This window comes from Mixophyes fleayi, chromosome 2, assembly GCF_038048845.1.
Source record: "Mixophyes fleayi isolate aMixFle1 chromosome 2, aMixFle1.hap1, whole genome shotgun sequence".
NCBI classification, from domain to species: Eukaryota; Metazoa; Chordata; class Amphibia; order Anura; family Limnodynastidae; genus Mixophyes; species Mixophyes fleayi.
Window position 1 is genome coordinate 269,810,828 of NC_134403.1, and position 144,179 is coordinate 269,955,006.

The 144,179-nt window shown below is 41.5% G+C and overlaps 1 protein-coding gene across 3 annotated transcripts; it reads left to right on the forward strand.

Moving 5' to 3' along the window:
* Positions 1 to 14,282: 14,282 nt before the first annotated feature.
* LOC142138998 (C4b-binding protein alpha chain-like) lies at positions 14,283 to 118,448 on the forward strand. Of its 3 annotated transcripts, XM_075196210.1 has the most exons (18): positions 14,283 to 14,548; positions 36,479 to 36,568; positions 44,395 to 44,580; positions 56,410 to 56,601; positions 56,741 to 56,837; positions 65,771 to 65,850; positions 69,906 to 70,085; positions 75,664 to 75,843; positions 77,955 to 78,143; positions 78,291 to 78,387; positions 92,982 to 93,061; positions 95,273 to 95,461; positions 98,506 to 98,697; positions 102,869 to 102,892; positions 109,500 to 109,581; positions 112,137 to 112,196; positions 114,123 to 114,135; positions 115,294 to 118,448. In XM_075196210.1, exons 2-18 carry the CDS (start codon positions 36,490 to 36,492, stop codon positions 115,315 to 115,317), a joined length of 1,944 nt encoding a protein of 647 aa, XP_075052311.1. In that variant the 5' UTR covers positions 14,283 to 14,548; positions 36,479 to 36,489; the 3' UTR covers positions 115,318 to 118,448. The 3 variants fall into 3 exon arrangements, with proteins under 3 accessions (XP_075052311.1, XP_075052312.1, XP_075052313.1); XM_075196211.1 differs by lacking the exon at positions 114,123 to 114,135; XM_075196212.1 differs by lacking the exons at positions 112,137 to 112,196; positions 114,123 to 114,135.
* The last annotated feature ends 25,731 nt before the right edge of the window (positions 118,449 to 144,179 follow it).

The following is a 144,179-nucleotide window of genomic DNA, read 5'->3' on the forward strand; positions in this document are numbered from 1 at the left end:
GAGAAATAGATTGCACTCATATTGGCTTGAGACCACCTCACCACAGGGCAGAGGTTTTCGTTAATCATCATCATTACCACTCCCTGAATGTGCAGGTTGTGTGTGATAACCTGCGTATAATGAGTGTTGTTGAAGGCTATCCTGGGTCATGTCATGACGCCTTTATCCTGAGACAGTCTACCCTTTATGTCAAATATGAAAGTGGTGAAATGTCGGAGGGATGGCTTTTGGGTATGTACTTGCCATGTTTTATATATCCCTTATCATTGGTCAATTTGCCTTGCATGTGCTAACTGCTGTACAACATGCTCAAATAAAATGGTAGTTTACATTTTGGTTTTATTACAGGAGATTCAGGATATGGGTGTCGCTCCTGGCTGATGACTCCTCTGCCTCATCCTCAGACTCCTGCACAGCACAAATACAATGAGGCACACATAGCCACTATAGGTGTGATAGAGCGTACCTTTGGACTCTTGAAAACCAGGTTCAGGTGCCTAGATAAATCTGGTGGGGTGCTTATGTATGCACCTGAAAAGGTGTCTGATATTGTCCTGGCTTGCTGTCTGCTACATAATCTAGCTTTACATCAACTTGCCCCACTGATTATTGCAGTAGACAGTGAACAAGTAGGGGTCCGTGTCCCATCTGGTGATGTGCAGAGCACAGAGGGGGAGGCAGATTAGAGACCGTCTCATTACAAACTACTTTACATGTAAGTGCATACTAGAAAAAACACTTATTGCTATTAAATGTGTTTGATGTGAGTGCAATGGTTTGGAACCTTTAAACAGAGGATAGTGTGTACTGCTCATGTGGTAAATGTGAACGTCCCTGGGAAGTTACAGTCAGATGTCAATGTGTAAGTGGAATTAGTGCATTGTTTTTGTAAAGCAGTATACACTCTTGTTTAATTTGCAGAAAAGAAAGACTGATAGCATTGAAACATAACTGCATTTATTACAGTAGAACGCATAAACAGAAAATTTACAATGCATACACATGCATAAAAAAACATATACAGAAAACAAAAGAATTAGGCTACTGACGCCTTTTCGCAGGCACATCAGTACCTCTGGAGCCACTCTCTCCTCTCCCTCGGCCACCCCTGGTGCGAGCACCTCTCTTTGGAGGAGTACTCAAAACAGATCTACTAGGCGTGCTAGCGGTACTGGTGGTGGCTGATGAGATAGGTGCAGTGAAATGGGCCATAATTTCTTGATGGATTTGGCCTGCCATCCGGTTAACGTTTGCATTTACCTCCCTAACTGTGGAATGTAATGCCTCCACAGCACCAGTCATTTGGACCATTGTAACATTCGATTGCTCTACACCAGTAGCAATTCTACTTAAGGCAGCAGGGATTTGGCTATTGCTGCGGTGTGCCCACCTCAAATGGCCCACAATATGAGACATGTGCCTGGTCTGTGTGTCCATAAACTGTGATTGCAGTTGTTGGAATTGGGCAATTGACTGTGCCATTTCTCTCCCTGGATCCAAAGTAGAAGGTGCAGTTTGCTGCTGTGCGGTTGGTTCTGCAGGCCCATGTGATTGCTTGTGTAGGCCAGACACAGGGGCATCAACAGTTTGGAGGGTGATGACTGTTTCATCCTCTGGGTCAGGTGACATGGCCAAGGACTCCCGCTGAGGTGCCTGATATGAAGATGGACCTGTGTTTGGAAAATCACGGTAAGTATATAGGATATAATATGTTTGTATATTGCATTCTGAACACTGGATAGAAAAGAATAATCTTTTTCAACTACAGATTGTTTAACAATGTTTGCATTCCTGATTACTTGTCCTATGCAACCTGCTTAAGGATGCACTTTTTATCTTTTGAATACACATTCTCATTTGGACTATGTATGGCTGAGGGGGATAGAAAAGAAAAATATTTTGAACATACAAATATGATAATGCAGGCAGTCAAATGCTGCAAGACCGTGCTTTTGGGTAAGCTAATACTATTTTAGTTCTCCCTCTGTGTAGTACATGATGTTTTCAATGCAAACCATATAAAAATCAAGATATATAACATGGACACCAACAATTGCACATAAAAACATCTAACGCCATTTTTTCTCCCCCAAACAGAGTACATGCACCTGCTTGCTCTTCAGGGGCAGAATCCCTCACAGAAGGTGGAGGTGTAGACCTTGGACTGGGAGTTAAGTCTCTTACAGGCGATACTGGATGTATTAGAAAAAGCATACAATGTATTTGCAGCAACAATCATTTGAAAAATATACAGTATATTTGAAAAATGTGTTTTTAAAAAAAAAAATACATGTGTACTTGCAATACTGTTAGAGTAAAAAATGCAAATAACTCACCAACTGCTTGGTCAAACAAGGGTGCATCGGTATCCTGCACATTAACCCCCTCTACAATCTCCAGGGGCAGTATCTGCCGAAGCTCCTCTTCATAGCTGGTGTATTCGACACGAAGTGGGGGTCCACCACCCGTTCTTCTTGCTGCCCTCCTTTCCTCTGCCATTTTTTCTTTAAGCCTCCTCTTAATGTCAGAGAATCTTTTGCAGTAGTGAGACAGTGACTGCTTTAGTGGCCCCACCGCGTTCATGGCCTCACAGATTTGCCCCCACAATTGGTGGCGCCGCCTTAGCGGAGTACGGGCTGCCAGGTTACCTAATATTACTCCATAGCTGTTAGGGTTCTGTACAAAACCAATTCCTTAATTACAGCCATGGAGCCAGACACGTGATGTAAACATTTTAAACTGCTTATTGCAGAAAAGTATAATCCAGGGTAGGCAAAATAAACAGTATACAGTTCAGGCTGAATGGAACAATGGATTTCCAGATCTTGGCAAACAATCAGGTAAATAATAATGAAATGCAGCAAAACTTAACTGAAACCAGGAACAGAGACACATGCAGGTAATCCAGGAACAGACACATGCGCAGGCTAGGAAGTTCAATGACCAGCAAAGGGTTTCAGGAAAAGACAGGCATATAAAGGCCACAGACTGTTAGGAACCCCTCCAGCCGGCACGACACAACCCGGAATCTACTCTGCCAATCAGGTGTTCACTGGAGCCCTTGATGGTGGGGACAGACTGGGCTGCAGACTGACAGAGGGTCGTGAAGTGTGTACCGGCTGGGGAGAACCCAGGCAAGTGGAATGAGGTCCACGCAGAGGTCAAGGGCCGGCAGCAGACAACAGTATTGGTAAACAAGCTGAGGTCAGGGGTCACAGGCGGATAGCAGAAACGGTAAACAGGCCAGAGATCAGGGTCACAGGATACACAAGCGAAGTCCAATTCAAAGCCAAGGGTCATACACGGGAAATCAGTAGCGGTATCAGAAGACAGGAACAGTAACAAGCAAGTCAGCAGAATGGAGCACAGAAGCTATAACCGGCAATGAGGCAGCAGGCCTCATTGCCTTAAATACTGACAGCAGCCAATCAAAGCCCAGCTCTGAGAATGCACGGCCCCTTGACTAAATACCTTAATGAATTAATTAGCCCACAGGCCGGTAATGCGCACGTGCCCGACACAGCCTCACCGCCGGGACGCGGCGCCAGACAGAAGGCGTCCGACCGTTGCCCTGGCCGGAAGTGACGTCCCGGTCGTCATAGCGATGGCCGGGACGCAAGTGAGTGAGTCGCGGCGGCTGGGCACCGCCGCGGCTCGTAACACAGACAGGTGTGGATAATTAACTAGCAGTGCTAGTTAACCCCTGATAGAGGAACGGCCGGACAGCAGCTACTCTGGAGAATCACAGATACTGCAGGGTAATGTGCACACAGGGTAACAAGGCAAATCATAACACAGGGTAAAATGCACACAAAGAAACAAGGCAGATAATAACAAAAATGCACACAAAGAAACAAGGCAGATCATAACAATAGCAGGGAACTATATTGTGCACCAGCACACAATTTTCGTCTTGAGAGAAACGGACATTCTTCCCTGACTTGGTCTTCCTGCCCTGTCCTGACTCCTCTAAACCTTCCTCACCTTCCTCTGCCCCCTCCAGCTCCATCTCTCTCTCCTCAGCCTCTGCTCCCCTCCTATATCTAGCCATATTTACACTTAATACACAAAAACAAGAAACACAGAAGGACTGACAAACACAAAGGACAGACTAGACTAACTACAGAAACACTCACAACACACTCATACACAAGTAACAGAGACAAAGGACTAGACAAATACAATAAATACAAGACAGAAATTAAATCAGAAAATAAATGCACAAAACTGAAAAAGAACACAGGACTACTCGCACTTCAATCAGAAATCGCTGCACCAGACCACTCTAAACCAACTCTAATCAACTGTCACCAAACCACAATCCTCCAAACTCCTCTCTCTATACTCCTCCAAACCTTATCAAAGAAAAAGTGGCAGGCCAGTGCTTTATATAGGGCTTGTGATGTCAAATCTCCTGACTTTGAAAGTAGCCAATAGTAAAAGGCCATGAGACAGGTGTATTTTTCAAAAATAATGCCATCACACGAAAGCACTGTCATTTAAAGCAAAAGCGCCATGTTCCATTCAAAGCCGCCTGCGGCTTTGACCATTACATCCTGCCGTGACATCGCCGGCGGCTTCAACTTGAAGCTGAAACTCGCTCATTCGTAAATCCGGCTGTTTCCCATGCAAACCCGCCGGAAAAACGCGGCGATGCATGGCGGCTTAAACACGTTGAGCATCCCGCCTGTTAGTAAATCTAGCCCTAGATCTGTTCGCAACAAACTTGCATCAATTCATGATCTATTAATTTCTAAATTCCTCAACCTCCTTGCCATTACAGAAACCTGGCTCACCTCCTCTGACACAACATCCCCTGTAGTTCTCTCCTATGTGGGACTCTTCCTCAAACACACACCCAAACTCAGAAACAGTTGCACCTTCCAAGTCATACCCTCTGAAACCTCCCTCTCCTTCTCTTCCTTTGAAAACCACGCTATCCGCATATTTTATCCACTCCATTTTTGTGTTACTGTCATTTATTGCCCCCCTCTCCAGGTCCAATTTCCAAAATCCTTGACAACTTTGCAGCCTAGCTTTCTAATTCCTATCCCTTGACCTGCCTATTCTCCTGTTAGGTGACTTCAACATTCCCATTGATAATCCCACTGTCTCTTCTACCACTAATTCTCACTTATTTTCTCCTTTAGCCTCTCTCAGTGGACCTCATCTGTAACCCAATGTCATGGACACAACCTTTATCTTGTTTTCTCCTGCTATTGCTCCAATTCTAGTTTTACTAACTTAGTCTTCCCATTCTCCAACACAGCCTCCCTTTTTCAGCCTCACCTTGTCTCAAGCACTCACCCCTGAACTCAAATCCACACGTACACAGTGAAACCTAAGTAAGCTTAACCAAATCCAACACTCGGCTAAAAGTCTAAGGGGTATATTTACTATACTGCGGGTTTGAAAAAGTGGAGATGTTGCCAATCAGATTCTAGCTATTATATGTCAAAGTCAGATAACTGGATATGGTCATTTCAAATTATTATCTAACAATACGATTGTCTGTGTCTGGAGGTATGCGAGTAGCACGCTACGGCGTGGAGGAGCGTACTTAACCGCAACACGTGCAAACTTATACACGCATTTACATGAACACATACACTTGCAGTTAGCTCACATTAAAAGTAGTTGCAACACATAGTTATTTGTACTGAAATATAGCAGAGTTTATGGTGAAATATTATAATGTTATATACACGTTATTGAGATCTAAGGTTCAGGTCACAGGAAACATATCATGTCTGGTATCATTCTAATCTGTAGACGTCCAGTTCAATCACCGAAAGGATCGCACCTTGCGTATGCTAGTTATGGATGATAGGGAATAAATGATTAGAATGGTATTGTCTGTGTAATGCTAATAGACCAGTTTGAACCAGTTCTTGGTGGGAAGATTAAGTATGCATCTTCTGGAGAGCTGACCCCCACCCTTGAAAGGCATTGTTTGAACTGGCCAATGACCTGCATACACTGGACCTTCCTGAACCTATGGAAACATACCAAATCATCTGTTTTGTTTTCACTGAATCACTGACTGTATATAAGCAAGAGCTTTGGGACCAGTATTCAGTCACATTGACCCACAGAATTCAGGACTGAATAACTATATGCTGGATCCAGGGCGCCTGCTAAGTAACGGCTCTACTTATTTTTTGCTATTAAATCGAATTGCTTTGGAACCATATCACTGGAAGTGGACAATCGTTATTGGATAGCGACGTACATAACAGATATTGTATAATGTACTAAATAAAATATAACTAGAATCTGAATGTTTGCAATAGGCAAAATCTCCACTTTTTCAAACCCGCAGTTTAGCAAATCTAGCCCTAATGGTCTTTTCTCCATATTTATCCTCCTGGACCTCTATGCTGCTGCTGACACTATTGATCATCCTCTTCTCCTACACACCCTTCACTCCTTTAGCCTTCGTGATACAGTTCTTTCCTGGCTTACTTCCTACCTTTCAATCCGTTCATTTAGTGTTTCTACCTTTGGCACAACGACTCCTCCTATATGTTAGGGTCCAAAAAATGCTCTGTTCTTGGCCCTTTACTTTTCTTATTGTACGCATCTTCTCTTGGAGAACTAATTCACTCATTTGGCCACTAGTACCACCACTATGCTAACGGCACTGATCCTGACCTCTCCCCTATTGTACTATCTTGTGTAACCAACTGTCTCCACATGAATGTCCCACAGCTATCTAAAGCTCAACATGTCCAAATCAGAACTCATTATCTACTCTCCACCCAGAGGGACCACCTCCCCTCCAATCTCCCTCAGCATCAAAAACACCAGAGTTTCCTCAGTTTCCCTAGCCTGCTGCCTTGTTGTCATACTCCACCTTCTGCTTTATTCCTCACATCAAGACTCTCTTTCAGTCCTGTCCACACTACCTTAGAAATATTGACAAAACATACTCCTTTATTGCCCAACATGCGACAAAAACTCTTATCCATTTTCTCATCATTTCCCGTCTTGACTGCTTCAACCTACTGCTATCTGGCATTCCCCATAGTCATGTATCCTCCTTCAATCCATCCTAAATGCTGCTGCAAAACTGATCTTCTTCTCTCAATGCTCCACATCTGCTACACCACTTTGCAAAATCCCTACACTGGCACCCTGTGTCCTCCAGAATCTAATTAAAATGATTCACCCTTGCCTTCAAAGCCCCCAGCATCACCCCTTCATACAAATTTCATGTACAAATACTGTCCTCTTTCCCTCTTAAATCTACCTCTGACCTGCACATTGTCTCATCTCTGTTAACCACCTCTCACTCATGCCTACAAAACTCTCCCATGCTGCTTCCCACTTATGGAACTCTCTACCACCCCGAATCAGGCTTTCCCACAGCCTACAAATCTTTAGATGCTCTCAGAAAACTCATCTCTTTTTTTAGAGCTTACTTTATGCCCAATGATACTACTCACACTAATGCACCCTCAAATCTGTTCCAATCTCCACTCTGATCCTCACTTGCTACTCTTGTTTCAGCTATGCCAAATTTCACTTAGAATGTAAGCTCTCTAATTAGCAGGGTCGTTCATACCCTTTGTTTTCATGACTGCATTTATTTTGTCTACCTTGTATGTTCCTGTTTTATGTATGTAGTTTTTCCTACTGTGCGGTGCTGCGGAGTACTGTGGCCTACAATTCTACGATAAAAATAATAACTAAATGTTTTAAAAATTATATTCTACATGTAGGTACAGAGTGTTGAATTTTGTTGATGATTTTGAATTGCATGTAGGTTTATCATCCTTGTGCCCGCAAAAATATACAGACGCAAGTTAAATACATCCACTCAGAGAGTGCTCAGGCATATCTCAACTTTAAGCATGGACACAACCGACTGGTAAATATTAGCATGACAAGCGTAGACCTTGCACTTACTTTACGTAAGCATAAAAATTTGCATAAAAGAAACACATTTACATGTAAAGCTAGCCCTAAGTATATGCACAGCACAGGATGGAGTAAATACCTTGCATCTCAATCCCCCCCCTGTACTACATTGTAAAATGGATAGCTAGTGTTAGATACATGCAGCTCCAAATGATAGAGCAAGTTGTGCTCATGAGCAGGGCGGCAAATTTTGTGTAACACGCAAAGTTTTCATTTGCACATTCATTAACATACATCTCTAAATAAGGCTCTATGTCTGCATTCAGCAAGAAAAGCCCCAATCCATCATGCTCCTCACATCCTTTTGTATTCACTGATAGTCATACCTAAGCCATGTGGACACAAACCCTCAAAATTTGGTACATGACGGTACAAAACAGTATTTGCTTTGTGGGACTGCAATTTTGCCTTTTTGTTATTGGATGTTAATGTCTGTTATAAATTGCTCTTAAAATATGAAATATGGCATCAGCTGGCTGTAATGAGGAAGGGAATGTTAAATTCTATTAAACTTTACTCTTCAACATGGCTATAATTGAATGTCAACGCTGAACAATGCATTTTACCCTAATGCTTAGTGGGCCTTTAAATTTGACATAATTGATAAAGGGTTCAAATAAAGCAGCTTGATGAACCTTTTGTTATATTTTCCTAATCATGCAATCTTCTTCTTCTATTTCTGACTGTAGCTCCGATGTGGAGCAAAGGGCATCCTAAAAGCACTTCAATCAGGTTTGGTTTCCGGCAATCTTCTTTTCTACTTTCCACATCTTTCCTGTTGCCATGACTTCCATCTCATTGGTCTTCATCCAGGTCTTCTTTGGATGACGACTTTCCAAGCTCCGAAGGCTGCCTTCTACACGACTCAGCTTTCCTCTCATATGTCTTATCCACCACACTTCCTTTGTTTCGCCTTGTTATAGCTTAGTTTTTATCAATCATTATGAAGTCAAAGACATAAGCCACAAGATCCAAGTATTCGTTTCTTTATTTAATGCTAGCATGGGTGCAGCACTCTAACAAGAATCTGAACAAGAAACAATGTATTTGAACAATCTTATATTCCTTCACTGGGCAGAGTTTTAGTAACATGGTGTGTTTCAGCACTACCCCCCTATACAGAATTTGTCTTTGGATGGGCCCACTACACATCTAGTGTAATCTAGTCTTCTGGTACCTTGGTACAGACAAACACGAAGAATGTGCCTTATCTCCTACTATGTAAGGCCTCAATCAAACAGACTATTCTTCCCTGCAGAATATTAACTTGTATTAACTATTTAATAGTATAAGTATAAGTATAAACACATATATATTTACAACTTAAATTCATCCAAATTTCATTACATTTATAACAACCTGGATGTCAGTCAGTTGCTGCCCTGTCATATTTAGCAAGTCATCATTTAATATTACTTCAGGCCACCGGATGTTAATAATCCGACAGATGCACCAATTTACGAATACCGTATATACTCGAGTATAAGTCGACTCGAATATAAGTCGAGGCACCTAATTTTACCACAAAAAACTGGGAAAACTTATTGACTCGCGTATAAGCCTAGGGTGGGAAATGCAGCAGCTACTGGTAATTTTTTTAGATTTATTCATTATTATGTTTTTTATTTACATCTGTATATGCATTTTTATTTTACACATTTTTATATCATGTGTGTTTTTTATTGATTATCTACTAAATGATTCATGTTTTTTTAAGCTGACTGGTTCTTTGGACATATGCACCTATCTTTATTAAAAATGAATCAGTGGTATATTGCTATTTGTACAGATATACTGTTTGGCTTAAGTCTCATCTGCGCAGCTCAGTGTTATTGATTTTATTTTTTTTATTAATTTTAGTTTTAAACAATCAGGATAATCACAGTCTTAACAAATTATTTCATAACTCAAACATTTCTATATGGATTCTATGCACATGGAAACACAAAACAAAAGACAAGATCATTTGGAAATCACCTGCAACTCCAACTAGCTAAAGAAAAAAACAGGGCAAAACAGCGCTAATTTAACCACAAAAACCTAAATAAAAATGACAGGTTAAATCTATGAATTCATTTTTAGCAAAAGCATAAATAACGGTACATGACAAGGCACATTCATAAATAAAATCATTGGGTACTATCTAACATAAATAAATCAAATATAATTTAAGCAATACCCTAGGGCGGCGGTTCCCAAACTGTGCGCCGCGGCTCCCAGGGGTGCCGCGGTGCTGTCACTGGGGTGCCGCGAGCCAGACATAAAAAAAACCCAAAGAACACATAAACTTACCAATCCGCCGGGCGCCGGGACCCAGCAACCTCCTCTCTCCCGCAGCAGCTTGTTACTGACGTCGATATTCAGTGACAGCTGCATGAGAGAGGAGGCTGCTGGGTCCCGGCGCCCGGCGGATCGGTAAGTTTATGTGTTCTTTGTTTTTTTTTATGTCTGGCACGGGGCAGAGGAGTGAGAGGGAGTGTGACAGCGGGGCAGACAGAGGGGCACAGGAGAGTGACAGCGGGGCACAGGAGAGTGACAGAGGGGCACAGGAGAGTGACAGCGGGGCAGAGGAGAGTGACAGCGGGGCAGACAGAGGGGCACAGGAGAGTGACAGCGGGGCACAGGAGAGTGACAGAGGGGCACAGGAGAGTGACAGAAGGGCAGAGGAGAGTAACTGCGGGGCAGAGGAGAGTGACAGCGGGGCAGACAGAGGGGCACAGGAGAGTGACAGCGGGGCAGAGGAGAGTGACAGAGGGGCAGAGGAGAGTGACAGAGGGGCAGAGGAGAGTGACAGCGGGGCACAGGAGAGTGACAGAGGGGCAGAGGAGAGTGACAGCGGGGCAGACAGCGGGGCAGAGGAGAGTGCCAGCGGGGCACAGGAGAGTGACAGAGGGGCACAGGAGAGTGACAGCGGGGCAGAGGAGAGTGACAGCGGGGCAGACAGAGGGGCACAGGAGAGTGACAGCGGGGCAGATAGCGGGGCAGAGGAGAGTGACAGTGGGGCACAGGAGAGTGACAGCGGGGCAGAGGAGATTGACAGCGGGGCACAGGAGAGTGACAAAGGGGCACAGGAGAGTGACAGCGAGGCAGAGGAGAGTGACAGGGGAGCAGACAGAGGGGGCACAGGAGAGTGACAGCAGGGCAGACAGCGGGGCAGAGGAGAGTGACAGAGGGGCAGAGGAGAGTGACAGCGGGGCAGAGGAGAGTGACAGAGGGGCAGAGGAGAGTGACAGCGGGGCAGAGGAGAATGACAGAGGGGCAGAGGAGAGTGACAGCGGGGCAGTGGAGGGGGACACAGCGTGAGAGGGGCAGTGGAGGGGGACACAGCGTGAGAGGGGCAGTGGAGAGGGACACAGCATGAGAGGGGCAGTGGAGGGGGACACAGCGTGAGAGGGGCAGTGGAGGGAGACACAGCATGAGAGGGACAGAGGGCAGAGGGGGGACAGCGTGACAGAGGGCAGAGGAGGGAACAGCGTGACAGAGGGCAGAGGAGGGGGACAGCGTGAGAGGGCAGAGGAGGGGACAGCAAGAGAGGGCAGAGGAGGGGGGACATCGTGAGAGGGAGCATAGGAGGGGGGACATCGTGAGGGAGGGCAGAGGAGGGGGACATCGTGAGAGAGGGCAGAGGAGGGGGGACAGGGTGTCGGGGCAGTGTGAGAGAGGGCAGTGTGTCTGGATACAGAGGGGGCAGTGTGTCTGGATGCAGAGGGGGCAGTGTGTCTGGATGCAGAGGGGGCATTTTTGCATACAACTAAATAAGTATTTCTGTCCTGACCTAAATACTTATTATAATTTTTTGACCCAACTACTTCTAAAACAGGACTGCTCAATAATTATTTTGGAGGGGTGCCTTGAAAAAATTTGGAGACTCTAAGGGTGCCGCGAACTGAAAAAGTTTGGGAACCACTGCCCTAGGGTGCTCTTTTCTAATGTAAATTGATGCATCTGCAGATCATTGGGTTTGTAAAATAAATCATAGTTTTCACAAGTGCCATTCCTGGATTGGAAATTCTAGCAACACGGGAAACCCCAGGATAAAAAAAGGTAGACACAATGATCCTTTCTTAATGGAAGTGTCAGTTCCGTGTTTAGAGGAGTTGGTCTCTGTAATAGTATTCCACGTTAGTGCCGATTCAGATGTTAATAGGTTAGTAGCAGACAGACACAGAATATATCAGATTTACGAGAGAGAGAGGCGCCTTTTACTTACCCCCGCAGTGGAACGTGTGTTCCACTGACAGGAAGTTCGGCATTTGGAACGCAAGTTTGTGTTCCAAATGCCATACTTCCTGTCAGTGGAACGCACACTGCGGAAGTTAAAAGCTGAGGGACCGGAGACCAGGTAAGTTCATCCGTGTGAAAGCCGAGGGGGGCTTTTTCAGCATACAAAAATGTGCTGAAAAACTCGGCTTATACACGAGTATATACGATACTTGTAGTTTGATGGTGGTCTGCTTTGTGACCTTCCAAGTTTCACATGTGAAACCTTCTTCCTATGACGTAGTACTCAGACGTGGTGAAGCTGACAATAGTCACCTTGGAGAACTATGGTGGAGTTTGGCTTAGCAAGCTTACAACTTTGTAATTTCCCACAAAAAGGGTTGCCAACATGGAAATGCTGACGGACTCTCACATGAAGGGGAGATGGAATTGTCACCATGCTCCCCACATGGCCCGGACATCACCACTTGCCTGACATCAGTACAACCAGACTCTGGTCTCTGAAAGCTATCAGAGATCACCAGAGCCGCGGCTTGGGAGTAAGCTCTATGGCTGTGAAAATTCTTAACATTTGAGGATGCCATGACCCAAATGCGATACGTGCCATCAATCCAAGCCCAACTTGCTTGACTAACCAATGGAGGTGAACCAACAGAAACTGTTCCAACTCCAGGCAGCTGAGTGGATTGTGACAAAGAAATGAGTGATATAGCAGAGAGAGTCACTTGTGTGGGAAAACAGCCACAAGTGGAAGTACCTGTAGCTGGTCCAAGCAGGACAACTGTGAAAAGGAGTTATCTGGGGCCTCAATCACTGTGGTAAGCCCCCACCTTCTTTATTCTGCTGCTGTATTGCAGGATCACGTTGTCAATGATTCAAATGTAGTTAAAGGAGCCTGGTGGTGACAGTGATTACACTACTACAAACTGGGGCACCATGTTATTGTGTTTTCGACACTTATAATCAGTCAGTGACAAGTTGCTAACAACTAGCGACACCAGATAAAGGGTGGTGCATGACAGGCTGGCATAGAAAGCCTTTCATATCATAATTATTACATAACACACATTTAACCATAGCTTGGAGTGAATCATGGCTTTTTTATTTTTATCTATTGGTAGTTGAGACAATGGAGAGCTAGATTGATGAGCAGGAATGGGGAGAGGAGGCTATGGCATTGCACAGAAAAAAGTGCCTGTGTGAAAAACTATAACTCCAGGATTGCATCTATCAATAGTCTTACTTTTCTTGTGAGCAACTGTGCCATGAGGGGTTATCCACACATGGTTCTAAAATGTTGGCAAGTGACACTGATCAATAGTAGCATCATCAATCATATTAATTTCCATGCAGTCATGCTGATCAAACTTGTGAATGTATTTTTGTGAAAGTAATGTAAATCATTATAACCCATACTTACTCATTTTTTACAACTCCAGGAGATTCCGGAAGGGGTGGTGAAGTGTGAGGATGGAAGGGGGTGGGGTGTTGAATTGTGTAATTTTGGCAGGTACAAAATCATGCGATTCACCTGAAATTGCATCATGGAGGCTCCCATCCTACCCACTTTACTAGGATGCGGAAAAACAACCTGCTCCCCCGGGACACCTTCCCGGAATTCAGGAGTCTCCCGGACATTCCGAGAGAGTGGGCAAGTATGTTGTAACCATATCAGTGATGGAACTGGGTTGGTAAATGGTGGTATGCCATATTGTCACTTTTCCTACTGCCTTCATTGTAAAACCTATCAAATTCCATTCACTTACATTTCCATAATACCACTTCTAACTTTCCAAAGACAAAGCACTGGTATATTACAGTGTAGTTCGCAGTGTAGTAAATCCTCTGGTATTATCACATATGTGCTATTATTTTGTGTACTGTGTTGTATCCTCACACTAAAATACTCTGTATTTTATACCTGTCAATGTAATGCTCTCTACGTTGAATGTTAGTCACCAATATGCTCTCTGCATTAGTTACTGTAATATTTTACAGTGATTGTTAGTGGAGTGTTTAGCTTCTTCAACATCAATCAAACGATAGCTTTCAGGTTCTACAAAATGACATAATCTGGTTTATTGCTTTGGGCAAAAGCACATTTTTGTGTAGGAGTTTTCATAAGCGACAGTGAGTGTGAGTGAACCTTTCACTGCTTTACACAGGACAGAGGAAACGTTACCATATAGTAGCATCAGAGGCGCCCACGTCTGGAGGTTTGCGCTGTTTACATGGTCTATTTCCAGGCAGTACTCAGGGGGCGGGACGGACCGGTCAATCATGTGTGATGCAGAGAAACGAGGCGGCTCAGCGCTCTCTGGCAGCACATAGTTGTTCCTGAGTAGAGAAGACCGTTAATTGTGAAACACGCCGGTCGGAGTGGAGCTGACTGCGCTACTTCCAGGTACGACAGAACGATTGTTACCAGCAGTGTCTGTCATTGTGACTAGTGACTCTTTAAAGAGGCGATAGACAATAGTGACCCACAGTGCGAGTTTTCATGAGTGTCACACTCTCAGGGCACACCCGTGTGTTATCTATGATGTGCAGAACGACGTCTTCGTAAGCTTCTTGGTGCTGAAGAACGGAAGCACTAATGTTTTGTTCATAGAATGTAGACAATATTTACGTTTTAGCGTTATTAACGGTTGTATGATGGCAATCTGCAATCACATAATGTATTTCTTTTCTTAAGATGTCATTTCGCATATATTGTGTATCAATATAAATCTATAGAGACATGCATTGCAACTTACTGTGCTTTTATATAAAGTTAAATAAACTATACTCCCTTTTAAGGCATATTTTCCTGTTTAGTTTAAAAGACCTGTGAAAGGTTATGTGGGCCAGGGGGGTGTGGGGGTAAAGATACTGAGAGCACTATTTAGCCACCTCCTGGGTGATCTGTGGAGTGTGTGGATGTGGAGTTGTATTTCCATATGTATCTATCCTTTACAAATGTCATGTTAGCAACAGGATGTGGGTTTTTCTGGATATATTTTAACTTTAATTTCCTGTAATGTGTAATGAGAACAAAATTGTGAGTAGAAAAAAGGAACATAAAAACAGAGAGAGAGAAAAAAAAGAGTGAAAGACAGGAAAACTGTGGCCAGATTAACCACTAATATGTTGGCTTTTATCCCATATCTTAGTTGACAGGGGTAGAAGATCAGAGCAGGGGTCTTGGTCTGGTGAATCTGAATTTCTGGGAACACCAATGAAGTGGTGGTAGGATGAGATTCAGAGCACTGAGATTTGGGAGTCAATTAAACCTGAACAAAATTTAGTGGTCACTAAGGCCTAATGTCTTCACCTTATTGGTCAGGAACGGTGACTTAGTGGTTAGCACTTCTGCCTCTCAGCACTGGGGTCATGAGTTTGATTCCTGTTAATATCTGTGTGACGTTTTTATGTTTGCGTTGGTTTCCTCCAGATGCTCTGATTTTCTCCCACAGTCCAAAAACATACTGGTAGGTTAATTGGTTGCTATTAAATTGACCCTAGTCTGTGTTTCTGTCTGTTTATGTGTGTTAGGGAATTTTAGACTGTAAGCTCCAATGGGGCAGGGACTGACGTGAGTGACAAATATCCTCTGTACAGTGCTGCGGAATTAGTGGCGCTATATAAATAAATAAATGATGATTATGAATTCATAACCACTGGCAACACTAATAAAAGCACATGTCAATACCTCTAGTTGGTATGAAGCCTAATGCAGATGCCTCCAAACTTTATGGGTAATGAATGTTATTTGTGAAAACCTTACATATTAGCACTTGCTAGACGGGAATGTGACATTTTCAAGAAGCCACCATAACAGAAGAGGCTCTTTTTTCATTATTGGTTCAATAAATTGGTGTAGCTGGGTGCTAACTTGGTCTCCATAATGGTTCCTTGTACTTGAAGTAAATCAAGTCAGTTTGTTCTTGTGCGAATTGTTCTTTATTTTCCAAAATATATTTTATACTTTTAATCCCTTGTTTGTGTTGAATGATTTTACGTCAAAATCAAATGGAATCAAAGTGGATACCTTGAAAACTTTGACCCCTCTGGGACTAAATGCAGAGCAGGGGGTTAATATCTTAAGGAAATAATTAGCAATCCTCTTCCTATCACCCTCAACAACAAATGTGCTGAGAACATTTCTCTCCTCAATCCTTGACAGGAAATATTAAAAACGCAACGGATAGTTATTATTATTATTTATTTATAAGGCACCACAAGGTTTCCGCAGCGCCGAACAGAGTACAAACAATGGACAGTACAGGGAATAACAGTACAGAACAATAAACGAGTATTACCAAGACTTACCGAGACTCCAGGCAAAGCAAATATAATGGAGTTGGAGCAGAAGAGAAGGTAGAGAGACAGGAGGTAGAAGGGCCCTGCTCATAAGAGCTTACATCCTAAAGGGAGGGGAAACAGATGGCCGGTACAAAGGGAGTCAGAGGAGGGGAGCAAGCGCACACCTCTACAGAGGAGGAGCCAGAAGATGAGAGCAAGCATGGAGAGAGGGTTAGGTGGAAGGCTGGTAGGCTTTAAGGAAGAGATGAGTTTTGAGTGCCCGTTTGAAGGAGCACAAGTTAGGGGACAAACGGATGGAGCGTGGGATAGTTCTGTATAATTATGCCGTTAAGGGCCCCATACAGATGGATTGTAACTATATTACACAATAAAGGGTAGTGCAAGCTTCATTTTATTAAGACAAAATGAGACTTTAAAGGATCACTTTAGATAAATATTTCCGCACACTATTAGTGGACTAGAGTTACACATAATTAGAGATGGGCGGGCTCGGTTCCCCGAGATCCGAATATCGCCTATCCAAGTACCGAGCCGAGTCTCCCGTCCAATCGAAATCGAGGCAAAACGTCATTGTGACGTATTCGTATTTCGGAGTTCGGTTCTCGCGAGATTTGAAAAGCATAAATACCAGCCTCCACAGCAATCCATCGCCATTTGACAGAGGGAGAGAGCAGGGTTAGGTCACAGGCTATATTAGCGCAGGGACAGAGCAAGTAGTGTGCACATAAGAGGGTCTATACTTATCTCTTCAATTATAATATTAATACCATTTGCATTTATTAGAGCAGTAATAGAGGAGGTGTTTTGTTTCTTTTTTGGGCACTCCAAGTGCTTTTGGGGTGTCTCATATTCTCCAGTGTTTTACATTAAATTGTTCTGGCTGTCAAAATTTTTTTATCTTGGTCAGCAATATCTATCTAATACAATATTTTGCACTACAAGTGATTTGGGGTGTCCAATATTTCCCAGTGTTTTACACTATTTTTTCTGGCTGTCAAAAGAAGTCATATTTGTCAGCAGTATCTATATAAGACAATATTTTGCACTACAAGTGCTTTGGGCTCAATAAAATGGATTCAAAGCAGTCCACATATGAGCAGAATCAGCAACCAGGTTCTGTCACCAGTCCTGATGGTAGTGTTCCCAGTACGTCACCTGGGAAAGGCGATGTAAAAGAAAATAGTCTTTTTAAATTGGGGAAAAAAAACACACATCCAACAAAAATGTACCGTGTTGAAGAGAAAAAGAAGTGTAACTGAGGAAAAGTTAACTGCCGGTAAAAATTTTTTCCAACATGCCATTCTACACACGCAGTGGCAAAGAAAGAATGAGGCCTTCGCCTTTCTCTATTACCGCCAGATCTAAAAATATTACTGAGCCTTCTTCTTGTAAGGCCACTCGTGAGCAAGCAAGACCAAGTAATTTGCAGTCTAAAAGTGGTGCACAACTACTGTTACGCGGAAAAGCCGAACTGCAATAAAACAATAAGGCATTAGAGGATAATGTATGCTCTGAATCAGAAATGACAACAATTCCTGTGGAGAGTCCATCCACCAGTGGTATGTCTAATCGTGACCATTCTAAAAATGTACCCATAAAGAAGGGCCCTTTCAGCAGTTCTGCTGATGTGTACCTGAACAGCCCGAGTGTAGCCATTGATACACAAATTGAGGATACCACTTTGGAATTAGAAGAGGATGAGGGGGAGATTTGTGTAGGCGACGAGGGCGCTAATTATGATGTTGATGATTATGATGACAGAAACCAAACTACCTTTGTCCATTTATTTAGATATTTAACTATATGTGTAGGGTGTAATATACACCCAAAGACGATGGGTGCATTGCCAATAGGCTAAGATGGAGAGGAAGACAATCAGGTTCGTGTGCAGAATTAAGGACGACCTACCAGGGATTAAACGGTTTTCTTCCTAATTTATTAGCTTTAGAATTACCTTATCCAAGAAACAGGTGGAGCACTAAATTTGGTTACTTTATGCCCAAAAACATTGATTTTTCAACAAAATAGAAAAACAAAACCAAAACACGCAATGGCGGTTTGGCAAAACCAAAACATGACGGTAATCCAGATCCAAAATACGGGGGTCAGTGAGCATCTCTACACATAATGGACCTGATGGAAGTCTGAACGCAACTTGCACGTAAGTTGTGATTGAAAGAAAGAGCATGGAACTTGTGTGTAGTTCCAGCATTATTCAAATCCAAGCGCATCTCAAGATAATGTTCCATTTGAATCCGTGTGTAAGTACGCTCTGCCTACATTGTTCTTGCGGTACGTAGAAACACAGAACAGACTGCAGTATACGCACAAGCTTATGTACAATAAAAGGTCATGAAATAAAAGAACGTTATCAGCATAATTATTCATATACATTTGAAATATATTATTTACATATAGATGCTTTAAATGAGTACTGTACATACAATGCATTTTTATAAATCATCTTACTTGCATACAGATGTTCTGTACTAGCAAGTGGCACGCATACATGGCCTCCTTAAACCAAAGACTATGCCGTGACAGTCGTCACTATCATCTGGCACTTACACTAGCCCTGTAGTGGGTGCCAATGATAGAGCTGAAAACAAATGCACTTACTAGAAACCCAGGAGTTGAATCTTCTGCATCTGTGTTGTAATATCTTTACTGTACATGGATTAAGTTAGTCTGCCTATCCCCCCCCCCCTGCATTTTAAATCCTAGCAGTCATAAGTGTCATTTTTGTTTCTGACATGAATGGCATGCAATTGCGTTCGTTGGCGTAAGATCTTTTTCTGAGCATGCGCAGAGCTATTTCATGCATGATATGCTATGACGTACGTCTGAACAGGAATCGGGCCCATTGCTCTCAATTGTAGATATGTACTATTCCCAATTTGTAGTGATAAATGGAATGAACATATAATGGAATTCAATTTTTTTTTCTCTTACATTAATCTATGTGATGAGCGGAACAAGATACAAATATGAGGTCAAATTTAAAGACGGTATTAAATTATGTATTTTAATAATGAATGTGATATAATTAAGTTTATTAGTGTTACAATCTGTTCTAGCTTTGTTGTCACCTGAAGGCCAGAGGCCTAGTGTAACGTTTTTTATAAAGAAAGTGCAATACCAGAGACATAAGAACAATGACTCGCAGACCTTTTTCGAGTGGCAGTTGCTTTGGGAATAAAGAAAGACAGCAAGGGTTAATCAGATGAAGTCTTGATAACCATTTTGGCATGCCACTACTGTATATTCACTACTGCAAAACAGACTTCGCCACCCAGTTCACTCCCCGAAGCTGGACGCTGCTGTCAGTGCCCTCTGCACGTGCAAGCATAAAGAACAGGGATGCGTTCACAACTGTATCTGTTGGTTCTGGGCATGCGCAGAATGATTTTGCGTACAATACTTTCAAAATCGGCAGATACATGCCTTGTTGTATCAGGCCCTGAGTATATAAAGTGGTTTACATTTTGTACATGTTATGAATGAGAATCAACATAATATACTTTGAAACTGTTATTATCTATTGCAATTTGAAAGATAAACTGATTACAAGAAGTTGATTGAATTGGTCTTAACATTGTTTAACAGATCACTTTTTGTATGATTGGTATTTGGTTAAAGTAAGTGAAAGGGCTGTGTGCTCGATATATATTTTAATTTAAGAACTATACATAGACTATATAGGCTTCTGATGTGATATAAAGATGATCCCATTTGGCTCAAAGGGCAGCTATAATAACCATTTTGTCTGCTTTCTCTTCCTATCTCCATTTGTATCAACATTTTCTCTCCATTGCACCTAGACCCTTTCCTATGAATTTCTACAAGTTTGATTGAAGGGCTCAGACACTCTTTCTGGGACTTATTCTGCACCTAACTCAGACAGTCAGTGGTTCATCCTACTGTGTTCAGGCATGGTTCTACCTCTGGATGTATGAATAGTGTTTAGTGAAGGCTCTTTACTGTAGTGTGGCTTTCTATTCATATCCTACCCTGTAAATTCTGGCTTCAAGTAGTTTTGTTTCTATAACTTAGATTTTCTGAAAATGCTGTATTGCTTGTTAAGTTGTTACTGCTCTTATAACCACACTTCCGATCTTTTTGCTCTTGGGATGCATATCCCTTTGGTTGTTTTGGTAGCTATTTTATATTAATTAGGATAACTTCCAAGCTTGTGCGTCAAATTCCTCAGCCAAAATTTTATATTTTGCATTTTCTTTACTGTCTGTGTCATTTTGGTATTATCAGTGCATTTATTTCTCTGTTGATCAATAACTATATTTATCGATCAATCTCTAATGGTACTGTGGAAGAATTTCAACACACTCCTCCTTAACAGAACTGCTTCAGCATAGTGATATTTGTGGGTTTTTAAGGGTTAACTTCTCCAGTTCTACTACCACATCTATATGGATTTTAAGTATGAACATCACTAAGTACATTTCACTCCCAATGGTGTCACCATTCTACGGTTACCAACAATTTGTCCAGCCTATTGTTGGTATACTCAGTCAGCATATTTACTTTTTGGCTCTCACTAAGACCATAATAATAATAGAGGCAAGACTTTACATTTGGGTGGCATGATGCATTATTTGCTTTGTCAGGGTATTCGACACCAGGAAGAATCAAGACTATCCATTAACATGTTTGGCACATCGCTGAGACAAAAGATATTTATAATAATTCATGCATCAGTGGAAACAATGCATAATCCAGTGACTACCATTGGTGCAGCAGCTGCGGTGCATCAGGGCCCATGGAGATAATGGGGGTAACTAGCGAGCTGTGGGCCCCAATTCCCTTCTCCCTGCTTCCCTTTATCGGAGCCCACACCTTGCTAATTCCGCCTCTGGCATAATCTGAAATGTAACTCTGCAATTTAACAAGAACTATTTGTATATGTTTAATCACAATTCGGTTTGTCCCTGTTCTCTCCAAGACAGACACAGACACAAATGAGATATAAACAGACAGGACAGTAGACCCTGTGCTGTGCAGTCAAGCAGCAAAAAGGCTTTAGTCAGTGTAATACCGACCCTTCATCTGCTTCTATTGTTGCATAATGTTTTGTTATTCTATTGTTAACAAATGTATTGGGTCATATAGAAGGGCATGTTACAAGTTAATTTTGAATTTGATATCACAGTCATAAGGAATGATATTTTGTGGGTGTTATGGCGATTTTTATTTTCCTCAAATATTCTATTGTTTTTTTTTATTTCTTTTAATGGTACAAATGTGTGATGTTGGTCACAGGGAGAGTCATGACAGAACAAATTATATTCTTACATAAGGGACAGGTTCAAGGTGAATTGAGAATTGTATTTTTCAAATTTGTGGGTTCAGAGGAAAACTGATTGTGGTAAAATGAGTTGGTAATAATTGCTATAAAATGTTTGTATTTTATGTAGTTACAAGGGAAGGTAGAGAATGTATATGATTTTGTGCTAGTGATATTGCAAAAACACTTCTGGTTCTCACAGGAGAAAATGTTATTTAGGTACTGTGTGCAAAAATTAGCTACCAATGAGATAATTTTAATTAAACTGTACACACTGGTCAGTGTAGATTAGTTAAAAGGGGAATACAATGAGTGTCTGATAAGAAATTATACTGCTGTTTGTATTACAGTATGGGTTCGGATGTTCCATTATGGCCATCATTTTGGGAATTATGATGATTGTGGGCCTGATTCATTAAGGATCTTAACTTGAGAAACTTATTATTTCAGTCTCCTGGACAAAACCATGTTACAATGCAAGGGGTGCAAATTAGCATTTGGTTTTGCACATAAGTTAAATACTGACTGTTTTTTCATGTAGCACACAAATATCAACTTTAAATTTCAGTGTACAAATAAGCTATCAAGTATTTGTGTGCTACATGAAAAAACAGTCAGTATTTAAATTATGTGCAAAACAGAATGCTAATTTGCACCCCTTGCATTGTAACATAGTTTTGTCCAGGAGACTTAAATAAGAAGTTTCTGAAGTTAAGATCCTTAATGAATCAGGCGTGATAATAATTAGCCTATAAAGGCTAAGTAGCAGTCTAATTTGACAAATTGTTGGGTAGGTATATATGTTTACATTCATACTATGGTTACCTATGACAGTTATGGTATATGAAATAGATAAATAAATAAAAAAGCTACTTTTGTTTTTTTTTTGGGGGGGGGGGGGTTTCACCTTTTATTTTTAAAACCAGAGCAAAAAGCATTGTATACAGAGTGAAGAAACGGCACCAAACAATCCAGCGACATTATAAAATGTCAAAGATATTGCATGGCTTGTAAACAAAGTAGAGTAACATTTTTACAACAGACATATCAGAAGATACTGTTTAAAAGTTAAGATTTATATATGCAAGGGTTAAATAATTGTAGTATTGGGAATAATATTACTATCTCTTTTGTTAATCTTCAGTGTAGCAAATATTTACTTAACAAGGAAGGGTAAGTAGATATAGGAGATAGTGAGTATTATTTTCATGTAAGATGGTATGATAACAATGCGTATTGTAGTCTTAAGAATTTCTTAAGTAAGAAACTTCCTTTTCCTCAGAATCTTCAAAAATTAATGCTTTATATTTTTTAACCTATGATGAATGAATTCCAATGATTAGGAATTACAAGAAGTGAAGTATAGTAGGAAAATCAGAACTATTTGGGATATTATTTTATTTTATGGGGTTTATCTAACTACATGGAGTAAATGATTTGTCCAAAGTATTTTGTTTTTAAAAAAGTTGGTAGTTTGTTCATTTTGATGTAAACATAGGTAGTAATAAAAAGTAAATAAGTGGAGTGTTCATGGTTCTTCTTCTTTTCAGAGATGGTAATGCTTAAAATAAGGTTTATAGTAACATTATCAAGAAGTGAATGTTTAAGTAGGTTTGAGAAACTATTGAAAAATTTAGTATTGATGATAATAGTTTTACTTACTGTAAATGAGGGGACAAATGTAGATGATCATTAATGCAGCAGTATGTTAAGAAATGTTATGTCTTAGTTTTATTACCAAATGTATTGTGGTTTAAATTGTGTGACTGTACCAGTTATGTGTAATAGGATCAAACGTGCTGTTTTTATTTAGATATTGTTTACTTCCCTAAACTATCTGCTTAAGCAATGTATCTTTGTAGTGTGAGATTAGTGGTGGTTAAAGCTGGATCACATGACTCTGCTACAATCTGTTATCAACTCATTATAGGCCGTTCAAGCCTTGTTAGCCAGTGTTAGAAGAAATCTACACTGGCTTTACAACCGAAGTGCGGTTTATGTATATGCAGATATATATATATATCATAGTAAGAGTTACACAAGAGTTGAACAAGAGGGGAACAGGAGAGGAATATTGAACTGGAAACACAGCTACAGTAGGATTACATCCAGCATTCTTGTGTGTTCCTGTTATCCTCATACTCATGCTCCTGGTTTGTGTACGTTCTGGGCACCCCCTGCTGAACTATTAGTAAACTATGCACCTTACAGCTGCATTTTACTATGACTTGGTTGTTTTATATTTTCTGCTGTTTCATCATCTGGTGTCCACACCTTTTAAACCACACTTGCTGCTTCCATTGTTCAAGCTTATTAGCCCTCCTCTAGACTCCTTTACGTCTGCTACCACCTCTGTTCCCCCACCCGGTGCCACCCTATTTGTGTCTTCATCTTTTCTTTAAAATGTAAGCTCTGATGAACAGGGCCCCCTCTCCTTGTGTTTTCCTTCTACTATTGCATCACCCTCAGTACCTCTAAGCCTATTTCCCTAACCCTATATTATTGAGCCCAGGCCAACTTTACTTTGGACGTTGCCACACTCACTTTCCCGTAAATTGCTTGATTTACAGTACCAAGTTATCTGTGAGTAATCTGTTAACTAGTAGATATCTGGTCTTTGTATAATTATGTTTAGTTTAATAATATATTATCAGATACCCTGTAATGTATATTGAACGTTTATGGGGAGAATAGGAGTGTTTGAAATTATATGAAGAAACATGCTGATTTTGCTGAATTTGGTTATTATTGGGCAGCACGGTGGCTAAGCACTTTTGCCTCACAGCGCTGGGGTCATGAGTTCAATTCCCGACCATGGCTTTATCTGTGTTGAGTTTGCATGTTCTCTCCGTGTTTGCGTGGGTTTCCTCCAGGTGCTCCGGTTTCCTCCCACACCCCAAAAACATACTAGTAGGTTAATTGGCTGCTATCAAAAATTTAACCTAGTCTCTCTCTGTCTGTGTGTGTGTATGTTAGGGAATTTAGACTGTAAGCTCCAATGGGGCAGGACTGATGTGAATGAGTTCTATGTACAGCGTTACGGAATCAGTGGCGCTATATAAATAAATGGTGGTGATGATGATGATGATATTGAGAACTAACGTGCCATGCATTTTTCATGTTACACCTTTAAGGTAGCTGTTTTGGCAATCTGCACAAGGTTCAATTATATTGAAACTATAAAAATACAGAATTAGTTGCTAGTTTCAAAAAAGTAAGAGAGATGGCAGACAAGATTTAGATTTTCACTGTAACTCTGTATTATACTACAAGAGGCTGATGCAGAGTGGGATTTTGAAAGTTTGCATAGTGTATCTTGCGTGAAATCGATCTGCGCATGCCTTGAAATTGGGCTTACACATATGCACTTATACAGACTTGCGCATTTCTGGCACTTACTCCTGTTAGGAGGCTGAATCCAAGTCAACTAAGAATTCACTCTCCAGAAATGTAAGGGTATATATATATCGCTACCCTGAAGCCAGTCTCTGAGATACACAAAGCAATGAGGCGTGATTATAAGTTTTAACATCCGGGAAATTAATCCCTCCATTTGATTTACTTTGTTACAGTTTAATCAGGCCAATACAAGACTTCTTACCCGCCCATATAATAAACTATTAATTTGTGTAATATCTTTTTGAGAAAGCAGAATAGGGAGATTCTGAAGAAAGTAAAGTAATTTCGGGAACATAACCATCTTATTAAGGTGCGCTCTACCAGTAAATGAAAGCATCAGATTCTTCCACCCCTCTAAATCCTTTTCAATTTCCTTTATGCAAGTAGAAAAGTTGAGAGGATATAAGTTAGAAATAAGTTTTGGTATCTGTATTCCTAAATATATCAAATGATTGGACATCCAATGAAAACTGAAGTTATGACCCCACTCTGGGTTCCTATTCTTTCAACAGAAATCTGTTTGCGATTGGTATCTATTAGCATTGGCTCGGGCTCCTCAATTTGTTGTGTTTCTGGAGTTCCAGAGTAATTCTGTATTGTTGGTTCTGGATAATTGATACAAGTCCACATGGAGCCCCATCTATCTTGTTTCCTCTTCATTTGACGAGCATCAATACAAATACAATGTTTAACAAAAGCTTCAAATTCGGTGGGTGCATCAGCTCTGGATAATTCATCTTTAATAAACTCAGATAATCCCTTTCAAATAACAGACAGCTTGGTTCCCGAATTCCAATGTGTCCAAGATCCATCTTCGAAAATCAGAGGTGTATTCAGCTACTGAACGTCTTCCCTGACGCATCTCTAATAAAACCGACTCAGCAGTAGCACTTCGATTATGATCATCATTGCACACATGAAATTAGAAAGATTTTGTAATATTGGACTTTTTGCTTCTATCAAAGGAGAAGCCCATGCTAAGGCATCATCTTTCAACAATAAAAGAATACAGCGTACTTTTTGTACATCAGTCAGAAAATAAGTAGGATGTTAATCAAAATGCATATTACATTGATTAAAAAAACCTGTATCTTTTACGATCACCTGAAAATCGAGTCAGTGATAATGGGAGTGAGGGTTGATGTACTGTAGCTGAAGGTGCTACACCATTAACTTCTTGAAGCCAAGTCTGTAGTTCTGTAATAACTCCATTTTGGAGCATTATTTGATCTTTAAGTTCTTGAACATTTATTTACAACTTGGTTACCTGTTGTTTTTGCAGTTGAAAATTATTTGTAAACTGGGTCTCAATTCCTTGTAATTTTGCATGAAATTCCTGTAGCTGTCTTGAGACAGAATGCCTGAAAGTAGCTGAAAGTACAGAGCAGTTGGTTCTGTACTGGCAGGGTCCATCATTTTGGTCTTGAGTATTCTGTCACACTTCTGGTATCACAAACGGAACCCAGTAGCCAGGTAGTTCTGTAGTAAACAGGATTTATTTTGATTTATATATAAATCTCAAGTATCCAACAAATAAAATCCAAAGTCTCAAAGCAGATAAAAGTCCGGTACAAATATGAAGCAAATGCAATCCAAATCACAAGAGGGAGCATGGTTCTGTGGAAGCATCTAGATACAAACACAATACTCAAGCAAAGGCTTCAAAAGAGGAAGTGCCTTTTCTAGGCCCAAACAGGAAATGAGATCCAAGATGGAATCTTCATGAGACAATTCCGGCCATCTTGAATGAGGGCAAGTTCATAACACATTCTTCTGTTTGCCCTAGTGCTGAAATTGAGTATGGTGCCAATTGTGGACAACATAAAGGCTCTCCCTCTGTGTAAGTATTGGCATCAAGTTTTAGCCCTCTCTTCCATATCTCTGTATATTTCTTAGGATTTACATTTAGACTTCGGTGTTAGGTAGACTTCCTCAGCTTCTGGAAATCACAGAATATTGACACTTGACTACATTTACAGTAATAAATTTCAGACACTGTCAGGTTTTGTTTTCTGATTCCCTTCTGGTGATGCCCACAATACAGTGATATGTGTGTGGAGTGAATTGTTGGTTGGTCCTTTTCATTATAATAGCCTTGCACTTTTTCTGGCAAACTTTGGTATTCTCACTCCTTTTTTTGTAATGATACTGTCTTCTTTTTTAATGTTGCATCAGTAGAACAAATTTGCCAGGCAGCCACAGGTCCATCTTAGCATACCCCTACCAAATTATTTATTTTCTGTCCCAGTAATCAGCTGTTCTTTGCTGACCTTTATTTTTTTCTGCACCAACTTATGCTTCTTCCAGAAAAAGTGATTTCACATACTGTTAGCTACAAGAAACGGAAGTATTCCTCAACAGTTTCAGGAGTACTCGGGGTCGATGCAAGGATTCTCAGTGCCCTAGGCAAACCTGCTGATTTTTATTGGGGAAGGGTTCAAAATGTTTAACAGAAAAAAAAACAACAAAAAACTTGTGACAATAGCCCCACCCCTCTCCCCACACTTTACACCAGTACCACTCCCACCACTCTCCCCACACATTACACCAGTACCACTCCCACCACTCTCCCCACACATTACACCAGTACCACTCCCACCACTCTCCCCACACATTACACCAGTACCACTCCCACCACTCTCCCCACACATTACACCAGTACCACTCCCACCACTCTCCCCACACATTACACCAGTACCACTCCCACCACTCTCCCCACACATTACACCAGTACCACTCCCACCACTCTCCCCACACATTACACCAGTACCACTCCCACCACTCTCCCCACACATTACACCAGTACCACTCCCACCACTCTCCCCACACATTACACCAGTACCACTCCCACCCCTCTCCCCACACTTTACACCAGTACCACTCCCACCACTCTCCCCACACATTACACCAGTACCACTCCCACCACTCTCCCCACACATTACACCAGTACCACTCCCACCACTCTCCCCACACATTACACCAGTACCACTCCCACCACTCTCCCCACACATTACACCAGTACCACTCCCACCACTCTCCCCACACATTACACCAGTACCACTCCCACCACTCTCCCCACACATTACACCAGTACCACTCCCACCACTCTCCCCACACATTACACCAGTACCACTCCCACCACTCTCCCCACACATTACACCAGTACCACTCCCACCACTCTCCCCACACATTACACCAGTACCACTCCCACCACTCTCCCCACACATTACACCAGTACCACTCCCACCACTCTGCCCACACACTAGGGGCTGGCTGGCAAATTTTAGCTCACAGTACTGGCCCATGAGCAGCATCCCATCTTAATCCTCATAAATAGCCCCTCATCATAATTAACCCCTCATAATAATCATTAACCCCCTCATCCTCAGTCATTAATCTCTAAGGGCCTGATTCATTAAGGATCTTAAATGAAGAGGATTCTTATTTCAGTCTCCTGGACAAAACCATGTTACATTGCAAGGGGTGCAAATGAGTGTTCTGTTTTGCACATAAGTTAAATACTGATTGTTTTTTCATGTAGCAAACAATAGTGAACAGATTCACCTTACACAGAACCTCTACCATAGTAATTCATAAAACATCCGGCTTCCTTGGGTATAAAAACATCCGGCTTCCTTGGGTATAATGTTTTCATCTTTCTCCAGAATAAATGCGAGTCACCATTTGTTGTCATAGATAACAAGTTATATACCCTCTAATGTCAGCAAGTGGGCACTGATGCTACATCATCCTGAGGAACTGAACAATGACCCTATTGCTCTTTTCGAAGTGTCCCAAGGTGTTTTGCAACTTTTAGCCTTTCAGAAAATTTTTTACATATCCATTCTTAAACAGTTCTCAACCCCTTCTTATTAGAAGTATGATTAGCCTTTTTAAATGGGTTGAAACAACAAGGTACTTGTTGCATTCCTCCAAACATTTTTCTTCTTTACCTCTCTAAACCAATTTAAACACCAACCACTGCAAACACTGCTCTAAACCAATTTAAATGCAACAGCAGGCTCAGACTGTGCTTCCGGGAAGTAGGGGAAATAATTCACATGAAACTGCTGAGGGGCGAGAGGAGCATGTGCTAAGCTCTGATTGGAGGAGACTGTCACATTCTCTTCTGACCCGTGGAGATCATCAGCAGCCTCATGGGCTGTGCCTTCTCTTTTCTGCCTGGCCAGATGACTGTGGCTTCTTCTTGGGAGTACAGTGATGCTTTGAGTCTGCTGGGTCTCTCCCTCCAAGTTACTGTTCCTCCCTGCTCTCAATACACATTATCTCAGTGTGACACTCTACTGTAATTATAAACTCCACTTTTTCCAATGTGACACAAATGGTCCGGGGTCAAGTTAGGTTTTGGATGGCTTAAATTAGTGACCAAGGGGATTTCTTCACTAATTAAAGCCCACTCAAACTTAACCTGTCTCTGTAAAAGTCGGGCCTATTCAACAAAATTGAAGCGTCTTTTCACATAGAGTATCTTTCCATTTAAGTTTGCACTCCTGTGCAAAAGTGAGAGCAGGCGCTATCTGTAAAATCTCGTCCCCAAATACACCTGAAGAGGAATGTGCATTCCTCTAATGAAGTGATCTGAAAAAAAGAATGTTTTGTTCATTTTTTCAGACATGTAGTGCCTCAATAAATACAATTTATTTAATTATTTTTTTTAATAGAACTTTTTTATTAGCGTTTCAAAGGCAAAAATACAACATATATGTCACGAGCCATGACTCGCTCTCCTCTTGGGCCCAGTGTCCCGGCCGTCGTCATGATGACTGAGACGTCACTTCCGGTTTGTTCCGGCCGTTGCCATGGCAACGGCCGGGGCGCTTTGTAGTTCAAACGCCGCGTCCCGGTACCCAGGGCAGCCGGGCGCGTGCGCAAGTGGCCACTTAATCATCAGCCTCCTGTGGCTGATGATCCCTGCTGTGCCCCAAGGATTTCATTGGTTTGTCTGTATATTAGGCAGGGAGGACCATGCCTCCCTGCCGGTTATAGTCCCTGCTCGCTAGCATACTTCTCCTGCTGTTGTTATACTTGCTGTCTTCCGTGTTACTGTTGCTGACCCCTGGCCTGGATTTTGACATTGCTGATTCGCCTGTGACCCTGACCCCTTGCTTGGATATTGACGCTGCTTATTTGCCTGTGACCCTGACCCCTTGCTTGGATATTGATGCTTCTGGTTTGCCTGTGACCCTGACCCCTGGCTTGAATACTGACTTCGCTGATTTGCTCGTGACCCTGAAACCTTTGCCTGGATACTTGATTCCTCCTCTGTGTAATTACCTTCGCTACAATCTCAGGTTATCAGCTCCTACTACTAGAGAACAAGACCTGGGGGCATCCGATTACCTGTGAGCGTGTCTAGCTCTACGGGAAAGGGGGCTGCTATAGACGAAGACCTCTGAAGTGGTTCTAGGAGTTGATACCTCGGGCGTGAGCCATAACATTATATAAAACAATAGTTATATAGGTATGACAGCGATATACATCAAAACATGAAAATAAAATTATACAGCAATATGTAATACCTCTAGGCCAAGTTGTGGGGGATCCAGACTAAGGAGAGGAAGGGGATCAGAAGGGGGAGTGGAGCAGAGCAGAGGCTTAATTAATAGTCATCAAGAAGATTATCTGAGGTAAGAGGTAGAGGAGAAGGATTTTGCTCTGTAGTAAGGATTAGGTGATGGACATGGAAGGGCTTGCGTCATAATGGTTTGTCCAGGGAGTCCATACAGTACGAAAGTAAGATGGAGTGTCATGTAATGTGGCCGTTATGCTCTCCATGTGATAAATTGCCCATATTCTTTGGATAGTCTCTGATAGTGAGGGTGCAGCAGGTTGCATCCAACAAGTTGCTATGAGACAATTTGCAGCGTTAAGGATATGGCGTATCAGTTTCTGTGTAGGGCGAGAAATGTTAGGAATAGGTCTAGGCAGAAGCGTATATAGCGCTGTATCAGGAATGTTAACGTCAGTTATGAATGTTATAACCGTGTGAATAGCTCACGAGTAAGAGCGAATTCGTAAGGAGGGGGGAGAAGGAGGTGTGGATACGAAGGGGGGCGAGGACCTGGGCCCTGGTGCTACGCAAGCACAGGGTCGATGTGGAAAAGGAGGTGTGCTGTGAGAGTAGGGGGTAAATAAAAATAAATACAATTTTCATGAATCAATTAAAACCTGAAAGCTCTTGTAGCAGATGATCCCATCATGATCCCAAAATAAAACTTTGGGGATTTATTAACAACAGTATGAACAATTTTTGAGATGTTTTTCCAAAATTATAAAATATGTCTACATTTTTATTGAAGCATAATGCTGTGTTATATACCATATTGCCCATAAAAATAGGTTTAAAATGAGACTTTTCCCAACTCTCTAGCTCAGTCAGGTGAGCTACAAATGCAATTTAATAAACGTTAACAGCAAGTTTTTCATTAAAAAATTGCAGGTTTAAAGACATATAACTTCAAAACCACTGTACATATCAGCCTCAGATTTTGGGGGTTTCTTTACATCCATGGCAGCATTTGTAATACCAAATTTAGTTAAAATTAGAGAATGTAAGTTAAAAAAAAATAAATCTAAAATTGTGTTGATTTGACGTGGAATGACCATCTTACATTTGCAATATCCAATCTCATGTGAAAAACAACATTTAACAGATTCTACTGGTTTATGGATTATTTGTCACATGAGCTTAGATTGGCCAAATATTATTATCTGTCATGCTATTGGAGCAACTGAAATATTAAATATGAGTATATGGCACGCTAAAGAAACTACAGTTTCTTGTCACTTTGAGAAAAGCTAAGATGTACTGTACAGTTGTAGAAAACAGTGCAATACTGTGTTACCAATTAAATTTTAATGCGAGTCTCTAATCTGTATCACATGATAATCACAGTATGTTTAGTACATAATGGAATTTATTCAAGCTGCAATCCCAAGGAGACATTTGTGTATTTGTTTTAAATATAAACCAATATGGCTACCTGTAAAAAGATACATAGGGGTAAATGTGTGAAACCTAAAAAGGAAAAGTGGAGGTGTTGCTTATAGTGACCAATCACATTCCATCTATCTATTCTGTCTGAATGTACTAGATAAATGAAACCTAGAGTCTAATTGGTTGCTATGACCAACACCTCCACTTTTCATTATTAGAAGGCTTGATACATTTACCCCATGGAGTTCTATTTTCCAAAGTATTTTTTAAGCTGCTGTTAATGATTTAGTTTGCTAAGTATCATATTGTTTTGTGAGTGCAGTGTACTGTATAGCAGGTGTTTTCTCCACATCTGGAGACTACAATATTACCTATAGCCAGGCACTGCTGTTGTAATGGGATATCTTTAATATACTTATAAATAGGAATAGTGTTAACATCTCATCAGGTGTCACTGATACCTTGTAAAACTAAACTGTCAAAAAAAATATTGGCAAAGTGCATTTGTGGTATAGAAGCATGCTGCGTATCTGTTGCTAAGGAGCCGCAGTTTTACTAAGGAGGCTATCAACTGCCCTGTCTCTTAAAAAGAGCAACTTTCAATGTCATTATTAAAACATCTTTTCCTGTTGACTGACAGGAATTCTGACTGGACTCATTGGCTCATCTCTGCAGAGCTACTAATTTCCTCCACATCACCTCAACTTGAAATATGCATGTCAGCTGACAGGAAAGAGGCTGTCTCACGAGACTGTGCGGCACCATCTTGCTTTTTTCCAGGGCATTGCTCTAAGGATAAGTAAGTTCTCTGACTCTGGCTGAAATCTTACAAGGTGGAACATTGCAGAATTTGATACATAAGGGCTCTTGTAGCATTTTATGTTTTGTGCCCTAAGCAAGAAAAGACACACACAAGAAAAAGTGCATATATGTGCACATGTTCAGTTAAGCAGAACTGTTCAGCAAAGCAGAAACTGATGATCTCCTGGGATTTTCATGCACAGCAGTATCAAGAGTTTACAAAGAATGGTGCGCAAAACAAGAAACATCCTGTGAGTGTCAGTTCTGTGGGCAAAATACCTTGTTAATGAGAGAGGTCAGAGGAGAATGGCCAGGTTTTTGCTGTAACATGCAGATAGTATGACCAGAATTTGGAGTAATCAACATGAATCCATGGATCGCATCTTTCCTTGTGTCAACAGTAAATATTCACTCCATAGTGCAAGAATTTACTTCTGGATCATTCTTTTTTCATTTCTATTCTTTTTTGCCTCAAGTAGGGCCTGGTGCTTGGTACTTTGCAGGTACACGTCATTGTGTTTGGAGTTTTTCTGAATGTTGTCAGAAAACCACTTGAAAAGGTTTTTTTTCTTCTAATGCAACAAAATGACTCAGGCTAGGGGTAAATGTATCAAGCTGAGAGTTTTCCGGCAGGTTTGAAAAACCAATCAGATTCTAGCTATCATTTATTTAGTACATTCTACAAAATAATAGCTAGAATCTGATTGGTTGCTCTAGGCAACATCTCCACTTTTCAAACCCGCCGGAAAACTCTCAGCTTGATATATTTACCCCCTAAAGTTAAGCCATTACTTCCACCCCCGGACCTTGATCTAGTACTTAATTGCCTGCACAAGCTTCATTTGAACTTTTGGGAGACTTTTCACTGAAGCTATTGATTTATAAGCCAGTTTTTTTTATTGACTATTACAACAGCAAGGAGGAGATAAGTATTGATCATTGTTTAATTCCCCAATCTCACTCATAACTTTCTGTACAAGCCTGTCTGAAGGCAAGGCGAAAGTTTGCATACTTTGTATGTTAAAAATTGTTAATTCATACTTACTTTAGTGATTATTCAGGAAATCCTGGAGGGGAGATAAATTGTCAGGTGCATGGGGGGCGGGCTAGATGCCATAAATGCGATTAAATTTAAAGCGGCGCTGCATTGTAAAGGGAAACTTCCCTTTACAATGCAGCGCCGCTTTAAATTTAATCGCCGAAGACGCTGAACACGCCGGAGTTGAAGAATCCGGACATTAATACATTTACCCCCTAGTCATTGATGCGTGGGAAGGGGCTTAAATAATAATAATTTGTGGTGAATCGAAGGTAGCAGTATTCAGGAAAAAGGCCTGCTCTCCAGTACCCAAAATCCTGGACATTCCGGGAGAATAGGCAAGTATGTGTTAATGTTAATCATTAATGTTCACCTATTTGTAGGTTGTTAGGCCTTCTGAAACTCTAGGGGGTAGATTTACTAAAGTGTCTAAAAAGGAAAAGTGGATGTTTTGCCCATAGCAACCAATGAGATTCTAGCTAGCATTTATCTAGTACATTCTGCAAACTGATGGCTAGAAGCTGTTGGTTGCTATGGGCAACACCTCCACTTTTGCTTTTTAGAACCTTTAGTAAATATACCTGTTGTGCCCATTTATTAACATTGCATTTAGAGTAAACCACGTTGTGTAACTTGTACAAGATGGATAAAAGCTAATTGGTTCCAGTAGTTACGTGCAGATTTTGCACCAAAATGCAATATCAGTGTGTCATTTTGGCTCATTATTAGTGGCCTTTGCTGGAAATATGAACTCCTGCTGCTTCTGATAAAAGGAAAGTACAACGTTTTCCTGCTTCCATGATAAAATCTCTGATGTTATCTATTCTAAAAGCCAGCAGTGTAAGAAACTAACCGCAAATTTACTTAAGGTGAAATGAATGTAATTCAGTGTTCAAGTAAATAAATAATGGTTAACTTTGAGAATAGTTGCAGAATAATATAATCATAAAGTTGTTTTTATTAGGTTTTGTGGCAACATGTGGAAGGGTCAATGCAGTGGCTAATATTGAGTCATGTAGGAGAAATGATGTTTGTTTCAAAGCAAATGGGAACATATGCAAATCCTTGTGTTACACCTAAATTGTTTGTTTATAAACCTATTTGTAAGTGTGATGTTCCTGTGCTTCTGCAGAGCAGCCTGTCCGTGATGCTTCACTACACCTTCAAAGTAGAGATAATAGGTTTGCAAGGGATAACAAGAAAATACGTTAAAACCAAACTAATGAACTGTTCACTGGAAATGCAACTACATGTGACCTTGTTTTCTCATACAAAACTGATGATTAAATTACGCTCATTGCACCTTTAGTAGATTTTCAATATTGTCTTTCTGACTATATTTCTATATTTATTTTTTCCAGTAAATGAACACTTTTCTGGCAGCAGCACCATCTTGTGGACAGCATAAAAATACAACAGAAAAAGACACCCTGGGTTAGAATGACTAAAAATAGTGTTTGGCAGTGGTTTTAGATCTCCAAACTGCTGCATTTATTATAGGGCAGTTTGAGAGTGTATGGTAAACCACCAGCAATGTGTGACCATTCAGAACACCACTGCAAAATAATAGCTAGAACCTATTGGTTACTATGGGCAACACCTCCACTTTTCCTTTTTTAGAAGATTTAGTAAATCTACCCATTGTGCCCATTTATTAACATTTCATTTTGAGTAAACCACATTATCTTACTTGTACACCTTTTGGTGAATGTCAGTTTCAGGACAAGCAGCCTGGTGTCACATTCCTGCAGCCAGCCCCTGTATTCACAGGGGATGCCTGTGGGAACAGAAAGAGCTCTGACCTGAGGGTTCAATGAATTCTATGTTTTCCCTTGTTCACAGTGCATTGAATGCATCCTCTCATGCATCCTGTCTAAATTATTTCTCAATGTATCTCTTATAAAGATTTATTTAGATATTAATGTGTCATTTATATGTGCCTTATTGTGATTCACCATGTGTAGTATTCAATTTATTTTATTTTATAACAACTGCTTGTCATATATGTGAGTGTTAATTTTCGCTCTCACAGTTTTACGCTTTTATATGTATATCAGCTAGAATTCCAAGTTGTCCAATTGTGGAATTTACAACTGCAATTTTAACTAATTAGTATTTTGTGGAAAGAAATGCATAATTATAACATAGAACTTGTATGTAGTCAAGACGTGTAGTAAACCAGAACTGTATCGAAGGACCCATTTACAGAACTTATATTGCTGGAATCTTACCATGTGTAATCAACCTGTAACGTGGCTATTCTGCTAAAAGGAAAAACATAATGGTCCAAGTAACAAAAATATTTTTTTCTTTATTTCCAATTCATTAAAAGGTGCATAATTGTCATGACTGTCTGTTATAGTAAATAATTTAATATTAGATATGAACTATTTCTGATTTAGTTACAAAGATTGCAATATAACAATTGATTGTAATATATATTCAATTGTAAATAGGCAAAACAGTGTCTGGGAAGATCTTTAGAAACTACTGTTTATGTAACTCTCTATCTTGTTTTTTCCCTTTGTAGTCTACAACATAATGTTCCCAGCGTCATACACCATTGAAAGACCCTGTGTGATTTTCCTATACTTTGTATTACTCATCAGTGGTGCTTGGGGTAAGTCATTTGTTTTGCATGATTTGCTGCTGTTGTGAAATCCTTGTTTTCATTTTGTATTTAATTGCACTGTTTTAAAACTGTAATGTTGCTACTGTGCTACCTTTATTTCAAATGTTATGTTTACAATTCCGTTACAATCATACTTGGCTTATTATTGGATCACAGAGGTATAATTGTGAGGGGCCTGATGACACCATTGTGCTCATCACGGCCCAACGTCCCATTGCACAACAACTCCATTCACACCATCGCGCACCGAAGCCATAATGAAGTAATTCATTGAATAGTGGCATCATGGCTTTGCTCACTGCAAGAAGATCAGGGGGTAAATGTATCAAGCTGAGAGTTTTCCGGCAGGTTTGAAAAACCAATCAGATTCTAGCTATCATTTATTTAGTACATTCTACAAAATGACAGCTAGAATCTGATTGGTTGCTATAGGCAACATCTCCACTTTTCAAACCCGCCGGAAAACTCTCAGCTTGATACATTTACCCCTAGATGGGATCTGGGAATTTGGCCTACTCTACCCGAGTCCAATTCAAAACTCAGGAGTCCCCAGACATTCTGGGAGTGTAGGCAAGTATGATTTTTATGATTTTTGTGGCTTGGATTTTTGAGTGTGTGTTTGCCGATGAACGGAAAGTTTAGAGCACAGTGATGCTTGTAATATGCACTGGGAATGAGTTGGTCATAGAAAGAGGATACAAATTCATAATAAGATTTACTGGAGAAAACTCCTAGAACCTAGCTAAATCGACTTCACCATCCTCTTAATCCTGGTAATTGCCACTCTGAGCCCGTTCTGCAACTTGATGACTAAGTTCTTCACTCGCGTGACACTGGCACCGTGGTTATTCCATAGAAGAAGTCTCCGTGCAGAGAAAACTCGTTTTGGAACCATGTCTCACTCTGGCACCCATTCTAGCAAAGTAGGAAGCGGTCTGTGTTCTATATGCGATCCACCCAGCATGTGAACACACCCCATAGGAACACAGAAAAAAATATGAATTCATATAACCAGGTATTTTAACAATAAAGAACATAAAGGTAGGTAGTCAAAATTACTGCAATAGTTTAGCTATGAATGACATGGACATATTATATAAATGGACTGATGACAGAGACAGTGTGCTTGCTGTTCCCTTATGGGATACTAGAAATATGGTCGCTAATAGTTTATTTTCACTGACGGGTGAGGTTCGGCATTTTCACAATTCCTATTGCAAAAATGCCAACACCAATAACAGTGACATTAAAATGCCGACACATAAAATAGCGACATGCTGTAAATACCAAACGTTAAAAACAGCGACATGCAATTAATTACGTCGCCCAAATTACCTATATGTATGAAATGCTGACACAATAAAATGCCGACAGTGTGATTGCTGACACTGCAAATAGTGACAGTCACAACGCCGGCTGTATATTGTAAAAAAAAAAGAGGGAAATAAAAGAGTATGGGGTCCCCCCTTATAAACACTATTAATTCTACCGCTGCCAGCCTACAGTCATGGCCAAAAGTTTTGAGAATGACACAAGTATTATTTTTTTATTGCTGCCTCAGTTTTTATGATGGCAATTTGCATATACTGCAGAATGTCATGAAGAGTGATCAGATGAATTGCAATTAATTTCAAAGTCCCTCTTTGCCATGACAATGAACTTTATCCCAAAAACAACATTTCACTGCATTTCAGCCCTGCCACACAAGGACCAGCTAATATCAGGTGAGTGATTCTCTCGTTAACACAGGTGAGAGTGGTTCAATAGTTGTGAAGAAGGCTTCAGGGCACCCAAGAACATCAAGGGCCAGGACCATCTCTAAAGTTGATTCAGCTATGGGATCGGGGCACCACCAGTGCAGAGCTTGCTCAGGAATAGCAGCAGGCAGGTGTGAGTGCATCTGCATGCACAGTGAGGCGAAGACTTTTGGAGAATGGCTTGGTGTCAAGAAGGCCAGAAAAGACGCCTCTTCTCTCCAGGATAAACATACTGATATTCTGCAAAAGGTACAGGGATTGCACTGCTGAGGACTGGGATAAAGTAATTTTCTCTGATGAATCTCCTTTCAGATTGTTTGGGGCATCTGGAAAAACACTTGTCCGGAAAAGGAAAGGTGAGCGCTACCATCAGTCCTGTGTCACGCCAACAGTAAAGCATCCTGAGGCCATTTATGTGTGGGGTTGCTTCTCAGCCACAGGAGTGGGCTCACTCACAATTTTGCCTAAGAACACAGCCATGAATAAAGAATAGTACCAAAACATCCTCCAAGAGCAAGTTCTCTCAACCATCTAAGAACAGTTTGGTGAACAATGCCTTTTTCAGCATGATGGAACACCTAGCCGTAAGTCAAAAGTGATAATTACGTGGTTTGGGGATCAAAACATCAAAATTTTGGGTCCATGGCCAGGAAACTCTCCAGATCTTAATTCCATTGAGAACTTGTGGTCAATCCTCCAGAAGCGGGTGGATAAACAAAAACCCACAAATTCTGACAAATTCCAAGCATTGATTAGGCAAAAATGTGCGGCCATAAGTCAGTATGTAGACCAGAAATTGATTGACAGCATGCTAGGGCGAATTGCAGAGGTCTTCACAAAGTAGGGTCAACACTGCATATATTGACTATTTGCATAAACTTAATGTAATTGTCAGCAAAAGCATTTGACACATGAAATACTTGTAATTTAACTTCAGTATACCATAGTAACATCAGACAAAAAGGTTTAAAAACACTGAAGCAGCAAACTTTGTGAAAACCAATACTCGTGTCATTCTCAAAACGTTTGGCCTCGACTGTACTGCTGGTTGTGGTGAAACTGGGGAAAAAATGTGTGAACCCTCCACACATTATTTGGGGGGTGGCTCACGCATTTAGGAAGAACTTTTAGCACTGGGCTGGTTCTTCCGAGAGGGGGAAACCGCACAAATATTTTTGTGCACCCCACTCCCTAGATACTATTAATTCAATAGTCATTCTAGGCACATGCTCATGGTAACACTCTCCAGGGGTATTAGAAATAGTTTATTTTATTTTTTTCTGTTAATTTTTTTTGCTTCTTGATTTTTACCAGCCACCTATATTTTCCTTCAATTATGGTAAGTCGTGAGGCAGCCCCACATCATAATTTTACCACCACCATGTTTTAATGTTAGTATTATGTTCTTACTGTTGAATGCCATTGGCTCTACCCCAGACATAATGGGACCCATCCCATCGAAAACGTTCTACTTTTAACTCGTGTCTATAGAACATTTACCAAAAAGGATTGTGGATCATTTTTGTGCTTTTTGGCAAATGACTAGATGAGCATTTATGTTCCTTTTGGTTACTAGTAGGTTTCATCTTGCTAGTCAAACATGAGCAATTTCTGCCCAGTCTCTTTCTGTGGAGTTGTAAACACTGATCTTGGCTGAGGCAAGAGAAGCCTTTAGTGTGTTTAGGATCCCTTTTAGAGTTCATGGACGATTTTGCGTTGCAACTTTGTAGAAATTTTGCAGTAGAGGCTTCTGGAACTAGCAAACATTCTACCTCGTTTTCTGTTGTAGTACAAGTAACAGGCTAGAAGGACCCATTTTGCCTAAGGGTGCCACTGGATCCAGGAAGTAGTCATGGAGTTTGACAATTTTAGGGGTATAGGGAAGGTTTGTTGATCTGTTTTGAAATTTGTACTTTCCGTCCACAGTAGGGGCAGGTATTGGAGTGCCTTGCCAGTTTCCCTCACTGCTTCATCTACCGCATTCCTTATACTTTCCTCTTCATACGTTCCCTCCTGAAAGGTTTTGTAATTGTAAGGCCATTAATCTTAGAGATAGAAAAGCGGTGCTCCAGAAACCAGAGTCCAAATAATGATTACTAATTCTGCTAGTGTTTTTGCCTGCATTTAAACTGCAATTGGGAAACCTTGGGTCTTGGCATTCATGTGAATTTTACTTTGACATGTGCCACTCACCCATTATTGCAGACCAAGTGCATCCCTTCATGGCAATGGTATTCCCTGATGGCAGTGACTTCTTTAAGAAGGATATTGCACCCTGCCGCACTCTCATATAATTCCTGAACAATTTTTGCAAACCGTTCATGGTCTTGTCTTGGCCTCCAAATTCCCAAAATCTCAAATCGATTGAGCATTTGTGTGATGTGCTGGAAAAATAACTCTGAGCCATGGAGGCGGCCCTCACAACTTACAGGACTTAAAGGATTTCCTGCTGATGTCTTGATGCCACAGGAAACTTTAGAAGGACTTGTGGAATCAGTGCCTCGACTGGTCAGAGCTGTTTTGGCAGCAAGAGGGGGACTTACACAATATTAGGCGTGTGGTTTTAATGTTGTGGCTGATCTGTGTGTGTGTATATATTTAGTGTATGTATTTATATATGTGTGTGCGTGTGTATATTTATATATACATTAGTGTGCAAAGTATTTGGCCAAGGAAATAATTGTTAATAAAAGACAAAATGTAGTGTAATAATGAAAATATTTATTCATAATAATGTTTCACATGATATTGTAACTAAACATTATCAAAATTATTTATAATTTTATAGTATATACATATATATAAACATAAATTTCAGCTTAAATGTGTCCTCATTTTGCTCTTTTTTGCGGCTTCACATAATTTGGGCATTCGAGACACCAATTTTTCTAAAGTTTCATAAGTCATACCTTTCCATGCCTCATTCAGACATTCCCATAAGTTTTTATTATTTGTTGGCGCCATCATACGAACTTTTCTGTCTAATTCATCCCTGAGTTTCTCAATGGGATTGAGATCAGGTGATTGAGGAGGACATGTCAAAATTTGTAGAAGTTTTCTACTTTTCTTTACTTTTCAAATAATTGATACATAGTTAAGATGTGTGCATATGGTCGTTATCTTGTTGCATGATGAACCCATTTCGAGTTCCACTTGGTACAGTGTGATGTACTAAAATACTGTTGTTTTGGTTCTTATCCATATTTGATGTTATTTAACCTAAGGGGCATATTTACTAAACTGCGGGTTTGAAAAAGTGGAGATGTTGCCTATAGCAGCCTATCAGATTCTAGCTGTCATTTTGTAGGATATACTAAATAAATAATATCTAGAATCTGATTGGTTGCTATAGGCAACATCTCCACTTTGTCAAACCTGCGGTTTAGTAAATATACCCCTAAATCTCTAACCTTTCCTCCACCAAAACCACCCCAAATCTTGACATGACCACCACCATGTTTTTCTGTATGACATACAATTATTCAACACACATTCTCTGACCATTATTGACGTCTTCTGGTTTAAAAAGTTCAAATTTGGACTCGCCTGTCCAAAGTACTTTTTTTCACTGATCCAGTGTCCAATACCAGTGTTCTTTGGCCCAACGAAGGCGTTTTACTTTATTTACAGACCTTTAGGCCTACATTACGCAGTCGTCTTTAAACTATATGAACTGATACTGGAGTTTGCCTAATTTTGTTGATTGCAGGTGCTGGGAATCTTCGGTTTCTCTTTCTTCAGAAAGAGTTTTTGAATGTTGCCACACAATTAAAGTTAATATTTGTGTATTTTTATTATTATTGATTTTAACACTGTATAAAAGGAAATTAAAATTAAAATAAAGTAAGATATAAAATATTTAATTAATAAAAATGTATTTTATATTAAAAATATTATTGAATAAAATTAATCAACATACATACCAGATTTATTAATGACCAGCTCAAAATTACATACTTTAGTAGATCACTAAACTCTCGGGACTGTCATGAAAATGATATATGCTTGTATAATATGGTACATTAAGTATAGAACATTTGATGTAAGGTCCTAAAGTCTTGATTCTAATCATGATAATGACTTTAGGGAGCAATTAATGTTGATATTCATTAAGATAAAGCAGTATAAGTAAACAAACAAGCTTTGGCCAAAGGTGTGTGTGTGTGTGTGTGTAAATATATAGAAAAAGAGAGAGATAGAGATAGATATCTTTCATATGTTCGAAACAGACCAGTACCAGTGATTTAAGGGTGTAATACTGAACTGAAGTTTAATACAAAAATTACATATACATACTGAGTGTTACAGGGACTCAGCCCAACGTCCATGCTGACTTTCATTAGGGGCCTGACCCTGATGACAGTCGACACTTCTGACTGAAATGGATGTTAGGCGAAGTCCCTGTAACGCTCAGTATGTATATAAACGTGTAAGTGGTGATATGAAAAATGTAATAGGAATGTAAGTGAATGGAATTTGTAAGCTTTACAACGAATGCAGTGGGAGAAGTGGTGGTATGAAATTCCACCATATACACCCCCACTTCGAACCTTGTACACCTGGATAATATACCTAACCAGCCAATCATGTTACAGCAGCTGACATGATTCTAGTAAATGTAGTGGATTTTCTTTTGCCAACCTGAATTAGCACCGACCGGAACATAAGAGCCTAACGAATTTAGTTCCTCACTGTGGAGACAATTAGATCTAGCCATTATGTCTTAGTTCAGGGCTTTATTAAACATTTCTTATAGCCAGTCTATAGGTCAGTGCTAGTGGTAGTAGAGCCTGATAATGAAGGATCATGTACACTGCTTTTATCAGTATTCTGCAGTGAAAATACAAATGCCATCATGTAAATGTGACCTTCGATGTCTGTAACCATGTGATATTTTTTTTTTGCCTACATTTCTACTATATTTGAAGAAAAATCACCCCTTACCCATATTGTTTTGAGGAAAAAAAGCACTGCAATATGCTAAAAGTAATGTAACAACCTTAAATGTGTATTTGCTTTTCACTCAAAATCATACTGCTGTTATTGTTATTCTGATATAAAGCACCAAATATTGCACAGTGCTGTACATTATGCTATGAAACAAGATAAAGATTGCCCTGCCCAAATGAGCTTACAAGAGGTGTGTGGAACAATTGATTAATTAAATTAACAGAATAACAATTGTAGCTGGTGGTTAGGAAAGTGTGCATGTCTTCTGTAAGCTGGAACTATTATCAGCTACTAGGGCCTGGCATTTCTTTATATTTACTTGTAGGGACATATTCAATCGTCGGCGGAAACGCCGAAAATCTTGCGGCGTGCGCTCTATTACCGTTATTACGGTAATAGTGCGCGTAAAAAACGTTATTACGGTATTTTTCTCGCTGGATTTCAGCTCGCAGCTCCCTGAGCCGCGAGCTGAAATCCAGCTAACTACTACTGTAATAATAACGCCGCAGAAACCCACGACAATTGAATATACCCCATAGTGTGATACGATTGGAATGAGGAAAGACAGTGAAAGGTGGAGACATGAAAAATTTGTAGAAATCATAGGCACTCAGTTGTTGACAAACATGATTCTGCTATCATTTATCTTGATTGAAACTCCATCCACTTCTTATCCTGTAAAGAGCTCTCTTTTGTGCTGCATGGGCACTCCTTTGGTCATCCAGTAGCTTGGTGCTTAGTATTTTTATTTTGTATCATTCTTGCTGCTGGACACAGATCCAGGACAGGTGTTCCTCATGTTAACAGAAGTTGTGGCAGCAGTTGAACTGAGATGGTATTCCAGTAGTTCTTTGAATCAGCCCAGTCCTTGTTGTTACGACCATCCTCAGCACTACCTTGTAGTTTCCCATTGACTTTTTATATTTTTGAGAGGATAATTATATTGGAGGTAGGGCACAGAGCTGATATGAATAATGATCTCCACATAATTTTAAACATCGTGTTTGTATCTATGTAACAATGCTTGAAGATATTTCCTGCACATGTACATATGATCTCTCTTACATATTTGTATGATTCCCTTACTGTACATTTTGTAACCTGCAGGTGATTGTGGGCTTCCTCCAGTTTTAGAACACACTAAGGAAGTTAAGGAAACATCTGGTATCCCAGGACAAGCTGTTGTTTATTCGTGTGATCGTAATACTGGATATTATGACCTCCCTGACAAAAGCAAGACCATTACATGCCAAGATGACAACACTTGGTCTAAAATCTCTGTGTTCTGTGCAAGTAAGTGTAAACTTTAATGAAAAAATGCAAAGGGTCTACTTTGCAAAGATAGGTCCCCTCCAATTTTTGTCTATGTACAATAGTGGTGGGGAACAGGCCTGTTGAGCCTGCACCTGGCCCCCAGCTCTGTGCCCTTCTCTGCTTTTCTGGTTTCTTTAGAAGCAGAGAATAAGATAATTACCAGAGCAGCTGACTTCTGTGTCACATGACCTCCACAACACACTGCACTGAGGTCACACAACATATCCAATTAAAGTAGGAGAAGGGAGTGCAGTGTATTCTGTACATTGTGCTCTCTCGTTTCTCTGCAGTCTCTGGCTGTGAAGGTAAGTATTTTTAGACTGTACATTAGCCAGTAAGATGGGACATGTGGGGAGGTGTAAGTGGCATGTGGAGAGGACTGAGTAACATGGGAGGGCATGTGGGGAGGTCTGAGGGGCATGTGGGAGTGATATGGTATGGCCTGAGTGGCATAAAGGATGGCCTAAGTGTTCTGTGGGGGCTTGTAAAGAAGTCTGAGTGGCATGTGGGTGAGTTTTGAGGTACATGTGTGGTCTGTGGGCTTGTTGGGGCCTAACGGCATGTTGAGAGCATTTTATTGCCAGTGTGGGTGGATCAGAGTGGCATGTGGAGGAATTTTGGGATCAGTAATGTGAGGAAGTCGATGTTGTTTTGGGGCTGTGTTTTCATTCTTGAAAGGGTAATGTAAGGCCATCTTATAAGCTGGAGTGCATCACATGTGGTCCTTGAAGTATGTTCTGTTCCCTATCACTGATATATATTCTGGTGAAGTATATTATAGCATTTTACATTCCTTTCATCTTCGGTGGGCCAGCAGTACTTTCATTTAAACATCTTGGCTTTGAACATTTATTTATTCTGATCCATTCAAACCTGATGATGTTGGGCTTGTGATGCACAGTGAGAGCCTGCCATGAACAGAGGACTGGTTACAGCTGTCCCAATGTAGATTTGAGGAGAAGTAAGCACAAAAAACACTCTACTTGAACTAAAATTTGCACAAATATGGAGGGGAAGAAATGTTTTATTCTTTTTTTTTTCTATTTTTTCTATTGTACAATAAATCCTGAAAATGGAAATCTGTTGCCAAAGAAATATGTTTTAGAATCTGCAAATGTATATACATCCCCAATGGTTTACTTTTAATGAAACTTGAATAGGTTATTAGGGTCATTAAATATTAAACAAATTGAGACTGCAAACAAATCAAAACAATATTTCTTAAACCAATATAATGTATCTCAATCAGAATATGTGTACTCTGACCGGGTATGGGGGCCTGCTACCATCTCCTGAGATAGTGTGTGAAATCTCTCTGCTGCTTTAAACAAGTCCACAAGCTTCTTTCAACCAATTTTATTCAGTAAGAAAACTCCAAAATAAACATCTTGTTGGCTGGCTCTAACTAACCAAACAAACAATCGCTCTATCTAGTTGCCCTCCTTTTGAACTACACATATTTGTTTCTCTGGCTCTGCCAGAGGTAAAACAGTACTGCTTGATCTGACTGAATTCTGATACTCTGCAAGAACTTCCCCAAACTGAAGACACGCCTTGACCACTACCACCATTTCCCAGATATTTTATGGCAGCCTGGCTATGTGGTCTTCTCACAAATGCTCCATCTGTTCTTGCTGATATCTGTCGCAATGATAATCCTATTATCACTGTATCCTTTTTTGTCTACCCTTGCTTCTTTTCTAAAGGAATGAATTGATGCAATCTTCATCAACTCACTTGAGACAGTAGTATTGCAGGTGCCTCATATGATATATTGCCCAGGGAACAACTTCCAAGTCTGAAGCCATGAGTGCTTGCAATTTAGGCATGACTAGTTCGTTGCCCAGTGATTTGAAAGTCTTCAATTATCTTGAGTCTTCTTTCTAGGGACAGGAATTCTCTCTCTTGAAGTATGTTTAGCCAAACCACTAGATATTTCAATTTCTGGGATGGTTGTAAGTTACAACTGTGTTCATTATTCAACCATACTTTCCACAACTTGTATGACCCGTGCTCTCACTTACAGTGCTGCATTTCTGGATCTTGTCTTTATCAAAATGATACAACTGTATGAAAATATGCAATAAACCAATAATAACTGTCTTCTTAGGCACTGATAAAGGGCTATAAAAAAATCATAAGTGATAGACAACTCTAGGGAAATGTTAAGTCCCCAATAAACACAATATATTAGAGAAAAGAACAGCGCTGAGAGTAGTCACTAGTTCTATCATAAATTGGCATGTGCTGTGTCTACACTGCACTTTTGGGTACGCTATTCCTCTGATGATATTACCACAGGGTAATAAAACGTATCAGTTTTCTATTACAAAATTATTTACATAGGTGCCTTCAGTGACGTCCATGTTCTTTATTGATGCTATGGTCTTATGGGTACATAAATGTATGCATCCTTGAGTTTGAATGTTATAAGAAAGTCCTACATCACATTCAGGACAGAACGTAGGAAGCTGCAGATTGACAAACAATGCAGATTTTGAAGGTATAGGTTTTAACTTGTTAACGTTAATTTCTCGAAAAACCTGATTACTTTGCCTCCTACCACTGTGCCACCAGACGAAGGAACCACTTGGATACCATTGGGAAGAAAATCTGGCACACCCCAGGGTTCCTTGTCTCTCTGCAGCTGGAAGCTTTACCTTGAGGTCCTTCCATGGAACGGGAGAAGGGGAGAAATTGTCTGCAATTGTGCTGCTGCATGGGGCACTCACAGGGGAGTCGGGCCCATAGCAACTGCACTCATGGCAGTTCCGCCTATGACTAATAATATAGTAAAAGCTTATTTTCAATATAAAAATTATTAATGCACATAATTTCGATAATATCATGAATGCAGGCAGTTTAATAATGCCACAGGATGCTTCTAAGGAGCACAATGAGCATGCACCTGTAAGTACATGTGCTACTCACACACTCATTGAAACACATGAATATTTTTAGTTGCTTAATAAATGGCTAACTTATTGTTGGTATGTAAAAAGTTGAAAATACATATAGCATATGTAAACATATATTTAGTTATGTTACCCATAAAATGTGCAAATATGTGTAGGTGATAAATTTAAGGGAACACAAAAATTGTGACTCCAAACATCCAATTATTAGTCATCACTAATTGAATTATAGTGCCCCATTCAGCAAACATGGCTATAAAGGAAAAATATGTATAAAAAAGGAATATATGATAAATATTAATCAGCACCACTAGGGGAAAAAAATCATTATTTGTGTATGTGTGATGTAAAATTATTTCAATATTCAGTTTTGATCACAACATGGGAGTCTAGCAGCCATGATTGTATTTATATGCTACAGCTTTTAATGAAACTAAGTTTTGCAAGCAATGTTTATGACTTTCATACTTCATGGAATGTACACTTTGCAAGGTCATACTGTACTGGCTTACCAGTATTGGTTCCAAATACTCAAGGAAATGTTTGCAGTGGTATTTTATCATATTGCATATGACTCCTTTCAACAATATTCCTGTAATTATTTATTGTGGGATCTGTCAAATAAATTGTCGTTCTTATATCAAAACCTAAAAATATATTATCATTATATGTTTGGAATCTTTCCTACAATGTCTTTTTCCAACAGCAATTAATCAGGAGTTTTATCACGCGCTGGACCCTCCGGCTGACTTACCGGGGTCTGGTGCGCAGGCCTGGCCTCTTTCGTCAGGCCCCCCCTCACAGCTCAGATGCTCCATGTACCAATTTACAGACCCGATTTTTATAATCTTCTCTGTTTAGCCATTGGCTGATTACTTGTCACTCCTCCTCATTCTCCGGACTATTTATGGCCCTGTTCTGGCAATATGGTGCCAGATCTTCATGTCCTGTTAGCCTGCTGAGCTCCTGGAGTTTTTGGCTCCATTGTATTCCTTGTGTATCCTGATAACCCGTGTCCATTCCTTTTCAACATATCCATGTATCCAGCGCTATATACTTCTCCGCTTGGTATCCTGTATCCGTTCCTGTTCTGTTCTCTCCTTTTCGGCTATCAACATCTTCTGCTTTGATTCTCGCCTGTAATCCACCTGGAGAATCACGACCTGTGTGTGGGAGGGGGGGGGGGGGGGTTTATGCAGCGAAGCCCAAACCTCCTAGTAGTTGTTCCTGATGAAAACCGTCGCCTTGTTAGACTCTCCGCCTTTGTGGTAGCAGATTGCAAAGAATCCAGCCATTCCTGTGAATTCCATGAAATCCTAATTCTGGCACAGTATTACAAAAAGTCATCGTACATTCATTAATTCATCAGCATGGGGTGTGTAGTGTTGGTTTGGACTGATTCTCTTATTTATTGGATATTAATTATTTTTATAGTTCAGAAAATTCTAAGCAGCATACATTACAATAAATCCTCTTCTTCTTATTCATTGTTGGATTAGAGATAGATTGCCTCCATATAGGAATACTTCTTCTTTTTTTCTTTGTTTTTGTTGTGATATACATCAATCATTGCACAGTATGGTTAGGGGTCAGGGGCTAGATTCCCACCAGGGTCCTATCTGTCTATTTGTGTGTTCTCCCCGTGGGTCTCTTCTGGGTACTCACGATAGTGTGTGTTGGGGGGGGGGGGATTTAGACTGTAACGGGAAGGGAATGATGAATGATTACATAATCTCTGTACAGCAGTGTGTAATATGATTAGCACCATCTAAATAAATGATAATGAATAAAATAAATGAAATCGAAGATGTACAAACAAGGAATGATTTGAGCAGTCAAGACTATTTTTGCATGGGCAGATGATATCCTGGATAATCTAGCAGCAGCCCACATATCCAGAATAGAGCAGCTTTCTCTATTGCCTTACTCTGGACCCCTTGGTAATTGGCATTGTAAAAAATTACGTCTTTATTAGCTTGATCAGCCTATATTAAGTAAATAGCTCATCAAAAGGGCGTTTATTACATTATTATATTTGAGTGTCCTGGTCTGGTATGGGGCTTGGGTTCTCCTGAATCAACCCCCAGTGTTCAGATTCCAGAAACACAGCCCAGAGAAGGAATTCAAGTTCAGGTGGAGGCACTATCAAGACTTAAAGGTGAGATACACTTACACAGTTTATAATCACTGTCACCCAATATTTTACATTCAAAGATCCAAAAGGATGTTACACAGAAATAGACTTCATGGCAGCAGTAGAGACTCTTGCAACAAAATGGGAGTTCAATCTCCAGTATTTCCTACCTCCATTTGGTATAGCACAACCATGGTACCTGCATGCATGTCTGAAACGTCTACATAAGGGACAAGTATGACATCCACATTCAAATCCTTGAAGCTGACCGCATGGCTACTGTACAAAGACTGCTGAGACAACAAGATTTGTTGACATGGATGGTAGTCACTTTATAAGAAGGCAAGAAACAGTCCACCTCTAAGGTGTGCTGTGCAGTATGGTCTGTTTCAGCAACCTTTTTTTTTTTTGAAGAAGTCATGTGCAAATGAGTCCTCTATAAGACTAGTTAATGGCCAGTGAACACACTAAAAGTTAATTTTTCTGCTTTTTACCACACCAGACATTAGCAGGTGAATTTGCCACAAGATTCATGCAGCTGACAAAAAGGATAAGTCTAGTATTTTGTCATCCACTTGCACCATGGGATTTTAAATGAGTCTTTTTCAGTATTAGATTTCAGTATGGAAGCTCCATTTGAACCTGTCACGCTGTAGGCCTATGAGGCTGAAGAAGATATGACACTAACCGGTATTGGTGCCACTGGTCAAACAGGCGCGGAGTCTAACGTACCCCTGGTGTTCACCAGGGACCCCCGCAAGGAGGTTTGGACTTCGCAGCAGAGAGCACGCAGGTCGCGGTCCTGTTAGCCAGTTACCAGTGTAGTGTAGAGAGGTCAGACGGTTCCGGGTCACAGCAATCAGGAATATCAGGTACAAAAGGGTAATCCAAAGAATAGTCGCCAAGCCGAAGTCACAGTACAGAATGGGTCACACAGAAGAGTAGAATGGTCGCCAAGCCGGGGTCACAACAGGTAATCAGGAATCAGAATACTCAGGAGTATGGAGGAAATAGGGAAGCCAGGAATACTGGTGGTGAACCTGTTACTCTGGCACCCTAATGGCGCCAGAGGCAGGTTTAAATAGAGTCTAGACTGAACTGATTGGTGGAGAGCGGAGGAGGCAGCGGGAACAGAAGCAGCGTCCCGTTGCCTAGCAACGGAACTGAGACCAGGGCGCATGCGCCCGCTATCCGGAAGTCCAGCGGCAGCCGACGGGGAGATCAGACGTCCGTTCCCTGTCTGACAGGGGAATCAGCGGGGACGGCGTCTGACAGAACCTTTGAAAAATATTCCTGAAGGGTGTTTTTTTTTTTTTTTTAAGTGGTGATTACATCTGCACTTAAGAGTATTGAGCTGCAAGCACTCTGGAATGAAAAACTTTTTCTTAATATATTTCAAAATAAGATGCTTCTGAAGAAAAATAGCATTTTGCCCTCGTGGTATCTGGTTTTCATGTAAATCAGGAAATGTTTGCAACAATTGAGGGTGCCCAGTAAAAATTGTAGTAAAACAATCCAACCAAGTATAGCAATATCAGGCAATAGTAGTACTTATCTGTGACAGGATCGACATCCTGTGCATTCTCCTGGCTGCAGTTATTCCTCTCCTGAATAACTCGGCTCTCCTGACTGGTGCACGAAGAGCCGCCCGAGGTTATCCTTCCACTTGCCACCAGAAATCTGACAGGATGGACCACCTTTGCCACCCTGTCTGTTGCTGCTGGTAATTGCCTGGGCTGACTTTGCCACTGTTCCCTTTTGTTATCCCAAATGCGCCCTCTAACCGCAGTAGTAGGGGCTTACAAATGCTGCCTCCACTGGACTCCTTACCGGCATCCAGAACCGGGTTCCTTCTGGGTAACTGTCACTGCTAGTGTACCACGTTGCTGGTGTACCTGGCCGGGTACCCCTGATCTCTTACTATGGATCAGGGTTGCTGTGGATGGATCCTCCCTGGTCTATCACACTGGCCAGAGCTACTGGGTAGTGGGCAGAGTGGTGGTATCGGAAAGCTGGGTCCAAACCTCAGAACAGCCGGGAACTAATTAAAGTTCGGTCTAATCTGTAGGTCACAGGAATTTCAGCATAGAGAAGTCTCCAAGCAGGTCTTTGAAGAAAGTGATGTTTATTTGCTCTTACACTGGTGTAAGGTGACAGTGATCATATCACATGGAACAAGAAGAACGAATTCCAATACAAAACGGTGCCTTTTTTTATACACATTTGGAGACTAGTCTTAGCAGGAGGTAAACCGTCCTCCTGTCCCTTTAACCAATCTGGGTTGATTCTTGCAGCCTGCACGTGAATCAACCCAGAGAGTTTAAGACCCTGTAGCATTGCTGCTAGTAGCAGGGGGGCAGTATACTCCCCCGCCCCCCTGTCCACGAGCTGCCAGGTACAGTGGGGCTCAGCCCCCTCTCCTCCCCTTGTGCCTGTCTGTCTGGGGCGAGAGATTTATCAACTGAATTCCAGGGACTGGGCTCCGGGGTCTGGCACTGCTCCCTGGCCGAAAATAGTACCAGGTGAGAGCTGCCAGATCCAGAGGCAACAGTCCCTGCCCTGTCGCTAGTTGAAGCTCTTTGAGCTCCAGCTAGGGTCTTAGCTTTCTGGGACCCCCAGGAGATGCTGTACCTCCCGGAGTTGCTTGATCTCAGGAGGACCCAGTGGAAGTCCCTCCAGCAGTCAATGAAGCTGGCTGCCGGGGGGGGGTGAAAGATCCAGGGCTGCTCCTGCAGCCCCCTCTGGACCGAGGGACAGGATAAGTACTCTACATTTATTTTATTTCATACATATACATTTACATCTTACATTTAAAATACACAGTTACACTCCCGGAGCCTAGCATCGGGGATTAACCCTTGCTGCACGCCAGCTAACTACCGGCGCTGCAGCCCCTATACAAAATCATTTATTTATATACATTTTTACAAGTAAATACAGTTAACCCCTTCGTTGCTGCAGCACTGGGTGCTCATTAATAACTTAAATAACAATGGGAATCTGGCGCAAAGCTAATGATAAATTCTATTGTTCACATAGAGCATATACATTAAAAAGTGCATATATGATGCTGAGTTTATTTAAAAACAAACATAATTATGTAAAATGATTCATTAATCACAATAAAACTCATATATAGTGCAATTGCAATATCGTAAAGTAACATATAAAAGCAGATCTGCTATAAGACAAAAAATGTTTTAGTGCATCTCCACCAAAGGCATAACCACATAGGTGCACAATATTCCCAGCATTAATCTGTGCTGTGCATGCGCAATATAAAAAGATCATCCAAAGTTTTAATAATGAAGTTAAAAAAAAGGGTGGACCAGGTGAAAATAATCACTGTAATGTTGAAAAACAGTTACAAAATATCCTTGTACATTCAAAGTTCCAGAGTATTATATAAATAATCAAATATATACTGGATCCAAAATAGATAGAGTAGAAACGGGACTGATATGAGGCGAGCTTATCCTCTAATTATAGGGAAAAGTATCTTAAATGTTCCAACCTTTCATTCTGTGTCCCTCCGTAGCACTCAATTAGTCCAAACATGTAGAGTGTTTGTTTAGGATGAGTTGGAGCCGCGGCCGCAGCTTCAACGAGACAGCGCATGCAACAAGAACTGTGTTCGGGAGCTGTAAAAACATACAGATGGTAACGATGAAGATGTTATGCGGTATATCAATATAACCAACGCGTTTCACCCAGTTTAGCCGGCTTCCTCAGGGAAATTGGTTATCAAGTGTATTGAGCACTAACTTGTACTCCTTTCCGGTTGGGGGTGTGGTTTTTATCCAGCCATGATTGGTGGAAACACGGGAGTAGCCAAATGTTCAATAACGTAGCAAACTGATACAATGTTGTCTCTCAATTAGCTTATACTCACATGTTGTTAACTTTGTGTTGTAGTTGTACCTCCAAAGTGTTCAAAAGTAGGTACCATGAGATTCCTGGATACATTGTCAAAATCTATAATGTTATAGCCTCGGCAAGAAATATGCACAAAGTACTTATTAAGATAAACATAAACTATTGATAAATCTAAAATAATTAACTATAAATCATAATGAAATCACTGTTAAAAGCCATAGCTGAATTTAAAACAGACAAAACTTTAAAAATCTTTGGCGGATTTGGTGCTCCACAGCACCATACAGTATGGAAGACAAGGACATATGTAAAACAAGAACAAATAAGGCAGACAACAAGGCAGACAAAATGAATGGAGACATGACAACAAAGGGTATGGAGGACCCTGCTTATTAGAGAGCTTACATTCTAAAGGGAAGTGGGCACAGCTGAAACAAGAGGAGCAAATGTGGCTCAGAGTGGAGATTGGGATAGTTGTGAGGGTGCATTAGTGTGAATAGTGTTATCGAGGATAAGGTCACCTCTAAAAAAGAGATGGGTTTTCAAAGAGCAATTAATGATTTAAAGGCTGTGGGAAAGTGGTGAGCAGCACGGGAGAAGTCTTGTAAGAGGGAGTGAGAGGTGGCTACGAGAGACGAGACAAGGCACAGGTCAGAGGTAGATCTAAGAGAGCGGGAGGGAGATTTTTTGATATGAGATTTGAGATGTATGCAGGAGTAGTGTTGTTGAGGGCTTTGTAGGTAAGGGTGAGTAATTTGAATTTGATTCTGGAGGACACAAAGAGCCAGTGTAGGGATTTGCAAAGTGGTGCAGCAGATGTGGAACGGTGAGAGAGGAAAATCAGTCTTGCAACAACATTTGGGATGGATTGAAGTGTGGATATATGGGTGTCGGGAATGCCAGATAGCAGGAGGTTGCAATAGTCAAGACGGGAGATGATGAGAGAATGAATAAGAGTTTTGATAGCATGTTGAGTATGAAAAGAGCGTATTCTGGCAGAATTTTTAAGGTCGACAGGACTGGGAGACAGTCTTGATGTGAGCAATAAAGCAGAGGGTGAAGTCAAGTGTGACACTATGACTAAGGCTTGGGAGACTGAGAAAATTGTGGTGTTATTGACAGCGAGGGAGATTTGAGGGCAGGTGGTGACTCTGGCAGGAGGGAAGATAATAAGTTCTGTATTGGACATGTAGAGATTTAGGTAGCGTTGGGACATCCATGTGGAGATAGCAGAAAGACAGTTGGATTCTGCACATGTTTAAAATAACATGTTTAGAAATAACATGGTAGCCCATCAAGGTGTACTATTTTGAATACAAGACAACCTATCCTATCAAATGAGTACCTCCTGAGTTTGACGCCGGGATGGGAGGACCTGGACACTAGAGCCTGCCTTTCCCAGAATATAACTACTAAGAGGGCACATCATTTGAAATGGGGCATCTCTCTTTCAATCGAGGGTGCACCCAAGTGTTTTGGTGCCAGGATGAGGGATATCTGGGACTTTTAGTGCACTTTCCCATCCCCTGTCTCTCTTAGTATAGCTGTAATGTAGGGTGCTATTGTCTGATGATCACATGTATATCTTCGTATCTCTACCTTGAACTCTATAACCTCACATGTTCCTATCTCTTCATGTCTATCTTTCTCTGAATTCTTGACTCATTGGGAACTCACTGAACTTGCAGCTTTCAGCCGCACTCTCGCTCCACCAAATTCTGACTCAGATCTGTGTGTCACACATTTCTATGCCACAAAGGGCATTACAAACTACAGCCATTCAAGAGCCAGGTCTAGTTGTAATTCCAAATATGTCTGAGGGTAAGTTGTAGGACTATTTCCAAAAGATTTGAACCTGTGGGCACGTTCCTCTTGTATGAATGATATCATCTCTATCCCCACAAAGCTTAAATCAAGGGAGAGTTTTGGGAATATATTATGTTTTTTGCTGGGGTTTGACACCAAAAGAGTAGCAGTTTATAAGCAGTTTGCTTGACTGTAATATATACACTTTTATATTGAACCCCAATAAGATGTAATGGAGGTAGATGGTAGGTCTTGTTCCCAGTCTTTTATATAGTTGATAGCTGGGGATTCAAAATTGAGAAAGGCACATACATAAAAATAATCAAACCAATGCTAGGAGATCTATGTCTACAAAGTGCATATATAGGATTATAAAAAATATATCATTAAATACATTTTATAGATTAAAGATGTATTTATTGAATGTATTTGTTTTCATACCATATATATGCACCTTGTGGCTCGCTTAACTAATGATTGTTATATGTGCACCCATGACTAATTAATAGCTGTGCACACTATATATTTGAGACCTCCCTAGTTCTTCTTTATGCATACTATTGTGACCTGTTGAAAAGATATTCTCAAATCGTGTGCGATACTGGTTGATCTGAATATGCCAATGTTGGTGGGTTGGGGTTAGCTGGGGAATGGCCTACAACTCACATCTGATTTATATGGTTTTCACCCTGTAAGTGCATTTTTTATTTGACCTTTAGTAAATGAAAATCGCTTTATATATTGTGTGCTTCTCTATGTTAGTCTAGCACTCTTTTACACGTACATATTATCTGAGGTCTGTTTGTGTGTCTGTGGATGTGAAGGCTTTTATAAGCATCAGTGGAGGTGCAGCTGACACTTCCTGGAATAAAGATAACGTTACCTTGGATCCACTTAATCAGCACTATCGACTTATTGTTAAACTTTTTTTATTATATAAAATCAAGAACACTTAGTCCGGCCTCGCTTAAAGGGTCTAAAGAGAAGATTTATGCTTTTTACTGTTTCATAGAAAACATAGGATCATAGATTGTAAATAATATAATCTGCTCAGTTTTGTTTTATTTGTTTTAATAGGAGCCTGTAATGTTCCTGAAAGAATCCCCTTTGCAGAACCTAAACCAAATGATCTTGACTTGATCATATTTCTTCCTGATACAAAAGTGTCGTATAACTGTCGCCCTGGTTTCTCACGTGTACCTGGCACTATTAGTTCAATAATCTGCTTACAAAACTATACATGGTCTCAGCCGGACACATTCTGCCAGCGTAAGTACATGATTTTGCTTTTCATTCTCTCCGGTTGTTTATATAGATAAATAGTACTGGTGATTTAAAAGTATAGCCTTTCTTAATATAGGTAGCTTAGCTGTGGTTTCTATCACTTTTTCTCTTTCATTGGTGGCAGGTAGATCTTGTGGGAGTCCTGGAGAAGTACTGAACGGAGAAGCAGAAGCCACAGACTATTTATTTGGCTCTCGGGTGACCTATAAATGTAATGATGGGTGAGTTTTAAATATAGATTGGGTTAAATGTACAGTGGTATAATTTTGGATGACTGCAAATTCTTAAACATGATCTAAAAAGTAAATAGAATAGTGCTATTTTTCCAGTAAAAACAGAAGAAGAAAAGTATATGTTATGGGGGGCACGGTCAATGGGTCCACACTAATCAATAAACATTTATAATACTTTATTTTTACATATTTGCAATGGTCCAAACTAGATATCTTTTTAGCAATTTATCTATACACTGTGATTTAAATCTGACCAAATTACTATTCCTCTGACGATAAATGCACAGAAAGTGGTAATTAGACAAAAGATGTAATCTAATTGTTAGGAACCCCTCCAGCCAGCACAACACAACCCGGAGTCTACTCTGCCAGTCAGGTGTTCACTGGAGCCCCTGATGGTGGGGACAGACGGGGCTGCAGACTGACAGAGGGTCGTGAAGTGTGTACCGGCTGGGGAGAACCCAGGCAAGAAGAGTCAGGTCCACGCAGAGGTCAAAGGCCGGCAGCAAGTAGCAGTATCGATGAACAAGCTGAGGTCAGAGGTCACAGGCAAAGTAGCGGAACGGGTAAACAAGCCAAGGATCAGGGTAACAGGAAACATGAGCGAAGTCCAATACAAAGCCAAGGGTCATACACGGGAAGTCAAATATAGATATCAGGATACAGGAACTGGAACAAGCAGGTCAGCAGACTGGAACACAGGAGCTATAACCGGCAATGAGGCAGCAAACCTCATTGCCTTAAATACCCAGCTGAACCAATCACAGGTTGAACACACTCCTGCAGGTTAATAAAGCAGTCACTAACAGAGCCAATCAGGGCTTGCCCCTGGCCTGCACAGTTGCAGGCTAATGCCTGTAATTGCCTCCTATAATCTGCCCATATTAATTAGCCCACAGGCTGTAGAACGCTGCGCCCGGCCTCCTCCTATTGCCGGGACGCAGCTCTGAAGCGTCTACTGGTTGCCCCCGCAACGGCCGGGTTATGGCCGGAAATGACGTCCCGGTCGTCATGGCGACGGCCGGGACGCGGGTGAGTGAGTCGCGGCGGCTGGGCACCGCCGCGGCTTGTAACAGTACCCCCCCTTGAGGAGGGGTCGAGGGACCCCGACATCCCGGTTTTCTAGGGAATTTTTTGAAGAACTCCTTCAGTTTCTTTGGGGCATGGAGTTGTCTCAGCGGAACCCAAGATCGCTCTTCCAATCCGCGATTCCTCCATTGTACAAGGAAATGCACCTGTCCTTGAACTTTTTTAGAATCAAGGACCTTTTGAATCACGAATTTTTGTGGTCCACTGGAACTTCTCCCAGGCACACTTGAAGACTGGGCTTGACCAGGAAATAGTACCGGTTTCAACAGAGAACAATGAAATGTGTTGGGAATTCTCAACGAGGCCGGAATTCTTAACCTAAATGCGACGGGGTTCACCTGTTTGATGATAGGAAACGGCCCGATGAACTTAGGGCCCAACTTCTTGCAAGGCTGTCTGAGCCTGATATTTTTTGTAGACAGCCACACCTTCTGGCCAACCTTAAGGGAGCAGGTGGTACGATGTCGATCCGAATTTTTTTTTGCCACAAGTGAGGCTTGTCTCAATGATGAGTGAACTTTCTTCCAGATAACTCTGAGATCTCTTGCAGTGGAGCGGATCTCCTGGATACCAACGGACTGGAGTGAATACAGGGAGTTAGATCTGGGGTGAAAACCATAATTGCAGAAGAACGGAGAGATTTTAGTAGCTGAGTGACAGGAATTATTACAGGCAAATTCCGCCCAGGGTAACAAGGAAGACCAATTATCGTGGAACTCCGATGTGTAGCATCGCAGAAACTTTTCTAGGGACTGGTTAACCCTTTCAGTTTGCCCATTTGACTGAGGGTGGTAGGCGGATGATAAACTGACCTTGATTCCGAGAAGGGTACAGAAGGATCTCCAGAATTGTGCTATAAACTGAGAACCCCGATCAGAGACGATGTCAGTAGGGAGGCCATGGAGCCTGAAAATATGTTGAATGAATAAGAGAGCCAAATCCCGAGCAGAAGGCAGTTTGGTTAACGGAATGAAGTGTGACATTTTGCTGAACCGGTCTACCACGACCCAAATCGTGTTGTGTCCTGCAGAAGGTGGTAAATCCACTACAAAGTCCATAGACAGATGAGTCCATGGTTTCGCAGGAGGGGCCAAAGGAACTAATTGGCCTACTGGACGGATCCTAGGAACTTTGTTTCTAGCACAAATCTCACATGAGAGGACATGCCTCTTGACGTCGGCAGACATGGATGGCCACCAGACCGTGCGGGAAAGGATTTCTAGCGTCTTGTAAATTCCAGGGTGCCCAGCAGCCCTACTGCAATGTGCTTCCGCAAGAACCGCCTTTCTTAAGTGGACTGGAACAAAAAGTCGTTGCTCCGGAGTAGCATCCGGGGCTAATTTCTGGAATCTCTGCAGTGTGACACTCAGATCTTGGGTTAACCCAGCATGGATTATGGAAGGAGGAATAATAGACTCTGGGTTAGTAACTGGAACATGGTGTGCCATGAAACTCCTGGACAGGGCATCTGCCCGGACATTCTTGGAACCTGGTCTGTAGGTGATTAGGAAATTGAACCGGGTAAAAAATAATGCCCAGCGGGCCTGTCTAGGGTTTAAACGCTTGGCTGACTGTATATATTGCAAGTTCTTGTGGTCGGTAATGACAGAGATCTGATGCGAAGCACCCTCCAACCAATGCCGCCACTCCTCGAAGGCCCACTTGATTGTCAATAGTTCTCTATTACCGACGTCGTAGTTGGCTTCTGCTGAAGAGAACTGACGGGAGCAATAGGCACATGGGTGTAGACGATTAGTATGAGGATACTTCTGTGATAGAATGGCGCCGGCCCCAACGTCCGAGGCATCGACCTCTAGAACAAATGTTTTAGCTGGATCTGGATGTTTAAGGACCTCAGCTGAGATAAAGGCCTTTTTCAGACTTTTGAATGAGGCTACTGCTTGAGACGACCAATTAGTTGGGTCCATTCCTTTACGGGTCAAAGCGACAATGGGAGCCACAATGGGAGCGAAGTTGTGAATGAACCTTCGATAATAATTGGAGAAGCCCAGAAACCTCTGTACCGCCTTTAGCTTGTTGGGTTGTACCCAATCCACAATAGCCTGGACCTTTGTTGAATCCATAGAAAATCCCTCAGAAGAGATTAACCTAAAAAGGATACCTTCTGCACCTCAAACTCACACTTTTCCAGCTTGGCGTAGAGATGGTTTTCTCGCAATTTTTGTAAGACTTGTTTGACGTGAGTCTGATGTGCGAGTAAAGATTTGGAATAGATGAGGATATCATCTAAATAGACGACTACAAAACCACCCAGGAAGTCTCGGAGGACCTCGTTGATCAAGTCCTGGAACACCGCAGGCGCATTGCTGAGGCCAAACGGCATGACCAGATACTCGTAGTGGCCAGAGTGCGTATTGAAAGCCATCTTCCACTCATCTCCTTCTTTGATACGGATGAGATTATACGCTCCACGAAGGTCGATTTTAGTGAAGACAGTAGCCCCTCTTAGCTGATCAAACAATACTGAGATGAGCGGAAGGGGATAGGTGTTCTTGACTGTGATATGTTTCAATCCCCGGTAGTCAATAGAAGGTCTTAAGCCTCCGTCCTTTTTTGATACAAAGAAGCATCCTGCTCCTACGGGAGATTTAGATGGCCTGATGAAGCCTTTCTCCAGGTTTTCGTCGATATATTCCTGCATGGATTTTGTTTCTGGAGCAGAAAGGGAATACAAACGCCCCTTAGGTAACTTGGAACCAGGAATAAGTTCGATGGCACAGTCAAAGTCACGATGTGGCGGTAAGGTATCAGCAGCCTTCTTGGAGAACACGTCCCAGAATTCATGATACTGTGAGGGAAGCCGCTCCGGAATAGGCTGAATCATACGCAGAGACAGTGACAAACAAGACTGTGTACAATAAGTACTCCACTTGACAATCTCTCCTTTTACCCAGTCTATGACAGGGTTATGACAGGAAAGCCATGGGTGGCCCAAGATCATAGGAACCGACGAACAATCGATCAGGAAGAAGGTGATTGACTCAGAATGGAGAGCCCCGATCTTCAACTGTAGTGGCGGGGTCTCCCAGGAAATCTTGCCACCAGGCAACGGACCTCCGTCTAAGCCACAGACAATAATAGCAGAGTTGAGTTTTACCATCGGAATTCCGGCAGAGCGGGCAAACCCGATATCAAGGAAGTTGCCTGCAGCTCCGCTATCAATGAAGGCCGACAGGTCCACAGAGCGAGCCCAGAAGGTGAGCTGTGCAGGGATTAATACAGCATTTTTCGGGGAGATAATTTGCAGACCTAGGTGAACTTTCCCCTCATTCCCTAGGCATGGTCTTTTCCCGACTTATTTGGGCAAGAACGGGAGAAGTGGCCTTTTATGCCACAGTAGAGACATAGACCTTGCGAACGTCTCCTGTCTCTCTCCTCAGAAGAGAGACGATATGCTCCTAATTGCATAGGCTCCTCACCATCCTGGGAAACAGGAACGAAGGCGGATGGAGGTGATGATGTTTCCTTTTCAGTTTTCCGCTCCTTATATCTCCTGTCAATTTTAATGGAGAGGTGCATCAGATCCTCCAGAGAGCTAGGAGACGGGTATTGCACCAAAGAATCTTTAATCTGTTCAGATAGGCCGAGACGGAACTGACTTCGTAAGGCAGGGTCGTTCCATCCACTATCCGGTGACCATCTACGGAATTCAGCACAGTATTCTTCTGCCGACCGTCGGCCTTGTTTCAAGGACCGTAGATGAGCTTCCGCGGAGGCCACTCGATCCGGGTCATCATACAGTAGACCCAATGCCTCGAAGAAGGAGTCTACGGACTGCATGGCCGGACTGGTCTGCGGCAAAGAAAACGCCCAGGACTGGGGGTCACCCTGCAGAAGGGAAATAATAATCCCAACTCTTTGCTGCTCTGAACCGGAGAAGCGGGGTCTCATCCGAAAATAGAGCTTGCAGCTCTCCCTGAAGTTCCGAAACAGGGTTCTATTTCCGGAGAACCGATCTGGTAAGTTCATTTTGGGTTCACAGATGGGACCTGGAGTAGGTTGTGAAGCTTTTGTGGCTTCTTCTTGAACAGACATACGCTCAGCCAATCCCTGCATCATCTGATACAAGGACTCAACGTGGCCTGCTAGGGTTTGTGCCGGAGACGGTGTGGATCCACTTGCATCCATTCTAACCTCGTCTCCGTGAGTGGGCCGGTTATAATGTTAGGAACCCCTCCAGCCAGCACAACACAACCCGGAGTCTACTCTGCCAGTCAGGTGTTCACTGGAGCCGGAAATATGATAACGCCCGGTAAGTACCGGGCGTAAGACTGTCTAGCCCAGGTGCTGGAGATTTGAAGTGATTTCTATACTGACACCTTTGGAATTGTCTATCCCCACTATCAATATCTCATTGAGTCTGGATTCCTCATGTTAATATACGGATTTACTGATATGAGCTTTGCCTAGAATTTCGGTGTGATTAGGAATAATTGAATTCTGACACAGTATATTCCATCATATTTCCGGAGGAGTTGATTTGATTGGATCCAAGTTTTTAATATAGGTGCACCTATTCAATAGAGTACTCCTCTTTTAGATGGTTACATATGTATATGCCTATTGAGTATTGGTCATTTTTATGATATTTTATTTTATGTTATTGGTTTTAATAAAATCATTTATACATCCACACTGCAATACCGGTGTTTTTGGATTACCTGTAGAACCACTGCGATTTGTTTGTTATTAAACCTCAAATATGTGTTTGTGAGTTCATTCCTAGTAATAGCATGACATGGGTTCAAGTAGCTGTTTAAATCAATGTGTTTGCTTATGTTAAACTCCTCTGTTTTCCTCAGATGATGCTTGTAGATAAGAGAGTCCAAGATCCATGGTTACGGACTAGCACCTTGTACGGATTTATGGCAGGTCTCAAAAGGGAAGCCCTTGAAATGTCTATTTTAGGACAGTGATATGCCTCAAATACGGACATGTTAACTGCGAAGACAGGGTTATAAGTTAATGACAAAGTTAGGCTGAATAGGGTCATAGGAAAATGCATATTTTCGAAAGTATCATACTTAAAGGAGGCATTTGTGGTATGCAGACGAAAGGGAAACTTATGACCTGTTGTGTGGAGGTAATATATCTGTAAGCCATTCTGGGGAAAAGTTAGCACAGGGTAAAAAAAATCCTGAATAGAAGAGGTCTTTGCAACAAGAGTCATAAAACCCTAATTTGCATCTACACAGGCTTTTAGTTCTGACATCACAGGAAGTGGGGCTGTGGGCCCAGCGGCTTAATTTTAAAAACTGTACTGTTACTCTAAGGATTCATTCACTTTTTTGGGAGTCAAATCTAATATTGAAGATTGTCCCATCTTCTACTTCTCCCAACAACAGAACACTTGATCATTCGGGAGTTATAAATTCTGTTTATCCTTTTTATTTTACAAGAAAACATTGCATTACATATTTGTGTATCATTATTGTTATTTTTTTTTAAGCACTGTGGATGTACTTTTCATATTAAATTACACTTAATAACTTCAAGTCTCTGTTCTTACGAATTCACGCATCAGTTTTGTCAAAACGCTACATAGTTAAAACAAGAGAGAACATTGTGGTTTATGTTCACTCTAATTAAAGTAAATTGTGATAGATTAGCTTTAAGGGAGAACCTAAGGCTTCCTAAATAGGAGTGTCAGCTGTTCACAAAAACCTTGGCGGTGGCATAAATGATAAAGCAAACCTAGTGTGTGGCATAGATAGGGAAGGATTTAATAATTTTAGACAGACTAGGTGGTTGTTTTTTGATGAACCCTCTGTTACACACACCTCACAAAGTCTCAGATGAGTGCTGATCGTGACAGGCTTCAGTTCTTCTTTTTTGTGAAGGAGAGGTAAAATGTAGTAAACTTTACTTTTCAGCAAAATTTCAGTAGAATGTCAGCATATCACTGCACAATGTGTTTTACCTTCATGTATCAAATGAAAAAAATGAAGTACAGACTATGAATTTCAGGTAAGTTTGTGGTAGTTGTTTTACAGTGTATGGAGGTTTTGTGCCATAATTAGGGGTTATCTAAAGAGAGTGTTGTAGAGAACATTGTTTAGGATTGATCCTTTGATTGGTCCTTTAGATAGTTTTTCTACATCATAAGCAATCAATTATCAGGGAATTACCCATAGACTTCAAAGGTGAATTGCTTGTAATGGTGGTCCTACGGTGCAAAGTTTTGCAATACTTACATACAGTCAACCAGGGGCTGTTTCCTCCCACACTCCAAAAGCATACTAGTAGGTTAATGGGCTGCCATCAAATTGACCCTAGTCCTTCTCTCTCCACCTTCTCTCTCCCCCTCCCTCTCTCCCTCTCTCTCCCCCTCCCTCTCTCCCTCTCTCTCCCCCTCTCTCTCTCCCCCCCCCCCTCTCCCCCTCTCTCTCTCCCCCCCCCTCTCCCCCTCTCTCTCTTCCCCCCTCTCCCTCTCCCCCCTCTCTCAAGTTAAATTCTATGTGCTGGATTGCAAAAGCACAGTGGATGCATGTGAATGAGCCTTAGATGTGCAATGCATTTTCATACTGTACATTTAATTTTAGTTTTTGTATTGTAGATTAGTGTTGCTATAGGATTTCTTACTTTTATTTAAAAACTAATAATAAGGACAAACGCTTATGTCTTTAATCAAAATGAATAGCAATATTTTTGTCTGGTAAATTGTCCATTAAAAAAAGAAATCCAATTATCCATATATAAAATGTTTGCACCTGTTCAAAGTTATTGTCAGATGTGCCAGCAACACAAGCTAATTGTGGTGATAAAACTAAACAAAAGTATGCCATTTGCATCGTCTGCCTGCTGTTTCTAGTATCACAACAACTGACCTCTATTAGTTAGATCTTCCTCTCTCACCACTCCACATCTGCTGCACCACTTTGCAAATCCCTACACTGGATCCCCCTGTGTCCTTCAGAATCAAATTCAAATTACTCACCCTTACCTACAAAGCCCTCAACAACACTACCCCTGCATACATCTCAAATCTCATATCAAAATACTCTCCCTCCCGCCCTCTTAGATCTACCTCTGACCTGTGCCTTGTCTCGTAACCACCTCTCACTCCCGCTTACAAGACTTCTCCCGTGCTGCTCTCCACTTATGGAATTCTCTACCATGTTAAATCAGACTTTCCCACAGCCTTCAAATCATTAAATTCTCTTTGAAAACCCATCTCTTTTTTAGAGGTGACCTTATCCTTGATAACACTATTCACACTAATGCACCCTCACAACTATCCCAATCTCCACTCTGAGCCACATTTGCTCCTCTTGTTTCAGCTGTGCCCTCTTCCACTTAGAATGTAAGCTCGCCCTTTGTTTTAATGTCTGCATTTTTTGTCTACCTTGTATGTCCCTGTTTTATGTATGCACTGTTTTCCCTACTGTATGGAGCTGCAGAGCACTGTGGCGTCCTACAAATCTACAATAATAAAAATAATAGTTAGTTGTATAGCTCTATACAACTAACTATTATTATTATTTTTCAGATTGATGTCACTTCCAATTTCACACTTCCGGTTTGTGGCTTTTGTTTTTTTTTGTTTTTTCATTTTGCTCGAGATTTTAGTTAAAACACTGGAGGCAGCAGTCTGCTGGGGGGTCGGGGGGGTCGCCCCAATCGCCCCCCCTTCCCGATCCACCGCTGCAGTCAACACACAGTTTGAAGAAGACACATCTTTGATTTGGGTGTACCGTTGATTGACACAAAAAAGTATTCTTATATACGTATTTATTAATAGAACAAATTAGACATTAGAAGATTAGCTTCTCAAGATACATAAACATTTTCTGTTTTATCCCATGTTTTAGTTACCGTTTATCAAGCAAACGAAATTACAGAGACTGCCAAGCAAATGGCGTCTGGACCAATGTACTCCCTGATTGTGAAGGTAAAGTACAAGCTGTGAAATGCATTGGTTCTGCTATTTTTGTTGCACTGTTCAACTACCACACAAAGCTGGATACACATTATAGAAACTTCAACTGCAGATGCAATTTCTCTAACAATTTTTCCAATAATTAAAAGTCCCAATGAGGATGCAGATTTATGTGTTCACCTACACAATTTACCTTCAGATTTGTGCTCTTCATATCTCATAACCATCTGCTGAAAAGATTGTGACTCTGCACACTCTATGGAGACTGCCTACACTGCTGGTCGTGAGTGCATGCACACTTCCACATTTGCACAACCTCATTCCATCGTTCATAGTGATTTTTAGTCAGTTTACAAAATCAATTCAAACGATACAATGTGATAAAACATTATCGTGGGAGCAGGGCTGCCAAGAAGAATTCAGGGCCCGGGTACAACAAATTCATGGGGCCCCCCTCATAGTGAAGTAAGCCCCAAAATTTTTTTGCGCCGCCGTAAGGCGGCGCAAAAAAGATTAGGTATATGGTCATATATTCAGGGGCGTGGCTAGCCAAACGGCAGTGCAAAAATTTTGGGAGGTGCGGTCATGCATTTGGGGGCGTGGCAAACGTGCCATTGGGGCGTGGCTAACATAAAAACCACTAGGCTCTCAATTCGCCGGAGCGTCACATATGTTTAAGCACTCCTGACTTTCAGGACATCTACCACCACAGGGTAGTATACAAACAATGCAGTGTGTACACAAACAGTTCAGTCTTGGCCTACACCTTACATTGGACACAACATTCACCAAAAATTGGTATTGTCCCTACTAGAATCACAACATTTCACACACTGTGCTGCTCTCTCCTACCTGTTCTTCTCACTTTCTCCACCTGTGGCTGCTGCTTTCTTTAGTTGTGGCTTGTCCGGATCCAGAAATGTTGAAGGACCTATTTTGAAAAAAAAATGGCTACATTTAGAAAATTACAGCCAGCCCCAGCGTTAAATCAATAGCACCCACGATTAATAATTAGGCCTTCCTCCAGCTCCAATATTACAATAATGTGCCCCTTCATCATCGCCATGCCTTATGATCACACTGTGCCCTCCATGCTGTTTTTGCCCCCTTCATCTGGCTCCCCTTCATCAGACTATACTATGCTGCTCCCCCCCTTTTTCAATCCCACTGTGCCATGCCTCCCCCCCCCTTTGTAACCCCACTGTGTCATGCTGCCCACCATTTTTTAACCCCACTGTGCCATGCTGACCCCTGTTTATTAACCCCACTGTGCCATACTGCCCCGTTTTTTAACCCATCTGTGCCCCTCTCATTTTTTCACCCCCTGTCATGCTGCTTTCCCATTTTTTAACCCCTCTGTGCTCCCCCCTCAATTTTTAACCCCTCTGACATGCTGCTTTCCCATTTTTTAACCCATCTGTGCCCCTCTCATTTTTTAACCCCTCTGACATGCTGCTTTCCCGTTTTTTAACCCCTCTGTGCTCCCCCCTCAATTTTTAACCCCTCTGACATGCTGCTTTCCCATTTTTTAACCCCTCTGTGCCCCCACTCATTTTTTAACCCCTCTGACATGCTGCTTTCCCATTTTTTAACCCCTCTGTGCTCCCCCTCATTTTTTAACCCCTCTGACATGCTGCTTCCCCGTTTTTAACCCCTTTGACATGCTGCTTTCCCGTTTTTTAACCCCTCTGTGCTCCCCCTCATTTTTTAACCCCTCTGACATGCTGCTTCCCCGTTTTTAACCCCTTTGACATGCTGCTTTCCCGTTTTTTAACCCCTCTGTGCCCCCCCTTATTTTTTAACCCCTCTGTCATGCTGCCCCCCCGTTTTTTAACCCCTTTGTGCCCCCTCATTTTTTAACCCCTCTGTCATGCTGCCCCCCCGTTTTTTAACCCTTGTGCTCCCCCTCATTTTTTAACCCCTCTGTCATGCTGCCCCCCCCCCCCCCCGTTTTTTAACCCCTCTGTGCCCCCCTCGTTTTCCTCCCTTCACTTACCTTTTCTCCTCTCTTGGTCTTCTCTGCTGCTCTGTGCTCCATTGCTCCAGACTGACTGAATGCTGGGCATGACATGATGACATCACACCCAGCATTCAGACAGTCTGAATAGAGCACAGAGCAGCAGAGAGGAGGGATGCCGGCTCCGCGATCAGGTGAGTATGTTTTTTTTTTTTTTTTTTAAACTAGCCTGCTCCCCCCACCAACGACCGAGCCCCCCCCCACCCCCGCCAAAAAAAAAAAAAAAAGGAAAGGAAAAAAAACGTTTGGAAAAAAAAAATTAAAAAATTAAAAAAAATCAGCAGCGCAAGGGCCCGGGCCGGGCCCCCTGACATGCCGGGCCCGGGTAATTAGTACCCGCTCCCCCCCCCTCTCGGCGGCCCTGCGTGGGAGCATGCACACTAATGCAATATGGGGCCTAACAGTCGTTTATTGTGTGATTGGTGCAATAATTCGTTGAAAAAGCTGTAGTGTGTACCAAGCTTAAGCCCTAAGTGATAAGAAAACAATCTAGGTCTACTTATGAGTTATGTAGTGTGGAGATTGATCTCCTGTGCAAATTTACTTTTTAAATGTATTATTATTATTATTTTATTTGGGTCCAAAATCACAGGATCAAAGACACACAAAGCTCTTAACTTCTATAAAGATTAAAAATTCGACGTTATATTTAATCTTAAATGTGGCATTCCCCCAATCTGTCAGATCCCACTAAAAACACCAATGTTGCTCTTTCTTCTTCTACTAAGACTTGCCTGTTTCACAAACTCAGTGGTGTTCCCAAAAACCCTTCACTGTGAACTTCCCATTTATGTGAGGGAGGGACATTGACAATCCCACTGAGAGTTTGAATCATATCCTTCTTTGTATTAGAAAGGAATGAATGCTGGACTGTTGGGTTCTTTGCATGGATTCACTAAATCCCAAGTAAAATTTTAAGTTTTTATTTGCCATTTTCTTATAATAATCCCTATTTTATTTGTTAAACGTTTAACTACATGATATATAGCTACGGCTGGAAAAAAGGAATTGTTTATGTCCACTACAACTGCCATAGACAATGATCTCTGTTATTTTATTTTGGTTGTGTTAGTTAACATGGTATACAGAACAGGTGACACAGGAAAGTTTCTGAAATGGTGTAGCCCAGCGAAAGGATGAAAAGTGGCTTGCCTGGAAGAAAGACACACAGAACAAGAAAGTCTTTGCACACATACACTTTAATAAAGTTCACAGGTTGCTCGCAATAGGCTGAAGACAAAGTAACGGGAGAATGGGGCAATATAAGCAAAATGTCTACAAATGTTTAGTCCCAGAAAACACACACTCAAATTTTGAGGTGCCTACCGAAGTATCCACAAGATGGCACACAAAAAAATGAGTTAACTTGGATAAAATACAGAGTCCCAAATGTCCACCAGAGAGCAGAGGTTGGTAGGTGCTCCAGTTTGTCAATCACAAAAGTTGTTGAAGCTCATCAGCCAGAGATCAAAAGGGTCTGCCCAGCAACTAGAGCCCACAGTCTAAAGACCACTCCCAATAATAGATGCCCAGGTGTCAAGCAATTGGAAACCACTCTGGTCACACAGCAGGGAACATGTTGGACCACAGTCGCTCTGCACAGGCAGATAACGGGACACCATTCTTCAGGGCAGACTCCCTCCAGTAGTCCACCCTGGTTCTGACAGGAAGCTGTACAGGCAGCTTTCCTGTTGCCGGCTGGTGAGGCAGAGGTGTAATCTAACTCTAGTTTCAGCCCCCAGTAAAGAACCCTATTGCTCAGTGTCCTGACCATGTGTGTTTTGGGCAGATATTTTAGCTCAAGTTCTTCACTGATACCAGACACCCACCTGCTTTGAGTGTAGCTTTGCTAACACAGGAATGCTTGGTTTCCATGGTGAATCCATCCTACATTTGGCCTGGGGTAAAGATAGTAAATCAGCAACAAATTAACATCCAAAAGCAGTTAAATAAAAAAATTTATATAAAAAAGTTTTAAAACTGGTGTAAAAGGCTGTTTCTGAGTGTCCCACGCAAGTACGTTTCAAATGTATTATTATTTTTCTTTCAGCTGTTATCTGTTCTGCACCAGAAACACCTACTGATGGATCATTTAACCCCTACAAGGATGAGTACATGTATGCGGATGCTGTAACATTTTCATGTAAAAGGGGTTTAGAACTTGTTGGTGCAAGGACTGTATCCTGCACAGCTGACGGGAGGTGGAGTTCTACTTCCCCTACATGCATAGGTTAGTCCTGTTTTGTTTTTTGTTTATTTTTCCCTAAATGTTTAATTTTATGTATTAAAGGTACAAATAAATTATTTGACATACTTAAATAAGGGTAACACAGAGGCTTTAGGGTAATATTACACAGCCACTCAAGTGGTAATGCCAACCCACAAAAAATTTAACAAGGAGAAAATAAAGGGGGCACAGACAGTGAGAGGATAGAGAAGGGATGGTGAACATGCTAATCAAGGTTATACTTCCAACATTACATTGGTATAAAACTTAAACATCAGTTCCTTGGAGGTTTGAGAGTAGATTGTCAGAGAAATATGTCAGGAATATACTAATCATGGAATTTGCTACTTTTGTACTTTGATCTTTAAACATCTACTATAAACATCTCTTGGATTTACTTTACCTGATGCCAGATGGGAGCGTTATTTAGCCTGAAAAGGAGTGCATTTTCATCATCTATGGAGTTTTCTACAAAATGTTACAAGACTCAAGTGGATACCTATCCGTCCATTGCTAACAGGGATGATAATTATAACCTCGCTACTTTGAAGTATTGGCTTTATCTCACTCTGAATCATTTTACCACTATATGAAGGCTTAATGATAGTCTACACTGCTCCCTGGTGTCAGCTCATAGGCACTGCATGTTAATTAGCATACTGACTGCTGCTATAGGTCTCTGAAAACTTTATGCCAGCCGGGTAATTTTTACTAGGGGCTTAATCTATTATTTGTCTGTTCTATTTGTACGTCAGTGTCTATCCTACAAGGAATTGATATCTATGTTTTTTAACTTGTACCAGTGTAATATTGGTATAGTATAGCCTTGTTTATCATAATTCTCTTTATCATTTTCAGTATTTTATATGTTGTAATAAATTTGATTGAATTTTTATATGCTAGGTACGTGATATATTTTTATTGTTTTATTATTGACCATCCATTTTATTGTTACAAAAACTGGGGGTGGGAAGTTCCAATCCATTTTATTGTTGCCTATCCATCTTCTCACTGTCTGTAGCCCCTCTAGTTTACATATGTGTTGTTTGGGTTCTAGATCTTAAAATGTATTTTCCACATGATTAATGCTACAGTTAATTTTGTTTTCTACTTTTATTTACCTTTAAAAATGTTCATTATTATTTTTACATAATTCTTACACTGACAGGAAAGTATTCAGATATTTGTATATGAAATATCACAGCATTTGCAGTTCCTTAGGACACCTCTTTATTCCTGAGCTTTTCTGGAACTACATATGGCCTAAAAATTTTGGCTCTTTAATTTATTTAACCAGCGTTTTTTCCATTTGTTATGTACTGTATGAAAGTAGCATATTTTTTTTTCTCAAAAGGTTTTATTAAGTTTTTAGTAAAAGAATATGTAACAAACATAGCAGTTACCACAGAGTACAGTGCATAATGTAGATTCAATAAATCAAACAGAACTGCCCATAAACCATCAAAAAAGTAACAAAAAACAATAACACAGAAAACATTCAAGTACATATAAGACAAAGACTTCAAGGGGGGGAGGAGGAGGGAGACAGACAGGGGGGCAGGAGTCGGAGACTGGCCGTATTGACCCCAATCAACCATAAAGGCACATTTTGAGAACAGGACATCTACCCTCCAGAGGGGTATACAGCATGGGAGATTTAGGTAGCAGACACAGGTCTATACTTTGAAAAGAATTCGTACCATGTAAACCATTTAACCAGGGGCGAGGAAGCTCTTGAGGAAAAGTTAAAGCCTATGGTTTCCATCTCATAGCTGTGTTGTACTTTTCTGATGATTTTGGTAAGAGATGGAACCAAGGGGGATTTCCAGCTTTGAGCTATTGCGGCTCTGGCTGATATGAGTATGTGCCAAGCCACATAGTGATTATGACGCTGAAGATGAGGGGGATATAGGTGTAAAAGTGCCATAGCCGGACATTGGGATAAATCATCCTTAGTGACCTGGGTGATTAGCTGGAAAATTTCAACCCAAAGAGGTTGTAGCTTAGGGCAGTTCCAAAAAACGTGTATAAGCGTTCCAACTTCCCCACAATTTCTCCAACAGTACTTAGCTTCTGACGCCCAGATTTTATGCAGTTTGTCTGGCGTGAGATACACCCTGTGAATCATTTTAATAAGCATTTCTGAATGGTTAATACACTTTGACATTTTGTATATATTCTGATTGATTTTCGACCAGACCTCTGGTGAAATATCTAAATTTAGTTCTTTCTCCCAAATCCCCTGCACCGAGAGATCTCTGCTGTCCACAGGAACCATCAAGAGTCGGTACCAAACCGAGATGCCTCTCGCATGAGAAGTGGGAGAGAGAGACGACATAATACCAGGGGGAGGAAAGTAGCATTTTTAAATAGAATGGTTTCATCTGAATTCTTCTCAGTCCTGTACATTTATTAACAGCTAATTAATCAAACACCTGGATCTTTGTTATTACCAATAATTCACTTTTACTATTCTATTGTATGTATTGAATCATTATACATTATCCAGCAAAATCAATCATTTTTGTATTTACCATAATAATGAAATCTCCATTTCATATTCTTATCTGCAACACCTCTATCAGAATGCTACTTTGTTTTCTATATCTTATTCCTGTTTCTAACAATTGATTGTTTTCTGTGGGAACCCCACTTATTATTTATCTCATGTTATACACTATATGGACAAAAGTATTTGCCCACACCTGTTAATTATTGAAATGAGGTGTTTCAATCAGACCCGTTGCCAGGGGTGTATAAATTCAAGCACCTAGCCATGCAATCTCCATTTGCAAACATTTGTGATACAAAATGGGTCATTCTGAAGAGCTCAGTGACTTCAAGCGCGATACTGTGATAGGATGCCACCTTTGCAATAAGATGGTTTGTGAAATTTCATCCCTGTTACATATTCAACGGTCAACTGTAAGTAATATTATTAGAAAGTAGCGTTTAGGAACAACAGCAACTCAGCCACGAAGCGGAAGACCACGTAAAATCAACAGAGCGGGGTGAACGACTGCTAAGGTGCATGGTGCGTAAAAGTCGCCAACGCTCTGCTGATTTCATAGCTGAAGAGTTCCGAACTTCCACTGGCATTAATGTGAGCACAAAAACTATGTGGCAGGAGCTTAATGGAATGGGTTTCCATGGCCAAGTAGCTGCATGCAAGCCTCACATCACCAAGACCAATGGCAAGCGTCGGATGGAGTGATGTAAAGCACACCAACACTGGACTGTGGAGCAGTGGACACGTGTTCTATGGAATGACGAATCACGCTTCTCTGTTTGGCAGTCTGATGGGCAAGTTTGGGTTTGGGAAATTTCGGGGGAACATTACCTGCCTGACTGCATTATGCCAATTTTGAAGTTTGGTGGAGGAGGGATAATGGTATGGGGCTGTTTTTCAGGGTTTGGGCTAGGCCCCTTATCTCCAGTGAAGGGCAATCTTAATCTTACAGCGTACAAAGTCATTTTGGACAATGTTATGCTTCCAACTTTGTGGAAACAGTTTGGGGAAGGCATTTTTCTATTTCAACATGACTGTGCCCCAGTGCAAAAAGCAAGGTCTGCAAAGACATGGTTTGATGAGTTTGGTGTGGAATAACTTGCCCACACATAGCCAAGATCTCAAACCCATCGAACACCTTTGGGATGAACTGGAATAGAGATTGCGAGCCAGGCCTTCTCGTCCAACATCAGTGTCTGACCTCATAAATGCTCTACAGAATGAATGGGCACAAATTCCCACAGAAACACTGCAACATCTTGTGGAAAGCCTTCAAAGAAGAGTGGAAGCTGTTATCACTGCAAAAGGTGACCAACTCCATATTAAAGTATATGTATTTGAATACAATGTCATTACAGTCCCTGTTGGTATAATGGTCAAACGTCCGAATACTTTTGTCCATATAGTGTATGTTGTAGTCTGATGGCAAATTTTATCTATTTCGCTTTTTAATTTTCCTGTATGCCTAATACATTATGTCTTTGGCTGTACTTTATTTTAGCACTATAGGTTATTTGTGACAGTATACCTAGTTTATAGCAGCTTTTTTATATTGTTACATTTAATAAAGTTCATATTTGTACATCAAGTCCTGTGATGATCTGGTTAGTGCCTCTTTTGTCTAATGGTGGATAACAATTTTGCTGCCACTCTCATAGCCCATATGAGATTTTTTTGATTTGCATATTTGGACTTTGTGATCAGTATTTTTATGCGGGCTATCTGGACACCCTTTCTCTTCTGCTTGTGCTTGGGGATCTTTTAACTTTTAGCAATGACATTGTATTACTTTTTCCAATTATTTGCTTTCTTTGTGCAAACACCAATATTTTATTTTTAAATGTTATTTTTCGACAATACGACATAAAAAAACAGTAGGGATGTTTGTAAATGATGCCATTAGGAAATATAAATAAATACATTGAGTGGACCTTTCCTTTACAAACACTGTAACCTGTAAAATGATTAAATACTATCTTAGACAGTTCTGTTCAAATCCTGTCTGCTTGTTACATATTTTTTCAACATTGTTATCATGGACAGGCAAGATTGGTCTCTATCCAAAGCCATGAATCTGGTCTCTTTTGGACCCTAATACCAAATTTCAAGCATATTTCAAGTAACAGTCTGTGCTGAGAATCAATCATTAAATGAGACTGGGCTTTTGCAATGACCAGTATATCTTTCTATGTACATTGTAATATTGCTCCCTATGATATTTATGCTCCGTTCCATTATGATGCTGTGTGCTAGTTTATTAAGGGACGCAAAAAGAATGTAAAAAACGCAAAATAAAGCAGGCATACACTCTTATGTATTCAACAAGGAGCGGATGTAAAGATACGTCTGTTGATGAATACGGGTCTAGGTCCGCTCTGTTCTAACAGATGATACACTGCATGATACATCCAATATACAGTATAAATGTTGTATAAAGGCCCAAAAGAACGCATAGGGGAAAAAACTATTCAATTACTGTCACTTTTTAATCAATGACAAAACATAACATATATAATATATACAGTTATAATATATAATAAAATACATTTAATGTTATGAATGTCTACTGTACGTAAAATGCATTTTTTACAGTTGCTTCTGATTGCAAACATGTTCTAGTTTGCATATGTGACTGTTATGTCTAATAATAGACATTTACACCCAACCTGTAGCTGGTACAAGTGATACAACAGAAAAATGTTTAACTTAGAGATGTCTAAAGCTGGAACTGGACATTGCTGCATGCGCTCGAGTTTGGCACGCCAGTACTGTGCATTGACTACGTGCATATGCCCATTCCTCTCCCTGCTCTGCCCATGTAATCGTAGATTCTCATATGGGTCCTTTGTGCTCGAAAATGAATTGGACATTGTTGCTTTCACTGCCATATGGTCTGGGTCTGGGCATGCACAGAACGATTTTGCACAAAATACGGTACAAATCAGCATTTACATTCCTTACTGAATCAGGCCATGTATGATTTGAATGTTTCTCAGGCAGGAAACACACTTGCTATGTTAACAAATGTATTTTATGATTTGTAATTGTTTTTTTCCCTCACCTCTTTCATAGCTGTTGAATGCTCTGATCCAGTTGTTCCACAATCAAGGAAGTTGTCAGGATTTGTTGGTCCATACACTCTAAATTATGCTGTGAGATTTGAGTGTTTGGATGATTATGTCATGAATGGGTTCAGTTCCATCACTTGCAGCATTAACAGTCAGTGGGAGCCTGAAGTTCCAAAGTGTCTGAGTAAGTTTTCCTTATTGTTCATAATATTACTTTGTAAATGTATGCTAATAACAAGTTATGGAGTTTATTGAAAGCTGTCCACGACCCCTGAGCATGTGAACTGAAAAATTTGAAGTTAATGGAGAAATCGTTCTACAGCAGTTTACTTACTGCTCATTTGCAAATTTACAATTTGTCACTTTTTATAATAATAATGCATTAGAGCATTGTTATTTAAATAATTTATATTATAATGAAGTGACTCTTGAGCTCTGTCTTCTGTCACACACGCTTTATTGGGAAAAAGACTCTTCTCACTGTATAAACTTTATTTGTTATCAACATTATTTTCACTTCATCTTTCACCAACATATTTAGGTTTTTAGTATAGTCGCTTAAAATTGCCAGCGACACAAAAATATACATTTCCTCTAATATAAAATAAAACAGAAATTCTAGCATAATAATGATACACAAAAGCTAGTAAATATGCTAAAATATTATGTGAGGTACGTATGGTCTGGTCTAACATTAATCTTGGCTATATGTGTCTTCTAATCCTGCACATTGCAATTTTCAAGTTTTGATTGAATTATTTGATCGTATTATCTTATGAAATCGCTACACACAATGCACATTTTGGATCTCAGTTGGAGTTGGATGCATTTGCTCTCTGAATGCACATAGGAAAAGGTGCACACAAAAAAAACATATTTACAAGCAAATTCAGTCTCCAGATGTGTCCAGCTCAAAAACAGTATGATTTGCGCCAGGTGTATGTCAGACGTACCTACTCCCAACCCTACCTGTAGCATAAAGATGAATAGGATAATGCAACAGTTATGGTGTGTATCACTTGCATACTAAGACTACCATTAAATAACAGTTGGAAACACACTTTTCCCCTGTATATTAATACTTTATTGTGTACTGCTTATTTTCCATTAATATCTAACACTTTACTCACACTGTGTACCTCTGTGATTAATTCCATTCATATGTAATATATGTGCAATAAAATAAGTAGATTTAACTAACAATACAATTGTATTTTAACAATAAAATATTATAATTTAATTGAAGTTTAAACAATACTAATAGTTCAAAAAAATCCATAGGGTGCACCTTAATACACCAGTGCCATTTAGGTACACCGTGATGCGTTTCTGATGTTTCGCAGGATCCAGGGGCCCTGCATATCTGTATCTCCTGAATCGGAGAGAAAGCACAATTTTCTGTGTATTATAATGTTTTAATTATAATTTGGGCAATGTTTTATGATTATTTGCATCATATGCTTTTATATTCTGCATTGCTAATTAATATGCTTCTGTGTAAAACCACCATGTTCTATAGCAAAATGCAACAAGTCTGTTCACACGGGACAGCTTCTAATGAATACACTACTTGTACCACACGAGTCTTTCCAATGTTTACTGAGGTTTACCTGTAATAGGCAGAATGGCATAGTTCGGATTTTGAAGCAAACGAAGCATATTTATTTTTCTACGGTCAAATCATTGTGTAAATTCCTCTTAGTGTCCCTGATTACAGGCAAGGGAGAAAACAAAAAAGGTTACAGTGAAATGATAGACCAAGTCATCTTAAGAATCCTTTGAACTCCCACAAGAAGTCAAAAGTTCATTGTCAGTAGGACTCTATTGAATTGATTCTGCAGCAGGGAAAGGGAAGTACCCATGTTCATAAAGTTTATAATACATTTCCTTCAACTGTATGTAGTGTTGACTGTGCATCTATATTTGCGCTGCACACTGCAAAGAGCTTAGCATATGGTATATGCCTAAGCATGATTGCGTATATTGCTGCATTCAAGTATTAATAGTAATTATTATATTGGTATTAGAAGGCAGCACAGCACTTACCTGGATAACAGTCTTGGACTTTTCATCAAGGGAACAAACTCCCCAGTGTCTTCAAATATCCTTTTATATACAATAGGGCCTACATTATTCCAATGATATCATATGTGATGTACAACAGTTACCTACCACTGTTCAGTAAGACATGTATGGAATAATTTAAAATGTGATATTTCACCAATGTGTCTTCTATCAATTATTTCTGCTGTTTATGCTATTTACTCTATTGCTAAACTGCTGTTTGTTTCTCAGCTGTGTGCGGTTCCCCTCCCACATTTACTTACGCGGATCTTGATAACAGATTTGCCAACCTAACCAACTACTTCAGTGGTACGACGGTGCAGTACAACTGCAAACAAGGATATGAACGTGATCTTAATAAAAACAATACTATGACATGCTCAGGCAGAAGCTGGTCCAAGCCTGACCAGTTCTGTTCACGTAAGTACTTCTTGCTCCTCCCATTGCTAAAACTTAAGGTATGTGTTTGTACATATATATAAAATACATCAATATAGTATATAATGTGTGTGTATGTAGAAGAGATAGCATTTATGATAACACATAATTACATTTTACTTTTCACAGCTATATCATGTGGAGATCCAGGGGAAGTAACGAATGCTCACATGTCTGCTCCAGACTTCCTCTTTGGCACCAGAGCAATCTATACATGTGTGAAAGGGTAAGTTGTATCCTTCGTGGAGTTAACACATTGCAGTATGTTACATGTATCTGTTGTTGCTGTTTGTTTGTTTGTTTATATTTTTCATTTTAATTTTTTAAGTTTTGTTTAATGTATAGTATAGTTTTTTACAAGCAATAACTCATGTAGTTAACATATTGAATATCAATAATTTCAATGTTTACCCATAATAAATTAACTTTAGTTTAAGAAAACAACTTTAAAAAATAAAATAAAATAACAGCTAATATATGGAAGATCCAGTACTGTCTCTGCATTTCCTCTGCAAACTGTCCCTGGTAACCAGCAATTTGTAAACTGTACTGCAGTGTGTACTGCCAGTTCTCATGTAATAGATAACTTCTGTGAGTGCAGCCCAATAAGGAATGAGGTGCGACATGTTGTTTAAGAGATGAAAAATACATCTTCAGAGGAGGGATGACAGGACCACTACTGGATTGGGTCCTGGAATTTTAATGTTGAACAAAAACACATGTATATATTTTATTTCTAGTATTTAATGATTTATTGTCTTCAGGAAGCTTGACTGTTAAGGAGTGTGGACCACTTACATGGCAGTCGTCATTTTTGTCAAGGGATCTCAAGTTCCATTTCATTTTGAGTAATATTTTCTTTGTAAGGGTGGAAATGTTCTGTACTTCTTCATTTATATTTCCAGAAATTAAAATAATTATTGAAATACACCAGTTGGACTGCTGCTGATCAAGACCTGGAATCAAATGTCTGCTGAAGGTCTCAAAGGACACTGAAAACAAAGTCAGTCGGGGGGGCGTGGCTTGGACGCCATACTGCATGAACACTTATTTTCAACAGCTCCGAATATCGACCCTAAATCCGACATTAAGGCGCAGTGATTTTGCTCCAATTTCTTGCTCCTGCACACTCTCCTTACACCTGGGAAGCTGTAGAGCACCTGTGGCTGTCGTTGTGACCCCCGGCTATATAGCACCCATGCTTGGGTGGCACCAGCCTGCCTGGCACGGCATCAGATTTCTGCCATCTCCGCACAGATCCCCTCCACAATCCCCCTGTGGACCAACTCCAAGGACCCGGCTGCCTTTTCCACCTTCTGGCCGCCTGCCGTCAGAACCCGTCTGCCATATGCAGCCCAGCCTCATCCCAACCACTTTGCCGTTTACTCTGCTCCCTGTTCATTGGACTTACATTGAGGGCTAAGACGTCGGACCCAGTGTGTGTCTCCTTTTTCAGGGCTGCAGACCCGCGTTTGGCCACTTCAGAGGAGCTCCGGAGAAGAGAGGCCTACTTTCGTCCTTGAGCCTTGGTGCCTGGTAACTGCGGTACCCCCGGCGATCCACTTCTGGTGGGGGCGTGGCGTACCAGTGCTGAAACTGACTATCTCTCCATACTCAGCCACACCACCACTATGATCTTGGCAACCTGTTTCTGGTTTTGCCCTCAGGTCAGTGGAAGAGCCACTGTCGCGGTCGTCTGAATTTCTTGATCCGATTCGGGACCCTTGGGACTAGCTGGAGCAGGAGTGAAACAGAACTTAGCAGCCTGGATGAACTTCTTGCTCATGTTCTTGCTGATTGTAGAATATAGCAAGGGAATTAGCAGTCTGGAAATGTAGACAGGAACAGTGCACTAGTAATGCAGACAGGAACACTGCACTTGTAATGCAGTCAGGAACACTGCACTTGTAATGCAGTCAGGAACACTGCACTTGTAATGCAGTCAGGAACACTGCACTTAGGAATGCAGACAGGAACACTGGAGCCAAGAACTATCCTCTGGAGAGAAGTGTGTTGTTCTGGCAATGAACAGATCACAGCAGCAGGTTTAAATAGGGTGTCCCAAACAACTATTGGCTGATCAGTTCATGTGATCACAGCTGCAGAATCTGGTTGGTCTGGAATGATCACCTGACTGCATCCAAGATGGCCGCGCCCATGCAGCAGAACAAACAGTATGTGTTTGTTTACAAACGGAGGTGTGGAGGATGGGAATGCTGCAGACGACCAGAAGGGACCCAGGTAGCCGTGATATGACAGCGGTGGATGAGGTAAGTGCGGCTAAGATCCCGATTTGTGACAGTACCCCCTCCCTTACGAGTGGCCACTGGACACTTAGATTGGGGTTTAGTTGGAAACCAGCGGTGAAATTTTCTGATGAGAGATGGAGCATGGACATCAGAAGCTTGATCCAGGCTCTCTCTTCTGGACCATAGCCCTTCCAGTCGACTAGATATTGTAAGGTCTTATGTCGAAACCGAGAGTCCAAGATCTCTTTAATTTCATATTCATCACCATGTTCAGTCTGCACTTCAGGAGAAACCAGTTTGGGTGTATAAAACCGATTTAGCACCAGTGGTTTTAAGAGAGAAATATGGAAGGAGTTGGGTACCTTGAGGTAAGATGGTAAATGTAATTTGTAGGACACTGGATTGATGACCCGGGAGATGTTAAATGGTCCAATAAAGCGGGGAGCGAATTTCATAGATGGAACTCTAAAGGCATAGATTGCGAGTAGACAGCCATACTCTGTCTCCCGGTTTCAAGCTTGGAATGGCTCGTCGCTTTTTGTCGGCCTGAATTTTGTAGCGTTGGGACGCTTTAAGTAGAGATTCCCGTACTTGGCGCCAGTGGCCTGCAAAATTCTTTAGGAAAACTTCAGAGGCAGGTACTGAGGCTGTAGGAAGTGGAGTAAACAAGGGTACCCTGGGGTGTAGGCCATAGACCGTATGAAATGGAGTGGAAGCAGAAGATTCGTGATAATGATTATTATGAGCAAATTCTGCCCAAGGAAGCAGATCTACCCAGTCGTCTTGAGAAGAAGATATGTACAAACGGAGAAATGTTTCTAGGTCCTGATTGACTCTTTCCGTTTGCCCGTTGGACTGTGGATGATAGGCCGAAGAGAAGTTTAGTTTGATCTGTAGTGCTTGGCATAAGGATCTCCAGAATTTCGCCACAAACTGAACTCCTCTATCTGAGACGATTTCTTCAGGACACCCATGCAAACGGAAGATCTCCTTTATAAATTGCTGAGCCAGTATAGGTGCTGATGGGAGGCCACGGAGAGGAACAAAATGCGCCATTTTAGAGAATCGGTCAACGATGACCCAGATGTTATTGAAATTATTAGAATTTGGCAAATCAGAAACAAAGTCCATAGAAATATGGGTCCAGGGTTTGGTGGGAATAGGCAGAGGCAAAAGTTGACCAGCTGAAGATTGTCTTGAACTTTTATGTTGGGCACAGCTGCCACATGCGGAAACAAATTGCTGAACACCCTGATGAAGAGTAGGCCACCAGTAGCGTCTATATGAAAGATTGAGTTTTGTGGATGCCCGCATGACCGGCAAATCTGGAACAATGTGCCCATTGGAGCAATTTTTTACGCAGATTCTCAGAAACAAAAGTTTTTCCCTGGGGAGGTGTATTTTCGGGTCTACTGACTGCGATGCTGAGTGGGCGGATAATAGGCCGTGGATCCACAGTGATGGAATCTTCCTCTTTCACCATAGAACGTGACAGAGCATCGGCCTTGCGATTTTTGGAACCGGGACGGAAGGTGACATGGATATCAAATCGAGAAAAGAATAGTGCCCATCGGGCCTGTCGTGGATTCATGCACTGTGCAGTTTTAAGGTAGAGCAGATTCTTGTGATCCGTGTATATTGTGACAGGATAACGAGCTCCCTCAAGTAAATGCCTCCACTCTTCAAGCGCCAATTTGATGGCAAGCAGTTCTTTGTTCCCTATGGCATAATTTCGTTCAGCTGGTAAAAATTTCCTGGAAAAGAACCCGCAGGGATGCCATTGCTCATCAGCTGGTTTTTGGGAAAGAACTGCCCCTACTCCGACAGATGAGGCATCAACTTCCAAGTAGAATGGACAGGTTAAATCTGGTTGCCGGAGTATGGGAGCAGAAATAAATGCTTGTTTCAGAAGTTGAAAAGCTGTTTGGGCTTCTTCAGACCACTTGGCAGGATTAGCTCCTTTTCTGGTGAGGGCGGTGAGTGGTGCTACCACAGTAGAGTAGCCACGAATAAATTTTCGATAATAGTTTGCGAATCCCAGAAATCGCTGTATTGCCTTTAGTGTAGATGGTTGAGGCCAGTTAGGAATAGCTTGCACCTTCTCTGGGTCCATACGGAGACCAGTACCTGAGATTATATACCCCAAGAATGGAATGGATTCAACTTCGAAGGTGCATTTTTCAAGCTTGCAATACAGTTTATTCCTTCTGAGACGGCTGAGGACCTCTTTAACATGTCTGCGATGGGACTGGATATCAGAGGAGAAAACGAGAATATCGTCCAAATATACCACAATAGTATGGTACAGTAAGTCCCGAAAGATTTCATTTATGAAATTCTGAAAAACTGCTGGGACATTGCTCAGACCGAATGGCATGACTAGATATTCGTAGTGCCCATCCCTGGTGTTAAAGGCGGTTTTCCATTCGTCGCCACGCCTAATGCGAATCAAATTGTAGGCCCCACGGAGATCCAACTTTGTGAATATTTGGGCACCTTTGACTCTGTCAAATAACTCTGTAATTAGGGGCAGAGGATACCGGTTCTTGATGGTAATGTCATTGAGACCTCGGTAATCGATGCAGGGACGTAATCCACCATCCTTTTTCTTTACAAAAAAGAACCCGGCTCCTGCTGGTGAAGAGGATGGACGAATGAAGCCTCTTTCCAAGTTCTCTTTTATATATTCAGACATAGAGTTTGTCTCAGGGATAGAAAGAGGGTAGACTCTGCCACGTGGTGGGGTTTTACCTGGAACAAGATCAATGGGACAGTCCAAATCCCGATGAGGTGGTAGAGTTTCAGCAGCCTGCTTACTGAAAACGTCTGTGAACTCTTGGTAGGCAGAAGGAACTGTCAAAACTTCTTTATCAGAGGTGGAGCAATGTGGAAGAACACGTTGTAAACAGGACTCGAAACAAGTTGGAGCCCACGCCAAGATTTGTGGAGTCGACCAGTCGATATGGGGGTTATGCAATTGAAGCCATGGAAACCCGAGAACCACAGGACTAGTGGCTTCTGGGATGACCAAAAAGGTAAGGGATTCAGAATGCAGAACTCCTATTTGGAGCGTCACTGGAGAAGTCTGATGCGTAATGGTACCCCCTGGAATACGGCTACCATCAACCGCAGAGAGAAAGATGGTCACTGGAATTTTCACTAGTGGAATGGCTAGTTCAGCAGCTAATTTGGCAGACATGAAATTCCCAGCTGCTCCTGAATCCAGCAGGGCTGAAATGTATTGGGAGCCTTGAGCGTGTTTCAGGGTGACTGGGATAATAAAGTCCTTGCCTTGTGGGGAGCGAAGGGCCACTCCTAGGCTCACCTCCTCATAGTCAGCTAGGAGGGTATGTTTACCCGGTTTGCGAGGACAATAATGTAGCAGATGTCCGGAACTGGCACAGTATAAGCAAAGTTTCTCTCTAACTCGCCGTTGTCACTCGGTGGGTGAAAGACGTGCTTTGCCTAGTTGCATGGGTCCTTCAGGGAAAGGAGACAATGCACGGACCCGTTGAATAGGGAGGAACTTGGGGTGTTTCAGCCTCCTCTTTTCTAGAGCTCTCTCTCTGAACCGAATATCAACCCGATTGTAGATGGTAATCAATTGGTCTAGCGTTGTAGGTAAATCCCGAGACGCTAATACATCTTTAATGTGGTCAGACAGGCCCTACCAGAAGACCGCAACAAGAGCATCGTTATTCCAAGACAGCTCAGAGGAAAGTGTTTGAAATTGAACGGCATACTGGCCCACGGTCTGCTGCCCTTGCCGAAGCCGCAGAATATCTAAAGCGGCTGACGCTGTTCTTCCAGGCTCGTCGAATATTCTGCGGAAGGTAGACAGGAAGCTATCAATATCAGATAAAATTGGGTCAGATTTTTCCCAGAGCGGTGATGCCCATGCTAGAGCTTGCCCTGATAGTAGCGAAACAATATAAGCAGTTTTGGTACGTGCAGTAGGGAAATTCTCGGGTTGTAATTCAAAGTGTATACTACACTGGTTGAGAAACCCGCGGCAATTCTTCGGATCGCCATTGTATTTAGCTGGCGTGGGAAGATGGAGTCCGGATGAAGTGGGTAGTGAAGCAGGTATTACTGGCTCAGGCGGAGTATGGGATGGTTGACTGCGGAATAACTGCAAGGTATCCATATGTGTAGAAACATCCTGCAGCAATCTCAAAATTTGCCCCTGGTTAGTTTCTTTTCTCTCAATGCGTCCAGCTAATATTTGGACAGAGTCCTCCCTCGGGGTATGTTCCCCTAGCGGATCCATTGGGCCAGAACAAACTGTCACGGTCGTCTGAATTTCTTGATCCGATTCGGGACCCTTGGGACTAGCTGGAGCAGGAGTGAAACAGAACTTAGCAGCCTGGATGAACTTCTTGCTCATATTCTTGCTGATTGTAGAATATAGCAGGGGAATTAGCAGTCTGGAAATGTAGACAGGAACAGTGCACTAGTAATGCAGACAGGAACACTGCACTTGTAATGCAGACAGGATTACTGCACTTGTAATGCAGTCAGGAACACTGCACTTAGGAATGCAGACAGGAACACTGGAGCCAAGAACTATCCTCTGGAGAGAAGTGTGTTGTTCTGGCAATGAACAGATCACAGCAGCAGGTTTAAATAGGGTGTCCCAAACAACTATTGGCTGATCAGTTCATGTGATCACAGCTGCAGAATCTGGTTGGTCTGGAATGATCACCTGACTGCATCCAAGATGGCCGCGCCCATGCAGCAGAACAAACAGTATGTGTTTGTTTACAAACGGAGGTGTGGAGGATGGGAATGCTGCAGACGACCAGAAGGGACCCAGGTAGCCATGATATGACAGCGGCGGATGAGGTAAGTGCGGCTAAGATCCCGATTTGTGACAGCCACAAATCATCACCACTTCTACTCTTTTTACAGGCTGCACAGAAGAAATTCTATACTCCTGCAACCAATCTCCTTATACTCGGAGTAATCTTGTTCTGTGCTTACAAAACACCAGTGCTCTGTATCCGAGACTTTCTACTTCTTGTTACAAGCTCTGTGGCCTGATTTAATCTCCATCTTGCACAAATTGGGCTGAAAAATATCTATATACCGAATGTGAGGCTCTGCCACCACCTGGTGGTCATATTACAATATTACATCTGCTATTCTTCTACAGTTTCACAGCCTGCACCTAATATAAATAAATTAAAAATTTCTCCTAGCCAGCCACTCTAAATTCTTCTTTCCATCTAAATAACAATTTACCATTAATAAACAATCATAACTGGTTGCATACCTATTATTTGTTAGTGTTTCTGTTGAAACTCGTTATATATTTGGAAGGGAGCTTCTACACCACGTTGTAATATGCCTGATATTTAGCGCTGTCCTTTCCACCCATGTGGCCACTTTTCGTCTCTACAGTCATAGTGCCTGAACAGTTATCTGTTTTCCTAGCCTATAAACGGGTTCCTGCAGCCCATCATGCCACCTAAGAAGAACATACCTAATACTCTTACTCCTCATATCCGTTTCCTACCTAAAGTTTCCTCTAAACCGGAGACCTCTCCTTTTGGCAAGGACCGTTCTCAACCCGCATCAGCTTCTGAGGCTTTTGCTCTTCCAATATCTTCACCACTTCCTACCATGAGTCCTGACTCGGAGCTGGATGCCCCACTTACGGTCCGCACTCTACCAGATGCTGACTGTCTAATGAACTTCGGGCCTTGATTGGCAACTTGAAAACATACGTTGTGGAATTAGGATCCCGTACAGATCATCTGGAGTCTAAGGTGGAGGAAGTGATTGCCTCTCATAATGACCTACTTACCTCCCGCTAGCATTTACAAAAAGAGGTCCTCTTTCCTCAAAGATAAAGTGGCAGATCTAGAGGACCGCTCACACAGGAATAACGTCAAGATAAGGGGCATTTCAGAAACGGTCTTGGGCCCGGAACTAGAGGGCTTTGCCACATCACTGTTTAGAATGTTATTACCTTCAGCTGACAACAAAAATCTCTTAATTAATCGTATCCATAGACTATCTCGCCCACGATCAGAATAAAGCAATGAGCCCAGAGACACTCTCCTATGTGTTCATTCCTTTTCCATCAAGGAAGCTATTCTTCGGGCTGTACGGAACACTGACAATTCTGAACATTTAGGATTTCTTTAGTTGTTCCAGATTATCTTTTCAACAGATTACAGCTGCATTGCGAGCACATGATGTTCCTTATCGATGGAGTTTCCCAGTCAAACTCCTGGTTCATCGAGAGGGTTCCACCTACGTTATGTCCTCAATAGAAACTGGTCTGAAACTTCTGGCAGAATGGAAGATGCCCCCTCCTGTAGGTCCTGAGATACGCCACCATCCTCTTTCCACAGAATGGACTCAAGTCTCAAGGGACTAGTCATTATTGTGTCTCTTTCCGGGACTATTCTTGCTCCTGCTAGCTTGAGCCGGTTCGGTATGCCTGTTTTTATTAAACCATGTCTCTGGGGTCTGTCGGATTGACAATATATTCAGTATATATGCTCACACTTGACATTGTTCAGATTTTTGGTGTTACCTGCTTAGTTCCCCCTGCGCGATGACGGGGGTGCGGGTTGATTTCCCCTCCCCCGTGGGGGGTCAAGTTATAGTCCTCTAGGTGAGCTTGCGAGTTTTGGCGGGATATACTTTGTTAAAATAGTTTACTTGCTATTACTATGTAACGTATAAGATTTATACTCTTTTATACACCAAAAGTTCCACTTTTATTTGTTGCAATGTGAATGTTTACATACTTTCAGGTTAAATATTGTTCTTTTCTTTTTTCTCTTGACTGTATTTCTTATCTTAAATGTTAACTCGTCACATGGGTGTCTAATGCTTCCACCACCACCCCACATGTTACCTATTTTGCCACTGCTTCTCCTCTGTGGCAAATGCTCTAGCCCCATTCCTCAGGCTAGTTTTGTTTGTTCCCTCTTGTTTTGTATTAATTTAATTTATTTATTTTAATTTAACTCTTGATCCTAAATTAGATAAATCACAAACTTCGACCTTAAGTAGTGCATGGACCAACTTGGGACATTCATTAGCTTTCCACAAATTACTGGTAGAATATGACCTCTATGACATATTGTGGGTTAATTTTCCAGGGGTTAGGCAATACATTTACCATTCAGCAGTCTGTACCAATTACATGGTCTGACCACGCCCCTGTTGAATGGTCCTTGGACCTTCATCAAACTAGGATTCCCCCTAGGCCCTGGAGAATGCCTTAATACCTTCTCTCCTCCCTAGAACAGAAAACTGCTCTTTCGGAAGCCCTATCGCTTTGCACAAAAACTAATAGTCCAGAAGGTACGTCCTTAGCCACACATTGGTGTGCATTAAAAGCAGTTCTCAGGGGTAAAGCTATTCAAATAGACGCCCGCATGAAAAAACATTATCTTAATCATCAAAATACCCTTGAATCTCAACTAACCAGTCACTCCCCTCTAAATCACTACAGAAAGAATTGAACAACATAAAGAAACAACTAAACACCCTCTTTATTTCTCGCATGAATACTGCCTTAACTAAATTACGTAAAAAATGCTATGCTCTAGGGAATAGGGCAAGTAGGTTATTAGCATGTAAGCTTAGAGGCAAACAGGCTCGTAATAGAATTAAAGCACTCCACGATTCTCGTGGCATTAAATCCCATAACCCTGCTGAGATTGCAAACCTCTTTGCTGACTACTACACTAAACTATACAGCCTGTGTGATGATAGCAGTACTACCCAGCCCACCTCAGACTCAATCTCTGATTTTTTGGCTCATTTAAATCTCCCCACCCTAGATAATGATAGCCTGACATCTCTTATTCTCCCCTTTTCTCAACAAGAACTGGAAGCAGACATTAAAAGTCTCCCAAAAGATAGGGCCCCTGGTCAGGATGGATGCACTTATATCTTCTATACCACCTTCCAGAAAACCCTTGCTCCCCTACTTACCTCTCTCTATAATAGTGTGATGGATGGAGGTAGCTTCCCGGCTGAAATGCTTGAAGCCCAGATCATCACCATCCCGAAACCGGGTAAAGACCCCTCCGAGTGCAAAAATTATATTTCTATAGCCTTATTGAATACCGACCTGAAGATTTTTGCCATACTTCTCGCCACTCAATTAATCCCTTTTCTTCCTCACCTTATCCACCCGGACCAGGTAGGCTTTATACCTGGTCATCAGGCATCTGACAACACTAGACGTATCTTGCATGTGCTGGACTCTGTATAGTCTAGCCCAGACGAGCTGGTACTGCTCTCCTTAGATGCGGAGAAAGCCTTTGACAGGCTCCACTGGTTTTATCTGAGGGAGGTCTTAGTCAAATTTGGCCTCCAAGGCAATATTCTCCATTCAATATTAGCATTATACCAGTACCCAACAGCTAGGATTTTTAGTAATGGCTGCCTGTCCTCTCCCTTTTCTTACTCTAATGGAACTAGACAGGGATGCCCTCTGTCCCCCCTTATGTTTGGCCTTGCCATTGAACCCCTGGTCCAAACAATATGTTCTGCACCTGACTTCCCAGGGATCACTTTTAACTTCCCATAAACTATGCCTGTTTGCAGATGATGTGTTACCAGCCCGGAGACTTCGTTAGTGGCTCTGCAACTCATTTTAGACCGATACAGTGCTGCTTCTTTTTATAAATTTAATGTCACTAAATGAGAAGCATTGCCTGTTAATATCACCCCCTCCTCCCTTTCATCTTTGCAGAAGATGTTTCCTTTTGTGTGGGTACAGAAATCCTTATCATATCTGGGTATCCAGATTACCCCTAAGATTGCTGACATTTTGGAAACCAACTATGCCCCATTACTCCAACATCTTTCGCTACTGACCAAGGGTTGGATAAACTATGAGGTCTCCTGGCTCGGTCATATTGCCTCATTTAAAATGATGTTGGTCCCGAAATTAATGTATATCTTTCGTATTATCCCTTATGTTGTACCCAAACGTTATATGGATGTTCTCTACAAATTGATGTCATCGTATGTACAGAAACAAAAATGTCCCTTCCTGGCTTACCAACGTAGCCCTCTACCAAGAGACTTGCATTTTAACTTATCTTAGAGATTGGTCTCTTCCTGTTAATGCAAAGCTGTGAGTAGATCTAGAATGGGGCTCCTACTAGACCTGCTGTGGACCGCTAAAAACGCTCACCTCTCTTTCCCCCGTCGTCTCCTCTCTATATTCGATGCTCTGTTGATTTGGGATAGATTAATGAACCGACATCCTGAACTATCACTACCAGCTCTTAATATCTCCCTTCAGGCCCTCTCTAAACTTATCCCTTATAACCTTACCACCTGCTGCTCTAGGGGTTTGATCTTTGTTAAAGATCTTTATGCTCAGGACCTTTTCCTTCCCTTTTCTCTTATCCAGGAGCGTTTTAATATCCCTGCCAAACATTTTTTTTAAATACGCTCAAATTCGCCACTGGCTAAGCTCTGCCTCCAAGACACGTCACTCTCTATCTCTACCTCCCCCCCCCCCCCCCCCGTGGTTGACAGACAGACTCCCGCGCTGCCCCCCTTCACTGGAACTACCTCCCTCGCTCCATCCGTCTCTCACCCAATCTGTGCTCCTTCAAGCGGGCACTTAAAACTCACCTGTTCCTTAAGGCCTACCAACCATCCACTTAACCTCTCACCTCTTCTGTTTCTCCCCAGGCCCATTTTTTCTCTCCCCTTTGCTTCACTGGCTCCTTTCTGTGCCTGATTTTGTTTACCCTCCCTTAGGATGCAAGCTCGTATGAGCAAGGCCCCACTTCCCTCCTGTCTCCATACCTGTTCTTCCGCTCCGTCTCTACTGTATTTGCCTGTCTGGAGTTTCTGAAGTACTGGTACTTTGTGTTTATTGTTCTGTACTGTTTTACCCTGTATAGTCTACTGTTTGTGCCGTGTACGGCGCTGCAGGAAACCTTGTGGCGCCTTACAAATAAACGATAATAATAATAACAGGGGAGGAATAACCTTTTGGTATCAATACCTCCAGTCCCTTACAGTCCCCATCCCAAACCAATTGGGAATTGGACCTCCACCTTAACCTTTTCCCCCAGCAGTGGGAAATTATTTACTCTACTTCACACCACATATCTAAGTGCATCAACCACACAGAGATGCACGTTAAATTGGTTAACAGATTATACCTCACTCCAGCCAGGCTCCATGTTATGTGGCCCTCCCAGACGAAATCATGCTGTCGTCAATGTAACCGAACAGCTGATATATTTAATGTCTTTTCGACATGCCCCATCATACGTCCCCTTTGGCAAGAGGTTTTTTTATTTTATTTCTACCGTTATGGGGGGCCCCAATGACATGGATCCAGGCCTGGCACTACTTCATCTATAGCCCACCTCTGTCCCTAAACATGACAGATATCTTCTGGATCATATTCTGATAGCTACCAGAGCAGTGATAGTCCAAAACTGGAAGGTCGCTACTCCCCCTACGTTACATAGAATCATCTCTAAAATCTAGCATAGTTTCGAGATGGAGACGATCGATATGTCTTATTCTACCTCTGCATTTTGCCACCATCATGAAGTGGCTAAAGTGGCACCTATATGTTACAGAGGGAGCCGGAGAGTCTGGTAGATCCCCTTCCCCCTCTCCTATCCATTCGCCAGAAGCTCTACTTGATTCCCCCAGGTCGACTAGTAGGTTAATATTTCCACTTTCTCTTCTCAGAAGGTCTATACTTTTTACTTTTGGCAATGTTATGTTGAACAATGTTTCTTCTTTTCGATTGTTTATTATTATTGGTAAATAATGTGTTACAATACTCGTTGAGCAACTATTTCCCCTCCCACCTGGTGGGGGGACTCTGTGTGTCTCCCCTCTACCTCCCCTCCCCCTTCTCCTCTTCATTGTTTAATCCCCTTTTTATGTTCTGTACCCCATATCCTTGCAAAATTTCTCAATAAAAACTTTATTGATAAAAAAAGAAAGGAAGTCTTGATAAGATGCAATATTAATAGGCAGTTTAGTTGTTTAACTAATTTTAAATTAAACCAATAATTAAATAATAAACAGGTTCCTAAAATAATTTAGGAATCTGCAATTAAACCAATTAAAGTTGAACTAACTTTAATTGGTTTAATTTCAGATTCCTAAATTATTTATGGGTTAGCCATTTATTTAGGACCTGATTCATTAAGGCACGTATTTGCTGATTTTGAACGTATCCTGTGCAAAATCACTCTGCGCATGCCCAGATCCAGGATATACGGCTGTGAACGCAGTCCTATCCCCTCCTTCTTCGAACACAAAGGACACTCACTACAGCCTACGATTTCTGTCCTAAACTCAAGCACATGCAGCAATGTCCAAATCCTGCTCTGGCCATCTCAGTTACTTGTTTTTCAGCCATATCTCTTGCTCCAGCTATAGGGCTAGTCTAAGTCCTGAACAGTAGTTGTATGCATTCTATAACATGTGTTTGCAATCAGGACCAACTGTAAAAATTTATTTTATGCTCAGTAGACATTGCGAACATCTTAATAAATTTAGTTCATAGAAGAAGAAGAAAAAAAAAGAAAGAGCACTTGTTTTATAACTTATCATTAATGCCTGTATTATAAACAGGTGACATTAATTCAATATTTTTTTACTTTTTTGTTCTGTGCGTTCTTTTGCAATTTTATAATCCACATATGTATTGGACGTATCCTGCAGCATCTTGTATAGTAGAGCACAGCAGACCTATGCCCGATTTCAACAGCACACATATCTTGAGATCTGTGCCTCAGGGGTGTGCAAAGCCTAAATACGTGTGTATAATAATAAACGCAGGCTGTCCTCAGTATACGTGCTTTGATGAATCAGGCCTTTAGAGTGCTGGTATGTAATGTATATAATAACTCCTTATACTGATAATTGGGACATTGCTCTAAATCCTGGTAACATCAGGTGATGGTGCACAAGAGATAGAGTTGTTCCATAGTGTAATGTTCAGAATGTGTTTTCCCTGACAATCTTGGTAAGTCAAATAAACCCTAAGAACCTTGGCACAGAACTACTGAAATATAGAAGCCAAGGTAAGACCTTCAGTAGATGACATCTAGGGTTATGTAATTTAAGTTGGGGTTAAATCTTAACTGAAAAAGTCAATCGACCACTGCATTACAATTTGTTTAGGACTAGTACCTACAGCTTTAAACGCCCTTTAACACTGATTTTCCAAAAATAATGGAAGCAAATGACCTATACACATACACTTTTTGACAATTGTTTGCTACACTTTGCTTTGTGTCAGTTTACACCTGTGTACCGTTCACAAGCATTAAAGCTCAGTAACAAATGACGGCGTACGGTACACAATGCTGCTGGAAGCTTTGAGAATACACTTCTGCGAAGTGCAGTTTATATTCTCTATGCTTTATAACAGGCATTGTGTATCAATGATCGTATGTAGGAGCTTCTATTCAGATGTATATGCAAAAATATAATACCACAAGTGTAAAAATATTTGTTGATGCCACAATGAACAAAGTGGGTATTCCTGTAAGCATTTATATCTTTTATAAATGTTATGTGTACTGTTTCACTTTAGGTACGTGATGAAGTCTGCATTAAACTATAGAGAATGTCAAGTAGATGGAACTTGGAGCACAGCAGATCTTGCTTGTAGAGGTTATTATTATTATTATTATTCCCTCATTCTATCCGACTCTCCCCTAGTCTGTGCAGCTTCAAATTGGCCTTGAAAACTTGCCTGTTCTTAAAAGCCTACCAGCAATCCGCCTAACCATCTCTCTATGCTTGATTACCTCACCTTCTCTCATCCTCTATCTCTCATATGCGCTCCTCTTGACCTAGATCCCCCCCCCCCCCATTGACTCCCATTGTTCCTGCTGTTTGTTTGCCCTTCCTTCAGGTTAAGTCTTACGAGCAGGGCCTTCTTTTCTCCTGTCTTACTACCTATTTTTTCTCCTCAAGCCACGCTGGTACTAGCAATGCTTGAGCTTTTGGCATCTTAGTAGTATTAGTATATTGTTCTGTGCTGTTATACCTTGTATGGTCTTTTTTATAATCTGTTCGACGCTGCGGACATCTTGTGGCGCCTTATAAATAAAAGATAATTATTATTATTATTGTACTGGAACTGCTGCTTCTTTCACGATTGTGTGATCTTTTCCCCACACTTCAGCCAGTTAGTGCTCAGTCTTCACTGTCACAGTCCTATTGTAGACATATTTGTCCTTTACTGTGGCATCTGTATGCAACACACACATACAGATAATGATGGCAGTCAACACAGCAGATGAGAGGAACTGCAAACAAACACGTCCACTATGCATGGGGCAGAAAATAAATTAATACCAAGCTTCCATTCAGCTGAGTAACAGTGCAACCTGGGTCAGTACTTCCCTTCTATCTACATCACATTGCAAGAGTGGAGGGAACTCAACCGAAATGTAACGACAGTTGAGGAGACTTGGTTTGAGGGGATGGTCTGGGATCTATGCATTGTGGCTGCAAATTGTGTATCTGTGCATTGCAGCTACAAATTGTGTCTCTGCCCATTGTGGCTACTAGCCGTGTCTCTGGGCATTGTGGCTGCTAATGTTGTCTTTGTGCAGTGACTGGCAGAGTCTGCAGTGTAATCTGTAGGGCCACTGTGTTTTGATACTGTGTACTTTTATTTTTGGTAGATTGGGGTGTTTAGTGATCAATGTATGAATCTCAAAGAGTAGTATGTGCATTGATTCTGTATTCTACATTGCGTATAACATTTGTGGGTACCATAATGGTAACACAGCATCAGATGTAATGATGATAATGCATATTTAATAAAGAGCTTCATTGTGGTCCTACCACAATAATTTCCAATGACTAAGCTCCGTTGATGAAGCCGTGATAACATTACAGTCAAACACCTCGGGAATACTCGCTTTCCTATGGGAGACTTAGTTTTGCTGCAAAAACCAGAGTTTCGAGGGGGTTTTCTTTGCTTGAGGATCTTTTCAATCTCTCGGCATTGTTGCGCCAAAGTAATGAGTACTAGGCTGTACTAAAGATGTTTCCTTCTAGATTGGATAACAGTTTAGCCACCTCCTACACATGGGAAATGAACGTATGCATTTGAACTGTTTCCCATTTATGGGATTTGGTAGAGGAGAAATCCCTGGTCAGATATACAAAGTAGACCCACATATAATTGCAGTGGGTCTACATAAATGTTAAGCCAACAACGTAGTAGTGATCCTCAGTACAGAATAGTTTATACAGAAATAGATCTGCATGGAAAAAATGTCAACATCTGACGTGTGGAAAACAATATTTGGATAAGCCAGAAACTTGCAATAAAGTAGTGTGCAGAGGTAATATTGTCCAGATGAAAGGAAGAATAGTTTCAGTTTTCAGCTTTAGCTGGAAAAATGTTGGATATTTTGGTAAGACCGTAATCCAAAACATACATTAAAATTTACCATAGAGTACTTAGCTGAATGAAACATTAAGGTTTTGAAATGGTCCAGAATATTATTAAAAATCTTGAATCTATAAATACAGCACATGCAAGAATACCTAAAAATATTTCTGAACTAGAAGAGTTCTGCAAGAAAGAGTGTAGGAAACGGTAACAACAGAAAGGTTCTTTACTTCTGCTTTACAGTAGGGACTGCATGATTCCCATGGCATGTACATGTAGTGTATACCACTAAGACATTTTTAGTTTAGTGACTATTTAAACATGTAACATGTAAACCATCTGCCTTTTATCAGTTATGTCTGCTATTTATATCATGTCTGAAGTTGCGCCATTTAGTTTCTGTAATTTTGAAGTACTGATGTTTTAATTCCTATACTGCATAGAATGCTGAATTGTTGTTTATTTCTCAGCTGTGTGTAATCCTCCTCCCACATTTCCTTATGCGGAGCTTGATGAAAGTTTTGCCAACCTACCCAACTACTTTAGCGGTACAACGGTGCAGTACAACTGCAAACAAGGTTACAAACGTGATCCTAATAAAGACAATAGCATAACTTGCTTAGTCAACAGCTGGTACAAGCCTGACCAGTTCTGTTCACGTAAGTACATCTTGCTAAAACTTAAGGTATGTGTTTGTACATATATAAAGACAATACTATAACTTGCTTAGACAAAAGCTGGTCCAAGCTTGACCTGTTCTGTTTAATAAGTAAGTAATTTTTATCTGATCACCTCTTAAGTTCTAAGAGAAGATGAGCAAAGAAAACACACAAACTATTATGCACAGATTCTAAACACGGTTACAATTCATAACTACCAATATAAAAATAAAGGCAATTCATTAACATTATCCATAAAGTAATAAAGCATAAAAAAGAAACAGCAACATAGACTTTTTGTTATGCTGAAAGAAAATCGTCTTCAGCGCACAAGAGAAACACCAACCATAACAACAATTCACAGAAACACCTAATCAAAATAGTAAATAAAATATCTGACACAATAGTAGACTTGATATAAACAATGCCATAGAAATATGAAATCAAGCAATAATAAGTTACTCCTAAAATAGCAACCAGTCCTTGCATAAAAAGTTTTTCCAGCCCTTGTCTCCTTCTTTCTAAGAAGTTCTCCTCAGAGCTACTGTATCTTTCCAGACCGCACCCCCCTTGTCCAGTTTTATCCAACTTTTTATTGGTGATGAAATAATTCCCAACCACTCCTTTATGTGTTCTTGTTACTTTTACATTACATAAAGTAGAAAAATTACAAACTACCATACACAACTTAGTACGCCTGATTTTTCCCAGTATATAACAATCCCTCTGTTGTTCTCCGTTTATGTATTGGGACAATATCCTCTGTGCAATTACTTTATAATATTCCCTTGGTTACTGTACAGGTTAGTGAGAGGGTAAAAACACAAATCCATCTGTTTATCTCCTAATTATTGGGACAACATCCTCAGTCGAAGCTATACTTTTACGACAGTTATCTCCATCTCGGTCACATTAGTTATCTGGTTACATAAATATAATAGGTAATTACAGATATCTATCTAACTATACTTCACTATACAATTTCTTAAAAATATATTTTTGTTAATTGTTTTGTATTTATAACCATTTATACTATTTACACGCAATCTAAAAGTTCAAACACATGTTATTGCAAAATATATATTATGTTTTATTATCATTTTGCAAACTACCTTGATTGAGCGATACTGTTGACCAATAAGGATGCAATCAGCAGTCTAGTTTATGTAATTGCCTCTTACATTTGGAGTGCAGCTTTTGGATTATTATATGAGAGAATGTTCTGAATTTTCCACATTTAAAGTCAGACAGCAGATAAGACAGGAGTTTTACATTTTGGGCTAGATTTACTAAGCTGCGGGTTTGAAAAAGTGGGGATGTTGCCTATAGCAACCAATCAGATTCTAGCTATCATTTATTTAGTACCGTCTACAAAATGACAGCTAGAATCTGATTGGTTGCTATAGGCAACATCCCCACTTTTTCAAACTTGCAGCTTAGTAAATCTAGCCCTTTGTCTCTTGATCCTTATGGTGGAATGAAACACAGTAATTTAAGTATAAGATTATTGAATACCTGAAAAAGGTGCCCTAGTAGGTCCATTCACACACTTGATTTTAAACCCATAGTAATCAAGATTTTCTAAATCTGTGGAGAGGTCTCAAAAATGCAGTACATGCATGAAAACATAATTATATTTCTAAGCTAGAAGAGTTCTGCAAGGAAAAGTAGAGGAAAATCTCACAATATAAAGGCTCAAGAAACATTTGTAAGGTTTACCAAAAGAGTAGTTTCCAAGCAGTTTCTCCCCATACAATTTTGCCAGCTGGGTGACATGAAGAAGTAGCCGACTAGGGGCCTTCGCAATAATTAAATGTTAAAATCCTGACCTTATATTGATTTAACCTTGAGATTAACATTTTATATACAGTATTAATTCTTCTTTTCTTCATAGAGGCCCAGTCGTCTGCAGCTTTTTTATAATCCTAGTCTGTAGGATCTGGTGCTTCTAGTAAAATCAGCATCAGATTATTTAGTGTGCTCTGCTTCTTGTGATTCCTTAAACACGTTTTAAGTAGAAAATCCTCTTTCACATTCAGTTGTGCTTACAGGTATAGTGTGTCCAATAGCAGCTAGTTGTGTTAAATGTGGAAAAGATTCTTTGAGCTCAGTTGTTGAAAAAGTATGCATTATTTCGTTTTACTTTTTACTTTTTACTCTCGTTCAAACAATTTTGACGCCCATTCTAGTGTACCATTTTCATAGTTTAAGATTGCAGGACTTCCAAATTTAATCTAATGCTCAAAAATAATCACACAAGCCTCATTTGGATCACAGCTATCAGTGGCGCACGCAGGGGGGGTTTCTGAGTCTCTAGAACCCCCCCTGCGCTAACTAAGTGGCCACTGTCCTATACAGCAGACGCGGCTAGTGTATACAGCACCGCCGCAGACGCTTCTTAGACAGCGCGCGGCTGCTGTATAGGACAGCGCTGGCGAAACTGAGCTGCTGCGCATGCGCTGGCGCTCTCTCTCGGGTTTTTTGTTTGTTTGTTCTTTTTGGGTCGGCGGGGAGAAACACCCCCCCCCCCTCCCCCGACAATCCTCCGTGCGCCCATGGCTATCTGTATTGAAAACTCTTGAAAAACAGAATATGGTTTACTTCTAGGTGGTTAATAACTGTGTCTATGTATTTACCATAGATATTCATCTTAAAAGCAGTAGCATTAGCATCTGACCGCTCACTGAAAATGCAGAGAGTGGTCATAGGAGGACCACTTTCACAGTTCAGCAGTGACTGTTCCTGCTGACAACCGGGCCCTTCCTTTTATAGAAAGGGAGAGATCGTCTCTCCACTGAAGTTTGATGACGCCCGGCACTGTGATACGGCCGAAACTCGTGCTGCACTGACGTTTCATATAGAAATGTCAGTGCAACTTTCGACCGCGCCACAGGGCGGCAGAGGTCACTGCATCTGTCTTTTATTAAATATGTCTGATATTTATACCATGTCTGAATGTACTCCATTGAGTTCCTGTCATTTCGTATTACTGGTATTTTAACTAATGTACTGTATAGATTTCTGAACTGCTATTTCTTTCTCAGCTGTGTGTAATCCTCCTCCCACAATTCCTGATGCGGAGCTTGATAAAAGATTCGCCAACCAAGCCAACTACTTCAGTGGTACGACTGTGCAGTACAATTGCATAAACGGTTACGAACGTGATCCTAGTAAAAACAATACCATAACTTGCTTAGGCAAAAGCTGGTCCAAACCTGACCAGTTCTGTACAACAAGTAAGTAATTTTTTCCTCCTACCGCTAAAACTAAGGTATGTGCTTATAGATAGATATTTCATTTTGAATGTTTATATGTACTCTTGTTAGTGTTAGGTTACAACAGATTACATTGAGTTGTCTGGGTTAAGGATATTACAGTCTTTATGGTCTTGCTACTGATGATTTTAGCTAATGTACATGCATGTGTAAAATGACACAAAAGATTTGGAAGCAACCAGACATATTTATATATTACATAACATATGGAAAGTGGTGGGAACATTTTCTGTTTTTATGACATTACCATTATCACTAATAATAAGCATAAATAATGTTAGTTGTTGTATTAAACAAGTTTAGTTAAAATTCTTAGTTTAAGCCTACGTTTATGGCACAAATATAGTTAATAGTAATACTGTTAATTTGCTCCCGCCCCAGCATCCCCTGAACAGTTTTTTATACAATTCTACAAACAGGTTCGCAAGACTGCTATGGGCGCAAAATTCGCACCCAGTAACGCAAACTTATTTGTGGCCGAATGGGAGAATAAGACAATTTGGAATAACAATCCATTTATCCAGTTTTTACATCTCTGGCGTCGTTACTTAGACAGCGTTCTCTTTATCTGGACAGGACCCAAGGACACTTAAGCCCTTTTTCTCAAATACATCAATAAAAAATACCCTCAATCTTCACTTTACCTCTGACACCAGTTCTGAGTCTGTCCAATTTCTAGATTTAGAAATATATATCAAACACAACCAACTAGAGACTAGAATTTTTTAAAGAAGTGGACTCGAACTCCTATATCCCCTCTACCAGCAGTCACCATAGAAACTAGATACAAAGCATTCCAAAGGGGCAATTAACTAGATTATGTAACTGTTCCAAAACAGCGGAATATGATGAGCAAGCCGCATGTTGAAGGATCGTTTTTTGGAGAGGGCATATGATCAGAACATTGTAGAGCAGGCTCTGTCCACCGTCAGGAACACAGATAGGAAAAGCATTCTCTGTAAGAAAAATGATCCAATTAAACCCATTCATATTCCCTTTATCAGTAAATTCAACCATGACTCCAAGAAAATTGAATACATCATTAGAAAGCATTGGAAATTTTTGTTAGGGGATGATAAGTTGAAGAATCTACTACCAGAGAGACCAAGATTTATATACGCAAAGGCAAATAGCCTCAAAACCACACTTGTGAACTGCACTATTCCACCAAAAAACAAGATTCGGGATAGCACATGGCTTAAAGAAAGGACAAATGGGTTCTATCACTGTAACAGGTGTATGGCATGTGAAGTGGGCACCATTAGTCACACAAAACCATCCACCAGTTTTTCATCCTACACCACTGGTGAGGAATTTACTATTGACAGCAGACTCACATGTGACTCCACAGGGGTCATCTATCTCCTACAATGCCCCTGTGGCCTACAGTATATTGGTAGAACCATCAGAAAATTACATGTTAAAGTGCCGGAACATCAGAGGAATATCCATAAGGGTTTCGAAAAACATAGTGTTTGTGAACATTTTTCCACGCATCATTCCAAAGATACATCCCTACTTAGATTCATGGGTATAAAAATAGTCGCAAAACCCTGGAGGAAGGGGAAAATACATGAAACTGATTTCAAGGGAGGAGTCCAAATGGATATTTAGGATGAAAACCCTTCAATATTGATTTCGAATTAGGGCAATTTTTCTGAACATCATGCAGACACTGGTGTGTATGTATACGGATATGTATATGTTATTTTTATTATTACCATTTATTTATATAGCAGCACTAATTCCACAGCGCTGTACAGAGAACTCACTCACATCAGCCCCTGCCCCATTGGGGCTCACAGTCTAAATTCCCTAACACACACACACAGACAGACTAGGGTTAATTTTGTTAGCAGCCAATTGACCTACCAGTATGTTTTTGCCTTTGTGGAATTCTCAATGACTTTTAGCAGACTTGCCAACTCCATGTTCTCTGTATGACATAGTGGGTTGGGCACGATATAACTATACTGAGATTTCCGACAGGCAGAAGTCCTGCAAAAAAACAAAACAAAGAAAATTAAACAGACTTACCTTCAATCCGACGCTGAATTTGACCGATGGAAACAGCATGGTGACAGCAAAGTATTCTGATGAAAGAACTGTGCGGCAATGCAATTCGACAACTTTGAGACGTCTGTCAATCTAAATTTAAACCGGCAGTGTGGGGACCACTAAGGTAAAATGTTTAAACACTTAACCCCACATTGCCGGTTTAAATTTAGATTGAGAGACGTCGCAATGACGTCAAATTGCATTGCCGCACAGTTCTTTTATCGGAATACCTTGCTGTCACCATGCTGTTTCCATCAGTCATCTCCAGCTTCGGATTGAAGGTAAGTCTGTTTAATTTTCTTTGTTTTTTTCAGTCTTTCGTTTTTGTTTTTTTTGCAAGAATTCTGCGTGTCGGAATGGTGGGAATCGTAAAAACGATTACCACCGGACATAGTGGACTGCACGATCAGTCCCAACACAAGAGACTCGAGATTATTTGGACTTTTGATGACCTACCTTTATTCTGAAAGTGGAATCCTATAGACTCAAGTCTGTTTTGATTTATAAACGATGATGTTTTGATCCTAAAGCTATATACCGGTTTTATAGGTTACATATGCAGAAGAGTTACAGATAACCGTTATTCATTTTGTGATACTATTCACCTGTTCTCATCATCTGATACTGCACCTGTGCCGTTAGGGCTGGAACCCTGTTTTACTTTGTATTTTTTCTACTGGCAATTAAATGTATTGCCATATCCTCTGATATCACCCGATTCCATAGTATTGATGTGTGTATGTATGTATGTGTGTATATATATATATATATATATATATATATATATATATATATATATATATATATATATACACACTCTATATTAGCCTACTGTGTCATCTGTATATTAGCACTATACATGTACCTCCTTGCGCCTAGGTAGTTATTTCCAATTTTTCTATGTTAACTAAGGGTTGAACAATTTTTGACTCCCAGTGGCTGCAATCACTACAGTCTTACTATCACTAGAGAACTCTGATCTCTAACCTCAATTATTTAGCAATGCCTGGTTCTCTATCGGTAGTATAAGATGTTGCAGGATAAAAGCCTTTGAATCTGCACAATCCATGGTGGCATGGTTTTACCAGAAAGCTAAAGGCACATGTGTCAGTGAGTACTAGCAGAAGGTAGCTGATTCTTGCTAATGCAGTCCCAGGGTGAAGTAATAACTGTATATCAGGGATGCTAAAAATATGGGTGTCCCCTTTAATTGGCATGTGTTTTTGCTATAAATTATTGTGAGCTCAAATTTATTTAAGATTATTACTGGAATACAACTACTCAGGCATAATGTTTCTCATTGTTGAAAATATAAACAGAAATTAAGTATGTAAATATGTGCTGTGATATGCTAACCAGCTGAATATACCCATTGCACCCCAGTAGCTGTGTTAAGAATTGTAGTGTTATTTGTTTAATGTATTGTACTGTTATACCATGTACTGTCTTGTTGTTTGCTCTCGGCGCTGTGGACCTCATGTGGCGCCCTATAAATAAAGGATAATAATAATTGTATAGTGTTTCTAACTTTATCTATTATTTACACCCAATTTAAAAGTACAAATGTTATCACAAAATAAATACTAATCTGTTTTATATTTCATCTTGCAAGCTACCTTGATTTAGTGATAATGTTGACCAAAAAGAATGCTATCGCCATGGTAGTTTCTATAATTGCCCCTTATTTTGGCTTCAATGCAGATTTTGGATTATACTATAAGGCAAAATTCTGGGTCTTCTGCATATAAGTCAAGGCAGCATATAAGACAGAAGTTTCACATTTTTTTCACAGTTTCACATCCTTATGGTGGAATGAGTTCATAGCATCAATGCAAATGTGTTATTCTTAATGTTGTGAACTTGATATTTATTTCCATGCATATTACAGAGCAAACTTTAACCTTATAAACATCCTTTTGACAGACCTTTTGACAATTAAGGGATCCAAACACAGGAATAGTAGTTGAAGATTATTGAGTGCCTGAAATAGGTCCCTTAGTAGATCCATTCACATATTTGATTTTGAAACCATAATAAGGATGTTCTAAATACAGTTGTTCCTTTTGTTTTTTAGAAAGCAATCTTCCCACCATTATAGGTAAGTGAATAAAATTATCTTTGACCAATTATTTGAATGGGTTCTGTTGTGTTTCAATTAGTTATTTAGATTTTTTTTAGCTGTGTACATTTATTCTTTACTGTGGATTTATTGGATATTATTTTTTCTTGATTTATCATACTGGACACAAAGAAGAAATGAAAGATTTATATTGCACATGTTAAATTATTGTCTTAGATGTATATGCTACACCTGAATTAAAATGCTTTCAAACTCTAAAGAGAGCATTGTTTTGAGCTATCCACAAACTGCACTCCATCTAGTTCCTGTGTACTGGTGTGGGTTTTATTCGTAATGTTTGGGGCACTTTTTTTCGGATACTTTTTTTTTTTTTTTTTTAATAATTTACAGTGTCACGCCATAAAAAAAAAGTTTACATTTAACCCGTCTTTTCCCACACTGCCCCCTGGTATTCCTCTCCTTATTTAGTTGTCTTTAGAATAACTTTGGGAGAAAATGCTCAGTTATTATGTCAGCATGTATGAAATCACCAGAAAGTTGACGTTGTTTTACCTTTTTTGTCTTTCTGGTTTTCTGACTTTCTGAATAATTGTTTTCCTAATAATGGATCCCATATCTATACGTTTTCCCTACAAAATAAAAGACTATTTCTCTTTCCTACCATTGGGGGACACTGCGATACATTGGGATATAGTAGGTGGTCTGGGAGTTTAGGCACTTAAAAACTTGTTTGTTCCTGTCCCTCCTCCCCTAGTATGCCCCTCCTCTCCAGCTCAGACCTCAGTCTTTGTTAAGTGCCTAGGAGTTAGGACACGTTTGTATAGGCTCCTGCCTATACTATAGTTAAGGATAGTTTTTAACACATTTTTGTTTTATTTTCTCTCCTTTCAGGTGCAGCGCAGGGACCCCTTGTTAAAGACCCAGAGGAGTGTACAGCCAGATCGGCTTCCTGCACTCAGGGTCTCTGCGCAGGGGCGACGAGCAACACAGCTCCCCTCACCATGGCCGGCAGTCGCGTGTTATCCCCCTAGATAGAACGAGCATTAATTACACCTATCAGAGCTGCCGACACGGACGCATTGGGAGCTGATAGTGTCGGAGGGGAGTGAAGCTTACAGTCTCTCCTCCTCATCAGACGGACTGACCGGCAGATCCCCTATGCAACGAGCGCTAGCACTACAGGGGCACAGGCAGCGGTTGCACTGTTTAACAGGCAACACGCTGACCGGAATACTCGCTGCAGACCTGGGCACTATTTTCCTGCAGCGTAGTGTGAAAGCAGCCACAGCCGGACTCAGCATTGGCAGTTAAACTCCACATGGAGTCGGCCATTGAACAGGCGGTCCTGGGGGCGGAACTTCCCCTTTACCCACGTTGGACTTGGCGGGCTTCCTGAGTACGGTAACCATTACAATACTTTTATTGCAGTTACACACAGCACTTTAAACGGAACCTCTCTGTGCTTCTCCTATCGGATAGCACATTACCTTATGGTTAGGTTTCCCTTTAGTAGCTGGCGTTTACCGTTATATTGTCTTAAAGACAAAATTCTCAGGGAACACAACTAGGCCAAGGCAATTTCCCTCGGGGGGCCTGGTGTCTAATTTTAACAGTGAATATGATCAGGAGTCGTGGCTCAGCTGATACATACACTATTCAGACAACATACTGTTGTAGGTTCAATTCCCCCTTGGAGCACATATATAGGCTGATTACTATTTATTTCCCTTTTCCCTCGATTTATCACAACTACATTAGGTAGGTATGTGTGTGGGTATGTGTATATATATATATATATATAACCCCCACCCCCGCTGCATATAACTTCTCAGCCAGCAGACTACTATAGGGTGTGAGAGCCTTATTTTATTTATCTGCTAATTTAAGACTATGGCTGAAAAAGGGAACATTAACAAGCAGAGGACCCTCCGGTTCTGCTGTATTATACTATACCTATACCAGGTGTAAAGGTAAATTTTCTATTGCACACGAATACAGCTAATTTATCTCTCAGCTGGGAGATTGGTGACTATTGGGAGGATTACCTAGTATATAATCTTGGTAAATTCCTACTATACTATGATTATATAGATATATATACAAATGGATATTTATATTATACAATTTTCTCACCCGTACCATTATGCCAAATAAGGAGGGGCACCCTAAGGGGTCGGAGACCCTCTGGTATGAGTGCAACCCATTTTATATACGTGTCACAGGAAAATTATATATAGCTTTACTTCGTGTAAAGGCTCCAGCTAGTGGTGCCGTATTGCAATGTGTATATAATATATGTGCCCAGAAGAAAAATGACAGGTTTATTCTGTGGCTCCGGCCTTGACAGGGCATTATGGCTAGAAGCAGACACCTCCAGCAGTAGGCCACACTCTGGTTCATCTGAACTGTATTATATATTTATAGTCCAGAATGACGAGATTCAGTTTTACGCTGTGACACTTTACTTACCATTGTCTTATGTTTCAGACTGTCCCGCTGGTGCGTCTAAGCGGCATTTTATCTGTGCCACTTATTTTGTGAGATTTTCAGCAGCTTAGCCCGGATGCCCTCTGGGCAGCTCGAGAGACTAAGGCCTGTGAACGAGGTGCTCCCATTTCAGTATCGCCAACTCTGTCGAAGGCAGTTTAAGAAAGGATCACTAACAATATCAGTGATCAAATGCACTAGAGTGAGGTTAGAGTCGGAAAAGGTACGTGAACCTCCACCTTTTCACACACTGCTACCCACACTCACTTCACACAGATCAAATATGTCACAGACACTTCTTCCCCGACAGAAGGCCTAGGTGTCCTTGTCTGATACCGCACAGACATGGACACGCCTGCTCACCATCCCACGGGGGCAAGCATAATGTTGATTTCCAGAGTTCTTCAGTCAGGATCAGGACATGGACCATCTCTCAACAGACAAGGCCTAGTTACATCTGTATTCACAGACAAGGACATTAACTCTGAGAATGTAACATCGATTCTTCGGATGTATATTCTCGGCTTAAGCAGCAGACACACTTTAACCCTTGCTGAATTTGACTTTACGGTCCCCCTCCTCAGAGGTTGTGCGGGGTGTCTGACCCTTTGACTGACAGCCAGATAGACAATGATTACAAGTCACAATTTCTGGGTATATTTTTCCTCCTGTAAAATATATTAAAGGTAACGCATGAATTTTAACAACCTTTGGGACTCGTATATATTCACTTATGCTGCTACCCCTATGCAGGGCAGACTCCCAGGGTACGTTTTTTCCCTTACTAAGGGTGTATCATAGCCTCCACTCAGCCTATCTGACGACTGCCAGTAGGTTTTACACCCTATTGGGTCATAACTAGGTTTGAAATAGGCCATTCAACCATGTCCAGAACGATTAGCCACAGATTTTCTGGAGAACCTCCCAAGAAGGAAGCTAGTCACCTTGGCAGTAGTTCAGTGGAGTCTGAAGGGGGCTGAGAGTAAGAGTACATCTCTTCCCGTCAGCTCCACTACGCACGTCAAGGGCAAACTTAGACCCACCATGCTTCTTCTTCCCCGGGGTGCCCCATCATGTAGCCCCTTCCTGACTCCCATAGGAGCATTCAGTACCGGCACAGGTGCAGTTAGGGAAGAAGCCTATATACCGGGTGGTATCCCCGGAGGTTGGTGTAGTTTATTCAAAACTCTTCCCGATCCACAAATGGGGAGCCTTTCCTTCCTTGACTCTGGCAGTCCTTCAACTGACAGCCTGCATTCGCTTGTTTCGGAGGTATACACTGGGCACTGTCATGGCAGGCAGTGAACAAAAGGGAGTGCCTGGCTGCGGTATACATCATGTAGACCTTCATACATGTACCAGTTAAAGAGGAAGCACCGATGTCTCTTCCTCTTTGGCGGAACAGTAATTTCAGTTCCGGCTCAGGGTCCAGCCTTTTCATTCAGCACGTTGCATCTCATGGGATGCCGAGGTCAGGGCAGGCAGACGCGGCACCTGGCGAGTCACGATGGTACCCTGCCTGGAAAAGACACTTCCAGAGGACTCGATTATTTTGTTACCTCAGGGATAAAGGTCCATCGGGTTCCTGGTAGAACACGTCTGGGTGCAGAGACGTTATTGTTTTACACCCAATTTGCTACAGCAGATACATGTATTACACCCGAGCTTATAGACGGGGTCCCACAGGGTCTCGCTCTCTCTCTACCAGAGGTAGGGCCACCCCCGCTGCAGCGCAGGAATAAGATTCCGCTGACGTGGAAAGAGGTCCTCTCTTCTCAGTGACATTAGGCTTCTAGTATACAGGGTATCAGCGTTCAAGGTAAAGAGGGTTGCACACTCCTCTCTCGACATTCCTAGAGGGAGATTCCCCGGAAATAGCCTGATTCACCGGTTATTGGACTCGCAGTTCATCAACCTATCCAAACTTAAAAGTCGAACGCTCCCACAGTAGTTAGCCACACAGTCAGGGCACAGCTCTATCATCCGCCAGGTCCTAAAGGCCAGCCCGGACAGGCTCTTGCCTGTTACTGGAAGCTGACTAGTTAGATCCTTAGAGTTCCACTGTCCTTTTAGTCTTCCCAAAAAGACTGTTATTGCTATCGGGGGCTCAGGGCTCACAGGTTGTGACACTAGGCCCATCAGGTCCTAATCAGGAAGCCCTAGACAACCTGTCAAATAGGCCACGGCCGTGGCATTTCTACAGTGTCTCAGGACAACTCGTGACTGTAAAACAGAAGACCAGGTTATAGCCTGAGCAACGGGTCAGTGTTCCACTCCTTGGTTCATTATCTCTTCCCACGTCCCCATGGGGGCTAAGGAGGGTCGAACACAGTACGGCTTCCAGCTATTCTGGGGCCCTTCATTTACCTTGTAGAGTATGGTCCTAAGACATGGACAGCGAGTGGGGACACCTCTCTCCCGTCTGCCTCTGTAGTCAGATCAGTACGGTCGGGGACCTCCTTCTCTCACTCGTTATATCGTCTAGCTGGTGACGTTGGAAAACCCTAACCTTACAGCCAGAGGTTCTTGGCAGGGGGCTTGGATAGACCCGCCAGGACATTTTCCTCATCCGGTGTCTTAGTAGAAACAGGAAAGAGTTGAATGTGAGTCCGGCAGTCTTCAGTCGTCTTAGGACTGACTCTCTAGGTCGCCTCTTTCGCTACCTACCTCTGATACCCGCCTAGCTCCCGCAGGGTGCGGGGCCCAGTGCTCGGCTTCTTTTGCAGCACCGGTTTACAGGATCAGGGTAGCGTCAGGTCTTTCTTTATAGGTCTCAGCCGCTTAAGGCTAGGCCATGAAAGCTAGTCCAGGGGATCAGAGCACTTGTTTTGCCCACTTTTGTCTGGCTGATTCGGGAAACATATGTTTAGCCCACGACTGGTCACTTGCCTATCACCTGGTCCCAGGGGCGGTAGTGGGCATACACTCCCACATTCTACTTGTCTAGTAGGGGAGAGAGGTGCGTCACCCCGACCAAGATTTGGTCAGTGAATAGTAGCTGCGTTATACTTGCCTCAGGGGCTTAGGGTGAAACTTTAAATTATTCTTCCTCCATTGCGTGTTACGCTCTTCGTCGGCTGGATGTGGTTTGTACTCTTCTGGGCCAGATTGACCGCAAAGCCTCTAGCTGGGACACTAGAGTGTCTCTTCGTCCTTCGGACGCTATTTTTACTGGTTCTGGTGCCTTTACAACCACCTCGCCTAAAGGGGGGTGTTTCCTGGACGATAGGTCTAAGGGATTCGGTAAGGCAGTTGTACAGGATGGCAACGCCTATAACTCCTACAGAGTTTCTTGGTTGCAGGGTTTGGCATCCACTAGTGCGAGCTTTACCCGCAAGTTGGGGCGTACAGCCGTTCCAGAGCAATCCCGCCCTTAGAGGCAGCTTGGGTATGTCCCCAATGTATCGCAGTGTCCCCCAATGGTAGGAACGAGAAAATAAGATTTTTACTCACCGTAAAATCCATTTCTCTGACTCCATTGGGGGACACTGCGCACCCTCCCTTGCTCTGAAAGTAGTGCTGGTTTTGGTGATATTTTCTGTATTGCTTCTCCTTTCCTCCTAGCTTGGTTATACAAAACTGAGGTCTGAGCTGGAGAGGAGGGGCATAGTAGGGGAGGAGGGACAGGAATAAACAAGTTTTTAAGTGCCTAAACTCCCAGACCACCTACTATATACCCCAATGTATCGCAGTGTCCCCCAATGGAGTCAGAGAAATGGATTTTACGGTGAGTAAAAATCTTATTTTTTTTCAGTTACTTACACATCTTACAGTGACACTTGCCAACATTTACTGTTTGTCCTCCGAGAGGGGGGCGTGGTGGGTGGGGGCACGGCAAATCGTGCCATTTTGGCGGGGCGGGGCCAAAATGACGAAAATCATGTCATTGATGCAGGAGAATTGCCTGCTCTCCCGGGAGTCCGTGAGACCTAACCGAAATTCGGGAGTCTCCCGGACATTCAGGGAGCGTGGGCACGTATGCTTACAGTACTTGATGCAAAATACAGGGCTAAAGGTAAGCGTTGCTGAAAAGTATACATCATGAAAATTAAATTCAAAGAAGGTTGTTTTATGGTCCAGTTATCTGTACCTGGTTACTAATAACATGTTCCTTTTTTAATTGTATCTGATTTTTAAGGATCAATCTCTGGATGTGCTGTTGCTGTCATCCTTTCTGCAGTGGTGGCTTGTTCGCTTTATAATAAACATAAAAAAAGCGGGTGAGACTACTTCTTCCATATATATATATTTATATATCTGTACATTTTTTTTCTATACATGTTCTTAAAGACATTTCAGTACTGGTGGCTATCTTGAGTTTTTAAGAACCTTTTCTTCCATTCTAGTGTATTATTTTCTAATGACTTATTTATATGTTTTTAATGAGTTCTTTTAAAGTAAAAAGAGATGTTAACTCTAATAAAATTTCACACTTGTGGCATTTATAAGGTTAGAATTCCATTAGCCTGGAGATAGCAGAACAGGAGAGATCAGTTTTTGGATGAGTCTTGGCAGCAATATATTTGAATACATATGCAATAGTGCAAACATTTTTTGGTGCCTGAGACTGTATTCCATGTCAAATTTCCCAGTTATTATTTGTTTATATGTAGTACTACCTTCTCTAAGAATGCATTTGTCAATATGTATTTTATTACTGAACGTTTTCTGAAGAAAACAGCTGCCATTACCATCTAAGCATATTTCTATGTAGAGTTTCTAGTCATTACAAATAGGGCATGTCTTCTTTTTTAATCCTTTTTGCACAATGATGTGTGTGGCCTTGTCAGCTTTAATTTTTAAACAACATACTTGGTGAACAAGTCAATGTTGTTATCTCTACCTACATGCCCTTGTGATTCTTTACATTTGCCTATGTGCATAGCACATCCTGAACACTTCATTTCTTTATGAGTAATTGTTTACTTTTGGAGACTCTGTCCTATTTCCCTCTGCACCACCAATATATATATATATATATATATATATATATATATATTTGTGTAGATATTATTTTAACATGTCAGCCAGATTACAAAAATAAATTTTAATAATTTGTATTTACTTAATAAACCATTTGATCAGCCAATCCTAACTTCCTTAATTATTTTACAAGAAAATTATACACAAGATATCGTTAAACTAGTGTTACTGAGTCATTTAACTTAGTCTCGACTAAAAAAAAAGTTTTGCTTTGGAACCAGATATCCGTATTTATTTAAGTTTTATATAAAATCTATAGTTCTACTGCAACCTACCTTGCACATATAAATGACAATTTGAACACTCAACACATTAGTAGTAACATGGCCACTTGTAATTTTCCATTGCTAGCAAGAAGCAATATGTTGAATCCTATTTAGTTTAGCTAGTTGGATGACAAGGCAAAAAATCGCTAATTGAAGTTTGTATTACAGGAATAGCATCATAAAGAATAATATGTATGTGTAGCTATAATATAAAATAGAGATATAAAATATGTTAATGTCAGGGTTGTACCAAATTCACGGTGTGGTTATACTTAAGCTTTAATTGGATGGAATATGTACATTTTTATGTACTAGCAACAATTACAGCAGTAAATATGACAAGGGCTCCTAAAATATTTGATTCTAATAACATTTCTTTGTTCCTCAATTGTTAGTTAGTATTTCTACCTATGTAAAATCTTGACTTTTCTTTTAAGGGGTTTTACGTGATACTTACATTTAAATGGTAAACCATGTCTATTTATATCTAAGATAAGTACATTTATTATAGTCTCTAGTGGGTGAGACAATTCTGGAAGTGCGTATGCTAATGTGTTCATTCCCAACATATTTGTTGGGCCGGGCCATAAGGCAAACACAGGCGGTTGCTTAGGATGCCAATGGTTAGTGGGCTTCTAAAAAGATATGGAGTAGAATCAACCTACAGCTTCTTATGTGTCAAGCTGTTAGCAACATCTTCCAATGCCAGTCATGGGCTGAGTAGAGTAGCACTGGGCTTTGATTTCACTGCCGAGCGCCAAACTCCTCGACTTAAATGTTGCCCATCTGCTAATGTAATAAGGAGTGGGGGTGCGAGTTTCATCTCCGAAGGGGAGGTGGTCACTGTGTTCAAGGAGGGGAAGGCGTCCACAGTTTTTCCGTCGGCCCTAGCGTTGAGAGAGAAAGTGTTTGGGTTTTTTTGTTTTTGTTTATTAAAGTTAGAAATTATAGTGCCACTGTGTGCAACAGCACACTATTCTAATGTTGAAATGACTAAACTGTTCAACAGATAACAATGATTACCTAACAATGCCCCAAGGATTATAACCTAACAACATATCAGTGTGACTTTAATATATTAAATATTTCACCTATGTTCACTGTGGAGAAGATTCAATCGTTTCTGTTTTTTGCCCAGTACTTTCCACTGCAAAGACATTAGGCAGAGTGATTAGCTCCTGCGTTATAAGGCATCACTGAACAGCGAATCTCCTTTTTGGCAAAGCCATTCAGGTTGATTCTGCCTGTCCTTTTTTTAAGCCCTGTCCTAAGAATTTATAGTAACCCGAAATGTTGGCAGAAGATAATTGGCAGGTTTATTACTTGATCAATAATGCTAATAAATTTGTATTTCTCCAGAAGTTAGCTAATGCTGTCTAAACACATCACCAATTTATTAATTTATTAAATTATTTCTTAGTTTTGTTATTTTAACATCAGTTTAAAAACCACTTTAAAAACAGAGAAAATGCATTTGTTTTTGTATTGGGTATTTTTTGCAATGGTAGCTTTGTTTCTTTATCCAGTGACTATTATTGTGAGTACAAAAATGATAAGAAGATAGAAGAGTGTAAGGAACCAGCATTGTGAGTAAAAAACTAAAGTATATCCATACTTCTAAATGTGTAACCACGTAATGCTTCAAGAGTTCTCATCATCCCTTTTTAAATGTCAGTGCTTCTTTCTACTGTTTGAATTGATGTGTTGCATACTAACATCAATGTGCAAACACAGCTGTCTGTGCTTACTGTGAAATGTCAAATGTATGTATTTGCTTTTGTTGGCCCAGTGGGTGCTCTAGACGTAGCTATACCTATTTTCAGGCATGACCCATGGAGACACAAAATCACACAAAAACTACATAGTTACAACATTAAACAATCAAGTGAACAAGCATAATGGTTTCAAACAGTTTGTAGTAAAATTTTAAAATAAAATACGAAGAATGCTTGCTTATGTATAATAAAGAAAATAGGCATATAGGAGAGTATGAATACAACAGAGAGGCATGGGATTGAGGGAGGTGTGATCTGGCAACATGGTCAATGTTGCAACAAAGACAGGAAGTCTAGAGGGGTTGTGTTAATCTAGTGAATGGAAAGTGTCCCCTCATACATGGGACCCTATGATTTCCATTTTTTTTAGACCATTAGGAGAGAACCGCATGTGGTTATAGACCTGTTTACAACTGTATCACACTTTTCCTTACTGACCAAATTAGTGAAAGTTAGAAACATAATTTGAACAACAGCATACAGTCCAGCACAAAAGCTTCACCTATGCTGTTTTCTAACTTTTCTGTCAGTCTTTGAGACAAGAATATTGAGCGTAATAATGTTCTATTCTGAAAACATCTCTTCCATTTTTTCAATCTGTTCTACCTCAACATTTGAGGATTTCCCTGGCAAATATACATGCATGCCACTTTTCATGTGATTAGTTTTACTATTCCAACATTATAAGGACCTAAAAATAGCCTTTTTTGGAAGGCTCAGTTAAATCTTCGCTATACTTCGCGGTACAGCAAGTGCAAAAGGATTAGATAAACTAAAGATACTTATCAGGGCATTAGCCTCCTACTTTGACTAATTCTGATTTAGTATTCAAAGGGTTAAAGTTTGATTGGTATTTTTTAGCATTGTTCACTTCTGACGGATGTAAAATTTACGTTTTTATTCAAAAGTGAGTAGATAAAGTTGTGTGTGATATTTTGCAGAACAGTCCCTTACAAAATATACAAAATGTTGTCATTCTTTCAAATATGCTTCTTCAACACTTAGGTTGAATAAAAGTATACAACAAAATACCAGGCTTGTGGCCATGGATATAATCCCAACACATGTCATATACATACAGTAGCATAGGGCTAACTCAAAGTTGTTTTGCGCCTGTCTGGGGGTGCAAAACTTAAGAGAAATCACAAAGACCAAGGGGTGCCCGATATAGTGTAGCATATTTTTTCAAACGGAATTGACTAATAAGGTCTTGTACGAATTCCTAGATCTTGACCACTGTTTTGAGTCTGCTATGTCCATACCTCTGGTGTCCAACGGATTGATTTTATTATTTTGCCTCCGGTACACAGTTAGCCTGCATCTATATGAAAATGATTTCATTATACTTTATATACTACACTATGGAGCCACACTATTGGCCGCATTACTGTAAAAAGTAACGAGGCCTGCGCACTGTTACCGGCCTTACGGTAATAGTGCATCTAATTACCACTAAAGCGGTAATTTAAACACCGGCTTTTTTCCGCAAGCAGGTTTAAAATTACTGTATTAACGGTATTACCTTATTAACATTACCTTTAACACCGCGTTAGTCACTGCTGAATTGAATCTGCCACCATGTTAGGTGCCCCTTGATCTTTGTATTTTTACTTGGGTTGAACATGTTCGATATTAAAAAGTACTAACCAGGTGAAATCCATAACCATTTGCTGTAAAATTAATAATAGTTTTATATTTTTCTTATTGTAAGTAACTAACTTTTATTTACTTCCTCAGGGGGAAAACTATGGTTAGTATTAATTTGAAGTAGCAGGATTAAGAAGAAATACCTAATGCTTTTTGTCTGGCTTCCTCTAACGAAAATCTGCTTCTGGTGTTTCTTGAAGGACTCCTATCCTATGTAACCAGAGCTCTACAGAAATTGTACCTACATTCTATGATAGTGTTATATTGCCATTGTTATAACCACAAATGACTGAATCTTGTGTATACAAAATCCAGTTATTTTCTTGATATTTGCTAGAGCTATAAATCATTTTCTCTAGCGCTTTGCTTTTATTAAAACCTAGGAGTGAGTGTGGTTTCTCTGTCTAGCCCCAGAGTGGTTAAAAGCAGACATGGAGCCTTCTTGGAACCTCAACATTGATGAAATACTTCACCCCACATAATACTAACAGCTGGGTCACTACCTGCCTCTTGTCAGTGTCAGAGATTGCTATAATGGTGTATCTAACCATTGTTATCTCTTGTGTGTATTTTTACGTTTGTGCTTCTATGCATTAACCAAATGTCACTGTATTTTTTGTGTCTACAAGGTGATTGTACCTCTTGGCATTAACTATGTCTCTAAAGCTGCTTGATTTTAAAAAGCCATCTTGAAAAATGATTTGCCTTATCATTTGTCTAATGCAGGATTAGAAAATTGAAGTCCTCCATATTTATATATTTTGACACTTAATATTTAAATAAGTGCTGATGTGTCAGGCACTTTCAGCACACTGAAATATGGGCTACATAAAATCAATAAATGGAAAATAAAATTTCCCCTTTATTTTCTATGTTAACAAAATTATGGTTTTAAGTGATTCTACACTTATTTATTATCAGTTGCTCGAGATTACATTAAATACCGTTTATAAAGCTTTGAAATAATGAACAAAGTATTATGAAAAATCATAGAATATGTGGTATAATCCAAATAAAATTAGTCATGCAGTCAAAATAAGTATTTTTTTTCCTGTACAATAGCCTCTGATTTGATATGATTCTTGAGGACTTGAGCCACCTACTCCTGGACTAGAGTATTTACTATTTATCCAATTTATCCAATCTTTATTTCCTATTCTAGCATATAGGAACTGTCCTCGAGTCTTGACACTATTACTTACTTTATAGTTTTCTACATATAAATATTTGTTAATGGTTTTCACTTTTTCTTTTCTTTTAGGAAACCCAAGTCAGATACTCTTAATGTGTAGTATACTAATTGTGATGCATAAATACATGTGAAAAACTGAAGATTCTTATGCAAATTTCTGACTTTCTCATTCCTGATATACACCAAAAACGTCTACTGAACATTGCGATGGAACTTTGTTTATACGCTTCATTGTTTAAATGATATCCATGTTTCAGAAGATAGGAGTGACAAAAATGACTGTGTCACGTGTGCCTTTATATATCTTCCATTTATAAGAACAATAACTTTGGTATATTTATTTTAAAATGACCTTTGAATGTCACAGTTTCTTCCCCAAACAAACTTTTTTTAATATATATTGTGTGAATATTAAGTTTCCATATGTAAAGTCTCAAATAGCTAACATGTTTCAGCACGTGTGGCAAATATGTTTTGTGGCTTTTTTAAAAAATTGTCTTTTTTTGTGGTAGTTTTTTTACTTAGCTATGTACCAGGTGTAGTCATGTCTCTATTTTAATCTAGCTTTATATATCTTTAGAATGTATTACATTTTTTTCTAAAATAACCAAGGTAGAGGCTGATGGGGTAAAAATAAATAAAAAATACTGCCCCATTATAAGATCATACAGATATATCAGCCTGATCCATATATGTTTGCTTTTGAACTTCGCAGTGACTTAATCAAGCCCATATTATTTCTGTCAGAAGTTCAGTGCTCAGTACATGTGCAGACAAATACGTGTTGGGTGAAATGGGTTGGGTACAGGGGCAGATTGGGAACTTAATGTGGCCCAGGAAAAAATTCTTGAAGTGGCCTCATGTGGACGGCATCAAAACAGTGGTAGGTGTGGCCAACACAAAAGTAGGCGGTATTTAGAACTACTGGAATTTGGTTGTAGTAACACTTGGGAAAACCTAGATGTGATGACTTAAGACACAGTCGGTCATCTCTAAAACAATGCAGGGCAAAAGCTGCCAGTCCTGTGTTATAAAATTAAATGAATCCTTCTGCATTATCTGAGACTGGTTTATGCCTCTGTTCTCAAGCTTGTTTAGTTGCCTACTAACGCATCCTTCCAATATTTCCTTCATAGAAACATATCTTTCTTTGTTTAATAAATTTAACTATTGCGAAACATGTTGGCACAATCGTATCTGATCAGTCTGCCAGAGCAGCATATGAGCACCTCATGCACTGTTGCATCTTCCCTGACATCATGCGATGCAAACTACCAGCCAAATCGCTCTCTATATATAATATATAAATGTGTACAATGTGTTTCAAAAAAATCCATTAAAAATAATCCTTATAACTAATGGCTATCCAGTGCGATCACCACAAAAGTGAAATGCTTCAAGCATCTGCAAGAAAACACTTCTTTTGTAACAATTGTGTTTTAGCCCTAAATGTGCCCAGTGATTGGGCGATTGGTTTGACTTAATAACAGTGCAGGGAGGGTTGGCAGACAATGGCATAAGTGAAGGGGAGAGCTATTCCAAGGGTTTGCTGGTGATATAGTAAGTGCAAAGGAGGCAGGATTAATGATAGTCAGTGTAATTGGGGCTGGCCATATATTCAACAAAGTGATCTGAGAATGGAATCAGTGCAAGGTAGAAGACAGGCAATGGAATCAATGCAAGAACCACTAAAGTATCACCAGAGCTGGAATAAGGCTCTGAGGGACCCGGGACACTTAAGACAGAAGGGAGGGTTATCATTTTAGATACATTTTAGCCAAATACACAGGCAAAACTGTGTGCATTACTGTTAGGTGCCCGCAGCTCTGCCGTTACGAGCAGTAGACGACTAAGCGGGACTTACCTCCCAACTGTCCTTGTAGTCGGACCAAATCCTGACTAAGCAAGGGAGTCACCCAAATTCGGGACTGCCCCACCAGATTCAGAAAAGTTGGCAGACTGTCCTGCTCTCTCCTACCTGTTCTTGTCACTTTCACTCCCTGTGGCTGCTGGTGTCTAGCTCAGTTGCTGCTTGTCTGGATCCTGGAATGTTGGAGGCCCTATATGGAAAAAATAATGGGTACATGAAATTTAGAAAATGCCAACCAGCCCCAGCATTAAGTCAATAGCATCCACATTTAATAATTAGCCCCACCTGCAGCCCCAACATTAAAATAATTTGATAAATAGATATATATCCCTCCAACCTGTCCTGACATTAAATTAATAGCATACACATTTAATAAATAGACCTATTTCCCTCCCACTAACCCGAGCAAAAATAAATAACATTTAAGTTTAACATTACCATTTCCTACAACCATCTCCGGTATTAAATAATTCTTATTCACATTTAATAAAGAGCCCCCCTCCCCAAATTCAGCCCCACATTCAATTAATAGCCCCATACCACCCCAGCATTAAATCAAAGGTTCCGTCACCCCATCCTAATTTAATAGGCCCCACTATTAAGTTAAATACCCCACCAATAAAATAAATTGCCCCACCATCACCCCACAAATAAAATAGCACACATTAGCCCCTACCTAAACTCCACCATTAAATGAATAGCCTACCTCCCACCATTGCACTATATTACAGTATAGCAAGTCCCCCCTTCTCTCACACACAGTATAGCAGGGCCCCCCTTCTCTCACACACAGCATAGCAGGACAGACAGCCCCCCTCTTCTCTCACACCTGTTTACAGGAGTTGCTGAGCTGCTGGAGATTCCTCTGTCTGCCCACATTGGACGGCACCTGTCAGATGGTGCATGTCGTATGTGACCTCTAGCACTACTGGGATTGGAGGAGGGAGGGACGGATCTATAGATCTGCGGCCACAGTAGAGAAGGTCCCAGAGGAGGGGCCAGCCACCCAGCACTGCGCTCGGCACCCACCTCCGCCCCTTTCACGCTAGGAATAAATATTTGTTTACTTTTCTTTCTTTTTTTTAATTTCCCCCAAATAACATCAGCCGGCCTCCTGTGGCCACATTCCGCCCCTGGTCAGGTAGATACCCATGGATCACTTGTGATCTTAATCTAATTGTAGCACATGATCCAAGAATGCTGGGCTATGGTGGGATTTCCAAGGGGGTTGGGTCAGGGTTCAAGATTTCGTACTACATGTGGTTTCATCTGAATTGGTATGTTGAATTTTTGCCATGTTTTTAAACACATGGGGGGGGGGGGGACCAGTCTTCAGCAAAGTGCCTTTGGAACAGTCCATGAAGGCATCCGGCAGCGAAATATCTCCGCTCATTTTGCCGTGCACCCCAGAGCCACAGCAAAACCAGCAACGTTCCAGGTATCATAGCACACGAAAATGAGGTTATTATGAAATTTATCTTATACTCAGCCAAAGATGTGGAGGACCATCACTGCACCTGCATGTTGTGTCCTGTGTGGTGTTCTTGTATGGTGACAAGCTTTAATAGCTGTATAAATCACAAACATTATTACAAATTTAAAAAAAACAAAAAAACAGATATTGTTTACACTTTTCCTAATAATCCCTAGTTACATTTAAAATAAAAAAAATCATAAGCATATCTAGTATTTGATTTTATTTGCACAGTTTTGGAGTCAAATGTTCTGCCTGATTTGCAGGCTTTACTTTATTAACATACTGAAAAACATGCACAAGACATTGCAATTTATTTCTGAACTGAACATTTCTGCTTTTGAAGCAACAATGACAACTTCAAACTTAGCATTATTTTTTCACTTATTTGTAAGTATACACTACATCATAAAACAAGGCTGTGTCAACATTTATCATTACTTGCTCTACAGCTAATTATAGTGTTATAGTATGTAATCTCAACAGATGTAAGAACACCCCAGTTAAATAATGGTAAATAGAAGTGCTTACCTGTTAGTCGTTGGTGCGGGTGGAGCCCAGCCCCACATGTAAAATTATGTAATTTTGCCATGATTTTATGAGCAATATCCAAAATGACATTTTAGTTTGACTGCATATCCTCTTTTGAAAATAAAAAATGGAGTTGCATACCACTGTATAGCTACACTGTACACAAATTCTTTTAAGTTCCAGGTTAGCAGTGGGGCTTGGGTGATTCTTGTGCCTGTGCCTAATCTTGCAATATAATGAGCCATAATAATGGATAATAGATGACAAATCAGGAATGCTTTTTGTTGTATTTTGATTTTGTAAAAAACAAACAAAATGGCCTTGTGGATCTTTTCCATAAATAAGTTCCCCTGTATTTATCTGCAATCTAGCTTCAGTTACCATGCAGTGCAACATACTGCAGGGCACTAGACCATGTGCATAAGAAAACCACACCACATACCTCAATATCCTCCACATTTTGTGGTCTAAATCTTGCAATGAAGCACAAACATAAAGGATATAATTAAAATGACTCAAAAGTGCAGTAACTCATAGCAACCAGATTGCCTAATTGACTGTCAGGTTACCATTATTCAAAGTGAGACTTTAAACTGCATTGTAATGCTTACATAAGCCACTTGGCAATTTACACTTTTGCAATCTTTCATTAACCCTACTTTTTGTCTAACTGTTCTTTGTCTGACCAAACTTAACTACCAATTAGGCGCTATAGGTTACTGAACGTTTGCACCACATTATTTAATTATTTGAAAAATTGAAAAGAGCAATGTTGCCCTGTGACATATAGCAGCAATTCACATATTCACTTTCTGGAAGTCTAGTGTAGTCAGGCTAATGAAAGCTGACAGCTGTGATCAGTGCTATTTGCATCATGTGATTAATAAACCCTGTAGATGTGTTTCTTATGTTTCACCAACTGCACACCAATGATTCTTATTAAAAGTGTAAATGAACATATGAATTTTACTTGTAAAACATACTTTGCACTAGTAATGTAAAATAGCAAACCTTCCTACTTGTGTCACAACAGTTGTTCAGTGTGGCAACAAATGCTAATGTACTCATACATACTATATGTGACAATATGTTTATCATTGGTGAATGCCCTATAACAGAAATATATATATCTTTACAGCACATGTATCTGAATGAACTGAAACTTACATTAGATTATTTACAATGGTTAGCATTACTGCAAAGTGTTCTCTATACAGCTTTTTATTTTTCTTTAAAAATGTAGATAATAATTCTGTTTTAACATGTACTATATATAGTTTTTTTTAAAGTGTTATCTTTAGTAGAATTGACACAGTGGTAGAGTTGCCAAACCTAAAAAGGAAGTGGGTGTATTGCCCATAGCAACCAATCTGATTCTAGCTATCATTTTCCATAATGTACTAGAGGATGATAGCTAGAAACTGATGGGTTGCTATGGGCAGCACCTCCACTTTTTTGAAGGTTTGATAAATCGACCCCACAAAAAAATTAAATAATGAGAGACGCCGCAAACAGCTTCTACACTGTAGAAGCTCCAATATGCAATGAACTTAGCACAGCAGCAAGGTCTGTTTATAGTATTAAGGGTTTCCCATGACAGCACGGGAAAATCCCCTAATACTATAAATAGACCTTGTGCATGAACTAAGTTCATTGCGAATCGGAGCTTCTACACTGTAGAAGCTGTTTGCGGCGTCTCTCATCATTTTTTTTTGTAAACAAGCATATTACGGATGGGATCTTACAAATATGGGGCCCTTCTGGCCGAAGATAAGACTTCAAAGCAACAAGGGTACCCTTCTTACCAAGAAGAACTGAAGACTTCAAGCAACGAGGGGGGCTTTTTGCCCAAGAAGAACAGAAGACATTTCAAGCAGGGACTTTGGATTTACTAATTATTTTGGAACATTTCAAGCCGGACTTTTGGTTACAAATTTATTTGGGACATGGTCAAGCCGGACTTTGGATACAAATTTATTTGGGACATGGTCAAGCTGGACTTTGGATACAAATTTATTGGGACTTGGTTGTCACACATTTTAGAATTAAAAGCTGCTGACGACAGATGAAAACATCAGTGGTGAGTATTTTGGGGATTTATTATTTTTAATAAAAGTAAGTGGTATAAATTATGGTGTTTAGTGTCTTTAGTGGGGTTTTATTATTTGTATTAAAAGTATGTGGTTTTAATGAGGGTGTTGTGGTTTTTTAAACATTTTGTTTTGTGGAACTACAGGTCCCAGCCAGCCATGGGTGTCGAGGTATGTTGGCACTTGTGGTTCTCCCTGGCTGCCATGGGTATGCTGTTGCTTGTAGTTATACAAGTAGCAGCATGCCCACATTATTTATGGCACCCTGGCTGGCTGGGACTTGCAGTTCCACAAAACAAAATGGCTTCTGTTTGTTTTTATCACGTATAATCGCCATTATTACACTACACCCACCGCCCAGGGGTGTAGAAATAGCCATAGTGCCATCAGCACTGGGCTGGGTGTTCCTAGGGGGGCACTCGTTTTTATCGGCCGACCCAACTCCCTAGGGAATCCAGCCTAGCGCTGAACAGTCTGGTGTTGGTTTGTCATTATGACAGTGGGACTCCTGCCGCGTGTCCCCCTGCTATAGTGCCACCAATCCTGGCTGGTTTGCCTAGTGCTGGTTCAGTGAAAATAGGGGGGACCCCACACAAATTTTTATCCCCATATTTTCACAGAACCAGCAGTAGGCTGCCAGCACTAGGGTTAACACTGAATAGAAGGGGGACCCCACGCTTTTTTTTAAAAAAAAAATTTGATCTATCTTTTACAGTTTTCACAGCTGCCGGAGCTCCGACAGTATGACAGGGCAGTGTAACAGTGATGTGTTTATACAACACGCTGCTATCTGGTATGTTTTAAAGCAAACTCTCCTGAGTTTGCTTAATCGCAGCTTCATACATTTGAGACTTGTATGGCTGGAGTGGCAAACAGTCGGGATTTTTATCTCTATCGATTTTGCAAATAGCGATTTTGACAGAAGCACAACTCTGACGATTTTACATGAAATCTTAGCTTCATACATCTGCGAGTTTCAACTCTCCCGAAAAAAATCGCTGGATTTGCAAAATCGGAGATTGATACATTTACCTCCTGATGTGTGAGAGAAAACAGTTGAGAAGGATGGGACATTTTAGTGTTGATAGACTCCCTCATAGAAATGAACACTGTACTACTGATACAAGGGATTTTTAAACCATTACTTGTTTGCTTTTCACCCCCCACTTTAGGAATTTTATTTTCACCCAAGTTAAATGGATGCCCAAAATGACACAAGGCTTTCGAAGTAAATTATGGATGTTCTGAGACCTGGCATTTTCACAAGACCTGAGTTTTCACCTCTGCTCATTTGGCCTGGCTAACTCATCTGCATACACAAACTACTCAGAGATCTTATCTGTCTCTGAGCCTGGCTACATTCAAAAGACCATTGACACTTGCCTATGTCAAACTCAGGTCAGATAGCAAAATACACTTTGAAAGGTTACATAAAATATACAGAGCTAGATTTACTAAGCTGCGGGTTTGAAAAAGCAGAGATGTTGCCCATAGCAACCAATCAGATTCTAGTTATCATTTATTTAGGACATTCTACAAAATGACAGCTAAAATCTGATTGGTTGCTATAGACAACATCCCCACTTTTTAAAACCCGCAGCTTAGTAAATATAGCCAACAGTGTTATACATAAATTCAAAAGAAAATAAGAATCAGCCATTAGATAAACTACATTTCGTCACAAGCATGAATCCTCAAAAAGTCATTGTGATGCTGCTAATGCATACTTTATTGTAAGAAAGAACAGAAGCATTGACACATTAATAAACAAGGATCAAGTTTCAAGACGAAAGAGATACTTCAAAACATTGAAGCCATGAAACGCATACTTGATGTGAGAAACAAGGCTTGCCATTTCGTGCCCAATTTTTTTAACAGAGATTAACCATGGAGTGCTTGGGCTTGACTACCATAAAATTGCTGGTGAGTCATTTGATAGTGCAGCAAACATGAGGTGTTCATTAAAGTGTTTATTTGGGGGTCCGGGCATTGCTTCTTTAAATTCTGATTTCTCTAGGTCGCTCTGTTCATTGACGTGTGTCACGGGCACTAAGAGTTCTGCCCAGGATTCACCAGTTGATAATGCTTACCAGAGGGGCGGGGTTTACACAGCGGTCCTCTGGGCAGTAGGGTGAATAGTAAGAACGTATATAACAGCAGATGGAGAGAGAATGCCAATGGAATAGATGAGAGTCAGTGACTTGCAGCTATACTGGTAGAGTCAGCGACTTGCAGCTGTACTGGTAGGAGAGTAGAGTGGACGTGAACAGATGAAGGAAGGTAACGGGAGAGTCAGTGGTCTGCGGATAGCAAGTTGTACCACTGCTGTAAAGGGAAGACTTGTCCAGGTGCAGGTAGGTAGCGGGAGAGTCAGTGGTCTGCGTATAGCAAGTTGTACCACTGCTGTGATGAGAAGACTTGTCCAGGTGCAAGTAGATAACGGGAGAGTCAGTGGTCTGCGTATAGCAAGTTGTACCACTGCTGTGATGAGGTGAGGACTTGTGCAGGTGCGGATAAGTGGAGGAGTGATAAGAGTCTATAACTGTATAAATACAATTGGAGAGCAGAGGAGCTAGTCCCAAACAGATATGCAGCGTCACAGCTAATAGTCTATAGCGGGTATGTATATCGCTGCTGAGTAGAGAGGCTTGTCCAAAGCGGATATGCAGGATAACAACTGATAGTCAATAACAAGTATGCATATCGCTGCTGAGTAGAGAAGCTTGTTCAAACAGATATGCAGCGTAACGGCTAATAGTCTATAGTGGGTATGGATACCGCTGCTGAGTAGAGAAGCTTGTCCAAAGCGGATATGCAGGATAACAGCTGATAGTCAATAACAAGTGTGCATACCGCTGCTGAGTAGAGAAGCTTGTCCAACGAGGATATGCAGGCACCGCAGGAGAGCTGAGAGACTGTAGCGGGTATGGGAACCGCAGGTGAGCAGAGCAGGTAATCCAGCAGACAGCTGAAGACACGAGCAGGACACAGGAGTCAGTAGCGGGTATGGGAACCGCCGATGAGCAGAGCAGGTAATCCAGCAGGAAACGGAAGATACGAGCAGGACACATGAGACACCTTCAGAGACTCACAGGGAATGAGACTCAAGATCAGGCAACGATACCATGGCCACAGGTGCCTTAAATAGGGAGAGGTGATTGATCCACCAATTAGGTTAAAAGCAAGGTCATAAGAGTTCATGGATGCTGCGCATGCGCAGTCCATCAAGATGGCGGACGTCCGCGGCTCAGGACAGGCGCCTGCAGGAAGGATAGAGAACCACGCACCAGCGCAGAGGCACTCACGGTCCGGTGAGTGACAACGTGTAAGTGAAGTGCCGGCTAGCAGAGTCTTCGGATTCAGTACCTGTCAGCATGGCGCTGTGTTTGGAAACATAAGACGTCTCTTTTCAGGTAAGTCTTGAATATATCCATGTCGGTGTCAAAGTCCTCAGGGGGTTTTGTGTAGAATTCTTCGGCGTTTTCACATTCACGAAAATGACTACCATCAGAATAAAGGGCAATCAAACAAATTGTCATAAATTTATGGATGCAAGGAGAGTTGAGTAGAAAAAATTATCATGAAATCCCATAAAGAACAAGTTCTAAATTCTAATCTTAAATCAGCCGATTTTACAAAGTCTAACATATTGTCACGAGTCGCGGCTCACTGTCACTCTCCGCTCCCTGGGTATCTCCACCCGAGCTTCTAAAGACTGACTATCACTATCTTCTTAGCACAGGCTTTCAGCCACGGTTTGCATCTTTGATTACGTCACCTGTGTGTTAGTTCTGCCATAGGTCAGCCTCCCTTTATAAGGTCCCTCCTTTCACCTTCTCATTGCTGGTTCTTTAAGTCATACCTGACCTGATTCTGATGCCTCCTCCATGTTCCACATCCTGTAGTAAGCTGTGCTTCATCGCTGCTGTATGCCTGGCTCCATTGATCTCTGCACACCTGTTCCACTACCTGTGGTAATCGCTATGATCAGCACTTGCTACCTACTCTGCCTGCACTGCTGACTGCTGTCTCGTTCCACATCCTTGTGGTAAGCTGTGCCTTATCGTTGCTGTGTATGTCTGGACCCTGCTGATCTCCGCGCACCAGTTCCTCTTACCCGTGGTAATCGCTGTGATCAACGCTCGCTATCTACTCTGCTTGCACCACTGACTACTGCTGTCTCGTTCCACATCCTTGTGGTAAGCTGTGGCTCATCGTTGCTGTGTATGTCTGGACCCTGCTGATCTCCGCGCACCAGTTCCTCTTACCCGTGGTAATCGCTGTGATCAACGCTCGCTATTTACCCTGTATGCACCGCTGACCAAGGCCGATGGCTAGATGGGCCGGCCCGACACTTCTTGGATTCCTGGTGGCTGGCTCCTCCCCAGGAACCAGCCACCTCTGTTGAACGAGGGCTCACCTGCTTCCTCCCCCTTATCCTCTGCACTGTGCCCTGCAATGTGGACACAGTTTCCAGAGGTTTTATTTTTTTTTCTGAATCGGGAGGAGATCATGGGTGGGTGGGGGGTTCGGGGTGCCACAATTTTCGCACGGGGGGGCAGGGTTGTCACGAGTGTGGGAGAGCCAGGGGGAAGGGGGTGCTTAAAGAGGAGTGAGAGAGCCAGGGGGAAGGGGGTGCTGGAAGAGGGGTGAGAGAGCCAGAGTTGGAAAGGTGCTGGAAGAGGGGTGAGAGAGCCACGGTTGGAAGGGTGTGCTGGAAGAGGGGTGAGAGAGCCAGGGTTGGAAGCGGGTGCAGGAAGATGGGTGAGAGAGCCAGCGGGGTAGGGGTGCAGGAAGAGAGTTGAGAGCCAGGGGGGTAGGGTGTGCTGTAAGAGGGGTGAGAGAGCCAGAGGGGAAGGGGGTTCAGGAAGAGGGGTGAGGGAGCCAGGGGGAAGGGGTTGCAGGAAGAGGGTTGAGAGAGCTAGGGTTGGAAGGAGGTGCTGGAAGAGAGGTGAGAGAGCCAGGGGGGTAGGGTGTGCTGGAAGAAGGGTGAGAGAGCCAGAGAGGAAGGGGGTGCTGGAAGAGGGGTGAGAGAGCCAGAGGGAAGGGGGTGCTGGAAGAGGGGTGAGAGAGCCAGAGTTGGAAGGGGGTGCTGGAAGAGGGGTGAGAGAGCCGGGGGGAAAGGGGGTGCTTGAAGAGGGGTGAGAGCCGGAGGAAAGGGGGTGCTGGAAGAGGGGTGAGAGTCGGGGGAAGGGGGTGAAGGAAGAGGGGTGAGAGAACTGGGGGGAAGGGGGTGCCGGAAGAGGGTTGAGAGAGCCAGGGGGGTAGGGGGTGCTGGAAGACGGGTGAGAGAGCCAGGGGGAAGGGGGTAAAGGAAGAGGGGTGAGAGAGCCGGGGGGGGTGAAGGAAGAGGGGTGAGAGATCCGGGGGGGAAGGGGGTGAAGGAAGAGGGGTGAGAGAGCCAGGGGGAAGAGGGTGCAGGAAGAGGGGTGAGAGAGCCAGGGGAGAAGGGGGTGCAGGAAGAGGGGTGAGAGAGCCAGGGAGGAAGAGGGTGCAGGAAGAGGGGTGAGAGAGCCAGGGGAGAAGGGGGTGCAGGAAGAGGGGTGAGAGAGCCGGGGGTGAGGGGGTACAGGAAGAGGGGTGAGAGCCAGGGGGGAAGGGGGTGCTGGAAGAGGGGTGAGAGCCGGGAGGAAGGGGGTGCAGGAAGAGGGGTGAGAGATCCGGGGGGGAAGGGGGTGAAGGAAGAGGGGTGAGAGAGCCAGGGGGGTAGGGGGTGCTGGAAGATGGGTGAGAGAGCCAGGGGGAAGGGGGTGAAGGAAGAGGGGTGAGAGAGCCGGGGGGGGAAGGGGGTGAAGGAAGAGGGGTGAGAGATCCGGGGGGGAAGGGGGTGAAGGAAGAGGGGTGAGAGAGCCAGGGGGGAAGAGGGTGCAGGAAGAGGGGTGAGAGAGCCAGGGGAGAAGGGGGTTCAGGAAGAGGGGTGAGAGAGCCAGGGAGGAAGAGGGTGCAGGAAGAGGTGTGAGAGAGCCAGGGGAGAAGGGGGTGCAGGAAGAGGGGTGAGAGAGCCGGGGGTGAGTGGGTACAGGAAGAGGGGTGAGAGCCAGGGGGGAAGGGGGTGCTGGAAGAGGGGTGAGAGCCAGGGGGAAGGGGGTGCAGGAAGAGGGGTGAGAGATCCGGGGGGGGAAGGGGGTGAAGGAAGAGGGGTGAGAGAGCCAGGGGGGAAGAGGGTGCAGGAAGAGGGGTGAGAGAGCCAGGGGAGAAGGGGGTGCAGGAAGAGGGGTGAGAGAGCCAGGGAGGAAGAGGGTGCAGGAAGAGGGGTGAGCGAGCCAGGGGAGAAGGGGGTGCAGGAAGAGGGGTGAGAGAGCCGGGGGTGAGGGGGTACAGGAAGAGTGGTGAGAGCCAGGGGGAAGGGGGTGCTGGAAGAGGGGTGAGAGCCGGGGGGAAGGGGGTGCAGGAAGAGGGGTGAGAGAGCCAGGGGAAAAGCAGGTGCTTGAAGAGGGGTGAGGGAGCCAGGGGGGAAGGGGGTGCAGGAAGAGGGGTGAGAGAGCCAGGGGTGCAGGAAGAGGGGGGATAGAGCCAGGGGGAAGAGGGTGCAGGAAAAGGGGTGAGAGAGCCAGGGGAGAAGGGGGTGCAGGAAGAGGGGTGAGAGAGCCTGGGGGTAAGAGGGTGCAGGAAGAGGGGTGAGAGAGCCAGGGGAGAAGGGGGTGCAGGAAGAGGGGTGAGAGAGCCAGGGGTGAGAGGGGGTGCAGGAAGAGGGGTGAGAGCCAGGGGGAAGGGGGTGCTGAAAGAGGGGTGAGAGAGCCAGGGGGGAAGGGTGCAGGAAGAGGGGTGAGGGAGCTAGGGGGTGCAGGAAGAGGTGTGAGAGAGCCAGGGGGGAAGGTGGTGCAGGAAGACGTGTGAGAGAGCCAGGGAAGAAGGTGGTGCAGGGAGTTAAGTGAGAGGGACAAAGGAGAAGATGATGCAGGGGCATAGGTAAAAAAAGTGTAAAGGGAGAGACATCTTAAGAATGGGAATGTCAGAGAAGCAGCCATCATAATACACAAGTAGTAATGAAGAATGGGAATGCACAGAGGGGACAAGTGTTAAAATAAAATAAAAAATCAAGCCTTCATACTCCATTCACTTATATTTTCCATACCCCCACTTCTAAATTTCCACTTTGACCACTGCTATCTATCCCTGCTGCCCACTTGCTGTGTGAGCTGATAGCTGCAGATCCCTCATCACCCAGCGCGCCCAGTAGGAAAACTGAACACAGAATGCCATAATCAGGTAAGTTCATATATTTTCTTGTGCGCAATGTGTTTTTAACCATCCTTTGTTGAACTGGGGGCACTACTGTGTATCCAATGACGATTAAAACACTATGCATTGCTCATTATTGCACTGTAATGTTTCTTGCATATTTATCTGTACAGAGACTTTTAATTAAGAGGAAAAACACTGCTTGTCATAAATTTTATCTGTGATTGTGTCAATATATCTATTTTTGTTTGCATTGTAAATGGTATATTAAGCTGCTCCTGGAACTCGCACTCTCAGTATCTGATATGATGAACCAATTTTTATTTGTGAATGAGTTTTTTGACTGGGCACCACTGTATGGCATAATGTTATTTGGGGGCACTATTGTGGCATAATATGATTTGGGGGCACTACTGTATGGTATATGATTTGTGGGCACTACTTCATGGCCAAATATGAATTGAGGGTAATATTATGTGGCATAATATGACCTGGGGGCATTACAGTGTGGCATAATATGAACTTCTAATAGAAAAGAATAGAAAGTACCTCGGCGCCGAGGTACTTTCTATTATATTCTATTTTGTTTAGGGATAGGGGTTCCCTATTTCCCTCTGGCTGCTTACATTCCACATCTGTGTTGCCCTATACTTTCCATTTATAATATGAACTTCTGCCAAAGGCAAGTCTCTCATTGTTGAATATGACAGGGTCCTAAAGAAGTTGCTGTACTGGGGTTCAAAATTCCTCTTGTCAGCCCTGCTTGTGAGTCAAGGGGGTAGACGTTTCCAGGTAAATAATCTAATGTTTCCTATCTAATCACACTGATGGATCACATCCAATTATCTCTCACCCACCTCCTCTATTCCCCTTAATTAATATACTGTGTTATTTAAAATGAATAGAAAAGACGCATATCCAGTTACTGTAGTATAAAAATATTTTTCTCTGACATTTTGCTGTAGATGGAAATACTTTTAATGCGCCGTGTGGGTTCAAATGGTCATTCAATAGTTATGTTTCTTCTGATATATTTGTTAGAGTTTTATTTCATGTGGAATGATTCATGAAAATTCTGCTATTACTATTTAATTGAGGGAAAAGGGTACCTGTTACCTATACGTGTATAAGTACTCTGTTGTTGCTATTTTGTGGGAGATTTTAAAAAAGCAAAACATTGGTTTCCTACAGTGGCGCCTCTATATTGGTGGTATTGCTGTAGTATGGGGTGGCGTGGTGGTGGCAATGTTGTAGTGTGTTTGGGGCTTAGTATTGCTATTAAGTATGATAGGGTATTGCTGTAATGTGGGGGTGATGCCGGTTGCTGTAATGTGGGGGGTGATGCTGGTTGCTGTAATGTGGGGGGTGATGCTGGTTGCTGTAATGTGGGGGTGAGGCTGGTTGCTGGAATGTGGGGGGGGGTAATGCTGGTTGCTGGAATGTGGGGGTGATGCTGGTTGCTGGAATGTGGGGGTGATGCTGCTTGCTGGAATGTGGGGGTGATACTGGTTGCTGGAATGTGGGGGGTTATGCTGGTTGCTGGAATGTGGTAGTGATGCTGGTTGCTGTAATGTGGGGGGTGATGCTGGTTGCTGTAATGTTGGGGGTGATGCTGGTTGCTGTATTATGGGGGGTGATGTCGGTTGCTGTAATGTGGGGGGTGATGCTGGTTGCTGTAATGTGAGTGTTGATGCTGGTTGCTGTAATGTGGGGGGTGATGCTGGTTGCTGTAATGTGGGGGGTGATGCTGGTTGCTGTAATGTAGGGGGTGATGCTGGTTGGGGGGTGATGCTGGTTGCTGTGATGTAGGGGGTGATGCGGGTTGCTGTAATGTGGGGGTGATGCTGGTTGTTGTAATGTGGGTGGGTATCGATGTAGTATTATTGTATATGTAATTTGGGTACTAATAATGTATTGTCATGGTAATGTTGAGGGTCATTAGGAGAAATAAATACCCTCCACAGACACACATACTACATCATGTTGTACTGCGCCAGCATCATTGTGCAACAATATAGTGCATGGAGCCCACAACACGTGGTCCTGTGTGTTTTAAATGCCAGGGCTGATGTTTAGTCCCAGTCCGGCCCTGGTGGCTATAGTGTGGCTACAGTGTGGCTATAGTGTGTCTGTGTGGCTATAGTGTGCGTGTGTGGCCCCGTGTGGCTATAGTGTGCTTGTGTTGCCCCATGTGGCTATAGTGTGCATGTGTGGCCCCATGTTGCTATAGTGTGCGTGTGTGGACCCCGTGTTGCTATAGTGTGCGTTTGTGTGTTTGGCCATGTTCATATAGTGTGCGTGTGCATGTGTGTGTGTGTGTGTGCGCGCAGTATTTTAATAATTATATGTGAGGGAAGGGAGGATCTTAATATAGTGTGGATTTAATGGTGGAGTGTAGGTGGGCTAATTATTTAAGGTGATGTGAAGGAACCTTTAATTTAATGCTGGGGTGGTTTAGGGCTATTAATTGAATATGGGGCTGATTTTGGGAATGAGGGCTATTTATTAAATATGAATTATTTATTGCCGGGATGGTTGTGGAAAATGGCTATATTTATTAAACTTTAATGCTATTTAATTTATTTCTGGGACTGTTTGGAGGGAGGAAAATATTTTATGAGTAAATGGGTATACTGTTAATTTAATGTTGGGGCTGGTTGGAGGGAAATAGGTCTACTTATTAAATGTGAATATTATTATTGTGGGGACTGGAGGGAGGCCTAAGTATAAAATGTGACTGCTATTGTTTTAGCACCGGGGCTGGTTGGAGTTTTCTAAATCTCATGTATCCATTTTCTTTCAAAATGGGGCATCCAATATTCCAGGATCAAGACAAGAAGGAACTGAGCTAAAGAAACCAGCTGCTACATGTGGTAAAAATGACCAAGACAGGGAGGAGAGAGCAGGACAGTCTGCCAATTGTCCTGAATCTGGTGGGACAGTCCTGAATTTGGTTGACTGTCTCACTTAGTCAGGATTTGGTCCGACTGCAAGGACAGTTGAGAGGTATGTCCTGCTTCACAATGTACTGCTTGTGAAGTCAGAGATGTGTGCTTCTAACAGTATTGCCTGTGTATTTGTCTAAAATAATAACCATGTTACATAATAGTGTCCCTGCTTTCTTAAATACTCTGGGCCCCCTGAGCCTTAATCCACCTCTGGTTAGGGGACAGTACACAGACGCAGAGCAAGCCGAGGAGCTCTAAGTATCACAAGATTTTGTAATCTTGTGAGACAAAGTGCTTCCCTGCTCACTCTACAGAAAGTTTCCACCCTTATGGATGTCAGCAGCACCAGAAGCATAGATAAGTACAGTGGGCTGGGGGTGTCATAATGTGCCTGGGAGGATGGCGTGATGTGGCTGGCAGGGCATGATAAATGTAATGTTTTATTATAATTTATGTATCAATGCCCCATGTTGGCCACACCCACAACACAATGTAGTCACGCCGTTTTTGGTGCCACCGCTGCATGGCAGCACATAGATTTTTTCCTGCTGGAACTGAGGTGGGCCTGTGTACTTTAAATGTCAGGAATGATTTTTAGTACCAGTCCGGCCCTGCCGCTGACTACAGCGTTTCCGTTCTACATCCTTGTGGTAAGCTGTGGCTCATCGTTGCTGTACATTTCTGGACTTTGCTGACCTTTGTGTACCAGATTCACTTATCGGTGGTGATCGCTGGGATCAACGCTTGCTACCTACGTTACCTGAACCGTTGTCTACTGCTGACTCGTTCTACATCCCTGTGGTGAGCTGTGGTTCATCATTGCTGCATATCTGGATTTTGTTGATCTGCTCATCTCCAGTAAACTTCATTTAACTGTGCATTATGTTCCACTCTCTAGTGGTACCTGTATGCTCCAATCAAGTACCTGCACTCTTGTCTACTTGTCTACAGAGCCGACGCTCCAACCAAGTACCTGCAGATATATTCACTTGTCTACAGAGCTGACGATCCAACCAAGTACCTGCAGATCTATTCACGTGTCTACAAAGCTAACTCTCCAAGTACCTGCAGATCTATTCACTTGTCTACAGAGCTGATGCTCCATCCAAGTACCTGCAGATCTATTCACGTGTCTACAAAGCTAACTCTCCAAGTACCTGCAGATCTATTCACTTGTCTACAGAGCTGATGCACCATCCAAGTACCTGCAGTCCTATCTACTTTGTCTACTGGGCTGTAGTTCCATCAGCTGTGCCGGTATTTCAACCTTGTCTCCTGACTTCCCCAAAGGGTCTCGCTCAGTACTCTAGCAGGGGCCGCGACCTGCGAGCAGACGCAGCTAAGACCATACTGCTTTGTGGCGATTCCTGGTGAACACCGTCTACTCGTTAGACTCCGCGCCCTGCTGGAGTAACGCTAAACTGTACAAACCCTAGGATTTGCATTGTAAAGACCTGCTTATCGTGTGGAACCGTGACAGCAGAGCATAAGACCTGGGGACATCTGAGTACCTGTGAGCACATCAAGCTCTACGGAAAAGGCGGCTGCTAAAGGTGAAGACCTCTACCTCCTGTTCTACAAGCTTATGACTGTAACCTGTAGTTGTGACATTATAACTGGCTAGTGAAGACTCTGGAAGAACTCACTTCCATGGATGAAACCGGGACAAATCCATCTCCAGCTCAGGTGCTGGCTGGCCAGATTCAAACCTTATCCCAAATGGTCCAAAGTCTATCGCACCGCTTATCTGCGCTAAAGAAAGACGCCATAACCTCACAGGCCCTTTCCGACACCTATTGTAGAGCCCAAATTGAATTTACCGGACCGATTCTCTGGAGACAGAAGCTTGTTCAGTAACATAAGGAGAGCTGCAAACTTTATTTTCGTCTACGACCTCACTCCTCCGGCTCTGAGCAGCAGAGAGTGGGTATAGAAATATTGCTACTTCAGGGTGACCCTCAGTCCTAGGCTTGCAGCTTGCCTTCAGACAGTCCTTCATTAAGATCAGTGGATTAATTTTTCAATGCCTTAGGTCTCCTGTATGACGATGCGGATCGGGTGGCTTCTGCTGAGTCTCACCTCAGATCTTTAAAGCAAGGCCAATGCTCCGCCGAAGAATACTCTGCTGAATTCCGGCGGTGGTCCACTTACAGCATTACGCAGTCAGTTCCATTTAGGGTTGTCAGAATAAATTAAGGACTCCCTGGTACAATATGCTTCACCTACCTAAAAGCTATGCAGAGATTACTTGGATTTGCTAATTATTATCGGAGATTCATCCAAGCCTTTTCTGATTTGGTGGCTCCCATCACAGCCCTCATCCGCAAAGGGGTGGATTCCAGTAACTGGAGACCATAGTTTCATTTGAAGCCCTAAAAAGGGCATTCACCACTGCTCCGGTCCTCAAGCATCTCAATCCGCAGTTGCCATTCATCCTAGAGGTAGACTCCCCTGAAGTAGGCGCTGGTGCTCTCCTATCCCAGAGAGACCCCTGTGATCATAGATTGCATCCATGTGCGTTCTTTTCATGCAAATTCTCTGTCGCTGAGGTTAACTACAATGTAGGCATCTGAGAACTTCTGTCAATTAAGTGGGCCTTCGAAGAGTGGCGTCACTGGTTGGAGGGAGCTGTTCATACAATTTCAGTTTTACTGATCACAAAAACCTGTTATATATTGAAACTGCTAAACGGTTAAACTCCAGACAAGCTTGATGGGCATTATTTTTCACTCGTTCTAACTTTGTCATAACCTATAGACCAGGATCCAAGAATACCAAGGCAGATGCTTTGTCCAGGAGCTTCATTCCTCACCAACTATCTGCTGGAGAACCGCAGTCCATTATTCCATCATCCATTATTCATACTAGTTTGACTCAAGACCTAGGTAACACCATTCGTCAATTCCAGAAGTTAGCCCCTTCTGAAATGCATGCAAGGCGCCTGTTTGTTCTGGTTCATCTACGTAGAACAGTCCTTTCTGAGGCCCATGAGAACAAGTCGGCCGGGCATCCAGGTATCGCCAAAACCCTTGAGATTCTTGCATGCTCAGTATGGTGGTCTTTCTTGTCCTCGGATGTCGAGAGTTGTATCCTTTCCTGTGAAGATTGCGCAAAAAACAAAACTTACAGAACCTGTCCCTCAGGTACACTTATGCCCTTGTCTACTCCTACGAAACCCTGGAAGCATTTGTCAATGGATTTTATTGTGGATCTGCCATATTCTTCAGAAAACAGCACTATTTGGGTAGTAGTGGACCGTTTCAGTAAGATGTCCCATTTTATTCCACTGACCAAGCTCCCCAGTGCTCAGATTTGTACTATTTTTACAACATCTATTCCATCTTCATGGCTTACCTATCGATATTATTTCTGACCGCGGCTCCCAATTTCTCGCCCAATTCTGGAAGTCCTTCTGCAGCCTCCCTGGGATTAACATCAGTCTCTCATCAGCCTATCATCCTCATTCCAATGGGCAGACTGAAAGAGTTAACCGATCTTTGGAATAGTTTCTATGCTTTTATATCTCCAAATTTCAGGATAATTGGTCATCTTTGCTCCTGTTGGCCGAATTCACATATAATAACTTGTGTCATTCCTCCACTCGTACCTCTCTGTTATTCTGTAATTTTGGTTTCCATCTAAGGTCCAATTCCTTGCCCTCTCTCAACCATTCTGGAATCCCGGAGATACATTTCACAGCTTCGCATCTTGGGATTGTCTGGAAAAAGGTCCACACTGCTTTACTTCAGGCCTCTTTCCAGTCCTAAAAAATTGCAGACCGTTATCGAAGACATTGTTCTTTTAAAGTGGGTCAAAAGGTCTGGCTCTCCACCCATAACATCAGGCTCAAACAACCCTGTAAAAAACGTGGCCCTAGATTCATTGGACCATTTTCAATTGTTAAACAGGTCAATTCTGTTGCCTTCAAGTTAAAGCTCCACCATTCTCTTAGGATTCCGAACACTTTCCTTTGCTTTCTCCTGAAGTCTGCTATCCCTGCATGCAAGTCTAGGCTCCGCTATTTACGGAAATCTCAGCCTGTTAACCTTGAATATCATCATGAATTTGTGGTGGAAAAAATTCTGGACTCCAAAAGGGTCCAGGGGCAAATCCATCTCTTGGTACAGTGGAAGAATCGTGGTCTGGAGGAATGATCCTGGGTTCTGTGAATGCATTTACATGTCAGGAAGCTCATTAGGGAGTTTTTCAAACAATTTCCTAACAAACCTGGATGTCAGGGTTCCTCAACCGCTCCTCAAGGGTGAGGTACTGTCACGAGCTTCTTCCTTCTGCCCCTCATCCCGGCCGTCATCATGACCAGGACGTCACTTCCGCCTGTACCCGGCCATTGCCAGGGCAACAGTCGGGATGCTCCTCCAGCTCCTGTACATGTCGTGGGAAGACAAACACAGCCGGGCGTGTGAGGTAATTAAATTCTATTAGCGCTGCGAGCTGTTGTCCAGGCGCATGCGCAGTCTACTGTTTCAGCAGCTGGGTCCCATTATCCTTTTATGGAGTTTTGCTCCACAATCAGTTTTTAAGGCAGAGAGGGCTTAGCCACTCTGCCGGTTATAGCGTTCAGTTTCCTGGCTGCTGACCTGCTGATTTTTCTGTGTTCCTGTACTGCTGTACCTCTGGATTGACCTTTCTGTGTATGGCCTTTGGATTGTTTATTGGATTGTGATTCTCTGCTGGTGACCCTGACTCCTGCCTGCGACTCGGATATTTTGTCTTTCTGCCAGACCTGACCCTTTACCTGGACCCCACTCTGCTGTCTGCTTGTGCCCTTTGACCTTGGCCTGTCCCCGACTTCGTTTGCCTCGTGCTGCCATTTCCTTGCCGCGCTACGGTTTAAACCATAAGCTTGTACTATGCAGAGCATAAGACCTGGAGGCATCGGAGTACCTGTGAGCACATCAAGCTCTACGGGAAAGGCGGCTGCTATAGGCGAAGGCCTCTACCACCTGTTCTACAAGCTTATGACTATAACCGGTAGTTGCGACACATATATGAGAATAAATGCCCTAATAATTAAACATTGTATTTTTAAAAGGACTAAACCAAAGTTAAACATATACAGGAAGGTGAGGCTAGGAAAAGATTGGAAGGAGGGAGGGGGTTCCTTTGTAACAGGATCCAGGTCTTCACTGGCAACTAGATAAGGGGTAAATGGAGAAGGTCGGAAAAAGTGTTTACTCCCATCAAGAAACTCCACAAAAAAAAGGACTATTTGGATAAAGCAGTAGAACCATGTGGCACAGTAATCAATAAACCTATCAGAAGAGCAAAATCATCAGATCATCCATTTACCTATAAAATTCAATGTGGGTTAGCCATTCCTTCAGAGTTGGAGAAGAGGAGATCTCGAATGCTCAGGAATCACTGCCTTTGCAGCACTATTTAGAGGTTTTAACAAGGATGAAATTGGAAGCTTTGTCTGATTCGATAGCCCAAACCTGGATCATCTGGTAGTTCAGCTTTCAAAATTTCTTTTGAAGTGGCTATGACTCCATCCCAAAATGGCCTTAAAGAAGGGACATTCCTACCAAATGTGTAATTGAGTCCCAATAGCCAAATTACATCTCCAACAAGTGTCAGAGGTCCCAGGGAACATTATAGCAAAGACATTACCCAGTCTTTTGTAAACTTTGGCAACGTGGCAAAACGATTTTCAATCAGAATCTTGTAAATACCAGAAAGAACATGTGTAGGACTTATAGGAGCAACACATATAGTCTTGAATAATGGCATTACACTGCTGTCACCATTGCCCACCCCCCCCCCCCCCCCTGTATTTAAGAAGTGTTTAAGTTGTAAATAATGCCATATTTCCGAATTGGGTAAACTCCACTTGGCCTGTATATATTCAAAGGGATGCACACCAGATGGGCCCATCAGCTGACCAGCGCAAACGATCCCTGCCTGAGACCATTTTTTAAACTCCTTTTCCTTGATTTCAGAAGGAAATGACTAGTTGGCAAACTGCGGTCAAGGGAGAAAAAATTGAGATGTATTTAAGTTTCCGAAGTTTGGTTCAACACACTACAGTAGATTTTATTATAGGGTGCTGAATACTTGGCACTCATAAGCCAAGGAATAATATTAATTTTTAAGAGACCATTCCTCTATTGCCACCCACTGCTTTTCTGCTCTCACCCAAGCATGATGGCATCATAGTAAGTCTCGAAGTGAGGGCGCTGGAGGCCACTCAAGTGCTTATGTCTGAATAAGATATCATGCTTAAAACAAGGTTTCCTTCCGCCACACACAAAGGGCTAGATTTACTAAGCTGCGGGTTTGAAAAAGTGGGGATGTTGCCTATAGCAACCAATCAGATTCTAGCTGTCATTTATTTAGTACCTTCTACAAAATGATAGCTAGAATCTGATTGGTTGCTATAGGCAACATCCCCACTTTTTCAAACCCGCAGCTTAGTAAATCTAACCCAAAGTCTCTAATCAGACGATTCAGGTTTGAGAACTACTTATTAGGAATGTAAATCGGTAGAGTTCACAATAAATACAGAACATACAGGAAAATATTCATTTTGACAATATTCGCTCTACCTATTGATGAGATATTCTTCCCTCGCCACTCTCTCAGTTCCTTTCGAAGCTGGTTTTGTAACGGGTTGAAAATTAACATCAAATCATTGGTAAAGATCTCTAGTGATATAGACCCCTAGATACTTGACATGTTTCGGGTGCCATGTAAAAGTAAAAGCATGTTGGAGTCCTTCAATCACCTCTGAAGGAGTGGTAAGATTAAGTGCTACAGATTTTGAATAGTTTATTTTAGAATTTCGATAGCGCTTCGAATTTGTGAAACTCCAAAACCATATTTGGGACAGAGATTACAGGATTCGTAATTATTGCTAACAAATCATCAGCAAAAAGCACAAGTTTATATGTTGATTTACCCATGTCAATCTCAGAAATATCAGGGTTCATTCTTATCGACCTTGCCAATGCCTCTATGCATAAAATAAAAAATAAGTGGTGATAAAGGACATCCTTGTCTAGTAACATAATAAATTGTCACTGGCTCTGAAAGATCGCCATTTATTTTTATTCTAGCTGTGGGCCGGTGGTATAATGCGAGTATTCTATGTAGACTTGTTTGGCCCAGACCCAGATGGGTTAGAACACCCCTGACAAATGTCCAGTCTATTCTGTCAAACGCCTTTTCGGCATCAGTTGACAGCAACATGGACGGGGAGGGACGGATGCCAAGTGTATAAGATCAAGAACTTTAGTAGTATTATCCTTTGTCTCACGGCCAGGGACAAAACCCACCTGATCAGAATGTATGATTCTCAGTAATATGAACTTCAACCTATTAGTAATGAGTTTAGCTTAAAGTTTAACATCCACATTAAGGAGAGAGATTGGTCTACAACTTGACATCTAGACGGATATTTCCCATCTTTGGATATAACTGAAATGTGAGTTTCTAGGGCTTGCGTTGTAAATCTATCTTGATCAGAGGGAACTAATTTTTCTTTGAAGTTTTATAATAGGCAATGGTAAACCCGTCAGGATCCGAGCTTTTCCAGATAGATAGACTTAATCGCATCCACTAACGCCATAGAGGTAAAAGGAGCGTCCAATCTTTCTTTCTCTGTTTCCGAGAGAGTGGGGAAGCCAGCATCTACTAGATAGGAGTTAACGTTCACTTGTTTCTCAAGTATGTTGCTCTTAAAGCCTTGGGACAAATAATATAATTTGCAGTAATAGGTATGAAATGCTTTAGCTATATCTTGGGTGGTATTGCATTCAATCCCCTTTTCATCAGATATCGTCTGAATAAACGAAGTGGCCCTCAGAGCTAATAAGGCCTTAGGAAGCATCCTTCTCGGCTTATTGCCCCATTGGAAGAAGCGACTTCGACACTTATGCAAATCTAGTTTAATCTTGTCTGACATAAGCTTATTCAGAGCCATTCTCATCTCTGTTAATTCAGACATAATATCCGCTGACAAGCTGGCTTTATGACTCGTCTCTAATGTTTTTAGTTTATTTCAAAGGGAAATCGTATACTCCTCTTTTTCAGCTTTCATGAACGTTCCCAATTGGATTAATCTACCTCTTATAACACACCTATGGGCCTCCGAAATTGGGAGTTTACAGGTCTCCGGAATGTCATTATGAGTAATGTAATCATTGATAGCGTCATCAATATGTGACCTACAGTATGAGTTCTGCAGTAATGTTTCGCTTAGTTTCCAGAAACAAAGTTTTTTATAAGGTTTATCAAATTGGAGCATAAGAGAAACCAGGGCGTGATCAGACCAAGAGGCTTGACCAATTGCTGTGTTCTGTACCAAGTGCAAATGTCTATGTGAAAGAAATAGATAATCTAAAATAAACTCTGTGTGGGTGAGAAAAGAAAGTATAATCACGATCAGTGGAATGGCAGAGTCTCCACACATCAGTCAGCAGATGGGCATGGAGGGTTCGTCTTATCTTGCAGTATAGTTTGTCAGGGTACCTATGAGTCTTGGAGAATGAGTCTATCTCTGGCTGTAGAGTTCAATTATGGTCCCCCACCAACCACCAAAATTTCCTCTTGGAATGAGTCGATTTGATCCATAATTTTCTCCAAGCAGCCAGGTTGACTTTGGTTAGGTGAGTAAAAATTAGCAAAGGTGAAGGTTTGATTATAGATTTTACATTTCAGCAGAATACCCCTCCCCTCCTCCAACTTATGTTTTTCTACATTTATAATTGGAAGTCGTTTTAAAAAAGAGGATTGCCACTCCCAGAGTTTTCCCCTTACTTTTTTTTACTAAAGAAGGCATGAGGCTAATAGTAATTATGAGAATAAGGTGCTGATTCTTGTTTGAAATGCGTTTCTTGAAAAAAAAAAGCTATGTCGACCTTATCGGCCTGGAGTTCACATAGAGCCCTAGATCTTTTTTCTGGGACATTTAACCTCTATGCATTGATAGAAACAATCTTGAGTTTCATTGCCATTATATTACAATTACCCAAATGAGCATCAAATCAATCTTGTCAAAGTCACTTATGAAGAGGAAAAACAATTAAAAAGCAAGGAAATTACTTTTACATCTGTAAGAGTGTATAAAGACTAGACCCGAGGCGGAAAGGAACGGGGGGGGGGGAATGGTCAGGGGGGGAGGGGCAAGGGTGTAGGGGGAAAAAGTAAGATTAAAACAACATACAACCAAAAAAGAATTGTGCCACATTAAAAAAGTGGCATGATTTAAACAGCTTCTGACACAAAAGAATGAAAAAAGACCATCCATGTGCTGAAATTGGAATGTGCAGATCAGGGAGGTCACAGGGGGGGCGGTGACAGTGACAACCATCAAATAACAAACCTATTCAAAAACTGATATATGTGTAAAGTACATCAATAACAAATTAGAACAATTGGATAATGTACAGGAAACCATTCTTCAGAATTACAAGCTTATTTGAGTGATAAAAAGCAGCATATATGAAAAAAGACCTATGGGGGACCTATATCATGCAACACCCAACCCTCCATAAACGGGGGTGTCACAAATCTAATAAACCATAAACCAATAGAATCTAACCAACTAATACTTAAAATACAAAAGGACCTTCTGACTGGATCTGGATCAGAGCATAAGCCAATCTCATCTAACACACCTGTAAAGAAAAAGGAAAGACATTAAAAAAACAAAACATATAGGCGAGAATTAGCTATATGTCACCAAGAAGGAAATCATTGAGATCAGCAAGGCGTCTAAGACCTGAGAGGCCAAATCAAGACGAATTAAATTATATGGGTATGTTCAAGTATTTTCTTCAATCAAAGAACTTTGTTGTCTCTTGGCATTTCTCTTCAGCTTCCCCATCAGCTGCATATTTTCAGAGCCTGTTGAAGGCATTTGTGGAGAAAGCAGTTAATGATGAGTCTGCCATTTAGATAATGAGACCACCTGGAGGTCAAGCACGTTGCAGAAGCACTCCAGCTCAGAAGGTTGACGGAGAATCACTGATGTCCCTTTGTGGGTGACATGGAGACTCATTGGATAACCCCATCGGTATCTGACATTGTTCTTACAAGAATGCGAATTTGTAATCTATGCCAAGATAAATCTTGAAATATTTGTATAGTGTTACCGTCAAATTCAACAATTTCCAGATGTCTGACTTTGACAATGATCTCCTATTTCTAGGTAAAGTAGTGGAGCCCACAAATTACATCTCAAGGTTTTTTACTTGCAGCACCTCTCAGGCAGAAAGCTCTATGTGCTCTATCAAATGTAATAAGCTCATTTGGATCTTGCTCCAGAATTTGGTTAAGATTTTTGTCAATACATCAACCAAGCCTTGAGTTGGAATGTCTTCCGGGATTCCGCGTACCCATAGATTGTTTCTGCAACCCCTATTGTCTAGGTCATTCATCCTTGATTGTAACAACATTAATTCTGTGGCTTGACGAGGGAACACTTCTTTAAGGCTGTTAAAATTATCTGTAGCAACCACTTTACTTTCTTTCAAAACTGATAGTCTGGTGCTGATGCAAGAGAGATCTGCTTGGATGTTTGCCACTTCCTTTCAGACTATATCTTGCAGCTTCATTTTCAAATTTCTCAAAGTGCACCTTAGTTGGCTAGTCTTGTTTAGTTGGTAAAGACTTAAGCAATTGTAGGACTTCACTTATGTCATGACACTCTGCTGAAGGTGTGGAAAACTGACCATTAATTAGGGATGGTGAATCAGAAGATGCCGACAAGGCAGGACAGAAGATGACGGTTGGAGATGCTCAGACATTGCTTGTGGGCTGGAGGCTTTCAGAAATTGACATAAATCAGAAAGATGAGGTTAATTGGATAAGCTCGTTGATCCTTTCTTGGAATAGCCTCCCCTATCTTTACACATCTATGAAACGAGGCTGATAGAGTATTAGGTTAGAATAAATATCCAGGGTATTGCTTAGATGTATTACACACTTGACAGTTGTCTCTGGCCACTCTCCCCCATGTTAAAACTCGGTAGCCATTTACAGTAAAATGTGGACATCAGCTCACAAAGGTTGTGTATATTTTAGCTCATAATCTTGTGCATCACAATGTGAAATGGAAAGAATAAGGAAAAATATATCTCAACAAGCTGCTAAATTTGAAAGATTTGTAATGCAGTACACTATAAGCTCAGAATGTGGAATGAAGTTACAATAGTCTGTGTCAGTTGATATATCAAATAGATTATAAGATAGACTCCCACATTTATGCAGGAAATCTACAAATGTCCATCTAAATAGCAATTTGCAAGAATTCCTATAAGATTATAGTATTGTGGACACAGTGTAGCTTGCCCCGATGGTAACTTTCCGTGTTCTGACGCCAAAATAAAGCTTGATGGAGCCAAAAGTGTTTAAAACAGGATCCTTGCTTTTCCTTCCTATATTCCTCTCTACAGTTTGCAAAACCAAATAAATGTGGCACCAATATGGGGATTTATGTTTGCAGAACTTGGTAGGCAAGGGAGGCTATGAATCTATAACAGTCCCACGCACAATAAGACTCTCCACTGGTCTACGAACTTTCAAGTGTTCTCTGAAAACCCACCTCTTCAGACAAGCTTATAATATTCCTCAACCACCCTCTTAACCTCACTAGATTACCCTATTACCACCCGTTACACAATTTCACAGAAGACAACTACCCCCTGACCAACATTGTTGTGTGATGGGATCATTTAGCTTATGAATCACTTTTACCTTTGCAGTCAGGCTGGACTGAAATGCAAAATGTAGACTTAACCTCATTTATCAAACTCCCATTGTCCCATATGGGCCTTCTCACCTCTTTGCCTGTTTTACTCAGTTTGTTTATTAGTTTACTGTGTTTGTCTCCAATTGTAAAGCGCTACAGAATATGTTGGCGCGATATAAATAAATTATGATGATGTATCACTGTTTAATAGTCAGTAGAGGAGGGTGATTCTCATCACAGGCTATGTTAGTGATGTGTCCTCTCTAAATAATAAATTTAGAGGTGTCTGTTCAAACCCCCTATGGCAGCTGAGGTTGTATATACCAGTCTTATATGTGTGGTCCAGGTATTTTAGATATTAAACATAGAATTTGATGGCAGATAAGGACCGCTTGGCCTAGCTAGTCTATATTGTTTTATTAACCTATGGTAACCTCAAACGCTACTTGATCCTTTATTCTTTCTAAGGATATTCTTATGTCTATCCCAAGCATGTTTAAAACTGCTCTACTGTATTCGTCTCTACCACATCTGATGGGAGGCTATTCCACTTATCCACTACTCTTTCTGTAAAGTATTCTTTCCTCAAATTTTCTCTGAGCCTACTGCCCTCCAGTTTCAGTGTATGTCCTCGTGTTCTATTACTTCTCTTCCTTTAAAGAATGTATCCCTCTTGTACCTTGTTAAAAACTATATATATATTTGAAAGTTTCTATCATCTTCCCAGTTTCCCTTCTCTGCTCCAAACTATATATATTAAGAACAGATACTCAGGCTCAGTTTTCCGAAAACTGAACCCCCTCGAACATTGCCAATCACATTACTGAGCCAAGACGACTCGGTACTGTTGAGCTTCCTCGGATCTGAATCAAGGCAAAACGCCATTGTTGAGTTGTTGGATCTTGCGGGTTTTGGACTCCATAATTACCTCCCTCTACAGCAGATCCAGCGCCATTTCTCACATAGAAACAGGGGTAGTAGTGTTCTTGTCACTCTCCATTCTTCAGTGGCATTGCTCAGTGCCATTGCTCACACAGAAACAGGGGTATCAGTGTTCTTGTCACTCTCCAGTCTTCAGTGCCATTGCTCAGCGCCATTGCTCACACAGAAACAGGGGTAGCAGTGTTCTTTTCACTCTCCAGTCTCC

Bases quoted from the DNA above. Each gene is read 5' to 3' on its own strand.
- LOC142138998 (XM_075196210.1), top strand. From the start codon at position 36,490: ATGTTCCCAGCGTCATACACCATTGAAAGACCCTGTGTGATTTTCCTA. The intron at 65,851-69,905 runs GTAAAGTACAAG...TTTTTCTTTCAG, and splicing joins TGTACTCCCTGATTGTGAAG to CTGTTATCTGTTCTGCACCA. The intron at 78,388-92,981 runs GTAAGTTGTATC...GTTTCACTTTAG, and splicing joins ATCTATACATGTGTGAAAGG to GTACGTGATGAAGTCTGCAT.